This window comes from Empidonax traillii, unplaced genomic scaffold, assembly GCF_003031625.1.
Source record: "Empidonax traillii isolate 1590-97213 ecotype Southwest subspecies unplaced genomic scaffold, ASM303162v1 scaffold698:size334810, whole genome shotgun sequence".
Lineage (NCBI taxonomy): Eukaryota > Metazoa > Chordata > Aves > Passeriformes > Tyrannidae > Empidonax > Empidonax traillii.
Window position 1 is genome coordinate 222,640 of NW_020955891.1, and position 103,836 is coordinate 326,475.

A 103,836-nucleotide genomic window follows, 5' to 3' on the forward strand; every position below is an offset into this window, starting at 1 on the left:
TAGTTAGATAAGGATAAGTGGTATTGTGTTACGGATATAAAAACAATGATACACATAAGACATCTTTTATTTCCTTGATAACTTTTACAGCAGAGGTGAGCAATGACTTAGTCAAATTCACAACATATCAAAATTTGCTGGGAAGTGAGTCTTAAGCTCAAGAAAATCAAAAGTTTAAAAGCCAAAGACCACATAGCAGACACTTGAAATGCAAGGTTTTGTTGGGGGGTGTCCCAGATTTAATGCACTTTCCTCAAATTGGGCCTGATGACAACCTCAGATAAAAAGAAAATGATTTGTTCCAATTCTGAGACTGCAGAAAAAATGACACTTAAGTGTCATGTACAGCAGTGGGTTTTTTGTAGTCATTCCTTTTCAGAATAAAATTGGAATCACAGTCACACCACTGTTTTGTAATGAGACCTCCAATCAATCATTATTATGATAACAAATGTAACACTATTCACCTGAGCCAAACGTAAATTAGAGACTGCACTATAATAAATCCTGGCTAAAATATTAAACTCAATGAAATTACATTCATTAATCAAAAAAATAAATAATCCTCTGACATGTGAAAAGCTCTATGCTGTTATGTGAGAGCAATTGAGGTCTTTCAGGATGGTTAACGGAGAAAAATAGATTTTTTTCATGGAAAGAAGTTTGGAAAGTCTGCCAAGTGTTTTAGAGAACAGTCTTCTCTAGATACAATTGAAAATATGAATAAATACTTTTATGTTCATAATTTACTGGATGGTCTTAAATAAAAATAGATTTTTTGGAAGTTCTATCTTTGCATAAAGAAGGGAGAGGAATTTATTGAAAGAATATGTTGGCTCCCAGGGGATATTAATGCCGTCCCTAATAAAGACTGCAACTCGTTGCAAGCACATCTTTAGCTTAAGTTCCTCCACACAATCTTCTCCCCTTCGGGTTCTCCTGCTTCCCGTCAGATTTTGACCTTGCAAGCACTCAAGAAATGTTCACGCTAGATATGAAACTGGTAAGGTATTACCCTCTCCACTTACACTCCAGTTTCTCGTTTGCAGCCCCAGGATTTGTGTCAGCTGGGTGTACCAGCAGATTATTTCAGCAGCAAGCTTGTGGAGGCTAGGTCCCTGTTTGCAGAAAAGCATCCACCCCCCTGCCAGCTGGTGAGGTTACACATGGAGGGGTGTCCAGCTTTGATTTCCACTCCTGAAGTTTATCTGTGCTTTACATAAAGAGGCACAGATGCAGCATACATGGCTGGGAATCCATGGCTTTCTGCTCCTGAGCAGAAGCCACTGGACTGCTGAGCCAGGTTTACACTTACTGTTACAGTCTTGAGTTCTTCACCACCCACTGCTATGCCTGAAAAAGAGACACAGAGGACTTGTCCCCCCACACCTTACTCTGACCGGTAGGATTTTCTGAAAATTGAAGAAAAAACGGAAAAAAAAATATTCACCCTTACTGTTACAATCTTGAGATCTTCACCAGCCACTGCTACGCCAGAAAAGGAGACACAGAGAATGTGTCTTCCACCTATCATAACCTGACCAGTAGGATTTTCTTAAAACTGAAGAGAAGGATAGGTCTGTGGGTTCATTCTAGCTTTAATGCTTGGTTTGTGAGAATACCACTTATGTGCCTATTACTTGCCAAACTTCTTTGGACTTTTTTTTCCTACCAAACTGATGATCTGAACTGATCACAGACAGCAAAGAATTGCGATAAAACACGAGAAAACATAGGAGCAGTGTGAGCAGCTGATAAAAGTCAAGGCAAGGAGACAACAGTGACAGGTGTCACATTTAGAAAAAGTGTTATGAAAACAAGGTTAAATGCTTTGTTCTCTGTAAAAGCAAAAAACCTGTCAGAGAGGTAGTAATTTGAATATTAGGGGATAATTCTAATAATACAGGTGGAGAAACAGAGGCACAGGTCACCAAAATGGTGTTTCTAAATTCCTAGTCAGGGGAGATTTTAAGATCAGGGTATAACTCAGACAAAGACAGGAGTAAAGAAAGTTTATGAACTGGAAATCCAGGTGACCTCTGAACAGTGATGGTCTGTAAACACTGGAATGTTTTCCCAGGAAGATCTGTCCACCAACAGCACAGCTCCCAAGTATCTCACCACAGCAATCTGTCATGCACATCTCGTAAAACAGATGATTTACCGGAGACTGAGAGCCGTGGGTTTCTGGGGACTTTCATTTCCTATTTCATAATACCTCTGGTTATCCACACTGGAATGCATGATGAATACATCTATACAAGCTTAGTGGAAAAAACATACTGGGCATTATGCATTTTATATCTTTCAAAGGCTCAGAATGTTGGCCAAATCAAAACCAATTTCCACTGAAACTCTCCAAAGTCCTTCCCAATGAAAGCTATAATCCTTGCCAAATGTGAGTTCTCAACTGAGCTATTCAAATATTAATTTTTAAATGTTTTCATGAAGGCAAAAATATTCAATTTTTTTTTTGTTTTATTTTTACATTTACAAACAGAACACAGGCATCTCATGAACATTTATTGGACAACGAAAAGGGACTGCCTTTCCCAAGCAACATTTTAGCCTCAGAAGGGAGACATTCTGCCCAAAAGAAAAGAGGTAATTTTTGGCTACCTTTATCATGCAATCAGTCTCTGTTTTTGCAAGATCACTGCAGTAAGTTCATAATCAACTATACTAATATTGATTCCTTGTCAGAATGAGGACACACTGCCACATCACACCCTGACCAGAACATCTTGGGTGGCAGAAGCAGCAGCACTGACATCCCAAGTGCTCATCCCACACCTGCCCTCACACATACTCAACTCAGAAGGTCTTATAAATTAAAGCAATAAACTTTAATATATAAATAAAAAGCTGAATCACATAAAAAATGTAGCATAAAATCATTCATAAAAGAAAGAAAAACAGCAAGCACATCATGACTCATGCTCATTTATGTGTTTGTTTTTGCAGACTCCCGAAAGCCTACCAATAGTTTGCTGCATATAGGAGTATACTAAACTACCCTCAAAAGGTATATTCCAGACACAATATAAATAATATTTTTCACTGACAGTACCTTTATTAAACCAGCAAAATGAATTTTTCACTTAATAATTTCACTTTAAAAAATTTAGAAGTATTTTGTATACTTGTGCTGACTTTGTCGCAGCGAGGTACAAATTCCATGTTATTGGTTTTCAGTAAAATTAAAAGAAAAAATACAGCTGACTCAACCTTACTTAGTAAAACTTTATCTCAGAATACATTTTCTTTAATATTCTGGTTCAACTCTAGCTTTCACTTGTTGTTTGAAGGATCTTATATCATTAGCCTGTGGGAGGAACAAGATTAACAGCTGATATTCTGGGGGAGGAAAGGGAAAATGATCATAATTAATTTTGTACCTTCTTTTAATATGTCTTGTTATTATTTGCTATTTTTATAGGCTTCACTAGAACATATGAGAGAATTTCCATCTACTTTTGCTTGATGGTTTAGTGGTTTTATGCACAAGAGAAAATTCAGTAGAGGGAGAAAGACGGTGTCTTGGCAGAGAACTTGGAGTCACCTTCCTTGGTGACAAAGCTCCCAACAAACCTGCTGCACTGCCAGGAGCAGTTGTTTCTCTGGGATGCTGATATCTCTGGGAGCCAAAGGTACATCACAAACCTGGCCTTACCAGCCCACTACTAAGACCAGAATACCGTAATCTGGAGGCTGGATCTTTAGCCATAGAAAGCAATCTGGAGAAGACGAAAACACTGTGCAAGAAAGTATAGCCAATTCTAATCTCAGCTACTTCAGCTTTTCCTAATTTTTTTCCCACTGTGAGTGGAAATGTTTCCCATATGTTAGTGGTCACACTCTACTATCATCTTGTGACTGAGTCTGAAATGTGCCTGACAAAAGCCCTTCTATCTATATTTTACTTGGTTTCCACACTGACATGATATTTTCAACTCTGTCAATCCTAAAAGCCAGAGAAGACTTATTTTCTGTCTCCGTTAAGACTATAGTCAGAAAAGTCCAGAACAGCTAGCAATTTAGTTATGGGATCAGGATAAATCTTAAAAACATAGTTGTGCAGCCTGGGCTGGAAAATGATTTGAGCTGGCATCAAGCATACTTGACAGGAGAGGCTCTCTAAACATGCCACTGCACTGTAATCACAGTCAGCCTGTGGTCTCTAGAAGAGCTGACAAACTTGCTGGGAGGGGGAAGCAGTAGCTGTTGAAAGGCACCTTATAGAAGATGTATTTTGTTTAATTCCTTCACCGCATGCAACAAAGGAAAGCAAAGGATAGGGAAGACAGGAAATAATGTCTCCACCAAACTAAATTTCCTACCAGGAGAAAGAGTCCCTTGGTGAAAATGCGTCCTTCCCAAATACCTAAAAACCATCACCTTTCCTCATTCCATTCAGCAATCTGACATGCTGGATATGAAATTCTTTCAGCATGGACAGACAATTGCCCTTACCTGAGCCTTCAACACCCTGTAATACATTTTTCCAGTGTTTTAGAAGTACCTCTAGTCTAGGAATTGGACTAACTAGTGCTCAGTGCAAACTGTCAAACAACAGTTGATCTGCATTGTTCCTCTTCCAACACCTCAGTAGGTTCAACTGACTGTCTATCGCAAGGAATTGCTCCCTTCTACCATTTTCCCAGCAGACCAAAATACAAAGGTTCTCGTTGGCCACAGAAACAGAGGCCAATTCTAGGACTGTATTACCATCTTGTAATAAAGATTCTTCTTTTGAAAAAAAGGTTGCTGCTGTTTACTGAGGTATCTGGCAAAATTCAGTCCTGCATCAAGATTATTTTTGGCTTCTGCAGAAAGTGTCTAAATAAATACAGAATCCATTTTAATGCTAATTTATTTAAATTAATTAGATAGACATGCATATTAATTGTGTTTTCATTTTCCTTTCAGATATTTTTGGTGAACAGCTAAAGCAGGAGGGAAAACATCTGTTCCAGGTAAATGACATACACAAAAGCCATCAACTGGAATATGACACAAAGGATGGCTGAGCCACTAACATTTCTCTACAAGAGGTGTTTTATGCATCTCAATAACCTAAGCCTAAATACCATGAGAAAGCCTTTGTTCCTGAATAGTTATGCTAATCAGAGTTAAATATACATAATCAGATACAGAAGATAGACTGAGCTAACAGAAAATCAAATGGATTAAAGATCAGAAATTCTAATACTGCATTTTATAAAACAAAGGCCAAGTTCAACTTCCAGCTCTGGTGGTGCACTGGTTTCAGTGGTATTACTCCAGGTTTACAGCAGCATAGCAAAGACCTGAACCTCAGTACATGCCAAGAATTAAATGATATCCCAGTAAAGAATGCGTGTTGTACCTATATCTTAGTTTTATGAATCCTATCATGTTTTTCTCCATCAGGTCTAGAATTATTACAGTCCTGTCAAAAAGTTAATGTAAGTAGTAAGAGAACTAAATACAGAGTCAAGAAATATTTTTCGGAAGCATATACCATAGAAAGCATAAGGAAAAAGGGCATATTACTGGAAAAGCAGCTACTGTTGAAAAATGTGCTAGTTATTCAGGATGACAAGATTGTTAAATGACTTATTAAATGAAAATGTTTTGTTACCAAAGTGAAGATTCATTCAACCTGCTCACAAGTGGTACATGTTCACCATCATGGTTAAAAAAATAAAGGATACCCAACCACCCCTTGCGCACTGCAAGTAGACATGATTATTTTGAAGTCTGTTTTATACTTGCAGTGCTTTCCTAGGAGTCAAATCTTGTTAAAAGGAGAGACCATACACAGTAAACACTTTAAGACTTAGCAGCAAGCAAAGCACTTTCTTTGATTTTTTCCATAAAGCCTTGTTTCTTATTCCAGCCTCCACTGTTTCTATCAGGCAAGATCTAAAGCCCCATGATAGATAGAGGAATATATGTGGAGTTAATTACAGGCCCTGGAGAGCAGCCAAGAAGATACACTGCTGTGAAACGTTTACTCACATTCCGTAGGTCATATGAACAACATTAATGGAATTCCCAGTCTCAAGACTGCATGGAAATAAAAGTGGGGAATCTCCAACAGGAATAGAAAAATGTAAGCTAAAAATGGAAATTCAGACAATAGGGAAGGGAGGTTTAGGATTTATTAATGCAAGGAAATGTGCTGTGATGAAGTGAACATGCAGCTTTTTTACTTATATGAAAAGAGTAAGTTTTTAAGATCCAGTATGTGAGTATGCAGCATTAAAATATAGGGACTAAGATGCTGCCAGCAGGTGAGCCTCTCTCCCCAGCTTTCAGGATTTGAGAGAAATGCTAATGCAATAAATACGAAACATGAGGTGGATTTGTTTTCCTCTCCCTTTCTAACTTCCTTTGTGTTGATTTGGTACTTAAAACTCAGAAGGTCCTGGTTTGTATTCCCTGGGAAGGAATATTACTTGGCGAAATCCCTCATTTCTCTACAATCAAGCTTCACAGAGCAGGGGTGCTTGGCCATGCTTCCCAAAGCCTCCAGCAGGACAGAGGGATGCACAGACAGGAGGAAGTGCAGTTCTCCCAAAAGGGGGAAAGATGGGTGACTAGGAGTGGTCTTGCGTACATTTGAGATATCTCTGGGATACAAATCAAAATGCAGTGAGTGGAATCAACCAGGAGGTCTGCTTCAGAATTGTGCTCCTAACCAAGATTGCAAAATTAATTCCTTATGTATTAAATACAACACGATGATGTGCTCCAAGAGTGCACATAATGTGCTAATGGGCAGCAAGTCCACAGGATCAGATTAGAGCTATTCAAATATAAATTCCCCCTACACATATCCTGCAGACATGAGACTCCCCAGCACTAAGTGTTTTACCTTTACCTTGTCTGCTTCTGCAGAGCATTTTTTGCTAACATCAGCGTAATATTAGAGGAATGATTAGCTCATCCAAAGCAATCTGAAATGGAATCAAGTGGGACCTGAAAATATTTATTCTGCCCTATGTTGTCTATTCATACACACCTATTCCTAACTCACCTTATTTTGACTGGTTTTCCACACACACAACATCCCACCTACAAATATACCTCTCTCAAATAAACCTCCTTTGCACCTCTCAATATTTGTCATTGTCACAGCAAGTCCCATGATTGCTTTTAGAAGAGGTTGGTCTGTCTGTCTCCATAGGTGTACAAACTTAATCTCAGGAAATCCTTCGTAGCACATGTCCTTATAAAGGCGCTGTCAAAGGCAAGGGTTTGCTGCAGAATTCACTACCAAGGCTTCTAAGGGTGAAATCACCTAAAATCACCTATCTGCAGATTCACACACCTTTTTACGCTCAGAAACTGTTTTGCCAAAGAGCAGTCTTCATGTATCCAATACAGATAACTCAAAGGCTTGTCAGCAGTCTTCGAAAACACTCAGGTTTACCAAAATGACCAAAACTTAAGTTTCTCACAGCAACTAAGAGAAAAATGGTATATAAAAAAGAGAAGCCACATCCACAGCACAGACCAATATCTGATTCCTTAATACTGCATGGAAGTGTTGGGAAAATATTTAAGTACCACAAAATATTAAGTTGCAATCAAAGTTCCCGTTTCAAGAATACATTTGATTCCACATCACCTAACTCAGGCAGACTCACGCTGAAGAACATTCTCTAATCTTACAGAGAGAAAGGGATTATCATAAAGTGATGCACTACTTACACATCAGACAGAATATGTCTTCCTCTGCTCAGCAAAATTCTGCTGCCCAGGATGACACATTCCCTTTCCCAGGTGCTTTTGCCTTAGGAGAGTTTTCCAGGAAATTTCTATTTCTGCTCAAAGCATAATTGACACTGCTGATTTTGCTCATGATTTAGCTTCTACACAATAATTAAAAAAAAAAAAAAAAAAAGTCTTTTATTTGTTACCTCTTCTTGGAGTCTTACGCATGTGCTCTGGATATTGGTGTTCTCTTTGTTGTTGCTTTCCCTCAAGCCTCTTTAGGAATCAGCAGCTTTTGGAAGATCCTCTGTTTCATCTGCTGGTTACATTTTCACTCATTTTTCAAAATAAGTTTCTAGTCTGGGCAGCCATAAAGGAAAGCTTTATTGTGTAATCCAAGAGCATAAGTTCATTTTTTGAGCCAGAAAAATAAAATAAATTTTAAAAAGCCAAAATATTGAATATGAAAATAAATTCTTGTCATTGTTGTTTAACTGGGGAAGGGAGGCAGGAAGAGAAGAGAATAATGCTTAAGACTTAACCACAGTGAATGCTTGTGGTTGAAAACTCTTTCATCCAACCCCATTTTACAATATTTGCAAACAGTTGATGCAATGTGAGACCTGGACTTTGTATACGCAAACCACAGAACTCTCTCTAATTGCACGTGACTCTGAAGTTGACCAGGTGTCTTTTCAACAACCCCCAAAACCTGACTGGAGGTATATGGAAACCTTGTCCATTTTGGAACACCACGGCCTGCAGAGCAACAACAGATTTCTCATCAACCGCTGCATGAATTCTGGATAAGCTGAATTTTCCTGCATGAAAACAAACAGCAGTGGCAAGTGTAGTGCCTTCTTAGGAGAGGTCCACAGCTCCATGTACAAAATATCAAAGTGGGATAAAAGCACAGATGCACATTGGTTCAAATAATTATAAAGCAGAATCTTTGCACATGCATTAGAGCACAGTAACACCACTGTCTTCAGCAAAGTTGCTGCTGCTTTCATATGTGAAATATCTGAGTCTGGCCTCTAACCTTAAAAGGTCTGCATATTTCTTATGTCATGCAGCCAACAGTACTTTAAATCTGTCTTGCTGACATCCTGTAGCCCCAAAGCACATCCATGCCATATTGTGCTTTTCAATCAGACTTATGTATGTGTGGGATGCAACTATATCCCTAATGCAGGCCTCCAAGAGAAGAAGTGCAGACTATTAAAAGCATTCCTTCCAATTTTTAACATGATTCTGCCAAAATTCTTAAATATAGCTGGTCAGCAGACTGCACAGTGGTTTCTGCGATGAAGTGAGACACCAGCTTAAGCTCTGTCTGCACCACAAATTTAACCAAGCTGGTAGCTGGTTAGCAGTACAGTCTGTTAATCTGGGCTCATCTCTCAATATAATACATGCTCAGTCATATTTGCTTCCATTGAGAGTGTATCCAAATGTGCCTGTGGCTCTAGGAAGACATGTGGGTGGGTGGGTGTTATTCAGCTTCAGGAACACAAAAGAAGAAATTATCTAGGGTTATTTATCCTCTGATTTAAGGACAGGCTTTTAAAGGTGAAAAAATGAAAGGCTGCTCCCAGCACCATTTTGCAAACTGAGACCAGGTGAGCTTTTCTTCAAAGAGTTGGATGGTTTACTTTCATATCCCTGGATACTATCCTCTCCTTTTCCTTGTGACACTGATGAAAAAAAAAAAAAATCACTAAAACAATACGAAAGCCAAACTATAATTTAAACTTTCCATTGCATTGCACTGACATTATCAAGCTGTGGGTGGATTCACTGACACAGTAGTGGAAGTACAAAATCAGCATTCGTTCCATTCTTTAGAGACGCAGTGCTGCTGGCACCCACACAGAAACGCCTACAGGTCTTGAGAGAATATGATAGTTGACCTAAAATATTTGTAGACACTAGGTTATTCAAACAGTTTTCAAAATATTTCTCAGAGTGAGCCTTATTTCAGTTTGATCTCTGGCTCCGTGCTCAAGAAACATCTTGCACTTAATTGAGAATTTGCTGGGAATCTAGATTATATCCCAGCACTAAATGCTTGGCCAAGGAGATCTAGGGTCGCTGCCAGCAGAAATATACACTGGAAGACAGGCTGCCTAGTGTGTTTTACCAGTGCTTCACCACATATTGGACTGATTTGAAACCACCCACTGCAGTTGTATTCCTCCACAAAAAAAAAACAGTTAAAGACGGCACATTTCACCATGAACCACCTCAGAAGGATTTGAATTTATATGGGACTTTTTTTTATGTAATCTTTACAGGGAGGGAAGCAATAGGTCCCAGAAACACAAGAGAAAAAAATCCAGCCTGTACACAAGTGTGTACAGGTAGCCACTTACTCTCATTGGGCTTTATTTTTCTTTGCACACATGCCTCCAGATAGAAGTGCAGAAGTTTTGAGCTCTCTTATCCCTTAGAAGGAAGAAATCTATAAAATATGTCCATTTTTGCCATTACAACAACTAGAAATCTGCTACGGAAAAAAAACCCTAAGTTAATTATTTGTGAATATTTGAAGAGGAGCAAATAATAAAGGCATTCCAAAATATCAGAGCTGCCTTACAGCACCAAAAAAAGAGCTGGGCTAAAATTCAGGGGAAAAGAAAACAGTCCAATGAACTGACTGTTGGAAGAAAACTGTTATACAGATGATATGCCCAGATAGCCAAGGAAAATGGTACCAGTCACTTGAGGCAATAAGAACTGGTCTACACAGAGTATAAGAAAAATTATTTTGGGAGGGAGCCTTTAATGTAAGGGACAGAACTCAAACCACAAAGGTCATAGATTAGAATTAAAAAGTCAGCCTTCACCACCGAGGAACATACAGACACACACATACTTTATATGAAACACATTTTCTCTATTTTGACAAGGTCTGGCACCTAAGAGGCACTTGAAGCTCAGTTCTCCCTCCCAAGCAAGTGCCAGAAGCATGGAGCTGGGCCAGGCTCTCCCCTTTTTCAGTCCATCCTCCTGCTTCCTGAACTCATGCAGGAGGTGGAAGCCCTGCAGCTCCTCCCGTCAGGTGATGCAGGTGCCCTGGAGCTCTCTCCTGGCAAACAGCAAACCTAGACATGCACCTCCACACGCCAAGGAAGAAAGTCAGCCTCAGGTCCCCAAGACACCTGGTGAAGATATATCTAAACTAGTTAATAAAAAAAAATTGTCATTCTCCTCCCCCACCAGCCCCATTTTCAAGGACAGCAGCGAGTTCTGATCAGCTTTCTCAGGAAATGCCTTCGGCTGCCTCCCTGCTGGGATGTCCACACTTTCTGTCTCCCAAGGGGACAGGTGCCTTCAGCAGCTTCAGACATGCTTTTAAGCTCTGCTGAGCACAAGAAATTTCCCCACATGTCTCAGCTTAACCAACAACTCTCTTTATTCTCTGGTCAGCAGCAGAGATACTTAACTCTCATTGTGTACCAGCCACAGAGTCTCAGATCCTCAGCTCTGTGAGTTGGAGGATGAATTAGGTTATAGCAGATGAGCCTTTGACTGAATCCAGCCTTTATGTTCATAGTCACACAGGAAGCCTGTATCATCAGACTTCAATCACCAAAGCAGTCCTCCCAGGGGTGGGTTTGTGTCACAGGCAATCGGTCCCTTCCTCTGATGTCACCCAGAAACAGCACTGACATAAGATCAATGGCTGACAGTCATTTTCCAGATCCCTTATTTTTCTTAACAGCATTCACAACCTGAGATTTTGTTTCTTCATGATGAGCAGCACACACACAAATTCATCCTATTTATGAACAAGAAGAGTTTGAAGACACGCTGAGAGCACATGCAGCATTTGTGCTACTCTGCCTAGGGTTGCTCACTGATACTGGCTGATGATCTATGACACACAACTCAGCTGCATAAGGAGGGATAGGGTAGGAGCTGCAGGGAACAGTAACACTTTCCAGTGCTTTGATCATCTCCAAGGAGGAAGGAGGACTCCACTTCTAGATACTGGCTGTCCTAGGGCACGGTCTCACTGCCCTTAGGCTTTTTAAAAAAAAAAAAAAAAATTAACTTGGATAAGGAGAAAGCTTTTAAAACAAAAACCCAATCTGTTTTGAGGTTCACATCCCAAGCAGTCTCACAGATTGCAAAACAGGTTTCCTTCATGTGAAACCTGCTTAGAAGATAAGGTGCTCTGGAGCTCAACATCTTGCATTTGGTATGGGCACTCAGTGGGCCCAGCCCAGAGCCAGCCCAAAGCGTACATGTGCACCTAAATGTGTAAAGCATGGGTGCTAGGAATTCAGCACCAAATGTCTGGATTGTGGATTTGCTCTTGCTGGGCCACTTTTACTTTTTAAAGATACAGTTTCTGCTAACTGAAATTATGGCACCTGATTCAGTAGTTGAAATGTTTGGTTGCAGAGGATTTTGACTCTGACGTATTCCAAGAAAATGTGTTATTGCCCATATTTAGCCCTGTGAGACACAATTTCAGAGTTCACTCTCAGGAGATGTGGTACAAAAGGCTCTCCTCGTCTGCTTGTCTTGCTGCTGATGTCACTAGAGGGGAACTCGGGCAGCTTTCCTTGAATATCCCTTCCTGGAGTTTGGATGAATTGCAATGCAATTCCAAGGTTTCTGGGTTGTTCTTTATTGCCAGAAGTTGAGTTCCAGCACTCCAGCCCTACATCCATCAATTCCACTTCTTCTTTTAATGATTCGCTCTGCAAATGTGCCCTCACCAATACCCACCACCATGACCCTATCCTCCCCTTGGACTGATAGTTGGTCCTATGCCCACCCAGGCAGTATCTGACCCAGAAACCCAACTCTCTATAAACTCTTCACACCCCCCACAAATTCAGTCCATTGAAATATATAAAAAAACTTAGCACTGCAAAGTCCTGAAAACTATAAATAGTGCAGCTTTCCCTCTCTTGGCCTCTATAATACAAAATGTACTAAGAGCAAATGGGGCAGAACTTCACTCTTCAGTGAGTGTCTCACAATTCCCGCCCTATTCTCTACTGACTTCTTTGAATAATTTTAGATTGTTCCACTTCCCAAGGGGACATCACATTATTAACCCCACAAAACACCACATTGGTTTCTCAATAGCAAGTCCAGTGACTGGCACTATTAGAATAAGTACATGGATCTCATTTCCTCCCTGCCCTCTCATCCAAGAACATTAGAGAGGCTCAGACAGCTTTACAATCTAGTTAAAATTCCCCTCATATCACAACATGGGTGACAATACTGGCAAATTGTTGATGAATCTAATCTCTTTTTGTTGTTCCCACTGCTAAAATGTTTACCAAACTTCAAAAGTAAGGCAAACTAATTTAGATTATAGCAGAGTGCCACCTAGTGCTAAGCAGGTTTGAATTCAAAAGGCATGGTCTTATCTACAAGAAAGTATTGACTAAAAATTTATTCTTCAGTTGTACTGGCGGTATAAGACACCCTTCCTGAGAAGGTGCAAAGAAAGCAGATGAATAACTGTGGGGGAAATTGTAAAAGAGTCTGCACTAATTATGCTCTTCATAAAGTTGACAAGGCTCTGCTGCTAGTGTTGCTCTGCAGTTCTAGGTGACCGCATTTACACTCTCACACATGCTCTAGATGCATTTACTTTTGTCCCACCAAGAGAAAATATAAATCCCCTGGTTGAAGTGTGCACATCACATAGTACTGGGAACATCTTCTGTATTACAGATGCAAGGCATCTACTGAGCACAGCAAACGTCAGCCAAAAGCTTTATATGTCCCACAACTCCCTGAAGAGACACGAGGTAAAAACTCTGTTTGTGGGCTCTGAAAATGGCCAAGGACATGAACAGAGATGAGAGAGTCAAAAGTTTTCGCTCCTTAAATGCTCTCACTGATGTTCCAAGGGAAATATTAGGCTGGCAGAGCATAGGGGCAGGAAGAACTTCACTGATAGCTCCAACAAAGATTAATCATTTCCTACTGTCAAGCTAGAGAAAGCATTGCCCTGGCTAGGATGGTATTCCCATGCTGCCATTCTTCCATGCATTCCATTCTTTGAGACCAGCAAGGGAAAAATTGAGAAGAGTCAATTTTTTTTTTTTTTAAAATTTCTTAAACCTTCAACACACCCAACAACAGGTGTTTTGTAAAATGAGATTTCCCAGAAAATGATACCCAGATTGCAAGACCCTCAGTCCCTTCTTTTGGTGAGCTCTACATGTGGTAATGAACAACTGCCTCAGACAGACTGCTGGGGTGGAGCACAGATATTCCCAGGAAAACACAGTCTGAGATAAAGTCTGTTTGCTGCTCAGTTCTGTGTTCTTCCTTGGGTGTGTTTGAGAGAAAGTTGAGATTATCTGACATTTATTCCCCAAAACACAGCCTATCTGAGGCTAATAGAAATGGGCAGAATAGAGCAAGGAATAATTCAATTAATTTTTCTGAATTACTATTCCCATTCTTGTGTCATCCTCTTCAGTGCTTTTTAACTGCAGCAAAGCCACAACACGCCACAGTTACCGTTGGTGTTTGTAGCCTGTTATAATTTAAAAACATGGACTGTCGCTTAAAAACCTCCATAGCTGGCTCAGCTCTCTGGTCCTGCAAACCTTCTTGCTTGTGGCAGAGAAAGAATAAACTCCATCCTGGTTGGAGTAATTCACAAAAAGCTCCTTCTCCTCCTACAGGACGCCCAGACAGAGGTAAAGTGATTTCTGCTGGTGTCTACATTTCCCATTCTACTAAGAATGAACGGACAGGCCAAGTACAGCAGGTGCAACGTGCTCTTTCACCATCTAAGATTCTGTCCCACATGCTGGTGTGCCATAGAGAAATCTGTGCATCTTTGCAAGTAAGTATGTGTCATCACCACCACCACATCTATTTTTATATGTTTTTAAACATATTAAATTATATTTATCTTTTTATATATATATTTATAAATATCTATAGATACATATATACATCTGGCAAGGCAGCACACCTCAGTTTTACAGAAGTGAGATACCCTCATGTTACACACAGGGAAACTGAGACACGTGGGTAAAGACCTTTGGCAAAGGCTTCCCCGTCAAGTTGGGAGCAGCGCTCTGGTGTCTCCCAGCCCGACAGGGAAGTTTTTGCCAAAAAAACTCCATCCAAAGTGCCTGCCTCCAGCTACAGCGCATCCCACTGGTGCTCCTGAAGTGCCATTTGCACAAAGTCAGCTGCCCTGTTTAAGCTGTGACTCCAGTTTAACACAAGGTCAGCTGCCTACCCAGGGCTCTGGTTTAACAGACTACTTTCCATTGAGAAGCTGATGTCCCAACCAAGGACCTTTAAACTCAATCCAGCAACCAACAAGGAGTCCCCTGTTACAAAACTGCGCAGACAAAACAAAGGGACCGAGCCCAAATTCCCTGCTTGATACCCGCTGGTGGAATCCTCTTTGGGATATTGCATTTGAACTGCTCCAAGTGAAATGCAATGCTCAGCTGTAAAATATTTTCTTTTTGGCAGCTCACAATCTTGTTCCAGAGGCACATGTGAAATACATTCCTGGGTAATCTTGGAGTGAAGTGGGCCAGATGGTAGCAGTCAGATGTGACCCAATTCTTCTTAAGCTCTCATATTTTCATAAATGTGTGCTTAAAAACCTCATGCTTCTCTCCCACAACATATATATATCTCAGCCCCTTTTTTTTTCTTTTTTGAGGCAGTTGCAGGCACATACAAAGCTGTTACCTTCTGGCACGCTGTGTCTCGGGGATAAAGGAGCTGTGCACATCTGTAATGGAACAAACCATCCCACTGCAGTTCTCATCCCATTTCCCATGGATCGAGGAGATATCAGGCAGCCTTCTGGTTTAAGGAGGGCGAGGGAGCGGAAATGCTTTCTTCAGACTTTCCTGAAGGGAAACAGATAAAAGACAGGAGAAAAGGGAAACTGGTTACATTTGTTATATCAGCTGGAGGGGAGGGAACAGCTTTCAAAATGGCTGAGGGAATGGCTGTAGAGCGTTCTAGCTTAAGGTTTAGACTTGTTTTTCTCAGAAAGACTTTAAAATGCCTGATTCTTGTTCAATTAATGCAGGCCCTCCCCTGCTTCCGGAGGGTTTACTTTTTGTTTTTATTTTCTTTCCACTGTCTAGCACAGGGGATCTGAGTCATATCCCTGGTGTCTAAATGTTTCAACACTCGCTGCAGTATCGCAGAGCTCAGGGTAAGTCCGTGTGGCTATCAGTGTAAAACCCAGCACCACATGAGGAGCACCTCCAAGATCACGGCAAGGAAAAGCCCTGCCAGTCCAGATGGCAGCTGGAGCTGACCAGTATCAAAGCAGGGGTAGGATGGTCCTGGCCCTACTTTGTGCAGGACTCCTCACGCAGCTCGCAGCGGTTTTAGGATGCTGGGTCTGATTTCACATGTATGCTCAGACAAACCGCTCTATAAAACTACATTTTTCAGTGTTTTTTCTCTGACAAAAAGCTTATTAGTACTTAGCCATCACAATCTTGCATAATCATGATCCCTACAAAAAAAATAAACCAAATAATTCACCAACAAATCAGTCTTTCCCAGCTGAGGAGAAGCAGAATGAGAGTTGCCTGTTAAAAATGCTTTTCTCCCCAACAAAAGAGTTCAGCAAAGGATTAATACGCGGCCTTGGTTAGAAATTTTAATGGTGCATCATATTAAGAAGAAAACAGAACTAATGTTCGGAAGCCTGCCATGACAAGCATGCTTTTGGATGGTCTGTGCCCGGATTTTGCATTTGATAGAAAATGGGATGTCAGCAAACAGAGCTCATACATACCCTTTCCTGCCCCCTGTAGCCTTGCACCAGCACGGTCCTCTCTCCTGGGGTTCCACTGCACAACCAGCAGCACCTCCATCACACTCCAGTTTGGTTGGAGCTGGTGCATGGACCTGTGGATATCTCACTTAATGTAGAAGGTCTACCTTCTTCCTTCAGTGGAAAAGCTGAATGGAAGCAACTTGTTCATTAGAAGCATATTACATAAAGCAAATTTCAAACCAATACACACATTTGGTTCCATATTCTGGATGATCAGTTTGAATTTAACTTCTGAGGCGGAGTTCAGCCTCCCTGATAGCGGCTAGGTGCAGCTGCTCACTGTGGAAGGGCTCACACGCACACTGCACACTCAGAAGTCACACTTGGCAGGGCCAAGTGCAACCCAAGGATCCAACACCTGCATCTCATCGGTGTCACGGGCTTTTATTCTCTGCCAGGAAGAGGCAACTGGAGTTGTTTAGCCTGGAGAAGAGAAAGTTCAGCGGGGACCTGATGATTCTCTACAATCGGTCTCTGAGCTGGGAGGTGCGAACATCTTTCCACCTGGGCAGATTTTCACCTTCTGTGAAAACAGACAGCAACACAGCCAGTTACCCACCCAGCTCTAATCTGTGCTGAGCTTGTGGTCAGAGATGAATTAGGGGCACTATAGCACAACTGGAGAAACGGGACTGGCCATTGCTGCAAAACAGAACAGCCAGGATCAGACAGGTAAAGGTAACCTGTATAGCCTGTATCACAGCTGGGATATTCAGGGGAAAACTGGAAGAACAAGTTCAAAAGCTTAAGCTTGAATATGTGATTCCTCAATACAAATGAGGGCAGTGCTCAAATTAACCACTATTATTTTCTGTATAGTAAGGAAAATGCTAATGTAGAGACAGAATACCTGAGGGAGGAAAGAGATTCAAAACCTGCTTGAATAAAGAAAGAAAATAATGAAATCCAAGTGTCCCAAAGGGTGTAGGGAAGGGCAAGGGTATCATTTCCGAGGAACAGAGGGCTTGTATCTACATACTGATCCCACAAGCTCTTGTTTTAATAGAATAATATCCCTGGATGAATGTGGGGAAAAGCCCTTAGTAAAGTCTGCTTTGTAACAGGTTTTGACAAAACATTGTACAACATGCTTCCTATTGTCTTTTCTCTACTAAAATATAAAAGACCTTTTTAAAAGGTCAAATTCTTATAGTTTAGAGAATGAGAATCTCAAACCCACCATCTGGCATGCATTGCACTGTACTGGTGAAGACACTCCTTTGCTAAGAGAACTAGGATGATCCATCCATGCAAATCCTATTTTACAGCTTTCTCCCTCCTTTCAAATTACTCAAGAAACATATGATTATTTCCTAGAACACATCCACTGCTGAACTAATCCAACTCCCTCTGCCAGTGTTTGTAAACCACTTGTCTGTTATAATTAAGAAAATTCAGTGGTGCAATCCCCTCTTTTTTTTTATGTCAGTCATATGAGAGCATGTATTTCCCTCCCATAATCAACTCTCAGAGTCACCTTTTCACTTCAAATTTAAGTTTGTAACCATAAGTGAGTATTTGTTAGTGTCAGATTAAAATTTGCCGTGTGTGAAATTCCTATATTCAGGATAAGAAGGGGAGGACCTTTTTGTCAACAAAAAGCCACAAGTTCATTTGCAGCACTGCAGGTCAGGAGGCAAGAATTGTCATCATAATTATTTATATATATGTATATACATGGGCAGTGTCTGGTGCATGCAACTCAAGGAGAAACAAGTATGAACATTACTCAGCCAAAGCAACTAAAGGAAAACAAGTCTAATCATCATGCTCACGTACCTGCAGTAGAAATGGTGTGCCTGTACTGCACTTGGGTTTTAGTTGGCACTACTGTTTTGACTGGCTTTTTTTCACCACCATATTCAGAAACTATGGAGTCTCCCTGCTGTAACATTTCATCAAACCATCAGCTGTAGCTGGATTGATTTTGGATCACAGGACACTGATTTTGGATCACCCAATGGTGTGTTTTGCTGCTATTTAAGTGCAACTCTGTCCTGAAAATTACTCTGAAGTGAAACTCCTTGGGAACTACCAGGAACAAACCTCATGAAGGGCCTTTGAAAATGTGAAGAACAAAGGGAAAACAAACAAATCAGGTTAAGGTTACAAAAGAGTTGCATATTGGGCTGATTAAAAGCTGCTTATTCCTTTGCACACATGATACTCATTGCCTCTGTTTCATGTACATTCCATTAAATACATATTTTAGAGCAATGTGGCACGTCAGATGGGCAGCAAGACTATGTGCACAGAGCATAGCACCCTCAGGCCAAGCTCTCTGCACACAAAACTTCATGCAGATGCAGCCAGCCTGAAACTCGTGAACCAATTCCCATGATTTTCAATGAGACAAGTTTTCAATTCAGCAAAAAGCTGGACTGTCAAGTAAGCCATTTATGGCAGCTTTCCCCATCTGCAGCCCTCCCCTCTATGCACAAAATCCCTTTCTGCTATTTGCTGTAGAGTTATGATTTGTTCCCAAAGGGTGATTCTGAGGAGATAGTGCTTGCAGCGGGAGTTATTATAGTTGGCAAGAATTCAGAACCCAATAATGGGATACAGGCCGTAGTTCCCCTCGGTCTTTTCTTGCAGCACAGCTAAACCAGAATTTCTATCATGCTGTCTGTGATAGTAAAATCTGTGACATTGGTCAGGCTCCAAAAAGATGGGAGGAATTTAGGAATAAGCTTTCCACTCAAACGTGCATCAGCCTTTGTGCCAATGTGTTCCTTCACTGATTTCCAGTCAAAAAAAATCTAAATCTCTGGAAGAACGAAGGGAAAAAAGTAAAATTAAAACAGTAAACGAGAATGCTGCATACAAAATCGTCTTCCCCTCTTTCAGAGAAATTCATGGATTGCAATTGCCTGCGTGCTGCTGCTAAACTGCAAATACTCCAAGAGAAAGTAATCCAAGGAAGTGAAACTGCTGCAGGAACACCACACGGGTTGGCAATGATGATGTGCCAGTCAGCAAGGCTCACCAAAGAAGGGTGACCTTAACAGTGCTCCACAAGCTGCAATGGGTGGAAGAGTCCATGCAGCCAACTCCCAAAGGGCAGGCACCAGCACATGGACACAGCCAGTCCCATGCAGCCTCCAACTGCAGCATCAGCACAGAGTAACATCATCTGAACAGCTGAAGCCTTAGTTAGAAATTTCAGAAAACACAGGTCCTAGGTGAGCTATAGCCATTTCCCTCTTTGATGTCAGGGAGAGCAAATCTGATTTAATTGCTGGAAATAACCTGGAATGTCATCCTATTCTTAAGAGGGGAAAAAACATTTTGAAACAATATATATAATTTAATGAAACGTATCAGAGCAAGAAGTCTACTCAAGAAAAGGTGTTTCAGAGGCACAACACTAGGAAGGCCTCTGACAGCAACTTGGAAGATAATTATTCAAGGAGTTTGGTTTGGTTTTGTTGTTTTATTTTGTGTTTTTCTTTGGTTGGTTGTTTGTTGTTTCTTTTCCCTCCTAGAGAACTATTGAGTCTAATACAAAATGCTCCAATATAAGCAGAAATTTCACGAACGATTTCATGAACAAACATACAAAATACAACGTAAGCAGATCCATATGGTCCTGGCAAAGGGTGGAATGGACATCTGTCCTGAAAAATCCCTCCTAGGTATGCTTTTTTGAAAGCTTAAAATGCTTCACATCTGTTTCCCTCAACAGCTGGCAGAAAATCCACAGAACTGCAGATCTCCCGATTTGTGAATCAATCTAAAAAATGCATTACAGCTTTTGACATAAGAAACCCAGCTTCACACGCTCAATTGACATTTAATTTTCTGTTTGCCAAACTTGGGGCAAATGGGATCCTTTTAAGAGCCCTGTCTATACAATAGCCATTTCACATTAAACGGTAATGGAAAATCTCTGTTTAGCATTAGCAACGGAGGACATGTGTGTCGGGACAAGATGTTGACTGCTCCCTCTACTCTTAATTCTCTTTTGCCCAGCTCTTCAACTAAAAATTCTTATCAACACGATGCTGCAAACAAGGTTTTTCACAGAAAGTCTGCCCAGGGTAAAATCTGCAGCATCACTAGGAAAGATGCAACCCATAGCAGGGGTGCTGCTCACACCCACCTCTGGACCAGAAGAACTGTAGTAATAGCAAGTTTGGCATACAATGAGCTCCTCTGTGCACACACTACATAACTCTGTTTGCTCCCTCTTCTTTCGCTGTCAGATGGAAAACTTTTTGCCTGCTTCGGTAAACCCAAAAGCTTTAGCTGTATTTTTGTTTGCTTGTGGGTTTCTTTTTTGTTTTTCCTGAGCTATGAGGTGAGCCTCCAGGCCTCCCCGATGTAGCAGTTAACACCAAATTTGTTCCAAATGACTTTTACCTAGGACATACATAGTTCTGTTGTCTGTGTCTCCCCAGCACCAGAGACACTCATTGACAGAGCACTAAATGCTAGGGGATTTTTATACTTACCTACTAGATAGCATTGGAAGTTGTACTCCTTGTCTGATGCAGACACCTTATGACTTTTCTATGATTTTCCTGTATGCAGTCACAGGTCCTTTGAATGTGTGAATGGACTTAAGAGAGACTAAAAGGAATAAGTTATTGACAGTGCAAGGACTCATCTCTGATAGAGCTGTGGGAGGGGGAAAAAAAGGGAGACACATATACATGGACACTAACCAAAATGGCAAGACAGTATACTTAAAGGAAGCCAAGATTAATTTTAAAGTAGCACCAAAAGAAAAATGTCACTTCCCGCTTGCAGCCTGGGAGGGCAGAGACTTATGCAGGATGAAGAGCCTTGTGCTGTGCGACCAAGAGGATTCAGAGCAAGGTCAAGTGGCAAAACAAGCAATGCACAACAGAAACATCATATTGCTGAAACATCCCGCAGTGGGGAATAGAGTATGTCAAGAGCTCTCCGGAGCACTTGTTTGACTCACCATACACAAGCATGTTCTAGAAACAGTAACTTAAAGGCATTTATCAAAAATAAAGCTGGGACAATATAACTGATAATAATTCAGACAGCCTTTAACAACTTAAAGAAAGTAGGTTTTTTTACAAAGAACCAACAAAGTGTGGTGGTTATCTGAGAGCAAAAATAATGTGACACACACAGAGGAACAGAACAGGACCTTGCTGGCCCTGCTAGATATCACTTGGCTGGTGAGAGCTGGGAAGTGCCCAGAGGTCCACTTCTGAAAAGTATACTGGGCTATAAAACCCACCACTTAAATCACAAGGACTTACACATCCCTTTATTATTTAGGCTGTTTATAGATTCAGGTGTCTTAGCAGAACGTTTTGGAAGAAAGCTGTTTTCTAGAATTGTTTGTTACTAATAAAAAACAGCCAAAATCTCCATAAACTTGCTTTCTCAAAACTACCTTTTAAACACCCACTACATCCAACAGAAGTGAGAGCTTTTATAGGTTTTAACTTACAGTCAGAACACAGTAGAGGGAAATCTGGGGTGTGTGATGAGGAACCAAGGCAGTAAACACTGGGTTGGGAAAACAACTATTCCACCACTGCACCTCCTCTCCCAGTCCTCTTGCCTTGCCATCCTTCTGGGAACACGTTTTATCCTGTGCTCCTAAACCTGATTAATTCACTCTGAAGTCATCCACTTTTCTCTTCCAAACAAACAAACAAAAAAAAGGGCTAGAGCAGCCATATCCCTTTGATGTTTGCATACGTGTATATGCACACAAAACCACACCATGCACGCTAAATATATTAAAATGTGTACATTGGCTGGTCTTCTAAATGGTATAATCCTACTGTAAGCAGTTTTTCATTCTCAGTTGATTAAAGCATTAGTACACAAAACATCTGTCAGAAATAAAGATTAGGCAATGGACTTGTTCAGGAGAAGGCAAACATGCAGCTCAAATATTGCTCAAGTAAAATCCACCTCATGTAATATTAACCCTTTCATTGCCAGGAGCCAACATCATATTGGCGTGAGGCTGCAGGAAGGAGAATTTTATGTTTGTTTGGCTTGACCACGTTTAAATTTCATGAGGACGTTCTATTTACTTTATTCCCATTCAGCTAAAATACTGCACTAAACTGAAGGAAATATAAGGGGGTGTAACACATCTTATGGGGTGAAGCACAAAGTAGCAAATATGGCATATTTTTCTGTGTAGACTGCAAACAGTATAACAATAAAAATTTAATTTTTGCTTTATTTTCAGAGACATTCTGAATCTACTTTTTTTAGGGATGATTAAAAAAAATGAGAGGCTGGAACTTGACATGCATTAGACACAAAAACTACTTCTCGTTATTTATAATAAGAATTACAGCAAGATCAAACCCAAGAAATGCTTGATTCATCACTACCAATCCACATCCCCAGTCTGTTCCTCACCTATCCTGCAACTTAGATGGGAAAAAAACCCCAGGGTATGTGGTCATATCTTTAAAAGTGCCCCTTATATGCCAAACCCAGGATCACTTTGCATGATATGCACCCCACATGGACACCCACTCCAAGAATCCATAAGCATGGCATTTCATAACTTTCTGGTATTTTACTATGTAACTATATGAACATTTTAATACAGACTTTGAATTTAAGTTTTCGATTGTGTTAGATGGGAGGCTGTTATAATTTAATGCCTTCAGTGGAGCTTCCACCTTGAACTTCAGCTCCACGTTAACAAATACTATCACTGCAGCTTCATGAGCTGACAGCAGATGCTGCTGTCCCAGATAAGAGAGAGGTCACTTGGAAGCCCTATCCCACCTGCATCACAAACGAGGACTCACAGAAGACCAGCTTACCCACTCCTCAGAAAGGCCTTACTGAGAATCCCTGAAGAGGCAGCAAATACTTGATCTGGATTTGGAGAGAAAAAGCCTAGAAAAGCACAGCATTGTACAGCTGCAGGTGTGCTGGCAACAGCACAGCGTGACCTTAGGACATCTACTTTCTGCTCATGTTGGAACAGCAGCATTCTCCTGACAATTTGGTGGAAAAGGAGAGTCACTGAGGTTTCCAGTGATGGTTTGTTTGCTTTTCCTTTAAGTGAGAATAAACACAAGGTATTTGCCTATCTTGCAGGTTTCTTTTCTCTCTACCCCACCAGAAACCAGATGCAAGAAACGCAAATGATCCAAATCCTTTAAAAAGACAGAATCTCTCACAAGGAATATATTCAGCATATTGTGACCTTCTGCATCTGGAGCTGGACAGAGACTATCAGTAATGTGGAAACCTTGTGGTATTTAATACATTATAGGTAAAATAAGCTTGTACTTTTCTCATGATTTCCAGAAGAAAGCTTCTGGGCACAACCCTGGAAGGTAGACTGCACTTTGCATCGGGACAAAAACCTATTCGTAACACTCTGCCACTTACGAATCAGCTATAGAAAGACAATGCTAGTAGGAGATTAATGACAAATGGAAAAGAGAAAGGTTGTAAAACTTTTGAGAAGTAAAAAAGAGCAATGTTTGGGAGTGCCAGCACTATTAATGATGCTGAACTAACTTATTTTTAGGCAGCTTGGGAGGTTATCAAAAAAGCACACGTTAAAGGGTTCTTCCAAAATCACAGACCCTGCAACTGTGATGGCAGCATCCACTTTATAACAGAAACAACCAGAACAGATATGGAGAAAGACACTGCAATATTTTATTTTGATTATTTTATTTTTTTTTAATCTTCAAAGTTTTCTGCCTTGAGACAGGAATGCATGATAGATAGAAATGGCTCAAACATCTTCACATGAAACACTCTTAATCATAATTCATTCACAATTATTTTTCTAAAACATCTACAGTTACATAATCCCACCCATTTCCATCCATTATCACAGATTTCATTGTTAAACAGTAGTTGCCAGCAATTGAAAGCTGTAAGGCTTTTTGCATATTAGTAGAGTCTTCAGAACTACAAACACAAGAATATCACAACTATAACTCTCACTTTACATGGCAACCCCAGGTGACAGATGTTCCAAACAGAAATGTGTTGCTTAATGTGGAGTTCATAAAAGTGACAGAGAGCTCTCTGTGCCTCATTAGCTCTACAATCCTTTCTCCTTTACTAAGATTATTTTCTAAACCTACAGCATATTCCTCATTTGTAACCAAGAACTTTGATGAGCTGACCTTTATCTTCCACTGCTATTTGGCAAATTTGCAAGTCAGGCATACTAGAGCTCTCCAGTAAAACTCTATGTACAGAGCACAGTTTAAACAGATGGGTTGCTTGGAATCCATATCCCCCTCCATCTGAAGGGAACTACTTTGAGGTTCTCTGGAACTGTTGTAAACAAGAGGATATTTTTTTTTATATATATATATGTGTGTATATATATATTTATATATTTTATATATAAATGTTCTAAATGTCCTTTGGGAGTCCATTTGTTTTTTTTCTTTCCAAATGATGACTAAATACCTGATCTGTAGCATTTCTCCTGAGAAGATACTAGTAAGGGAATGACAGTTTTGATGCACTTTGGAATGGCACAATCACGTAAACGCTTGCACAATTAAGACTTATGAACTCATCCAAAGTTTCTAAACATGATATTCTAACTAAGAACTAAAATACCAGCACAATGCAGCAAGTTAGAAAAGAAAATTCTATGTAATCAAAATATAAACAAGTACATAGGAAATGGATATCTGCCAGTAAATCTGTATCTTTTTTAAAGTAGGAAATGTATGCACTTAAGAAAAAAATGTAGCTATCTGACAAACTTCGTAAAAAAAAAAAAGTACTTTCCAAATGCATAACAAATGCCAAGATATCCCGTAACTGGCCAGGTATAGCCACATGAGAGCTGCATGGCTTAGAGCAACCCAGGGAGGGGTGGGGTGGAAATAAAAAAATCACAAAAATAATAGATCAGCAAGTCTAGAGGGAAAAAAAAAAAAAAATCACATCATCATCATCTAAATTACTGTATGCTTATATCACAACTGCTAAGGGAGCCAGGGGAAAAAATAAAAAGTACAGATTGCAGTTAAATGATTCTTAGAGTTACCTCTAAAAACTCAGAAGAAAAAAATTATCAACTTAATATACTAATCCTAAGCACCAATTTAATAATTTAACTGTATTTATATTTCTCCTACTAGGGATGGAGCAAGTTTTGCTTGAAGGCTTAAAGTTTAACTCTGGAGCCCATCTGATTTCTGTGTTCTTGTCATACTTCCTCTGCTGCTCACATCAAAGTCACTGTAAAGATTCTCTCGTTTCAAACTCTCTAGGCAAGCAATTCTTTGAAAAGACAATTACAACCTATAGTTTAAATCAACTTTCAGGTCATGAAAAGTGAAACACGCCAGTATTTGGCTAGTCTGCTGTTAAATAGTCTGTGAAAATGGAACAGCTGATACCGTTCCTTGACAGGATTTGCCTTAGAACTAGCAGCACCCAGGGCAGACCAACTACAAACACATTCAGACTCCACAAAGAATTAGTAGTGTTAGAAAATTGCATATGTATTAGATCAAGAAGGCATTGCCATACACGTGGCATTGTTACATTATTTTTCCTCTATTTTTCTCGTTAAGAAAAAACAAAGGAAAACAGCCCCACAAAGAGCTTTTTGGTTGTTTGTTTCATTCTGTTTGTCTTTGCACCTGGAAAAAGCAGAACAGTACTCCCCAGCTGGAACAGCTCAGCACTTCCCATAAGCTTAGTTCTTTTAGAAAGCACTTTCACACAGTTAAGGTGGTCTACTCCAGCTAATTCTCAGAGCTAACCTTTTTTTCCAGTATGTATTTCATGCTACTTCCTGACAGCAATTTCAGAACTGAAATGGATCTACGATAATGTCCACTACTAACTGTGACCAGATCTTGACAGAGACCATCAAGCCAGGCCCTTGGGATGGTTCCACACATTGAACTGAAGCTCAGACTAAAAATCTCACTGAAACTCAAAATCTGGAGTGGTCATGAATCTCAGCTAGTCTTCCCTATTTGAACCCTCACCCTGTAACGAAAGCACGCACACCAAGGGAAAATAACAACCATCTGAGCTGGGAGCATTAAGACACTGGTGAGTTATCCTGCTGCTCTTCAGTGACTGTGGATTCGCTGTGCTCCTCGCTCAGCTCGTTGGAGGGCTCCTCATAGCTCGGCTCAGCGGGATCCAGGCTGCTCCCCTCGCTTTGCTCCTCACTCTGCTCTTCGCTGGCCTCCGCAGACTGCTCCAAGTTGCTCTCCAAAGAAGCCGGAGAGCTGCCAGTTACACTTTCATTTTGGTTCGTTTCATTAAAAGGCTGTGGGAGATGTGCAGGAGACTGCACAGCATTTTCACTGGCAGGGACGGGCACTTTGGTTGCACCAATATCTATGACAATGTCATTTTGTGGCAGAGTTACCTTCTCCACAAGTTTCCATTGAATAATACTCATGTCTTTCCCTCCAGTTGAAATCAAGTGACCATCGCTATGAGTGAAGCTGACATTTGTCACATGACTACTGTGAGCACTGTATTTGTGACTTGGAGCCTATTGAAAACAAGCAGAAAGATAAATCACATGCTGACCGGAAAAGCACATGAAATTTAAAACTACTAGTATTTTTGCTTAGCCCTTTCAAGAGAGATCTAAATTCACAAAAGAGTAAAGGATTGTATTTATATTAGGTTTTCTGCTGCAACACATCCTCTCTTCTTAAGGTCTGTAACTTGGGACAGATGTAGATCTGTATGCAAAAAGTAATAAACCTAACACTGAGGCCAGCAAATACAAAGCATTAAGCAGATGCTCCAGCATTTAAGGATAACTATTGCCATTTCACTTTTAGGTATATTGTTTTACATTTGTATTATTTTATACTTTCAATTTTCTATATAAATTTAATAGGGGTTCTTGGATATAAATCAGGTATGTGGCTGCCAGGTGCCAAAACAACTACGCTGGAAGCAGGTGTCTGGCAGGGAAAGCTTCACACAATGCAAACAGGCATATGGACTACACTGGTTTAGACTTACCTTTGGCTTGGAACAGGGATACTGAAAGAGATGGACCTTACAAAAATCATCAGCAACTGCTATCACTTTTCGGTTATGGGACCTGACAAGGGCATTTATGTCTGTTCCATCTGATCCTTCAGGCCAAACTCCTAGAAAAGAGTACAGCAGATATTCAGCCACGGTAGTTTTAGAAACAAATTAACAGATAATTCATAACCAAAAATAAAATCTATAAAGCTGTGAGAAAATACAAGCTTAACAAAAGGTAAGACAGAAATTCAAATGGAAAATGGAATGTGCATTGCATTAAATATCATAAATATTTTGCTACTCTAATGCCACTCCTCCACCCCCTGTTCTCCCAACCCCTCAGTCTCAGTCAGGATAACATGTCAGGCTTAACATACGTTTCCTGTTCAAAACCTCAGTCTTGTTTAAAGCTTATCTTAAGTTTGCTGCTAAAACTGGTAACTCAGTACTTTCATTCATGCACAGACATTTTAAAAGCAACAGTGATGCTGAAGCATGGGACAAATCCATTATGTACATTATGGTTTTGTTGGTTTCTTCTACATTTCAATTGGTTTGGCTCCTTTTATTTTAAATCTTAGTATTTGTGTGATTCAAAGGAGACAACTGATTGATGATACTCTGCACAGAAACCCAGCCTGCACAGGTTTCATGGATATAAGTGCTGTCAAGTGCTTAAGTACAATTCAATATGCTTTTAAGCAAAAAGAATGACACAGATATGTCTAGACAAAAGAATAACATTTCCTGGATGAAAAGCACTCAGCAAATTGGGGATGGGGCAGGCTCTAGTTTTAACAAAAAATAAAGACCTTAGAGATTCCCATAACAAAACAGACGATTCACATCTGCAAGGAAAGCTGAATAAAAGGTAAGCAAGGGGTTATAAGATACCAAAGTACCATATTTTTAAGCTCAGGCTTGGGTTTCTAATTAGGTTCAGGAGTTAGAAGGAATTTTCCCCTCCTCAAATTTCACGCCCACTCCAAAAAAACTGTGTGTCTGATTGACTGAGAGGTATACTGATTATCAGATATGAAAATACCTTCTTCCTCCCTTACAGTCACTGACTTCAGGAAAATAAAAAACATGTGGTGTCTACTGTTTTATACAGCACAAAAAGCCAAATCATAATTTCCTTATCTTTTTCAAACTCCCACACTATATATTCTTGCTTTTATCCAAAAAGGTAAACAGTGTTTAACTTTAAAGTTGGTTTTTTCCATTCTTCAGTGGGTGGAGTAAGAACTTAATTTTCTTAGAAGAACACAAAGTCAGCTTGTTAAACTTGTTACAATGCCAATAAGATACACTGCAGGTAATTTACTAAATAACGACATGAAGTGCTAAGGAAAGTATTCAGAAACATTTTAGTGTTCTCACATCAGTGAAATAAAACTGGAAAATATATACTATTTAACAATTTTCAAGTAGCTCCACATGAGCTACTGGAATGAATGAACGAATTTTAGCGTTTCTTTTGGTTTTTATATATAAAATACAGTCAAACAGGTGGGAGTAATAAATGAACTTCAGCTTCCCTAAGTTTCAGCTACCACCTTAGGCAGACTGAGACAAACAGCTGTGCTACTGCCTCTTCTTTTCAAGTTCTTCTTTCTAATTTAAGATTAAAATTACAAATATTCAAGATTGCATCTCTTATAAAACATCTTTTGTGCCTGCAAAGTCCTTTAGCAGTTCTAAATATAAGGCCACCTTTTTTTCCTAAGACAGCTGGATTTGTTTTCAATGCATCAGGTAAAAGTTAAAAACCAAGACATTATTATAACCGAGTTTTTAGTTCTCATTATAACTGTAAAAATAACACACTCCTCCCCCAAGATATTATTATGAGGCATGACAACAGCACTTCAGTTTCAGTAAATCCCTCTAAACAGCAGTAAGCCTCTCAAAAGAATCTGCTCAGAAGAAAGTGTGGGAAATGTGCAGTAACCCAGAGAGTGATTTCAAGTGCTTGGGGTGTAGAGTGATGATACTGCTGAGCCAATAGTAACATCAACTGCCAAAAAGAGAAATGCTATTCTCATCCAAACCATGCATTTCCATCCTTTTTCTTCTGCTGACAACAGTGCAATGCCTGAGCCTATGGCACACTATCCACAGAGCTAAACTGTAAAACACATACCCCATAAACCCAAATCCCATAAACTTAACCCTCTCTCCTGAGCGCCAGTGAGCAGTCTCTGGCTTGCTTGGATCCCTGAGTCAGCTGACCCTCGGGTCAAAGCCAGACTAGCAAATATCTGCAAGGTTGGCTTAGCTGCACTGTCTGATTTAATGGGAAAATACTTGCCTTTGTCTGAGACCGAGTCGTAACTTTAAGATTCTGTAAAGGGTGTCAGACTAGTAGACAGAATAAAATTAGGACATGATGTATCTTGGCTAGGAAGTTTAAATATATTCTGTTCTGTCCCAGAATACCATCACATTATCTGCTTTATCTACTTCATTCCCGGGTCCTCTGGCACACTGAAGCCTTCGTGCAAGTTGAGACTACTTAAACTTATCCAGAGTGGTTAAAGTTTGTATTAATCCAAAAGGGCATGCAGACAAGATCAAAAGACTTCTCCACTTTTTAAAAACTAAAAGTAAAATGGTCTCTTAAAGCAGTGATTATGGGAGCTGCTCATCTCCAGCCTGGCCCCAGTCACCTGTAGCTTCTAACAGCTGTTGGAGACAAAGTGAATGGTCCAAATGTGAAACCAAACTCTTCCTGCACTCCCACATCACCTCCTTAGGTCAGGAGTAAGGGACACTTCTGGGAAAGCCCTGGGATTCAGAGAGCTACTCCCCTTATTCTGTCTGCTCTACCACCAAACGTAATGGTAAAAGTTCAGTAGCAACAGAGCCTGCTACCTCCATGTTTCTGGTAGATTTAGGTACTTTGCATAGAATGTAAAATGCTTCAGCTCCAAGTCTATTCCAGAAGGAATATGCAGTCCTTAAAAAGTGTTTTCCTTGCTCCTGGAGAAAGACATTATATTAGCATGACAGTTTTGGTTTTCACTTTCTGTAGCATCTCCCGAATCTTCTAATACTCCATTTTAAAAAATGCTTTTGTGTTGCACTATTATTCCAGCCACAGTAGAAAAGACAGCGAGGAAATGACTGCTGTGGTGCAACTCCTTGTTAGCCCAAGTCTACATGCACAGAACATCAGGAGGATACAGCCATCCACTTCCAACTTCACCCAGACAGACTGAATAAAAACAAACACGTACACAACCTGGTTCACAGTTCTCAGGATTATGGAAAGCAATATTTTCATCAAACTAGCACTAAGCAACATTATTCAGCACCAGAAAGAGCATGCTCCTGTTTATTTCTGATACCTACCTCAAGCTCCAAAGAACTCAGAAATATTTATACAGTCTATCAACTCATCATCTTCCTTCTCTGATCCCTTTATTTTCCCTATTCTGTCTCAGATCTTTGTACCCAAAAAGGAAATCATGTCTAGTTATTAAGCACCAAATGCCCTCCACCCAACCAATATGCCACACAAGTGTCAGTGTTAGGCCACACATCAACTTTAATCCTTTAAGGCTACTTGCTCATCAAGGACATGACAGCCCTTAAATATGCATGACAGGTGTCAGAAGCTACAGAAAGCACTCAGACTCAGACTCACTTGATTTTCTTCTATCCTGCATATAAACCGATATTCAAAGCTGAACTCCTAGTAGCTGTGAAAATACTTGCACCTAACCCTCACCTCTAAATAATTTGCTGATTTACCTCCTTTTGATATTTCCACCAGCATGAAGGACAGAGGCAAGTATCTAATCTCAGTGAAGAAGAGAGACATTCAAAAACCTGCTCACACAACTTCACTGAGAGGTTGAACCATACTTTTAAACCCATCACAGAGAGGTGCCTTATTTATGGACAACAGAGCTGTCATAAGCAAAAGCAGTTTGAATTGTACTATTAAAAGCAGATTCGTCAGCTTTGTAAAGTGGTTTTGTATATTTTAAAAATAAACTACTAGGTAAAGAATCTGTTTAATCTGTAAAGCATTTTTACTCTTTATAAACAGAGTCTATTACTCACCTTTGACTACAGGTATCAAAGTGCTGTCATGATTTTAAGTTATGAACTATAACCTACACTTACACCTTCTTGTTCCTATCCAAAAGCAAGGTAAGTAAAGGAGAATGCACATGTGCTTATATGAGCACTTTAAAATATAAGCTTTTTGCTTCGGTGCCTCCAAAACTGGTAGCCTAAAATGACAGCAGAAAAGTCAAATCTCAGACTTCAAGAACTAAACAGAAACCAATTGCACGCTGTCTGTAGAACATCCGGTGCTCTTTATTTCAGACAAATATTGTGGTCAGTCTCTTTGGTCTGTGATCTCAGCACCATCCTTAATAATCATTAACAGCGTACCTCTAACGACAAACTGAAGCAAACAAAAACACAAGCACAGCAAGAATAGCTTAAAAGCAAGTTAAACAGTGCTTACCAAACACCTGGAAGCCTAGCACACAAGTATATGTTGTCCAATCTATATCCTTACAGTCAGAACGATTCCTGATTAGCTTACAGCCACTTGGAATGTCCCCTGTAAAAAAAAGTGAATGATGAATTATGCAATGTAAAACTATATTTACAGATGTGCTCTCTGAAGATGCTAATACAGTAAATAAATGTTTCTTAAAACCAATTTGGAATTACACTGTAGAGGCAAAGACAGACCAGTACCTTTATCAAATTCCAGATACTTGAAGCTTCGCTTGGTTATTATGAGTCATATTTACTTCTCATTTCCCTCTTCTGATAGCATAACCTCCCCACAGCTTGAGTACCCTGCTACCAACTCGATAAAACGCTTTAATAAAAGTCTGTAATATAGTAATTTCTTCCTCCTACCAGCTCCACTGATGTGCTAAAATTCAATCAATCATTCAGGAAGTTCTGTTTTTACAACAGTGAGCAATTACTGCCAGAAAAACCTTAGACTGCTTTTCAACTTTTAACTAGGAAAGGAAAGATTGTCCATCTTGTAATACACTAGGCCACTGCTAATGGGTCACAGCTCTTTTCTTCCCCATACATGAAATTAAAGCACCAAAAATGCCCTTTTGATAGATTGCACTATCTAGATTTGAACCGTAAGTGTGACAGGCAGAAAAAGCATGTTAAGGTTACGGATATTTCAATTGCTGGCTATTCTTGTCAGTACAGGGAAAAACCAGCAGTCCTCTCGGATCTAGTTAAAAGTTGTACAAAGACAAGAATATAAAAAGCAATTTAAAAACAGAATGATATGCACTACCCAAGTTGCACTTCTGACATAGCCATTATATATTAAATTCATACTTTCATATATTGAAAAAAAGACAAAACCAGAACCATTATTTCCACTAACTCATTAAAGTAGCATTATTGCTTTGCTTTGTTTTCAATACCATGATAAAGTTTCAAACTGGAAACCCCAGAACGGAACTGTGGCACAGACCTACTAATTTTATTCCCCCAAAATAACTGGTATTGTTGATATTAATTAGACAACTGTATATATTATTTTCAATCTACAGAACTTTGGCCAACATCAAAACGTAGTGCCACTTGTTCTGTAAATTCTAAGCCATTAAACTGATTTATGACCTTGTAAAGAAGTAAGCTATATTTGGCATTGCCATTAGGTAATACACAGCTCTGAATAACATCAAGATATCAGGTTACACAAGTTCAAGTTGGTCCCTTTGTCAGCAAGCATTTTGTACAGCCCTGATCAAACATACTTTTCTAAATATTCTGACAGTTAATACATATTTCTGTTTCCAGTCTATTTAATTTCATACTTACAGTATAGTATTTCATAGTCTCCTGAGTTTGACATTATATACTTGTTGTCTGGGGACCAGTCAAGGTGTGTAATATAGCTGGAATGTCCCTGGAGAAGAACACAGTAACATCAATGTGAAACACCTACTTTAGTGGAAAGTGAAGCAGAAGTTGCACCCACAGATGGGATAGCTAACATCAAAAAAAAAAAAAATCACCTCTCACCCACCCCAAGTCTGCTGCAATTCACTTGTGTTCTTTTAAAGGCTCCTTCCTTACTCACACTGCCACACTCACTAACAGCTAAATGAATGCAGGCTGGGCATCGTGCCTCTCCCACTCTTCCCTTGTAAATCGTGTCCCTTTTGGACCCCAGAATGATTTACTCCAACATCCATGATGCTAAAATATGGATGAACTTGAATTTATACATGAATTAGGAACATACATGTTGCTACTAATTTAGAAAAGCAAGTAACTTGCACGGGATCATTTTTAGGTCCCAACAAAAAAATGACAGAACTCTTATTTCTCCGCCTTGGATAGAGAAACTTATTTCTCTATCCAAGTTTAAAATAATGTCCATTAAATGCACACATATGCAAATAACCTTTGCTTACCCTAAAAACCCAGGATACCTCGGTTAACAACCACAATGTAACAGTACAAGATCATGGCCTGGTGTTACAAGAATAGTCTTCCAAGCTTTTTGAAAGTTTCTGCTGTGCTTCTTACACTGCACACGTGTTTAGTGCCAGCTCTGAAAGGTGTCTTCCCTATAGGCACAGGGTCATCTATATTAATAATCAAACCCCTCTGGTCTAGTTACTTAGTTATCACCATCAAGAGCTCACTGAGGGCTAAACACATGTCTGGAGTTTTGAGGGAGAAGATAAATGCAGCTGGTCAGAATATTTTTCCTGTGCACAAACTTTTTTGATGGAAATAATAATAAAAATAACAACAACAACAACAATAATAATAATAAAGGTATGAAAGGCTCCAGAAAAGACATAAATTTTTATAAGGTAGGAATAATTTATTTCTCTGTAGAGGAAAGGGTAGGAAATTAATAAAAGTTACATCCACGTCACTCTTTTCTTCCTGCACCCTTCCATTTCTTCTCACTGCTCCTCTTCCCCTTGTAAGTCCATCTATTTTCTCCCCTTCCTAGTCACTCTGCCTGGCAACAAAACAGCATTTTCTTGACTGATTCAAGTCAATTTATCTCCCTCTCTCAGTGGGCATTATGAAGGTGGTGTCCCTCAGCTTCCCCCGAGGTCTCATGGCCCAGCCTGCACTGGCCACATCAGGGCCATGCAGAAGCACTGCACGGGCTGCCACGTCACCCACCACGCCAACTGCTTCCACACAAACATCGACTGCTTCCAGAATTACATGTAGAAATACACCCATGTCCTGTCTCCCTGTTCCCAGGTCCTCTGTGAGAGAATGCAAAAACATTTAGGAGAAAAGCTAGCCTTTATGATTTATTTACTTATGAACTAGTCTCTCCCTCAAGCAGAGGAACTGTGTATTGACATAACTGCTTTGCAGTCATGGGTGAGATTTATGATACTGACATGCAAATGTGGTATTAAACAAAAAAAAAAGTGCACAATTGGCTAGGATTTTTTCTCCCCCCTCCCCTTATTTTCCAAGTCTTCGAATTTGCAATCGAATTCCAACATGGAAAAGAACTGGTCAGTCATTTACTAAATCCTGCCAGACATTTGGCAGCTGTTAAAATTCCTGGGGGCTGCAGGGGAAGCAACAAAGCAATTGGCCAGGGGGCTCAAGGCTGCAAAATCCCTTCAGGCGATCACCAAATGATGAACTGGAACATAACATTGTTATCATATTTTCAATGGGAGGATCCTGTTTTCTATTAAAATCTTTCTTTGGTAGCTGCCCACTGATAAGGCAACATTTTACTCTCTCCTTTTCTGTACCTTTATATACAATGAATGTAATGACTCACTGGCTAATAAAACTACCTGCCTAAATGGAAACCCTCTCCTTCATTTGCAATGTTTATCTGTTTCAGACTTGAGTGATGCAAGGTTCAAAATGCCCACAGCCTACAGTAAAGGCACATAAATCATTTCAGGTCAAGTCCAGTGCATTAAACACTTCGGTGTGGCTGCCTGTGTGGCTTTCACCCCACAGCCCTCTTGATTAATGCACAGCATTTGCTCCTCTTTTGCTAAATTATCTCGGATGTAAGGCAAACAGAGACAGCACGAGCCACCCCGGAACTGCTGACATGCTGGAAGTTCATACCCCAGCCCATACCTTCAAATTGCTGACCGCATAGCTGGAGCCCTCAAAAAACAGCTGCACTAGTCAAAACGGTTGTTTAGGCTCATCTGAAACTCTGATCCCAGCCAGCACTATCCCTCACTGTGGAAACAGGCCCACAGGTCGCAGACTTGCCTCACTAGCAGCAGCAGAATGCCCGGTTGTGACTGAGAGGGGATTTAAATGTAACAGTGGGCATACAGCCCTCATGCACAAGCTAATGCCGCTTCCGCAGATAAAATCCTTCAGAAAGTATTTGAATAATGCACTCAAGTTGGAAGAAACAACCAGAAGTTGACTACCAGGAGGACTGAGTCATACTACTTGGAGGTCACCCGCAAGGCTACTGAATGACAGAATGCCAGAAGGATGCAGTGCCAGGAGAGCGCTCCGGGTCCTGAGCATGCCTGGGTGTCTCCCTGCTTAGCATCAAACTGGTATGGACCCGCCAGCGTGCTGGCAGGAAGCAGAGGGGAGGTGCAGGGTGCGTGAAATCGGATCAGCAGCCTCACAGTTACATGTCACTGCCTTCTGCACAGGGTTGTTCTGCCTTCTGGAAGGGTTGGGGAAGTTCAGTCCCGACAGAAACCAGCTTGCCAGTTTTGTCTTCTACATGCAGTCACTCAGACGATGAAAACATGGGATAATAGAAATCTCCTTTGAAGCCTTAACACTTCTGCCTGAGTAGAACAATGCTCAATTCTCCCACCCCAATTTTAATAAACCCCTTTCCTGCCAAGGCATAGGAACATACAGATGATAGTTTAAGTTACAATATGGTCTCTCTTGATACATAATACATACAGTATACAGAAATAAATGCTCATGCATCCTCAAAGAGCTCACAGAGACCTTGAAGTACATAGTAAGCTAAATATTATGTATGTTAAGATTAGCCATCTCCAAGATATTTTATATTCTATGGTTAAAAAAATAAGTGATGAGGTGGAATATTGTACTGAGGTGCAGTCATCCATTGCCATCCGCACTAGCCATTGGGACCCTGGTCTAAGCTCCCTGTAGGCTTGGCCCTTTCCCCACTGCCTGAGCTCCTGGGGCAGATCCAATTTCTCATCTCACAACCACTGTGCTATTGGCTAACCCCATCATCACCCTGCTCAGGGGCTGCATCATGCCCTGGCTCACTCCACACCACAATCCTGACATCGAGGAGTCCCCAGCACACCCACCAGCCTTCCCTCCCAGCTGCATTCCACGCCAGCGCTGAGCCCACCCTGCCAGCCTGCACACTGAAGGAATGGGGCAAACCCCAAACTGCTGCTGATTGCCCTGACAGCCCTGTGCCTCCCACAGCAGCTGCACACAGGTTGTTCTGGACCCGCATGCGCTAGCAGCATGTGTCACATTTCAAACTTGAACCTATTCTTACGGTGTAATTTGCGAATTCCATTAAGTTTCACGTGTTCTTTACGTAAATATTTCCACTAACCTAAAGAGATAGCTGAACTTTAGGCCAGAATGTCAGATAACCAAATGCTTAAGGAAAAAAAAGTGGGTTATTTTAGCACTGGGACAACTTCATCTAAGTGTAATAACTAATATAAACTCCATTACTTGTGCTACACTTAGACCAATTTACCCTGGGCCATTCAGGGTAATTAAATTTTGAACTTGAACTTCAATGTCAAGTTTTGTAATAACAATTACAGCTGAAAACAGTGTACATTTGCAACCTCCAAAAGTACATGTTCTAATGGAATTCCACTACCTAATAATATGTTGGTTCAAGGAGTACTTTACCAATAGGGAGAAAATACCCCCAAACAGATGTAATATTTTTCTTGAAAGAATTTCAGCATATAGGTACAAGGCATTTCTCCACCTTACTGCTAATCTCCTGTTTCAGAGAAACAGGCAATAGTCTGATAAATCAGTCATATTTGATGCAAAAGTGATCACTGAACACCAAGAGTTGTGGTACCCATCGGACTGAAGTTTCAAATCAATCAAATGTTGGAAAAATCCCTGTCAAACAATTAACCAAAAGGGAAAAGCATCAATCTGGAAAGGGTTTCATTGCTTAACCATCATAGTATATGTATAACATCAAAATGCAAGAACTGATGATTATATGTGCTCCAAAACTTACATTGCATTTTCCATATCTGCTATACTTTCTTCCATTTTCAGATACTACGTAGAGGTAAATGAAGTTGTCATGGGATCCAACTGCAAGTAAGGTGCCATCTACAACACAGAATATTTGATATAAATTAATAGAATGTTTGTTTTCTGAGTTTTAATTATTTCAGACTTATCGCTAGGACAACAGTCTCAGTTAACCCACCGCTTATGAATTGTACTGAAGGATTCATAGCTGTTTACATTATGCTGTTTTTCAGTCAGTATCTGTTTACTTTTTGGGCATGGTTTCTGGGCAAGTTGATTAATTTCTGCTTTTTTTTAGAGTCAGTGTCCAATGGTCAGGATATAAATCCTCAGACTGCACTGGATTTCTGAAAGCTGCTGTCAGCATGCAGATTTGAATTTTCTGCATCATAAAAATGCAGAACAGTGTTTACTCTATGGACACCTTGACTTTGGAGGTGTGGACTGCATATAAATCATCACTAAATAATGTCTAAAGAAGTGGAACATTCAAATGTTTTAAGCAGTTTTCTGATCTACACTGTCATAATTTAAAAAATGTACGTGGACAAAAGCTGCCATGAATCATGATCAAACACCTCTAGTGTCAACGAACATCAGTGATTTAAAATAAATTGCTGTGCTTGGCACATGCAGCAGCAGCAGCAGAGGAAAGTTTTGCTCACTGACATTCCATGTTAGCCAAAAACAAACAAGAGAAAGATTTACAAGGGTGTTCTTCCATCCTGTTTTAACAGAGAGAGGAGTCAGCCTCTGATGATTTTTCATGTCACGCCTGAAGAGGAGACTCAGTACTGGCTTTGACTACACATAATCCCTTAGCAAATACTTGACAAGTAGCTCTGACTGTCAGACAGACATAAGCTTAGTTTTTTGCATTAATAAACCTGAAAACTAAGAAGTATATTAAAATATCACCAAAATATTAAGCTTTTTACAGACTTTGCTGTTAACCTGTCAACTATTTAGTTGAGAACTTTTATTTTTTCTTGTAGCAAAGCTAACACTTATTATGACACCACAGTGTAACATGAAGGAAAGGCTGCAAAAGGCCATGGTAACTTTTGCAGTTACAGAACTCCAAGATTTAGCACACGCAAACAAATCTGTAAGCAAAATACAGTTATATATTAAGTATCGAAAATGATCTTTTCAAAGCTGCACCTCTTCTAGTTGCTGGGAACTAGTTTAACACCATTTAACAGAACACATATGTGATTTATCAGAATTGTTCTCCCTGTACAAGTCTGCCTACCTACTGAGTAGCGCATCACTGAAAGCTGTTCGTTGCCATCAGTGTGTATCGAAACCAGATCCCTCGTTTCCGCATCCAAAACAAACCACCTAGAGAGAGGAGAATTCCAATGAGTATCACTTCCACTAAACAAAAAAGCAAGCAAAAGAGCAATAATCACTGCCTGCCTTCATCTTCTCAAGCTACCCCCTCAGGGGTAGCATAGCGAACATCTGTTTTTAATGGAACACTTTTCTGGTTCACAAAGCCATACGAAGTTTCAGTGAAGAATATATGAAAGATTCTAAATACAGTTCAGTTTTTCCCCCCTCCTCTGACCACTGTAGCAATCACCAAAATTTCTACTGGATGATAAACATGTCAAACAGATAACATGACTGCATCTTATCATCATGAAGGCTTAAGGCTACAGCTGAATTTTATTCTACTTCTTCCCTATTTTGAAGAGCAACTTTGAAACAAAAACTGATCTTTCAATTTCTATGAAGCAAAGTTTAAAAAAAAATAAAAATAGAAGTAGTAAGTGAAAGTGGAAAACATTTTCAAACTCATTTTAAACACAAATTGTATTCTAATTTGATACTTTCCTCTCAGTCCTTTCCATTTCTACGAATAATTTTAGCAACATAAGAAGGAATTCACTAAAATTTGATGGTTTATAACCTAGCATTTTATTTTTCAATTTCTTACTTGGTTGGATGACCTATAACTATGGTAATTAATTGCATTTTTTATTATTTAGCAGTAACTTTTAACCTGCAGTATTATTTATGAGGCCCACGCAAAAAGCCCAGGGATGCTTACAAAAACTCACTGGCACATACACTCAAATGGCCACTGACAATAAGATGTGTAAGACCAGCAGAGCCTGAGCATTTTGCAATTGTTCTGATCCCCACTTAACACCTACATAGAGCGAACATTAGCAACAGAGAGACAACGACAATTTAATAAAAATATATATTCATACATGCAGATCATGAAAACAGAAGGTGTCGATACGGCTAAAGATCCTGAAGTTGTACTGAGAATTTAATGTCTTTGCTCCCAATTTTTGATTTCACAGTCAGGTTTCTATCCCTAATGGTAAATGGTGAGTTTATACGCTGTGGAAACAAGCAAGGCAATTCCACCCTCTGTATCATAGTTAATTCTGTGGAATATTGCTAAACCTAGGACTTTAACAAAGCTGTAAAATAAACTCCAGGAACAACAACAAACACTGCTGCTTTCTATGGACGGAGATGAGATTCCAGCTTGTGCTCATCCAGTGTTCGACAGCTAGGCATATGAAAAGCAGCCCGGTCCCATGGCTTAGAATCAGCTTGTGGTTAGAGAACCACACGAAAGAAATTAAACAGCATACACATAAAGAAACCCCAACTCCATATGCCATGGACTGCTGCATAATCTGCGTGCAAGAGAGATGGAACCAGTGGAAAACAGCTAATGTGTTTGCACTGGACAGCAGTAAAAAACATGCTGAGAGTCTCTCTGATGTAATCCTTTAGGATTCTGACATCCAATCTACAATGAAATCTACTGAAGCTTCGCAGGTTATCTGAACACATTAGGAGGTACAAGTTGCTATTCTGCTATTTAGTTCAAACTATGTCACACTTTGGACCTGACAAATGCTTCACTAAAATGTTAACTGGCTGATAACCCTGAGAGGGGTATGAATATTAAAGAACAAACTAAAATAAATTTAGAAAACAAAACAAAAAAACTCCCCCCCACCCCCAAAACCAGCAAAAATCTATTTATCTAGCAAGATGACACAGCATGATGCCTGTTTGCTTCTCTTGAGCAGCATAACTAGAGTGCCTGTATGTAAAAACTGATGATCAGCCAAGTAACAACCAAAAGCAGTTTTCTTCTACAAAGTGGATGGGTGCCCCCTTCCCACACCCTCCTAGAGGTGATGGTGTTGCACAGCAGTTTTGCCAGACAGCCAAGGGAAGGGCTCAGCCACCTTTGTCCCAAAATACATAACCAGGGCAGAGCAGGAAGGCTGCTGCAGCAGGGACGTGCCTCTTGATGCTGGCCCTGAGACTGGCTGTTTAGGTTTGTTCTTTGAGGCTGTCACCTGAATCAGTTAATCCTCCAGTTAACATTATGTAAAATGAAAAATACCCAAAGCCTAAAATGCAGCTGGAAAAAATATGCAAACCATCCCTATTTTACTTAAAGCACAGAGGTGGTATTGTGCAGTATCAAACACAATGCAAAACTTCTGCTGCTCTGAAGAGTGCACACTGAACTGCATTTGGGATCAGGAGAAAGCATTTTGCGACATCAGTCCCTCTTCAAAAATTCTTTTGAATAGGAGATACTGGCAGCAACCCTAGCTGTCCAAGGAAAGAGTCAGTGCACTGTGACAATTTTGATAATAATTTAAGAAAGGAAACACTGGTCACATATAGTACAGCTGTTTCTTGATGCCTCCACAGCTGTAATCTATAATCAGAAATGTTCCCCTTAATCTTCCAAGCCTTCCCAATGCCGAGGCAAACACTGCAACTGCCAGCATGAAAGTCCATCTCCATGAAATGTGTCTCCAGTCTAGCAGCTACAGCAGTTCACTGGCATGCCTCATGTAGGCCCTGCTTGCAAACAGCTGGGGTCTACCTTGAGATTGTGTTTTGGGAGAAGATTTTCCTTCCCGCGAGAAGGTATGCAACACGCAAACGGCAGCTGACCCAGAAAAACTCTTCAGGGCTGTGAAATGCAAAGATTGGCTTCCAAGTGATCTTCTGATCCATAGATTGGATGAAATAAATGGATGAATGGTATTCCAGTACCCTAAGATAGTGTCTCTCTCACTCTTTCTGATTTTTATTGATTTTTCTCCCAATTGTTACTGTTTGTGAGTTCATATGGAAAAGAAAAAACTTGAGCAACTTACATCTGTTTCTTGTCTTCCCATTCCCTTGCTTTAAAAAGAATACTAACAACCTATCTCAAAAAAAACCCTACACTTTTAGGAAAAGAAATGCCTTAAACTACTCTCTTTTGGAAAACAAATTCTACCCATGACAGATGTATATTACTGATAATCCAAATCTGTAAATATAGAATTTTTCTGATTAAATCACCAGGGAAACAGTATTCCTAAGTAGCAATACATTTTTGCACTTACACCTGCAATTCCTATGTTGAGTTAGTTAGTTAGTTAATACTGAATGCTGAACTTGCCAGGCATTAATCAAAGCGCACAAACCAACCCAACTTACAAGGTTCCCTAGGATTTTTAGGCTTCTTCACCTTAATACAACAACAGATGCTGAACTATATAAATCTCGGTAGCTCTATAGCCTGATTCACTTTCCTGTGGCTCTGGTTTACAATACCCTTGCCCTTCAGCCTTCAGTTTTCTTAATAATGTTAGCAGTTTTATAAGACTCTTGTTAGTCTTTTTTTCTGCAGCCCCTTTGAATACTCATATGCTTAGCACTCAAGATATTCTACGTGATTATTCACATGGCAGCATGGCAAAAGGATCTCCATAGTGCCTTGAAAAATCCACTTCTGTGGTAGGATTTCTACCAGGATAGCTGTCCCTTTTTAGTTTTCCAGCTGTGCCTTTTCAGCAAACAGCAGGATCCACAAGAAGTATCAGTTCTCTCCAAATCAGGCTTACTTCCAAACTACCAATGATTAGGCACAGAGCAGGTATTTAAAGAAGTGGTAACAAAACCTGCAGTAGACGACTTGCAGACAGCCCCAAAAGGGAAATGACACCAGAACACTCATTATGGAAAGTGATACATGAAAAACACACCAAAAGCATGTCGCCTGGCCTAATAAAAAACAAAGCACTCTGAAAAAACAGACAAGAACGGGAAGAGAAGTAGGAAAATCCAGTTTTCTTTAGATGTTACAATTTTAGCCACCAAACCCAACTTTCTTAGTGCTCCATTCCCTGCCCGTCTTACTGACCTCTGTACTGGAAGCTGAGCAGCACTAGAATGGCAACAGACACATCCAATGTTTGGGTTTGTTGAGCTCTAAACACATTAGACTAATTTAATATTTGCTTTAAGATTTTTGGGCTATGAATCAAATTATTAAACTATTTGTTATGGGTTTAAGGTTATTTTCTCCTGTGTTAATTGAGATATATCAGGCTGCTCTCATTCCTTGGGAAATAACTCCCTTGGACCAGATTTTCTGGCAGAGAAAGCACCACATGATCCTGCTGGTTAGGCAGTAATTTTAAAACTGTTTTGTTTATCTTGACTCACAACTCCACTTATTTCTCATCCACTTATACACTTACCAGGTCTCATTTCAATTCAGTTTCATTTGTGTATCTCAAACCTATCATTGAGTCATGCAATTTCGGAACACACTAAAATATAATGGTGAAAATATAACTGCTTAGCTCCAAGAAGAATGGTAAAAAATGCCAAAAAGCCCCAAGGCCATCATCATACACTTCTTGAAACTGGTTGCCTCGAGTAAATTAAAAATAAGTATTTCAACTGAAACATGCTGAACTTATAAGGTAACATTAAATGCTCTGGAAGAGGGAAAAAAGTCAATCAAAGCAAACAACAGACTGCTTTGGCCATGCAATGCCTCAATTGTGCTTGACATGAGTTCAAAAACGTCTAATAACTCTGAAGAAACATAAACTGACCTTCTTTCACCTTTTCCCTGTTTCAAGTACTATTAGGCCCGAATGTCCAGCTCTCTTTAATGAAGAGAGAAACATTTATTCAATTTAATTTTTGTAATTATAAGAAATAAATAATTGGAAAGGTTCTACATGGTAATCAAATATACAAGAGCTCAACAAGGTTTTTCTTAGGAAGGTAAGCTTGGTTTTCTAGCCTGAATTTAGTGCAGGCTACATCTTTACCTTGGAGAAGAAAACTCCTTAAAAATGTTTAATATTTCATTTTTCCTGGAAAGTTTAAGGGTGTTGCGCATGCTCAGAAGTTTCTAAAAACCAATCTTCAAATGGTTTTTAGGCATGTGGTTAGGTATAAAAAACAATTCTAGTGGGTGAATTAAACAAAGGAAAAAAAAATCCCAATTTTCTTATACCCACTAGGCATCATTTTATCATCAAGTTATATCAACCATAAAGTATAACTGAAAAACAGAATAAAATGCTAGTAGATTTAATATCTGCTCCTCTCACCATTTTAATGCTATGAATATCCTATTTTTGTTTTAATTGGTACATTGGTACTCCTTTCTTGGGAGATAATACCAAGCCAGAGTTTGACTATGATATAAACTTTTTCCACCACTGAAAGAAACCTGAGTTAAAAAGATTCATCTCGTATTTTTACACCTTTCAGATACACAACCATTTGTGTATTTCAGGAAGGACAAGAACGGTTCAGTATCACTTCACTGCAGCAATGTGCCACATTGAATTCTGCCTTACAGAAAAGTCAAAATACTATCCTGCTCACTTGCCTCTCCACCTCAATTTAAAATGCTGCAAATGTGTTTCATCTGGGAAAGAGAAAGATCTGTACTGTACCTGTCTTACAAACTAATGTAACATGCACATATTATTAAAATATATGGTACTTGGTAAAGCCAATAAGGAATATTCATGGAAACCCTTGCAAAAAAAAAAAGTTAAAGAAATAAAAAAAAAAATAGAAAAAAAAATCAAGATCTGGGCTTTTGTGAGGGAGTTGTTAAAAACCAAAACAGCCTAACAACAATCAATTAATTCTTCTGTCTGCATCTAACATATATATAAGATGATCTGCCCCCTTCCTCCAAGCTTTTTAGGTTCCATAAACTCAAGCAATAGGGAACAAAAAGGAACTTAATTCTAATTATAAGATGCATCATATTAAACCATCTCCTTTAAACTTTCAGTCATCACAAGTCAGTTGAAAGGTGTTTACCTGCCCGAGTGTGTTCCTATCGCGACCACTGCTCCACTGGGATGGAAATCAGCACAGTGCCCCGGTTCCTGAACAGAGAGGGACAGACATGATATTCACCCATCCACTTCCTGAGGGTCAAACACCTCTCCTTATACCAAAGCTGTCCTAAAATCTGAAGTGAACTGACATAGGAAAAACTAAACAGTCAGCAACATGCTAATCCTCAGACAGCTTTTCTTTTAATGTATCAGTGACATGCACTACAAGACCACCTTGAAAGTAAAAAGCCTGAATTTCTGTGTAAAAAAATACTTCTTGGATATTAGGACAGAACAAGCCAAAATAGGAAATGAACACTGCAACACTGCTTTTTCCTATTTTCCAGCTTTATATTTAACATTAAGGGGTTGACATACATCTAGCAGCCTGGTCCATTCCAGTGTGTGGTCCACAGAGTTCCACATACAAACTTGCCTATCTTGGGCACATGTTAAAAATAAGTCTTTGAAAGGATGAGATGCCAGTCCCCAGAGTTCATCTGTATGTCCCTAGAAAGAAATCACATATGATTTAACAATTAATAAAATCAAGATCCTTAAAACAACACACCAGTAGGGAAAACCTTTACATTTTTGGGTTATAGTTAAAAAAAACCAGTTGTGCTCACCTGCACCTCTACTATGAAACCATCATTAAATGTTCCACGCAAAACAAAGTTTCGTGAAGTACCCACTAAAAACTGATCTGCTTTTCCTTCTGCTACTGCTCTGATTGTTCCATACTGGTCAGGAACCTAGGAAAAGAAACATCTGTAAAACCACATCACACATCTTGACAGGCACTCATTTTTGAAGGCCACAAATAATGCACAACGACAGCACCATAACTGGAGTTCCCCTGGTAAAAGGGAACAATCAAATCATGTATAACCTAGATCACGACTTGACCTAAAACCTACCTCATCTGTTTGTTCAGTACAGGCATACGAGACGGTGAGGCTCCAAGACAATCACAGTTATGTCATTTTAATAAGTCTCAGTATAAAAAAATTACAAACTAAATTACATGGCTTTAAAGGGTCAAATACACTAAACAAATGCTCCCCACAACTTCACAACTCATCTTATAATGAAAGGAATAATACACAGTTACTATTTACTTTCCAAAACACATTCCGAAAAACAAGAAAAATCTTGTAGCACACAGTAAATGCTTCCTGGTTTTCTTAATGTTTCCTGATTAGCCTTAAGTAAATGTTCATATGCCTTATGTCAGCAATGATTCTGAATTTTAATGACTTTGTTTATTGCAGGCTTGAATTCTAATATACTGTTTCATTTTACCGTGTGCAACTGTTTGGTTTTCTAAATGATTTATCTTAGAAGATACACTAATAATAGACACACAAGATAAAAAAAATCAATCTGTCAGGGTTCTGGTAAAATAAAAATTAGCTTTAAAGTAACATTATTAATAAAAAGAAAACAAAGAGACTGATATGAATAGAGTATGTTACTTAAGCCTAAGAATTGTATATGATAGTCAACGCTTACTTTCTCTCATCCATGTTTTCTAAATGTCAATATTAGATTCAAGGCAGTAACAAACTCTAGATCAAACTTATGTAAGTGTTAAGAAAAAAATGCTGCTATAAATGAACACTAGGTAAGAGGAGTAAACCATTGGTTGAAGAACTGTTTAAGAATTCATTATTTCAAAATCAGGGAAAACCAAAAAGTATTTTAAAATCCAAAATATGTAATTTTTTCCCTTTGAGCTAGTGCTGCCATATAGGTAAATTGCAAAGAACATATGTATTCACTAAACACCTGTTTTAGGTTAAATTCAAAATAAATTCCTCATCATAGCTTATTAATCATTATACAAAATACCAATTTGCATCCTACCATTTATTTACCTTATGCCAAATGTTCTATTAAGACCCTCAAATGCTGGTAACATTGTCTCTCTCCAGACAGATAACTTAACAAAAACACAGGCGATACTAAGGAACATCCTGAAACACCTCCTCAAACAGGATGAATAAAAAAAAAAAAACCTAAGAAAGGTTGTGGAGAAAAGAAAACCCTTAAAGTTTCCGTTCAACCTAAACACAAAAGAACTGAAGTCCCCTATAGGCTCATTTATAGGCTAAAAATTAAGCACCCCTATCATAAAACACTGTCACCCAGTTGAAGAACAGCAACCAGAAGGTATTCTGTCATCCTCCAGAGCGTGGGGAAGGTTGTCCTGCTAGCCAAGGCAAACTCCTTGTCACATTCGCTTTCTTACCTCAATTTCCCTTTCAGGATTCAAATCATGATCCCACAGGATGATCTTTCGGTCTTTCCCACCTCCAGTTAGCAGCATCCCATTCCTCATCTGACAAAGTGTGAACACACTGCCATCGTGCGCTTTGATTTGTCTGCTTATCTGATATACTCCTGTAAGCACAAAAAGAAAATAATAAAGAACACTACTCACCTTTTCACCTGGGGTTTACAAGAAGCTTTGTCTTTTGGCAGAAGAATGAAGTAAGTGTGCAATAAATAATTACATTTGGATTGTCAAGCTCTTAGTATTGCATCAGTATTGCAAACACAAGGTGGTAGTGTTTTCTTACAGGATAAAAAGATAAAACAAAGGGTCTGCATTTCTGAAGAGAAACTTTTTTGAGATTGATTGTCCTACAACCTGTGAAGGCAAGAACAACAATTTGCAAAATGCTTTCATTTCTCTGCTATCCAAGGCAACACAATTTTTCCAGATGCAAGGGAAACCGTGCTTTAGAGTCAAAAAATCTCTAGCAAGTCATTATTAGAAAATAAGTAAAATTATTTTATTAAAGAAATTCAAAGACTTGCTGTCTACAGTCTTTTGGGAATAAAAAGTAAATTACTTATAGCAAAGTTTCCGGGATACATGAACCTAGTATCTAATGCTGGATGTTGCCACATTTAAAAACAGTACAACCAGTATTTGGCATCTATCAAGAAAGCAGTCTACCCAAAGGAAAACACATGGAAGAAGGAGAGATGAGAAAATTAAACAACAAGGGTAGCAAAACAAGTCCTTTGCATCCTAATCAGAAAGTGTATTTAAAAAAACCAAACAAAATAAGACTCCAGTGCTGATTATTTTTAAATAGCAATCACAGAAAAGCCTGAAACACCACCCAACTAAATATGAGCATAACTTTGCTGACTCTGCCTGTGGCTCAAATCAGTGTGCTCTCACACTGTGAAAAAGAGTAAAAGATCAAGTCCTGTGACCAATCTAATGTGATAAAGCAACAAAAAAACCCAACAGTTAGTTAGCCTTTGTAAATTAATGTTCTATTTGACAACTTTTAAGATTATACTGGAAAAGGATTATTTTTGCACAAGAAATTAAAAATTAAACATCAGAAAACTTGTTAAATTACTTTTCCATTGCAGTTAGCTTGAAAGACAAAAAGATTTACCTACAAAAACAGACTTACCATTAAAAATTTACTTTTTACGTGAATGTTTTCCTGGCACACCAATTTAAACCAGAGTGTTTGATATAGCTGCCAAGTAAAATAAATTATCACTGAATTTATGAGTTACCTTAGGGCTCAACCGTGCCAGGTCTGCATATGTTTGGTAACAAATCATTTCCCTTTATTTTTTACAAAAGCTTTGCCCTAAAATTTCAAATAAAATGTGTTCGGTTTTTTTTTGTTTGGTTGGGTTTTTCTAAGCATATTTTACAGGCAAGACTTGAGTGTCTGATAAACCAGAGACTATTATTCATGTAACTGGTACAACTAAGCACTGTAATCTTTCTTCACATACAAGTCCTATTAATGTCACCACTTAATGGTATTCCTCTGAGACTGAGCGTGGTACAATATAAGCCTTTAGAGGCAAAGGTAGCCTGCAGAATCCTCAAACTGATCCCACAGCCTTTTTCAAATCACAGGATGAAAGGAAAGCCGATTAACCACATTTTTTAAACACGCAAAACACTTAGATAAAATAGTTTTCATTCATTTGAAGCACATCTCATCAATTATGGAGAAACTCTAGACTGCTAAAATCTGTAATTAACAAATGTATCCTACCTTTAGGTCCTTTTCCTGGAGTAGCTTCTACAGTAGTTTTGCCCCATATAAGTATTATGCCTCCTGAGTCTCCAGTGAGCACATCACCATTTCCCAAAAAAGCCAAACACTGAACAAATTTGGGTTTTTCATATTTCTGAAAAGAAATAAGCAAGATAGAGGGATAATTACTTGTAGTTGTTGCATAATTAGTACATTGTATCCACACCCTTACACGCTGCATACATGTGAGCAGAATTTAGTCTTTTTTGTTTGTTTACCTCTCTGCTCAAACAGTACATGGTAACAACGAAGCAAACATACAGAAAACATGATTTCCATTGATTTAAAACTGTCATAGTATTAAGACATTATTACCCCGAATATCCCTTGCTTCCTTGATAATGAATTGCCACTCCAGGTCCAGAAAAATATATGAGATTTGCCACACGTTATTATCGTATTTGCATCAGTTGGATGAAATTCTATAGCAAGAACAACTTCATTTGTAGTCTGAAATAATAACAGAAAAAATATTTATTCAGATTGGACATTAACTACTAACATCTTTATTAAGCTTCAGTATACAAGGCAGGGTTTTACATTCCCTTTCAAATCACAGAAGCTTCTACTCTCTGGAATAGGTAAGACTTCTGCCAAGGAAAGTGAACAATATATAAAAGACAAGATTTTTGGATTGAAAACCCTACTTAATTTTTACACAGACTGGTTTGCTATTCTGGATAACAAAGCTGCGACAGAGCAAGTAAGACAATGATAACATAGTAGGATTATATCCATCATTCTCTTTTTGAAATGCCATAAAAAATCATTTGGGTTCTTCTCCTTTCTTCCTCATGAAGAAGAAAAAGAGAAACCTGCATAATTCAAAGCTCTGAAACATAGTGTCCCACCTTTGTATTTTTTACTGGTTGCATATACTGTTACTGAATTACTAACATCTCAGAGCATTTCATCCTTTACCAATACAGTTTACAAATATAACAAACTGACCGGCCATTTACTTAACTTCTAATGGATATTCAACTTAACTGTCTTTGAAGACAAATCTCCTGGAGGCAATGACTACAAAACACTAAACTAAATGCATCAATGCATTTGTTTCTACTGGATTTTGAAACGGGTTGCCCAGAGAGGTCGTGGAGTCGCCTTCTCTGGAGATACTGAAAAACCGCCTGGACACAATCCTGTGCAACCTGCTCTAGGTGAACCTGTTTTAATCAAATGTGAAACACCAAAGCACGCCCTGGAGAGCAAAATTAGTCAAAACAGAAGATCAGTAAATGGGAAATACAAGGCACATGCCAAATAGCTTCTCAAAAAATATCAGCAAACACATGAAAACACTGACACAGAATTAAAACTTACAGAACAGAATACAGTGGGTCAACATAATCTAAAGAAAATGCATCAAACCAAACTGATTTTGTTATCTGAAATGGCAAGTTTGTAATGATATAGACATATACGGTTGTAGAGCATGACTTTAAAAACTTTAAAAATACTCAGGTTCACATGCATGTAACATTTCCTTGCTTGATATTGCATAAACAAAGGACTGAGTGCTCCCAGTGAAATCAACTTTACATGAACACTGAGCACACCACCTCTAAATCCACCTGACTGGTCTGAAATTTAGAAAGGTTAAAAAAGAGACTGGAAAGCAGACAAGATCACAATCTACTTAGGACTTCAAATAAGAAGACACACATGTGCTGAGAATCAATGAACAGAGTTTGAATCAGACAAAAATGGAATAAGGAATGTCTAAAAGTGTTTGTTTGTTTTTTTTAACAGCTACAGACTGAATCATTACCTCACTTTCTTAAAGTTCCCAGGATCTACTTTTTTAAATTGAGAAAATATCAAATAATTGTTTTATTTGAATTTACTCATCTTAAGGATGAGCAAAATGAAATTACAAACCTTTTAATATTCAAAATACTTCCATTATCCAATTTAAAAATTCATTTCTTTGGTACTCTTACACAAGCCAGCATTATTATACAGTTGCAGTTTCTGACTAACATCAAAAGTGTTTTATTTATAGGAATAAACTGCTGTATTTATGGGAATAAAACCACTTGTATTTCAGAATAATAATTTGTTAAAAATTACCTTTATTTCTGCTATTTTTGATTTCCTCTGCCAATCCCACACGGTAAGCATATGCTCATTAGAGTCATCAATTACACACAAATGAGTACCAGAATCCTAAAGAAAAGAAAAAAAAAAGAAGTGCTGACAAAGTACTATCATACTCCATTTAGCAACAGGGCAGGGCAGAAGCATGTTAAAAACTCACAAAGGTACAAATATAAATTAGCCGAGTCCTTTTAAAGTAATTACAAGCTCAAATAACATTCTAGGAAAGCTTTAAAAGTATTTTATCAAATGTTTCCTTTTTTGTTTAGTTTGTTGTTTTTTTTTTTATGTCACTGTTTGGTTGGTTTTTTTGCGTTCTTATTTGCAATTTCATGCAAGCAGCAAAAAGGTTTCTTCCTTTTTCTAATACGTAAATATTTTGGTTTTTTCACAGGTCTCAGAGTACAGACACACAAGCTCCACTTGTGTTTTTTTCTTAAATGCCACCATCATATACACACAACCTTACATTATCAAATTCTGTAAGCAGCACATCTCGGGTTTTTCTCATGGTGTGTAAAGTACCAGCAGTTTCATCATGTAGTTGGTAAAACTGCAGCAAAGGTAACACTTTCTGAATAAAACAATGCTTACAGAGCAGGAAGAGCAGCACCTACAGTACTAAGTATTATTTTGAACATTTTTACAATAAAACGGTAAAGATGGCTACATATAATTAAAAGAATAGAAGTTGATTTTTGCTGTTCAACCGCATTCTCTTACAAATCATGAAAATAGAGGTGGCTGAAATTATTATTCCCAAACACTATTATAAGCATTAGTATGCAAATACATATGTAAATTATTAACTGGAAAGAACCCTGAAGACAGCCATGGTGATATGATATACACAGCTCTTGTGGGGGTTATACTGCACGTGAACTGTTTCAGTATAATGAGGAATCATGTGAGACTGTAACAAGGTACCAAAATTAGTTTTAGCTGCAAAAGCGAACTAATATAAAACTAGAATCTAGTCCTCAAAAATTCCCTCAGGTTTTTTTTTGCTTTGTTTTTGAAGTGATGGAATGCATTCTCAGTCACCTTAAAAAACCCACTTATCTAACTTCATAAGTTTTATTGGTTTGTTGGAGTGACAGAAATGACAGTACTCCTTCTGCATTATTCCGTTTTATTTATGCTACCCCCCATCTAAAAAAATAAAAGCCTTGTTTACTGAAACACAAAACTTACTATAAGTAACCTAGCAACACTTCAACATGAAGTGAAACTGCAGCAAGAGAGCATGACAATTTCTTTTCAACAGATCACCCAGAGACACTGCTGAGTGTCCACTCTTGGAGATACCCAGAACCCAGTTGGACCACAGCCCTGAGCAGCCTGCTCTGACTGAATCTGCTGTGAGCAGGACAGTGGATCAGGCGATCTGCAGACAACCCTTTCCACCTCAGCTGTCCTGTAAGTCTCTTCCTCTACTAGCAAAATACTGCAGACACTTCTGTGTTTTTTATTTTTTACATATATTAATTCTTCTTGCTGGAATGAAAGAATCCAGCCCGAGTTTTCAGGAGGTCTGATATGTGTCAGTGTTTTGGTGAAAATATAATGGTGGCTTAAAGATTAAAATATGCACATACTTTATAAAAAAACCCAACTCATTGCTGATCTTGAAATGAGAAATTTCTCAATGCCAAGTAGTGCATCTCCATGTGCTACTGATTTTTCTGAGAAATTCTTTGGGCCCAGTAAGAAAGATCTCTTTTTTTTTTCCTAGGTAAAAGTAGAGGCAAAAAGTGAACAAGCTATTCCTTGGAGAAAAAAAATTACAAGATAACAAGAGGATTTTTTTTTTTAATTTCCTGTTGGTGGATAAAAACCTACTCCAGCTGTGCAAGCAGAAGAGTTAACCCTCCTATCAGAATTCACTAGAATTTGTCTTCAAAAACCTCACTACCAAACCTGTTTTTAACATCAAAACAAAAAAAACCAAGCCCCTCAGAAACAGAACCAAACCCAGAACCAAACCACCAAACCCAGTACAGAATTCAATTTCTAGTTCAGGTTTTTTTCTTGTCTGCTTATTTATTTGCCATGCTAGTTTGTTACCACAATTTTACATATGCCATTTCCTGTTTTTCCAGCTCATTTGCTGTCAGCTGGTTTTACCAAGTACACATAAACTTTACTGACACACTTTCAAATACCAAAAGAGTTCAACTAGACAACCACACGCAAACTCTCCAGAGATTTCCTTCCCGTTTACAAGGACCGCATAAATTACTTAACACACCAAGTCACTGCACCCATCTTACCGCTTTTGAAAAATCCAAACACCCAACTCCACGCTCAAAAGTCCCAAGGCCGATAACCTGCAGCGTCGCCAGGCTCACCGAGTCCCATACTCTAACATGGGGCTGCAGAGGCTGCGTGAGAAAGCAACGGGACAAACAGCGTCATCAACGGTGAAAGCATCATATGCTGGTGTCAGATCTTGTTAAGCAAATGCCACCTGAATTACAAACTGCAGACCAAAATGCAGGATGACCCGTGCTAATGATGCTGCTGGACACTGACTCTGAAGTCAAAAGGGGAGAGTCAAGACAACGTTGCTCCCCGTGTCTGGGCTACCAACAAGGCAGCGCTGCCGTCAAGGCAGGGAAGTAACTATCGTGGCATTTGGTAGTTGTGAACATACATCGACCAATTTAAGTTAATTGAACAAATAACAGCAGAGTCATCTTGCATTTCAGACCGCAGACCTAGCAATATTATGCAACAACTGAAAATAATGATCAAACTTTTGCTTTTATTTAGAAAACAGGAAAAAAAAGAAAATAAAAGAAACAAACCCTAGTGCACCAAGTACCCTAACCATCACCAACCACTCAATGAAAATGTCCATGGTTATGTTTCATAGAATTACTATCCCAAATCAGCTTAGTCTCATAAATGTGAAACAATCACAAAGAAAGTGGGGATAAAGTTGGCTTAAGGACGGCATTCACCACAGAATGCAACAATAAATCATTGTGCTGATGGAAAAAAAATCAGCTCTAATAAGAGTCAAAAAATGCTCAGTGGAAATCATAACATCACGTACACAAAAAGCCTCACATTCATTTCTTACAAAATCTAAGAAATTAGGTTGAACATCTGAAAAAGGGTTATATTTAACATGCTTCTATATGTTATAGCATCTGTCTTTTTTTTCCCCCGTTTACAACTTCATGAAAATAATCCAATTAAACAAATTCTGACAGAGTATGCCAAGAGCCAGAGACAAGAGCACTTAAACACACCTTATCTCAAATGAGCAAGTTTATAGGAAAGCTTGGCACACCTTCCAGGAATTCTCAAAGTTGGTTTCCTCTTCCATGAGGGCTTAGGAGTATGACCCACAGAACCAGGGACTTGTTCTCCTCTGGGAGAAGACTTGTTGAAAGTAATGTGAAAGAAATCATGTGGCCTTATAAATCAATTACAAGTTTCACATTTTCTTGCAGAATCAAAATTGCATTTCCTATGTCACAGATAAAGGACTTTATGAGCTTCTGCTCTTTTTGATATATGGTTGAGTGCTTCATTGTTACTGTCTTTTGCTAAAGGTACCTGAGAAATGCCAAAATATCTCAGTAAATGCAGTACATAAAATAAACTGCAAACAGGTGTTGATTAAAAAAAACTCAAACCACTTTTTCCTGATTTTCAAAACAAGATACTACTGCTCAACAGCTCTATTACTTACCCTTCCATCTTTATCCACTCCAGCTAACTGTCCTGTTGCAATTCTAATTTTGTCTGGATGAACTGCAAGACTAAGACAGACAGAAATATGACTTGCTTTTGCTGTCATAGGTCTTCAAAACTGAGAGGTTTTTTGTAAATGTTTGTTTCTTTGTTTCTCAACAGAAGCCCATGAAGACACTTACGATCCTAAAATCCCACTTTTAACAAGACAGCCTGAATGTTTTTCATCAGACTATTTCATTACACACTTTATTGATGGGTTGACTGTGCTCTTGAAATGCTTGCTGGCACACAACTAGGAATGCCAGAAGAGCCACCTCCACATGTGCTCTGACCAATCTAAGGTTTGCACTACATCAGGAGTCCACTGTAACAAAATCTATAGTCTAATAATGAACCTTCTGCACATCATTATGTGCCATATTTATAAACACTACAGTGTATTTTATGCCTCAACTTACAGATATCATGAATCTGGGGGAAAAAAAGGCAGAAAAGTTGGTTGAGGGTTTGCCTGTGCACCCAGGAGTCAGAGATTACTGCCATGTGAAATGAGTTTCTGCTGTAATTGCACTAATACAGTATGGTGCACTACTAGCGTAAGTAAAAATCTGCTCTTGCTTATCAGATTTTGCTTTTGTGAAAAAAAAAAAGATTTCAGAGTATACATCCTCTCAGTCCTAGGGATTTTTTGACCTACCTTCTTATTTGCTTTCTATGTAAAATTACAAAGACGAAGGAAGCCTTTGAAACAAGAAAGGGAAAACAGGGGCGAGCCTGAAGAGGTCAGAATGATGGACATCAAAAAAATCTATAATTTAGTCCTGTTTTCTCAATGAAAGTGAAGAACACAAGACTGGCAGCATTTCTCCCACAGGAAGCAATTACATTTATCAAAATCCAGCCAGAAGAAAAGAGTTTCACATGTCAAATTTTCTCCAGTCAGGTACAGTACAGTAGGGAGCTTATGTTCACCATCACATTTTGTGCACTGTTCTTCAGACTAACACAGCAACCACAGTACCTGCCTTTGCACACACAGTGACTGGCTTCAATTTCCCTGCCTCTCTAGGTTCTTTTGCAAACATTCTTCTGATTTCCCAGACTCTCTTAATACTTGGACGGGACATTTTTTACAAAAATGAGAAAATGACTGCTCAGTTTTCCACTTGGTTTTTTAGTTCTCCTTCAACATTACACCTTTGCCATACTTTTTGTAAACAACTGATTTAGAGTTAGGCTAACAACAATTTTTAATTTCTGGGATAACTATCTGGAATAATTTATCTAAAGATCCTTTCTTCAACCTGGTACTCTTAGATGGTCTATCTATCTCCTTGTTTTACATTTAAGCTAGACATCCTAAACTAGCATGGACTGCTCTAGCACCATTCATTTGCGCAGTGCTTACTAAAGTGAAATCAAACAGGAAACAACTACAATTATGATGACATTAATTAGTTTATACATACAGTGGGAGAGAACAAAAAAAAGAATCTAGTCCTGCATTAATACACACATACTTACATGCCAATGTTATATACTGACCATTTAACGCAGTCTGTATGACCCAAGTAATGCCGCTGAGTTCTCTCCTCATAGTTAAATAGTACCACCACCGATGCTATGAAATAGACAATTTCTCCGGTAGGAAGGAGGTAAACATTGGCTCGACAGTCTCTTCCACGATACCCATATCTGTATATTTTTTTTTAAGTCAAGGTTTTCATAATCACTGAATGCCATAAAAAAAAACAACAACAAAAAAAACCCAATTTTTTTTTTTTTTTTCTTCTTAAAGGATTCCTGGGGAGCAAATGCCCTTTAAGCTTTTCCCTCTGGAACAAAAGCACAATTTTACTAATAAATTTTAAAAATAAAACAAAAGAAACCCCATGCAACTGGGTACCGAACCCCTCAAGGAATGATGCTCGTCGATGTTAAAAATAAGACATACTAGAAGTAAAGCAAATACAGCATCTCACTTTTGTAAAAATTTCCATGTCAAATTTCATTAGGTAACAGCAGGACTCGCTATTTAATATTTTTTTACAGCAATAGGGTTGTGCATCTGCACACCGGGCACCAGAGTATTACTTTCATTTGGCCTTTTAAAACAATTCCAAATGCCCTACAGAAAAAGGCAAGCGTTCTGCACAGCAGCTGCCAAGTTCAGCAAATATTTCTTCAGACTGTTTTAGAGCATTTTTAAAACAAACCAAACTCAAAAGGAACTTACACAGGGAAAAATATTCTATCCCAATCTACCCAAAATATATAAAAGGCATGTTTTCTGTAGGAATATGCATGGTTCCTAATGACATTCAGAAGTCTTACACACTGTGAACCAGCCTTGGTTAGCACTGATCAAATGTTATTACAACTCATTATTTCTTTGGAACAGGTGCCATTTTCTTCATCTAGATTATTAATGTGGCTGTCTGCCTATATTTCAGTTCCCTGGGTCACTAGGTACAATTAACATCATAAATCAGACTTTAACAGTAGCTCTACAGCCCCAAAAATATAATTTTCCTGTTATGTCCTGCACTTTAGAGAGCCTTCTGCTTCATTGCCAACTAATACACCTGCAACAGCAATGAAAATATGGGAAACACATTAAGCAACTTTAGCTAAAGGATTCCAGCTTTAGGTCCTGGCTAATCAGGTACGTAAAAGAAGTTCAAAGGCTCACATGGAGAAACTTGGATGGATGAAGCTGACCCTTTCTCACAAATAAAGGCAGGTGCAGCAGTTCAAGTTTGGGAGTATCTAAGTGGGTATCACCTATCTGATAGCCTAGAATCTATTCTTCAGGGAAAAGGTCTACCTTTCTATCAAAAACAGCACTGCATCCCTTCCAATGCCATCCTCCACCCCCAAAAATCCCCCAGTACACTACTGCTCCTCCTTTGCAGTCCCCCCAGACCACAGGACCAGAGAAACACTTGCAAAATTAAACACATGCTGTACCTAAACAATGGTTCGAAGAGGGACACTGCATTCAGTTGTAAACTAAATCTCTTTGGAATATGGAAAACAAAACAGATTTATATCTTGCTGTCTTCCGTTTATTACAGAAGAACACAATGCCTCCTCTGAAGCAGAGATTATTCACTGGCTTGCAAAACAAATGATATTGAGAGAAACACTGAGGGCAGAATAAAATGATGCCTTTGTTTCTCCTCCATTACTATTAACTTTACCACGATTTTTTCCTCTTTATTCTTCATTTACACACTGATGGATCAAAAAGGAACTCCAGAAAGGCCTTTTATAAAACAAACAACCAACAAACCAAACCACTGAACTTTCAAAAACAATGGGCTACAAGCCAATAAAAATATTTTTTCTATCCTGGAGCATGAAGAACGCTATTCTAAGTACCTTCCAGAGGAGAAAGGCAGATTTTGTTAATCTGCTGTATACAATAGGAAGTGTATTGATAAGGATTTAGTAAGATTGACATCTTTGAACATCCATCCTAGAAAAGTATTAATGACTTACACAAACATGTCTTTCGACAGCAGAAGCCTATCATGCTTAGCCAAGCTAAAGCTAAATATTTTGGCACCCACCATTGAGCTCTGGCATTTATGGGGCTGCAAAAAAAATGGTTACGTTTTCTTAATCCATTCCTTTCCTTTAGCCCTCCTACATAATAAAATACCAAAGAGTGGCTGCATTTTCTAGAAGCATGTTTTTTCAAGCATGTAAAGGTACAACCTGTTTTGTGGGACAGGGAAATTGAGATACAGCTGTCTTGATATGGGGAAAGTTTCTCAGAAATTACAAGTACTGTTTTGTCACAGAATTCAGTACGCTTAACAACTTTAAATTTTGGAGGTTGTTTGTTTGTTTGTTTTTACTTGACTAAAAATAGCCACAGCCTTCATGAAAAGTGATCCACGGTACATCAGAATTCAACAGTATATTTACTGCTGTCTTCAATTATTCTTAGAAAGAAGAGTACCAGTGCTAAAAATAATCTCATAAAACGGAGTCTGAAATACCCTCCAGAAACTGAGCTACTATATAGATTCTTTCTCCCAGTGTAAAGTCACTGCCTGACAAAAGCAGCCCTGACTGTGACCTCTGTAGCGACTAAATAAGCCAATTTTGCTATTACTAGGAATGTCAGATATGCTTTAACCAGTTCTGAAGTGCAGTAGGAAAGACTGCACTACAAAGCAGGGATACTCAAACTAAATTATTAAATTTAAATGAAATCACTCAGGAACCAGACACAGCCAAGAGCTCAGACTTCCCCTTGAACTGCTTTATCTTGCCAAGCAGCTTAAGTATTTCATCAAATGACAGTAATCTGCATGGCAGACAAAAGCTACATTACTCCAGTTGAATATATGGTACAGGGTATCAGTAGTTGAATATACCTTCAGGACACAGTTCTGTAGGTATATATAAAAAGGAGATCCCACCACCATCCAAACCAACCAACCAACCAATCAACCAACTAAAACCCACTCCAAAAATCTGTCCATTCTTTTCCTGAAGCTGTTCACAGTTGAGCAGCATCTTCCAAAACAATAATAACAAAGGAAAACCCAATTATAAACAATATCCACAAGGCAGGAGAATTAAAGGCATTCAAAACAAAACTTATAGATTGAACAATTCAACACTCGGTTGATCTTTCAGTTGTAAAACGATGACATTACTAAAATACTCTGTGAATCACTGTCCCCATGCCATCTCAATAATAAATCTGTACAAGGTTCAGTTTGCCATGATATTTGGAAGTTACAGCTGGCTTGCAAATTTGCTCCCCTTGCTAAACCTGTGCATAAAGTACAAGATTTGCTGCTGCTGTACCTTCCTGTCTCCAAAACTGAAGAACAATTTTGTGCAAATTTGAAGAGACCAATATTATGCCGTCATAAATTTCACTGCCTTCTCCTCATTTTCCTCACCATCGCATCCAAAAGATTCCCTACACCCATAGTTTTAGTCGTCTGATTCAGGACAACGTTTCCTCAAACAGATTCCAAAAACATATGGACAGTTTGTTTAGAGGAGATTTATTTCACTTTAATTAGCCCTCAGTGAGAAACTGGTTTATCCTGAACATAAGGTCCATGGACACTAAATAAGTGTGTCCACACTGGGATTTGCACCTACTTAACTGAGGGTGTGATTTCATGATCAGTTTTCATCAAACCAAACTGGTCACTGATGCTGGAAAAGTAAAGCTGATACGCCTTCAGCGTGCCAGTTCCAGGCCTTGCATGCTTGTGGGGCAAATCAAAGTAATGTACTGGTCCTGCTTGAAACTTAACTTCGCCAAGAAAATTACATTTCACCCAGAGCAGTGACTGAGCTAATTCACTCCACAGTCATGACTGCCATCATGAGCAACCAGGAGCTGTCGGAAAGTTGGGTATCACAGCTTTACAAAGCATGAGTAAGAGCTCTGTTTTCCTTCCAGTCAGACTTTTAATCCAAAACTTTTCTCCTGACTTATGACAGCGTACCATTAACATTCCTAAAAATCTTCCTGATTTCAGCAACACTGGAAGGAAGGATCTAACTTCAGATTATTACACCAACTCAAATGCTGCCTAGACATGTTACTTTACTGAAGTACTAAGAAATTTACTTACACAATCCTGGCTTACTGGAAGAACCTGCAGAGATGAGTGAGTGACAGGAAGACACAACCATGTGCAAAAGCACATCTCTTAAAATGAACTTGATGTAGTAAACTTGGAGAATTGTCGTCAGCCACACACCTACTCAGTCCTTCAAATGATACATTTATATTTAGTGCATTTAGTGCAAAGTAATTTCCAAGAAACTAATCACTCCATTTTGGAGCTGAAATACAGAAGCAGTGCAAAGGATGGCTTCTTCTGCAATCCTCACTGCATATGTAAGGACAACAAACCCAAGATCTTCCATAGTTCTAAAACCTCCTAAAAATTATCAAAGATTGAAAACTAATAATGTTCCTGAATGCAAAACCTATAGTAATATAGTGGGAGGCAGAGGGGGACATTTTTGAAAGTGTAACTCTGCAAAGACACTTTCTTTCACACTAAAAATAAACTGAATTAGTTTCAACAGGAAAACAAACAAAGGAGCAGTGTTTTTGTGACTACTTAGTCTGCTGCTTAAAATCGTACTACATAGGAGCTACAAACCATTTCTGTTGTTATATTAATTTGAACTTTTTCCATCACTTTTAAGTAGTTTTCACCTCTTAACAGAGAGAACAAAACACTGGATTCTAAGGGGGGGAAATGCAAGACAAGACAAACAGGGAACAGTGAATAGTTACTGATATTAAGGATACACCCACTCCAGTTTTAACTTTTCAGGAGGCAGTTCTGTCCTAATATCATCATAGTTTTCTACATCGGAAGGAATGTACATTGTGATTGGTCGACCTCGCATGAACATCTTGATATATTCTCCCTCTGTTGAAACAAAAGAGCATATTAATCAAGTGGCAAGTTTACACAAGAAACAAGCACAAAAGATATGAGTAATAAGCCCAGTGATGCAAATAACACCTGTGATATAACAATAATTTTTGAAATGTGAGCTTGGTAAAGGCTTAGATTTTTTTTTTTTTAATGGAACACTAACACGCACATACACAAAGAGTAAGTGTTAATTGAATTTGTGATAGAACAGACTAAGCATGTAACATTTTAGACATGCAAGTTAAATTATAAAGGCAAATTTAAAATTCAATTTCAAGTCTGAAATGGAATAAATAAGTAGTCACAGTATCACAATATAAGGTATGTCAGGTTGAAAAGGATCTGAGGAAGTCCAACCTCTGGCCATGAGGCCACACTAGGTTGCTCAGGCTTTTGCCTAATCCAGACTTGAAAACTTTCAAGGATGTAGATGGCACAGCTACCCCCTGCAGCCTCTCCCACATCTCCTTCCCACAGGTGTGGGACCTGGCATTTGTCCTTGCTTAATTTTGTGAGGTTCCTGCAGGCCCACACATCCAGCACACCAACAGGCCCGCTGGTCTGCTGTCACCTGTGAACTTGAGCGTGTTAAAGATGCTAAACAGGAGAGGTCCCGGTCAGAATCCTGCAGACTCCACCTGTCACCTCTTGGCCATCAGGTAGAGTGTGATCCAGTAACCAACACTCCGTGAAGCCACTATCCAATTGGTTCTTTCACCCACCTAGTTGTCCACCCATCCAAATCCTAACAGCCAAGCTAAGACACAAGGACACTGTAAGGAAAAGTGTCAAAAGTTTTGCTGGAGAATACAATCTAGAATTATATGTCATCACAAACTAACACACTAACCTGAGTTATTAAGTTATGGAAAACATTACAAGTACCTAGTATTGTATGTGGCATTGTATCCTAATCAATGGAAAGAAACAACAGCTCCTAATGACTCCAGCTGCCTTATAGCCACGACAAAATACATGTATTTCACTAATTTTGCATCAGTGAAATAGTAACTTTTTGTCACTCGTCAACTTCTTTAGTAATTAATATGCATTGTTAATGCAACTATTTACCAAAGGAATAAAATATTCTGCTGTGAGTTTGGAGTTCTGGCATTTTTTGTAAGTGGGGATTTGAAAATCATAGCAGACACAGAGAACTCAGAGCTCAAATTAAAATTTGAATAGTTGAGTAGAACTGGAGTAGAATAGCTATAAATCAGCAATACAATATTAAGAAATCTCTAACCACATTTGATGCAGCAATATTAAGCTCTAAAATTAAGATTTTTAAACAATTACTTTTATATTTCTTTCAGAAGACAAACTTGAGACAGACTTCCTCATAAATGCCTAGGGAATGCTTGGAAATATTTCCCCAATTAAGCATAGGATTATTACTCAGACTGCATGATTGTGCAAACTATGTTTTGCATTCCCTAAAACATCTAAAATTGAAATTAGGAGAAATTCAGGCTCATTCCCACAGAATCACAGCTTAACAACTCAAATCAACACCAGAAACCAGAAAATTTAGGTGACAGCAGAAGCAATAGTATCAAAAATAGTCTCTTGCTTACAAAACATTTTTAGAAGATGAAAAGATCAAGCAATAATCAAAGTTGTGAACAAGACTAACTCTAAGCCAGGGTCTCTACCCTGAGAGAAGCAAAACCTGTAACTATTTTCATCCACTGAAGTTATAAAGCTATCTTGAACAAAGTTTAGAAATTAATTCTTAATGCTCAAGCTATACAGGACAGAAGAATAGCAATCAAGACTCCTGAAAAAATATGGTGAATATTCCAGGTTGTTTAAAAGAAATATTTCTGATCAAAAGGGATTTTATAATTTTATTTATTTTATAGCATTGTGTGAAATTCTGTTGAATACCTCCTCAGCTCTGAAAATACCAGAAAGCACTAGCTTTGAATACAGCAGTGATGAGCTGAGCACACAGCACTGATTTGGACAGCACTGAGACATACAGAAAAAAAACTGTGATGACCAAACCACATAATATATTCAGTAACTCCTAACCTGAGAAAGAACGACCCATAAGCTTATGTGATTTTAACATCACTGGTCACTGTATTGATCAAACTTGACCAGATCAATGAATTCATGTACCTGAACACAAGCTAGTTAAAAGCATTCTAGTATGTGTGTGATACTCCCTGCGAAGATTTCACAACACATATGGTCTAATTTGTCAAAAACTTTTGGTTTTCGCCTTAACACATGGTAGTTGGAGCTCTTAGTGCTTAAGAGTTTTAACAATGTTTGTTTGTATGATGAAACAGACCACTATTTATCAAATTTACCAAGTTACCAGACCTAAAAATATTAGTCTAAAAAGATTAGTCTATTCAAGTCAACCTTCTGAGACCAAGAACTCGTTTTAGTTGAATTCTATGTCACTTTTATCCTCAGTAAGTTTACTCTGTGCTGGAGGCAACAGTCCAAATACAACTGAAATCTAATGCAAAAAACCCCCACAAGTTCAAGAAATTATTCCTGAGTAGAAATTGCAATAACTGAGCAATGTAAAACTAGCACATAAAAAAAGGTTGTTCTTATTTAACATATTAATACACGGAAAGCTGAGCCATATAAGTCCAGTATAAAAGGAACAAACACTGAAGAGGTGAGAAACAGTTGTCTTGCTTCTTTCTAAGAACAAACACATATCCCTCGAAAAAGATCTCTGTGAGTACATCCACTGACAGCAGTAGAAAGCTTGTCTCAGATAAAATAAAAAAGAATAAAGAAAATCACTTCCTGGCAGCTAAATTAGAAACAATAGGTATTTTACCAAATGTGCATTGTTTAATTGCACTGCTGAGAAAAGCTAAAGATTGGAGCTGTCAGTAGTTTGACACAAATGTTTAGATAATTAGTCCAAACTTGTAACATGTTTAATTTTTCCACCAATATATTTTTTATTTTCATATTTCATATTCAGTATGTATTTTCAGAGATAAAATACGACTGGCCAAAACCAAGAGTAATGTATTAACAATGACCTTTCTATTAAAATCTGGCACCTGCACTCTTATAAATTAAAGCCTGAGGGCATTTACAAAAGACCGCTCATTTGTGCAAGTTATATTCTTGATTTAATACTGAGCTTGACAATTTTTGTTCCACAAGATCAGTGCAAAATGACACCACAAATTTAGGATCAAATTTCCCATTATTGCTTAGAACAGTGGAGATAAGCTGCAATTGAAATTCTTAAGGATGGAAGCAGTTGCACCTGTCAGACTTTGAAGATGAAAAGAGATGAAGAGCCCAAGAGGAATTCAGTCAAGTCTCTGGCCACGAGAGGCTCTTCTGGAGCTCAGGGAAAAGAATATCTGCAGGGCATTGAGACACAAATTAGCTCTCTGAACTTCCCATTAAAGAAAGAACACTTTTTACCTTTATTACCTGGCTGCACTTACTCAAGATTACCTTTGAAGATACATATTTAACACATTTGTCAGAAAGACATAGGTTAAGTATAACTTGACTAAGCCTCTCTCTACAGAGGAGGAAAGATTAGAAAAAAAGAGACAACCCACTGAAAGATTTTTAGTAAATTTCCTTTTGTCAGAATAACCTGTAGGGCAGATATAATATTAATGTAAAAATCTTTTGAAATACTAGAGAGGATGGCAGCATATCAACACCACCATTCCCAAACAGCCTGAGGCCAAATTCTTGTATTTGCAAGAAAATCAGTGATTTAACTCTTTCATACTATACTTGCTCAAATTAATGCTCAAGAGCATTAGACTACATTTCTTTCCTGCACTCTCGCTATTTTCCAGTAGAAAGCAGTATGTCTAAACTTCTTTTGTGAGAAAAGACCCTTGGTCATGTTATGACAGATTATGTATGAAAGGGTGCATGGGGAAGAAAAAATAAAAAGCTTTAAAGCGAACAGGTAAAAACCCCACCGAACTCCAACCAAACAAAAAATCCTTGACAATTCTGGTATCTACCGGCCTGAAAACAATAGGTATGAAAGTAAAAATCCCTACTCCATACAAAGACATGTTCAGGGCCCACTACCTTCTCTGTAGAAGCATTGGGGGAAGGCAGCGTGGAAAGGGATAGGAGGGCATACCTTGAAGAACCGTTGGCACTTGCTAAGTTAATTAATCTGCAACTGCAGACACCTATAAATCCTTTCAAATATGGATCAAATGAACAAAAAACTACAGTTGAAGCCCTGCAGAAAGCACACCCAGGTGCCATGGATTACCCACACCACAAAAAAAGTAAGCTCAGGCTCAGAGTTGTTACAAAAGGTAGCATCAAGTGGATGGAGCTCCCTGGCTTCAGGGGCCAGCTCTTCACCAGAACAGCTGTAGCTGCTTTTGTGCAGCTTTGAGCTCAAATTCACAGCCCTTGCCAAACTCTGCTTGGCTCCACAATAATTCACCTCTGGAGCCTCGACAAGCTCTTTGCACAAGTGCCAGGGAATACAGGATCAGCACTCCCAATTTTTGCTCCCAGGATCAGCTCAGGCTTATTAGCCTCATACGTAGCAGTCCTCCGGGTGAGCTGGACCTAAGCAAATTCCTTGCAGGTCTTGGCTCTCCGCAGGTTCCCCAGAGGTTTGGGGATATTATTAACTCAGCCCCAAAGATGCAGAAACACTTAATCTGACTAAAATGCAACTACAATTACATGAAGGGACACAAAACACTGCTCAGAAGGAGAGACACTAAGAGAGAAGCCAGGACACGGTGAGGACCCATGTAAAGGTGGGTTTGAATGCTGATCAGGTTTGTGGCTTTGCAAATTCGTGTAACGAGCCGGAGGAACATCCTGGCCTACCTCATCCTAGTCCAGCCCGACGGACACAGAGCATGCCCCTTAGAGCCCTCTCTCTGCTTGCATCGCTCTGCTTTGCACTCTGCAGGGTATTGCAGCACTTGCCTTGGAGAGAAGAGCCTTGGCTGTCACTGGGTGACACAAATGCACTCTGCTGATTTCAGAATAGCATCCAAAAACTCCTTTCTCTCCTAGCAGTTGGGAACCTCTCAGCCTCCAGGTGGCAATACCACATGTCCAGGTTGTTTTCTTTTTGTGCATGTTGACAGCATGACTGCTCACTTCAGCAGCGTAGGTCTGCCCTGTCTGAAAGTGCATCAGGTGAGCACGAAAATAGCAATCCTCCCAGCCTTAATTTTGAAAAAATAAAAACATCAGCTATTTAACTGTCTTTTGAACAATAAGGTTTCATTCTGTCTCCACACCACCACAAAATTTATCTTTTATGATTGTTGGTGCATGCAGTATTACAGAAGAGAACCTGCCAAGGTTTTGATGCACAGGGCTATGGATCTCCTTTAGAATTACTTCTGATACATCCTAGGATTGCATTTGTGTGGTCACAAGTGAGTGGTTCAATCTTCATATGATTAAGTAGCATGTTGCAGCGCTTTTCCCCACTATTGAGTTCTAGCAGACAACCTGTTTATATCTAGAACTTTGCTAGCAACTCCTGTATGAGTGATCTTTCATTTTCAATAATTGAGTTTTGTCTTATGCTACTCCAAGCCTCAGGAATATCTAGGTCTTACTGTATTAAAATCTCAGCTTTCAACCTTATCAGTTTGGATTCTCAGTTTCATGCCATCAGTGAAATTTCAGTGCTACTACTTTCCTGTGATAAGTTCATTATTGTAAACACTAAGCCAAATAGGTCCCAACAGGCTGGAAGCAGATGTTAGCAACCAGAGGATCTACTGCAGGTTCTTTGAAGGTTTATAGGCTGATAAAAAATGAGGAATAAATATGTCAGAGAAACAGGGTGCTGCTAGTGAGAGGGAACTCCAGAAGCCTGTCTCATCTTCAAGGAAACAAGTGCATCTTCACTCACTATCACTGTAAGGTAGTATACTGACCTTGCATGGAAACAAACTGTTGGTAAAGCATGCAACACCAAGAATCCAGGACTAAAACTAGGGGCAAATAGAAAATTGTAGACACATAGTAGACTGGCTGAAATTTTTTTTTAAATTTTCTCCTTGTATCAAAAGCAGATTACTATTAACATAAAAAAGCTTTTAATCTTATTTAAAAAAATAACAAAAAAGACAAAAAAGCAGCACAAAGGTAGAAGTAAAATTCAACTCCCAACGTTGACTATTAATTCAACTTTGGAAGAAAGGTGAATCCAGCAATTCAGGGGAAGTAAGCTGGAAGGTAAGGCCAATGAAAAGCACTGGAGGTGATAACAGATGGCAAAGATAAGGCAATGTAGACCATTTGAAAGGTTGAAATTAGGTGCTATCGAAGCACTTCATGGAAAGTGCTTCCATGAAGTCAGCACACAAAGACTCATGCAATGGCATGTAAGCAATTTATTACTTTCTGTGAATCATAGTTTTAGGGAAACATGGAAGGTTTGCAAAAGAAAATAATAAAAATAATAGGAACTGAAAGGAAGAAGAAAAAAACCTCAAAGAAGTCTCTGTAGATTAACTACTCAGAAATATCTACAGTGAAAAGCAACTCAGAAGACATGAAAGCTACTTTTTAGATACTTCAGAAATTTGAAGACGGTGACATTACAAAACCAAAATCCTGTTTTCCAAAAAGCATTCCTCAAAAAGAAATTTTCAAGGAATATACAGTGGTTTTGTAGAAGGATGTGAGAAGCCTTCATTCTCAATTACTGATTTCTTCAACAAAATCAGACAAAACATTAGAAGAATGTAACTTATATCATATTCATCCTCATTATTTAGACAAGACACTGAGGTAGCCCTGCAAGTCTGTGCTGTAATTAACTCCTCTTAAGCCAGCAAGTGTATGCATAAAGGGAAGTCTAACAAGCAAACAGCAGATTATATATATACATACACAGAGTAGGTAATAGTGAATAAATAGCAGAATTATCTGTTTTTCTACATGGTTTTAAGTTTAATTCTAAAGAAATCACTACAGGAATTTTGCAAATTATTAGTGTATGTTTTTCAGTAAGCCCCACCCCATCTAGTTCAAAAGATCAACATGGGTCAATGCATTAAAACCCTCAGCTCAGTTCTATTTGTGTGTAGCATCTGAATCTTAATCTTAAAGTGAATTACAAGCAAATGAAAATCCCCCAAAGACTCCAACTAGCTTGGCCAAGTAGAACACTCTAGTAATATACAATAAACTACCACATCCAGAGTACATTTATTAATCTGTCTTCACCTTCTAGTTGCTTGACCAGTGAAGTTATGCTTTTTAATACTACAAATAGCTTCTTTCCCACAAGCTTTCTGCTTTCAGGCCTGTGTCCAAGAACTCTGCAGGACCACTAACCTGAGGGACAAAGGCTTAGAAGCCTGTTTCTAATTTAAACCAGTGCTAATAGCAGAGACAAATAACTAAACTCAGCCACCATGCCCAGATCACTACATTTTAAGTTACTGAGGAATTAAAATGTGGCTGCAGGTCTGCCATCTCTCACCCCATGCTTGCTAAACCTGACAAGAGGACATGCACTGTTGCTACTGGTGCAATGCCAATCAAAAAGTTGGAAAAAGCAGATGGGACAAGAGACTTGCCTTGATTTGGAATGATTTTACAACTTTGCCAGGAAACTTCTTACCAGCTCTCTAGTTAATAATTTTCTATATTTGATAAGTAAACCATAGTTACAACCTTGCTTATTCACATATCAGGTGACATTAAGAATCTAGGTATTAACAACAGTTACCATTTGCAATGAAATAACTATAATTTTAATATTAAACTCTAGTTTTTTGTGAAAAAAAAAAAGAAAAAGAAAAAAAAAAGGACTCAAAAAGGAATACTGGACACAAATGAGTTCAATAAAACTGTACTTAAATGGTTCCTGCTTAAATAATAAAATTCTGTCGTCAACAAAAATCAATGGTAGAAAATTCCAAAATACAAATTCGTTTTTTTGACAGTATTGATGGTTTTTAACAATATGCACTGTGCCTGAATGAGATCAAGCAGCCCAATAATGAGAGAGACCAGGTCTCCATTTGCCCTCAGGGAAAGAGCACCTTCAATAACAATCTGACAGAAAATCTGTGCCTGATGAAAAAACTGATCCAAGGTAGTTACTGAATTTTGCACTCTCAGCAGATAGGACACATTGTCAGCAGGGTAAATTTTTTCCATTCTGTGCTTCATGACTGCTCTGAGCTGTGAAGCTAGAACTATAGCACAGTTAAACTAACAGAAGAAATAGTACTGGAAACTAATAAAGCACAATAGAAAAAAAACCCGACAACAAAAAAAAAAAAACAAATGTAGGAATGCAATGAATGTTTCTCATTAATTCTTTCCCATATGGTTTTTATTGCCATCCAAAAAGTTTAAGTGTCTCTTATTACTTTATAACAAATGAACAAGTGATTCATGTATGGAGCTGCTATCACTGAAAATCAAACTCAAACACAGAATCTCAGAGAAATAAATTACCTTTTATCTTAAAATAAGCCAGGCCTTTTAACTTCTGGGTATAAAAATATGAATGCCTTATGATTAATACTTTAAAAATGTTTCTGCTGAAGTGAAAAGCAAGATGGATTTTAAGCAAGATGGATTTTATAGGCAATTATAAACACCTGCTGGTAAAGAATTTAAAAGAATAACTTTAGTTAGGGTTCTTTTAGGGCTGTAGTAAGCACCTGTTCATTTCACTCATATCTTCATTGGATTTTCACAGAATTTTAATACCGTCTTAGTACCGGGTTTTATTGTATAAAGATTGGCCTGTTTTACAAAGACAAACCAACAAACTGACCGTATGACCTCTGCTTCAGCACATACCCAGATGCAAAAAACTCAGGACTAACCTTAACGTGAAGTAGATGCAATTCAACCCAAGTGGGAGAGATAAAGGCCCCGAGGAAATGTGATGAACACTGTAATACATGTGGCCTTGGCATGGAGCTAAACAGAGGAAAGTCAACTGGTTGCCCACAAGGCAGCTGCAGGCTGTGGCTTCCCGTGCTGCTGCTGCTCCTGGCAGGAGAAGAGAATTTCCTAGGTCTTGTCGATATTTACATGCAACACTCTCTGGGGACTCCATATCAAACCAGTCAATCCAGACACCAAAGCCAGTGCCTTTCACTACTGAACCTCATCTCAGATTCTTACTTGTCCCTGAAGTCTTTCACTATAATAGCTAATACAACCTATCAACAGAAATCACAATGAATTTGCACAGACTGTTGCAAGACAGATATTACTGCAGTAACTTCTGCTGATAGAAAAATTAAGTTCCAAGAACTAAACATGCAAAAAATATATTTATCTATATTTTGTGGTACTGTACTATACTGACATTTTCAAAACAGTTTCTTTAATAGCTGAATCAAAAAAAGGAAACAAAGTGATTCCAGGGTGTTCAAAGCTACACAAAAATGTCATCTTCCATCCCATTATCCCATGCAAACACCTTCTGCTATGATAATTTGCAATTTCACAGTGATTCCAAACTTATTTTATGTGTGTATAAAGACACTGAAGCATTTTTAATGTCGATTTGCTTTGAAGCTTGACAGTTTGCACATCAAGCAGCCTTCCCAAGAGCCTCTTCCACAGAATTTCTAGGTCTAGGAAGCACATTGATACAATTGTTAGTGGGGGTGGCATGTGCCGGGGGCACACAGAGTGTTTTACATACAGCCTATTGAAATGAGCAGCTCAGGGGAGCTGCTCTAACTTAATTACCACCACGCTACAGACTGCTCGCCTCTAGGGGCAGAGGCTGGCAAGCCACAAGGGAGTGTTAAAGCAATGATAACTTCTCATGCCTTTGGGTTGCAGAACAGGAAGGTTCTGTGCAAACACCACAAGCGAAGGCAACCCTTCATCCCACCCTGTCAAAGACAACACTGTCCCAGCTCCACAGGATTTACCTCCAGAAACTTTATGTTAACTGTCTGTGCAACTCGTCAACTCCCTGACCAGCTGGGTCAACGTGTCAACTGGAAATTGATTTATTTATGTGGCAACTATTAACTACAAAAGAAGCTAAAGTCACCTGCCCTGAACAGGATGTTGCACTAAAGAGAAAGGATGGGTGAACCCTCTGCAAAAGTAACTTACACGTGGTTACTTCTGCGGCAGTAAACACAACACAACACAACATGTACAGTCTCTCGCACACATACACATACTCTAAAAGCTGTCAAAGATACACTCACTGGTCCATATTTTAGAAAAAATAAACCTCTGAATTCTGCTAATTGCAAGTCCGTCCATGTTAGAGGCAGAACTATGTTTTGCCACTCTATGTGTTCAAAATGTAGTAAATGCATTTTCTGTGAGAAGACTTTCTCTCCATCTTCCACAGATATGGGGCCGTGTTATCTGCATCATGTTTCTCTTTCACTTCAGTTAGGCTGAGAACAGACTATGGCATATCAGACTAGGAAGGTGCCTGTTCATCACATCCTCTGCATGGTAGCACAATAGGTAGCAGGGCACCTGTTGAGGCCACTTAAATTATAGCTACCAGGATGAGTGAGCTTATGGATGGCCCATCCTTGGCAGAACATGTAGAACTGTGGAAGCACATTGTAAGGAAAGAATTAGTACTGAAGGTATTTTAGCTACATGCAACTTGGTTCTGTGAAAATCTGTTTTTAGCAGAAAGGGTATTTTTAATATAATAGTTTTAGTCAATCCCTGAAAAGCTAAATTGCAGCTGGTCTGGCCACTAGTCATGACTTTTCCTTTTACACTGCTGCACACATATACTCCTCCACAGCTGGTGTTAAGCAACCTGGCATAAAGAAACATTTCTTCTTTGTTCTTGATGCTTATGCATTCCCTTTCACACCTCTTGTCTTTGAAGGATGCTCTTGGTAAGCATCAATTCAGAATATTTTTATACCTGTAATTTCTCTATGAATTAAAAAAAGATATTGGATTCAAATTGATTTTGCTTTCATTCCGACAATTTGTATAGTAACTTTCGAAAAAACTGAGGAGTTTTTTTTCCTTTTGGAAGGAGACCAAAAGCAACCAAACTGTGAATAATGTAAACTTGCTGACAGCGCAGAATCTGAAGACTACAGGTTTGTTAATTAGCAGCAAAAAAGCATGAGATAGAACCTCTGTACATAGATATGTTGAGTACAGCATGCACTTGGGTTACATGCTTTCATTTTGAAACCGCATGCTTCAGCACAGTTTGCAGGACATCAAAGCAGAGTAGTTTTGCGACACCAGAAGTGGATTTCTTTTGTTGTCACATCCCACCACGTTCAGATAGACAGCTCCTTTCCCTGACTGAACAAGCCAGCAGCAGCAGGTAGCCACAGAATGCAAGACTCATTGGTGCAAATATATACACTTTAGAAGAGACTCATTTTTCATTTTAGGAGACTATGAAACCTTCAGTCTCTGTTCTTGTCTAATCAGTGTGTATATGTCGTAATACTGGCAAGACAGAAAGCTGAGATAAAACAAATCTTTTAGTTGGCAGTTCTTAATACTCCGATATCTTAGGCAACAATGCAAGACTTCTGTTCGAACATATATTCCTCTCTGAGGAAATTACATGTGTTGTAATTTATTTTAAACTATCCTCAAATAATCTCAGTATAGATTGTAATGTGCATATGCATATAAATTTACAAAAGAAGAGAGATGAAATATTTATGTAAATGCTCAAAAAGTTTTTAAGAGATCATGCACTGATGCTCTCTGATGGTGAAAAGCCAAATAGAAGATTTGTGAAGTGCTAAATTAGAAGAAAGCAACCAAAGGGCATAGCTTTATTCTTACCTTGGCTGTTTTTTTCACGAGTTGACATTTTTGCTGGTTATGGGACAGAAATAAAATATCTTAAAACTATTTCTAAAGTCTCGCTCACACCTGCTTGCATGAAGACTGGCACATACATCAAAACTTTTAGATTTTTGTTTTCATAAGCTCTCTCTATGCACATATACACAGAGAATTTACTAAAAAAAAAAAAGATTTGTTTTACAGATACAAATCAATCCCACAACCCACCCATCAAAACTTTCTGTATTTCCTAAAGATCCAATCTGATGAAGCAAATGTCCATAATTTCAAGGATTCATATACATGTCTGGACTAATTCTTGGCCAAATAAATTCCTGGAGTTTATTAATACTTTTTTACCTCTAATTCCCTGCTTCATAAGCATATGTCCCAATGTATTTATCTACAGGAAATAATATTCAGTCAAAAGCAAATATTTTCAACTTCATTCAATATTTAAAAATAAATGTTTTTATTTACCTTGGCTGACAATGACATCTTTGTGCCTGGGAAAAATTCAAAATAATACTGTTAATAATATGCACAATACTTATCAAGGCAATAGCATCTAGTTTTTACACATTACTGCATTTGGCAATGTCATTAGATTTTATGTGCAGTGTAACTGTAGTATAGGATGCTAAATAACTGATCATTTTAGTTATTTAGCATATATCATTTTATGCAGTTCACTGTATCTTTCAAGTAACTTAAAGTCTTTGGCTCTATAGCAAGAATTTCTAAGAATTAGTCTGATAATAACAAAATGCAAAAAGCTTTTAAAATAAATTATGGAGGGCAAGTTTCTTGTGCACAGAAAATTCCATTTTGAGAGTGCGAACCTGTAATAAACAAATGTTTTAAGCTGCCAAACATCCTCAGGCCTGCATGCAAAGCATTTAACACCTGTCAAAATAAGCCGTCAGCATACAACACCACGAATTTTTCTAGGAATTAACTCTGTTGGACACATGGATTAAATGTAAGCAAGTTGCAGTTTCATTTTAAAACAGATCCGTGCAGCATTACTGGATGTGCAACACAAAGTCTTCAACAGAGTACAGCTGAGACTTTCCTTTCCAGAGCCAGAAATTAATTACTCACAAAAAACCTCAATAATTTTTTTCTGAAGACGGAAAAAAGACTTATTTCCAGCATCAGAGCTACTTTTTAACAGAGTAACACCTCTTGGTGGGAGAATGTATTGCATAAAACACCCTCTTGAATTCATTTGAAATTCAGCAGAAAGGTATGAGTGGCATCCAGTATTTTTAGCTGGATGGCAGTCAAATTTTTGTAACAGTGACAAAGGGTCAAGCATATGCATGAGGAAAGTCATCTCTGGCTATTGGTGGAATCAGCCTTCACCACACTGCCAAATAAAAAATTTAAAGTAGATTCCCAGTCTTGCCTGAAAAACAGTGCTGTGGGAACCCTCTTGCTTCTTGTGGCTTTATCAGACTGATTTACAGCTCAGTGCTGGCTTAAAGACTGAGCTTAGTAAACAAAGTTCATATCCTGGTCTGATAGTGCAAAGCATATGTAAAACATTTCTGTCCTGGGGCCCACAGTAGGGGCTGAATTCTATTCCCTTGCACAAGACTCATGTAACTTCAAGCAGATGAGGCCAACGTTTCTTAATTGAGAAAGATAAATGCAAGACAACAATATGCCTTTGCACAATATCAACCATTTCTTATAGAAATGTGGCAAACAGAATGTAAGAAATGAGTATTAATATGTGTTCTTGTATGCAAATAATGCCTTTATGATAAACGTAAGCATAAGAACAAGATACAAAAACAGTACAACAACCGGTCTTCGATCAGATGATGGTCTAAAACTGATAATGTTTGAAGCTTTGTTTTCTTCCAAATATATTTAAGATACAACAGCTTCAAGTTACGCACAGACAATAATTAAAACTAATCTTTCCTTGTATGCTCCTTTGTTAGATACCTGATTTTTTTCTACGTTACAGATTGCAGAAGGGCAACATTTAAAAGTCTCTTAGAAAATAAGCAGAATCATAGAAAAGTGAAATAAAATACCTCTATTTTGACCATGCCTGAACCAATATACAAAACGGCAATAAAAGTAAAATTTATTTCTTATCATTAACATATCCCATTGTGAAAGTATTTTAGTAGCACAGCAAAAACCCAGCAAAAAAAAAAAAAAAAATCAAGACAAAGGTTTCTTTCATTCCAAAATATTATCTAACAGTACCCTGCTATAATCTGAATTGCCAAAGGGTTTTTAAACTCCAACAGTGAAAACCAATTACAAAAGAAAAAGAAACACTTGCAAAATATGTAATGCATAATCCCCTCACACACAGCACTTGACTGCTCTGCAGAACTCTTCAGGTTAAGTACAAAGCTTTTAGCAAATGTGCCGATATCCACACCCAAGATTAATTTGTTTTTGTTCTTCCCATTCCTAGGAAAGAAGGAATGCACTTGCACCACTCCTGACTCTAAGTATGTATTTGACAGTCTTACATGCAAGCTAAGGAGAGCACTACAGAAAGTATCGTAAAAAGGCTGTACATTACTCCGAAAGGTCTGTAGTGGGAGGGGTCTTCAGGTAGTTCTGCCTTGAACCAGTAAATGGCTATTTGAATGAAGATTAATGAGCAGATCTATGAATCTGCACACAACAACAAAGAAGTTGTCAGCATGCTGGGGGGATACTGGCAAATAGGAGAGGGGTGTCAATCAAAAAATCAACACCATTTCAACAAATTCCGCAAAAGTTCAACAAAGTCAAAAAGAGAAACTGTGTGAAGACAAAGTGGGAAGCCCAATTGGCAGAGAGTACTGAGGGCAAGAGTGGGTCACAATAGGGGTCAACAATGTGGAGTTACAGCAAAAAGCAAACTGTTGACCCTGTGCTGACAGAAGCAGAAGGAGTAACTACTCTGTGCCATTCATCTCCAGTGAGGCCTTCACTGGAGACCACAAACTGAGAAAACCTGCTGCTGAGGACGACAGGACTGATAGGCTACAGAACATCACCTACTGGAAATGACACTGAAAAGAAGACACCTGCATATTACCTAGAACCAGCAAATCAGGAACCTGCTAAACATTCAAATGGAGAGATCTACCTGAAAATATAAAAGGATATTCCTACTATTACAGTCTACTTCAGAAACACACATACTGTGTTAAATCCAGTAAACTGACTTCAAGGAAATACATTTGCATTTTCAAATCAGCTTTAATTAGGGAAAAAAAGGTTGGAAGTTTTATGGCATTAAGCCATAAATCTTAAATTATAGTACATAATTCTTCTAATCCAAATGTGCAACATTATAATGTATTTACACAAAACTCTGCATTCACATTTTATAATTAATTTAAGATTCCACAGGCACCTGGAGCATGACATTGGTAGGTTATGTAAGTAGTTACTCATGGCAAAAACAAAGATGCAAATGGTCCTAGCATATACATAGAAAGGTTCACTGGAATTAAGCGATTTCATAATATTTTGACTTTAAAGTTCACTTGATTTATGTACCAAATCAATACATACTTGTCTGCATTCTTTGCCACTTTTGATATTAATTTAGATGTTGATGGTATTCTCATCAGCTTGTTACGACCATCATCTGAACTCTCCCAAGCACTATGAGGCTTTTCAGCAGCAAAGGATTTCTTTATGCTAGAAGAAACAAAAAATATTTTCAATGACAAGATGATAATATAACAGTAACTGGAACTCATATGCAACGGACAGATCAAGCAGCAGGAGACAAAAGCAGAGCTAGGTCTTCCTTCAAGCTGAAGCATGAAACAGGAAAAAAAGATTAGTCAAAAAGTTCTAACTGGATGAATGAAAACAATTGAGCAAGACAGTTGCCACGTTTTAACTATTCCTTTGCATTTCCAAATGCTTTTACATAAAGACTTGAACAAAAATAACTCTCTTCATTTTTAAGAAATTACAAAAGCAGAAAAATTAGGCTAAATATATTAGCCTTAAAGAATAAACTATATTAAAAAAATCAATTAAGTAGATAACAGAGGAAATTAATCTTTTTTCCCCTGATTAACTGTTCACCAGTTCTAGCACAATGATTTCTGAGGCAGAACAGTTCTATCAGATTACAGTTTCATACGGCTGCTTTGCAGCTAGCACATACTTTAAAACATTAATGGCTTCAAACTTTTTGAAACAAATGTCTGCAAACTTCTTGGGTAAGACAAACTAGGTTTGGCCCAATACTACAGACAATTAAATCCATGAATTGTGATGAAATTTTCAGCAATCTTACTGTAGTCAATTTACACTGATGGGAACCTGCACGCTATGCAGTCACTAGTTCATTTAATTTCACACATGAAATACACGTTCATAAAGTGATCTAGCCCAAATTATTCTTCAACCACCTGATCTAGTTTGCACATGTCCTGCTAATAGTATCATACTTCATCCCGTCAGAAATGCTTTTTGCAGGATTAAGTCCTGAAATGCAACCTTAGAAACGGCAAGCTCCTTCCACAGCACCTCAAGAAGCTCAAAGGTCCTGCGACAAACAAGTTAATCAAATCAAGTTAAACCATTATGAGACTAAAAAAAGCATTTATTTTTTCCCCACACTGCAAAAGATTAGTAAGCAAGACTTCAGACATCTTTACAGTGAGATACCAGGCAAGAGAATAACAGGCCACACGTTCAGCTTCAGACAACTTACGGGTTTGTGCAAGACATGGAGACAGAGCCTTTATGGAGTGTTATAACATGCATCAGTCAAGTGAAAGTTTAAATATTTATTAGAGCTGTGAATTCAAGCAATGCAAGACAACAATCTTGTGAACTACAGTAAATTTCAGAAGAATAAATTTCATTTTCGTTTTGTCCTGGTCTTCTAAATGCCAAAAAGCAAAAAAAGAAATAAATTCACACCTTTCAAAATAGTAAGGTGACAACGAATGAAGAAAAAAGAAACCACACCGGTGAAGTGATCTGCATAGTTTTGAAACTCAGAAGATACCACCCAAATCTTAAAATCCATTTTCTTGACTTCAAAAAACGATCTAAAATCCCCAAAGTACCTTTTGTTTTTTTCTCTGCCTAATTCCCACTAAAATGATGGGAACTTAGAGGCAATCCTACACAAACTTCTGCATTTACTTAAGTCAAGCAGTTCTATGATCTGGGTGTAAAAGCAGAACTTCACTCCTGTAAAGAATGAGAATAAAAGTGAACCATCCTGCAACACAGCAGGAATTTGGGAAGGGCTAAAAAAAAAAAAAAACCCAAAAATACAAACTGCAGTCACTTTGTAGAATAACTATAGAGTAAAAATTTCTGAAAGAAAGGTTGCAATGATACTAGTATTTTTAAAATACTATAATGAGATGTAGTAAATGGCCATGTGCAAAATACACTCCCACAATTCAGATACATCAGACATAATCTGTGAAGTGTATTTTGAGAAGGATCAAGTAAGAGTCATGATTAAATATTTTAGAATAATGGCTGATTAGAGGTAATACACCATACTAGGATTTCAACCAGAGAACAAAAAATCTTTGTAATATTAAAAATGTACATTAAGAAAAAAATGCATTTTTATGTATTTGCTCTGCTGCAATGCATATTGAATGCATCTTCTCTAGCAGAAAAAATATCAAACATTAACTTGATCATGAGATTAGAACTATTTCACATGACTTGTTGTCAAATATGAACTCAGTATCATTACAATAATTTTCTAGTTCTGTACTGTGGTACTGTGAAAACCTTTTAGCTGGAGCAGAACTCTTGCTTTCTTGAGTTTGCCTGTGTGTTTGGAGAGTCTGTGAGGAGGGCTGGGGAGAAGGTGATGCTTGAGTTTGTGGACTTTGATCATTAGAATGAGAGTCCTCTTTTTTTTCTTTCTGTCCTGGAGGTTTTTCCTTCTTTTTTTCTGTACCGCTGTAAAATAAAGTGTAACATAAGGGGGGAAAAAAAAAAGGAGAACAAGCAAATAAATTACAAAGGTGGGAGAAAATATCCTCTGTGAAAAGATGGGAGAAGCATTTAACACTTTAATATAAATAATCACGGAAAGAAAACTTTGATTAGTTACTCACTCTCTTCAGGTTAGCATTTTGCTGAAATAAGATTTATTCACAAGCTCCAAAAATAAAATACAGCGAGGGAGGCATGGAAGATTATATACTTATTTTTACTGTGCAGTTTTACTACATTTACTCTGATTTTAAAATGAACATAACTCTGATTTGAGCATGTCCTCCGTTCACGGGTGCTCCTACAGCGTCCAAAGCTGACGCAAGTTGATGCGCCACAAGTCTGCCATCCCTCAGAGAAAATCACTCTGTGGTTCAGTTCACTGACTACCTTCCTGTGCTGCCAGCCAAGGCTCAGTGCAAGTGAAAGGCAGGACTGTGACTTGTGCCATCTCCAATTAGCTTAAGCCCACCATGAAACTGAACCTCTCACTCTGTATTTCCGGACACAAGTGGTACTGCTTATCTTGGAGCTGCCACCCAAATTCTGAAACGCTGTTGCTTGTTCCTGGGCTCTCCCTGGCTGCCCCAGAGTTCAAAGGAAATCATCCCTGAAAACTCATGACTGTTTGATTTGTAGCTGACTGACACTGAACTGTCTTGCCATTACTTTAGTGCCTTCAGTCAATGACCGCTAAGAACACATCTTTATTTTCACAGTGCTGTATTTATTAGGCTAATATTTGAAACACATTTAAATACGTGTCATTAGGAATCCTAAATCTACTAAGAACCAAACCAAAGGTTTGCTCAGTAAACAGAAAGATTAATTAAAAGGTTCTTCTATAAGGTGAAATGCTTTTTAAGATACTGAATCCTTCAAACAATACCAGGACCTGAAAGAGAAGAGTAATCTGTAGTACACAGCCTATTTATTTCCTAAGATAAAATAATTAAATCTTCCAAGACAGATTTCTCAGTGAACAAAACCAGCAAGATACAAACACCAGCTAAAAAGGAAGATTTCTCTCTTAGGGTCAAAATAGCCTGAAAAGTAAAAAATAAACATTATCTTTCTGAAAAGGAAAAGCCTGATTTCTGATCCCAGACACCAATTTCCCCTGCCTCAAGCCCTTGCATGATCTTAATTATTTGTGTTTCCACTTACCTTTTCCCAAAAAAACAAAAACAGTAAGACAACATTCAAAAAAGTTAATAAAAATAGGCCCCAAATAATTCATAAGATTCTCTTTTTGCTCCTTTAGTTATTTCAGTTGAAGTGTGCCATCTACCACTGAGACAAAGCCCCCAACACTTACATGAGTTCAACTTTTCCAACTGCTTTCAGAGAAGCAAAGCATTGAAAAACAGGTAAAACCATGAATAATAATATAAAACCCAAATACATTTGTAAGGATCGCTCAAGACTTCTACTGTAAATCATAAAAACTAGTTTAAGATGTCAATATAATCCATCAGTTACATTTTCTTTTCAAAATAACAGACAAAAACAAAACAAAAAGCCTTCACACTTCTTGAGAGCATATATGTGATCACAGAGAACAAAGCTTGAAGAACTGTGGGGTTTTGTTTAATAATTTATAGCCAAAAGTCCTTAATTAACTAGTAGCATAAAAATATTATTATTTTTTAATCAGAAGACTTAGCTTGCATTTCTGGATGCAAAGTACACTACACTTAATCATTGCAGTCTGTTGCAAGAAATGCAGAATAGTGAAATAAATTCTTGGAATCTCTTCTCACTAAAGAAAATGAGTCTTTCTATTCCTGAGACAGGTACAGTCATAGACCTCTGCACTCACTATCTCATAAGCATGGGATTTCTCACAACCAAGTCAATCTATTAGGACAGGGGTTTTTTTTATGGCTGGTTGTTACATTTTTAAACAAAACTGTATTTCAAGAAGACATGCTTCCAAGTTTCCTTTTCCTTCTACCTGAGCATTTCAAAACACAGTCAAATAATGGTGAAAGACAGAAGGGAAGCAGGAAGAGAGAGAACACATCAACATAATGACTTCTGTAAGTACACCTTGCATTGCTACAAAGAATGATCATACTTGGTCAGAGCAATGGCTCATCTGGCATCATCTGTCTCTCTGATGGTAATATAAAAGAATTCTCCAGGTCACTAGGTCATGGTGAGATCACTATCTGTAGTTCCTTATACCTTGGATTTCAATGAAGTGCTTTTATCTACCACCAGGTTGTAAGTGCGATTTTTTTTTTGACTGCCATTTTAATTTGGAGGGAAATCATGTAGTTATGTGGCAATCTGAGAACTGAATACTTTTTTTCTGAATTTATTTGGTTTGCTCGCTTCTGCTAAATTCTTCAGCTTAATTGTACCATGACTGGCTATTACAGAGCAGCTCTCACAACTAATACCTCTTCAACTAGGCCTTGCATAACAACTTAAACCAAATCAAAACCAGCACCTTTTCTCGTGGGTTTCTGAAACCTAGTTGTTCTGGGAAGCAGTCATTTAATGCAGCCAAAAATTCTTTCCAAAACCCAACCAGATGAGGCATTTCTTCAGTCTACATCTGAGTAGTTGAGAGCTATCACTATCTGTCCTAATTTTGCACCTTCTTTAATTTCACTTAGTACAATGTTTCATCCTTTGGACCACAACAAACTGGCAGCTACTGTGGATGGCAGTCACTGTGAAACATGAAGACTATTCTTACCAGAAGCTGTTTTTAGAAGAATGTTTAGTCATAAGGAAAAAGATCAAAAAGGTCTCTGACAGTCATTGTTTGGTTGGGTTTTGTATGTTTGTATAAAACACAAACCTGTTTCCATTCCAGACTATAGGACTGAAATTTTCTCAACACACACAACTTTATCTCTGTCAGTGGGACATATCTACCTGGTGTTCATAGAAGATTTCTGGCCTCTGATTGTAGCAATAGCTGGTATTTTAGCATACCACTGTTGACATGAGATACGCTGCTGCTGTGCAGCTACTGAGACACCCATCATCTCCAGTGTTCAGGTTGGTAGAACAAGATTAAATAATCCAAGAAATGAAACTGCTCATTCAGAGAAGGAATTCTCAGAGATGGTAGCTCTACAGAGGCCAGAGACCCAGAAATGGACAATACTAAGACTGCGCTGAACACAGACACTGAACTTCAACAACAGTAACAGTCTGGACACAAGTAGGCCTTCCATTATTTTGACCAGATGTATGGCTACATATCGTTAGAACTTGAAAAGCCCTAGGCAGGCTATGGGGTCTGTTTAGAATCTAAAGGTAATTCTACATCTACAGACAATCATGTCCACTTGCCGCACCAGTCTAAGCTTCAGCCAGAACAAAGGCCTGGACAAGTTGGGGTGAAGCATCCCACAACCAGCTGACAGTCTCCTCTGGTCTCCCTCCTTTTCACCACAACAAGTGTTAGAAATAAACAGTTACCCTAACTTTGTAAGGAGATGGGACTGCTATTTAACATTCACTTACATTTCCTTTTACCTTTCTTGAGCTGGTAATTTTACAAGAGGGTTTCTTCCAAATACCAAATAAATTTAAGGAACAAAGACATGAGAATGAAAGAAACTGCTGGAAAGACAATTAAAGAGCCTTCCTAGACTTTTCTAAAACATGTCGTGAGGAAAGGAGTCACGTATCTTCAGCTGCTCTGGAAGCAGTGAGCTCCCCTGGACAGTTATTTGAGGGTCCAGGGAGAGGTGCCCTCTGCATATTAAGATTTTCCTCTTTTGGCCTATTCAGGTCTCCTTTTAAAGACCTTAACTCAGATGAAAGGGATGCCGGCCTCTCCACTCTGCTCTTCTTATGTAGTCAAGTGTTGAGCAGCCAATGAATCAAGAAGATGATTCAGCACAAATGCAAGCCGAACACCACAGGAACCGCACTGGCTCTCATCAAAGTGCCAAGAGCCACAGGGGTAAGATTAATGGAGAAGTGCTAACTAAGAAATACCTTCCTGCAGGAATGTCTTTTGTCCCTGTACCTGTCACATTAGCAGATTGAGGCATACAGTGATCACTGTCTGACTTACTGTTGAAAAGTAAACATAAGAATGCAATAAAAAGAAAGATACGCAATGCTCCACAATGGAGAAGAGCGAAGAGTGGGGCTATTACCCTTGCTTTGCAAGTTCCAGAGGGCACTAAAGCTTCTTCTGGTTTGTTCTTACATAGTTTATATTTGCATGCAGCATTTTTATTCCCTGAAGTATTTCCCTGTCTTGTTGTACAGCACACTATTTACATCCACACTAGAAGATAAACCAGCCCCTGCAGTTACCAGAGTACTCTACGGAGGCCAAGAATTTGTTCACATAACTTACCACAGTTACACATCAGAGTATTCTCTGCCCCGTGGCTATATCTGGCAGCCTGTTCTTCACAACAAATAGGAATAGGTACAAAACCTACTGTTCAAGAAGGCATGCAATCACTGTCTAACAGACCCACAGAAAAACACAGTTAAGCAAACACTTTGTTTACCATATGAAGCTGAAAGTATTATATGGAGGGAAACTACTATTGTTTGGTTCTTGGTTCATTTAACTTACAAATTACTCAAGGAATGTTATTTCTACACATTTGAGATCTGATACTGATATTCTTCATAGAGACTAAGTAGCCATATTTTGGGTTAAGATTTTATACACAAAACCATAAACTTTCATCTTAAACAATTCACTATTGTTTCATAATTATTTTGCTATTGCCTACTATTTACACGCCAGACAATGAAGTCAGTTTTGTCCTTTAATTTCTTTGGGAAGGAAAAGAAAAAAAAGCATATAAATATCAGGAGGAAAAAAATCCCATTTGTACTGGAAATACATTTGAGTATTCCCTTAGTGAGAATTCATTTTGGTCACTATACAGTGTATTAATATACTATATACTATATACTATTTAAATATATATATATTATACATTTATAAATTCTGTTCAGAACCCTGCTGTAAGCAGCCCAACAACATGCTACATCTCCAAAGTTTATTTGTGCCTTAACAGACCTCAGGCAGCTCTGCTGAGCTTTGTGCAGAGGCAAAAATCAAACTCTTGTTCTGTTTGTTTTTGGTTTTTTTTAATATACTAACATTTCAATTTCAACAAGAATTTGGTACCTTTTTGCAGCAGATGAAAGAGTTTCTTTTTTGGCAACAGAAACAGACGAACTGTGGCCTGTTTTCCTGCTTCCTGTACTTCCATTAGTTATACATGACATCGAGATAGCTTCTCGCAAGCTTGGCTGACCTGGAAAAAAGTAATATTGAAAAACACAAGGTTTTAGATTTGTATCCAAAGGTCCATCTGAAATACAAAAATCTCTAATTTGTGGACTTGATATCGCATAGCAGCAGCCTGAGCATTTGGGACAACCATCCAGTGACATATACTCGTGAAAGCCTTAACCTAGGCAGCTGCACCCAGAAGACACCTGAGAGGGGGTCTGCTTCTCTAGTGCCATGCTGCCATGAAATAATTATTATGTTATTTAGGGTTGGGATTCTAAGGATTGAAAAAAAAAAAAAATCAAGATTTTCAATTTCTTTTCAGCTGCCTTTTCCACCTTAAAATACCTTTCAGTATATGCACTGTGGTATAGCTATTAAGTTTCTGATACTGCTTACTCTGTAGAACATCTGCCACATCCAGTGAACATTACAGACTCTCCAGGGATGAATCAAGAGTGTATATGTGAAGAAGGCTGTTGTCTGTCAGATGCCCACTTCACTCATTGCAGAAGTTTAAAACTATGCAGTGAATGTGGGAGGGGACTGCAAGGAAGACAAGGGAGAGCAAAGGCTCTTCTATTTTCAGAGCTGAACACTAGCCTGGCAATTAGCTTCTAGACCTGCCTCTAACACAGAATGCCAGTGAAATACAAGGCATTTTACTCGAACCTGATGTTTCATCCTTTCCTACTAACTGTGTGTCTCTCTCTTTTTGTGTGCCTGTCTTATTTCCAAGGTCCTCCTCCTAAGCACTAAATGTGTACTTTTCCCCTCTGAAGCACTACGTGCCCAGAAAAAAGATCCCCAGACTAATCTCACATTAAACATCCAAAAATCAGTGGTCACTTTTGAGCCCATCTCTGTGTCACATCCCTATTTCACAAACAGCAAATTGTTATTGCATCTCCTGCGGTCGTGATAACCAGTCACTCTGACTTCAGCAACAAGCACGAAGGACACGATCAACAATAAAATAACAGGTCTGTGCTCATGGCAAGCTTGGAATAGTGTGAGACAGATAAGGCCACACATTGAAGATAAAAGTGAGGAGTAAAAAAGCAACTGGGGAGAGCTGCTGTGTGCACAGGGGACAAACAGCTCTGTGCACAGAGGACAAACTCACACAGATGCCTTATTTGAACAATACCAGCGTTTGGTCCATTTGTCACATCACAGCTCTATCAGGCAGGTTGAGAGGCAAATTAATTCTTATTTTAAACAAGCATTTTATATATGAGAGATACCCATCAAGGGAATATTAAATTTCAGAAGTATTTGTATGAAGGCAGAAATAGGTTGACTTGTACGAATCATATAATGCTTCAAAATGCACCAAGCACCATGCAACCACACCTGAAATTCAGATCAGGAAAGCAAAAAGGAGCATGCAGAATATCCCAGGCAGAAATGAGGAAAAAAGGAAATCTGAAGAAAGTATAGGTACACTTAAACCAGAAACACTTCAAAGATTATTTTCTTCCTAAATTCTGTATAAATCGATGTGGCGTGTGATTCCTTCCAACCGGTACTCTTCAGAGACTCTTATATTTGCACCATAAACATTTGGAACACAGATTTTATTTCAGAAGTTAACATGTGTACAAAACCTCTAAAGCTCAAGAGACTTTTACCCTATGTATCTCAGATGCAAAACCAAAAGTGCACGAGCTTAAAAAGCACTTTTACTATTAGAAGCCTATAAATTAGCTTCTTTTATTTTCAGTGACAAAGTAAATCATCTTCTTTGTGGAGATGCACAATATCAAGGCTTATGATTCACTCTTGAACTGAATATGACCTTAACATCTCTGTCTGCTCATTGTAATAGATTAATGCCTCTCCAACCAGCACTAGGATGGCTTTCCAGAAACGTGAATCAGGAGACATAAGTGGTAATTGCCAGTGCAGCAGGGAAAGCATTCAGTGGAAAGTGTAAAGAACAACAGTACTACAGACAGGGCACAGGAGCTTAATAAGATGGAGAGAACACACTGTCAGCTTTATCAAGCAAGGAGTACATAACCATTTTGTTTACTGACAACATCTAGAATAATTCCCCCTACTACCTATGGAAAGTGTTAGTTCTCATTTATGTCTAGGGACAAAACTGATTAGAAATAAAACTCTGCATCAGTATAAAACTCTGTATCAGTTTAGTGTCACGTACTCATTACAGAAATGTGCACTACTCAAGGGAACCAAACAGCAGTTTTGGGATTATTTGTTTTTCAGTAAAGTGGATATTGATGGTAGATCTGCAAAGAGCTTCCTAATGTCAACAAGTGGCATACAAAATAACATTTGAGATTAAGATTTTTGAATAAAAGTAAAAACAATTTGTGCAAAATGACTAGCAATTAAACATAACCCAGACAAAAACCTGCAGTGACCATTTTGTTTAAAGTGTCAAAAATGTATCAGGCTTTCTTATGCTCCATAAAAAAACTCTTGATCAGTTACAGTAGTGTGCCACACTTGATGTGCAATAAAATGTAAAAAAGCAAGAAATGCAATGAAAAAATCCCAACAAACAAAAAGCCCCGAACCCCAGACCCAACACCCCTCAGAAACAAGATCCCTTCCAAACTCTACATATTGCATTTTAACTGGATATTCTAAAGAGACTTTTAGAATAACTGCATTTAAAGGGAAAGAAATTCAATTTATCATCTGTATTTATATGTAAAGAAAAAGCATTTATATTTTGGTCCATGAGAAAGACGGGTCAGTTTAACCCCTGCACACATTCCAGGCAGTGAAGCAGTAAAGCCTGGCTGCCCATCGAGACAGAGACACACACAACAGGGATCTTCCCATCTGTGTCATAAATCTGACGAGGCTGACCCACCAGTTCAAACTACTCAATTCTCTTTATGTCTCTTAACCAGGGCATCTCTGCAGTCAAAAGATGTCAAAAATTAGCACCACTATAAGCTTCTTCGCTGCAGAGATAGTACTTCACAGTCATAGTAGTCAAGTGACTTTGCATCAGAGTGAAGCGGCACAGGAGAACACAAATTCCAGATCAATACACTAAAACAATTGAGTTCTCCCAGCACTCTGGTTGCACATCTCTGCCAATATCATGTCATACGTCACCTGCTAGCATAAACAGTCTGAAATTTTTCAGGCTGGATAGCACTCAGCTTTATCTGCTAGTTTGGAATAAAAGCCAGACATAAACTGAACGTAAAATGAAAGCCAGTGTATGGTGACCAGGATTAAAGCCAAATTTTCAGAGATCAAAGTGGTAAAAAATGTCTTTTATGGATAATAGATTAATCTCTGTTCTGATAATTTCCATAGAATAGTATCTCTTGAGTTCAAAAGAAGCATTTCATTAACATCTGTCAAGTATACAAATGTGTGAATAAAAGATAAGTAGAATTCGAGAAAACAGACCACAATAAACCAAAAATCTTTTTCCAACCCTTTATCAGCCTTGATTAACTAACTGAGGAAAAAAAATGAAGCCAAGCTGTAAGAGACAGTGTTAAGTTTTGAAAATGTGTGTCCTGTGATAATGCAATAGTTTTTCTCTCCAAACATACTTACAAGGTGCTAGAGCTGAGGATCAGTTAGTAATTAATTTTTTTCCCCAAACCCAAAAGTTACAATGTTTTAGGTTAAAATATAGTTTATTGTGTTATTAATCATGTTTCCTGAAACATCAATTTGCTTAATATCTTTGTATTTGCCAATATCCTGACAGGTAAATTGCCTTACAAAACAAAACCAAACCCTTCTTCCTCTTCTTTGGGTAGTTTCAATTTAAAGTAGGTAGCTGCAGCTATATTATAACTTCTCTGGACACTTAATTCAAGTGGATTTAAAAGAAAAAGCTCAACAAATTACATGTTATGAAAATTAAAAAATGGGGGCTTTAAAGCCTTCCCCCTCCCTTCATTAAGGCATACAATACTAAAGTCCTACAAAAACCTAAAAACACTTTCAGCAACACTTCAAAAGGTTTCTGTATTTCAAATATATTACATGCCATGGGGTTTTGTACAGATAAAACTGATGCCTGGAAGCGCAGGAACCAATTTAGTACTCTTACTAAAGAAGCGTACAGCGTAAGCCACCAGAGAGCCCAGAGAGGTGAGCTGCAGAAAAACAGACAGAAACAGTTCTAAGCGTACCAGAACGTAAGATTTTTATCTGCACTTCCTTCCTAATACAACAACATCAAAAACAAACCAGAAATTATGACAAATCCCAAACTTATTTCAAGATTTTATAATGAATTGTATGAAAGCAGCTACTTGTAGCCACTGGTCCGTTTCCAGCTTTCGAAGGACCTCAAGTCTCTCAGCTCACAGAAGATGCTGCCAAAGAAATAGATCGGAAGCACTAAAAATCTTTTCAAAGAGAGAACTGCATTCTGAAGGGTAAGGAAACATTTTCTTCAGCATTTTGTTTTATTCAACTACTTCACTTACATAGTGAGAGTCAAATTTTGATTGAGACTTCTTAACTAGAAGAAACATTCTCTTCTATCACATGAACAAACATTACAGGTCGGGGTGAGACACACTAAGCCTCAAATAATGACAAAAACAAATCAAGAAAAAATAATTCAGTCCACTACCTATGGGTTATGCTGCTTCTTCTTTAATAATCAAATTTTAAGACAGAACTAAGTTTCTACAAACTTTATTATTCTTACAACAATCATATCCAGCTGAAAAAATGCTTGTTTTTTATACTTTTTTTTTTTTTTTCTAAATTGAGGTCAAATTTCACAAATTTTAACTGGCAGCAATTAAACATACATTATTTGTCATTTCCTATTAAAAGGAAAAGAACTATCTGAATAGACGCATGTTTATGTGCAACAGTTTGAGAATATATCGCTAATGAATAAACATCTTGACATGCAAGTGAATCTCCCGTAACAGGTAGATAAACTAACTCAGATGTTAAGAATAATTAAATACATATTTTGAGATTTCCTACAAAACTTTTATAGCTAGGGACTTAACCTATACATTTCTAACTTAAATGATCCTCCTAGAAATATAAAGTTTTTCAGGTGTTAGGGAAGCCGTGGCTCCATTAAAACATGGAAACTGAAGACTTCTTTGCCCATTGCATGGGCATGTTCAAACCACACACCCCTTTTCCTTCTCCCTCCTAATCTTATTATTTTGTTGTACTTTCCCAGACGCACCATCTACCTGCTCAATCAATGGTCAAATGCGCTAAATCCAAGCAGAAGAAATCAAATTTTAACTACGAGAACTTGAAACAAATTGATATAGTCTGGCAAACAGTGATGAAAAAGCTATTCAAGTGTTATGAACAATAAGCGCTTCTTATCTGAAAAAGTTAATGGTCACACTGAACTCTTCCAACACTGCAATTCTTAGTTTGAGAAGTATCACAGAGAACAGCAGAGCTCAGGAAAATTTGCCTACTGTTCTAAAAAAAAAGTACACAGATGTACAAAATATACCCAAAACTGTAAGGAGCATATGGAAAAAAGAATAAGGATACTTATCACCACAACTGAAAAATGCTCCACAATGCTCTGAATAGCTTCTCCAATGAACAAGATTACTAGATTACAGAATTTAAAAAAAAAACAAACAAAAAAAAACCCAAAAAAACCCCACCCCAAAACAAAACAAAAACACCCCCCCCAAAACAAACAAACAAACAAAAAAACCCCAAAACCACAACTCCTGAACTTTTTTCTTCACTTCTCTTCCTAAACTTGGTTTAGTTGGTTAGTGACCTTTAGTTCATTAATGTCTTCTAATCCAAATTCTTTGAATAAAGGGAAATATACGAAGAACATAAAAAATAGTAAGTGTTACAGAAGAAAAAGAAAATACTCAATAACTCAGAACAGAAGTTAGGAAAAATGGAGAAGAAATGCAGAAAATATAATTTTAATGCAGAAAGAACAGATGGCACTAAAACCAATTCCTGGAAAATGCATTAAGACCTCAAGAGTATCATTATTTGTTATGCGAGCATACAGTCTACAGACTTCAGCTGGACTTTTCCCATGAGTAAAATGACACGTACAAGTTTGCCAGGTTAGTTTTAATTTTGTGGATAAGAACTTATGTCTGACCACTACTGTGAACGTTTTTCTATTTACATTTCTATTTTCTGTTCCATTAACATTTACTGATTAGACAATACAAACATGTACTCGGTTATAGAACAACTCTGCTGATTTTAAGACTAAAACACCACAAAATGCAAGTCTATCTTATGCTTTCATTAATGAAGCTTGCTGAACACCTGAAGTCAATTTTTGTTAATGTAAAACAAAATGACATTGTTATTGAAAGGAAACCATTGTTGAAATAAGGTAAAAATTACATTTGAAGCGCTTTGCTTACATTAGTGCAATGAGATAGAATTTGATGAGACACACTATTTCATATAAGAGAAGAAATCATGAAAAGAAGAAAAACTTGATGGTTTCCTGTTTTAATAGTCCCACTGCACAAAGGAAAAACGAAAAATAAAAATACCCCACCAACTGTATTTTCAGTACATAGCCCCTTTTGCAGGTCCCCAAGATCACTGCTGTAAGCAAAACAAAATGTCTCTCCATCTGCCAGTCTGCATTGTCATGGGAAACCCTTTCTGCAAATTGCCATCCACTGTTCCAATTTCACTTCGTGAGTTCAATTTGCATATGAGTTATTTGAGATCAATTCCTGTCAAAGCAGTAGGAAATGTTCCTCCAAAGGTTTAACCTTTGACAAGCCTCCTCATTATTTCTGAGTCCAGAAAAAGGACATGAACTCTCTTTCTCTACAGGCAGACATTAGATGTACTTTCTGGTAGACGGCCACTTATTCAGGCACGAGCTCATACCCCAGTGAAATGATAAGTCTGAGATATTTTACTGGTGTTATTGTGTGGCACAAACTTGTCCACACACCCAGAGCCTGAGGGGTGAATTCTCCCGTTACACACATTTTGACACCCTGGAAGATTTTAATAGGTTTACCAGGCACCAGCCATGAGCCAATCTATCTTGCTGGCAGCCACAAGTACCAGACTGCTTTATGTTTTCCTTTTCTTCAGTGTCCAGGTAATCTTTGGTTTTGGAACTTTTTGTGAATGTTAACAGCATCAATCATGCATCAACAGCAGAGGCATGTGGCAACAAGAGCACAGAGCTGCCAAAAGCAAAGAATTTCCCACCAAAGAAATTCTTCTTGCAAAGTCATCTATTAGAAAAGAAAAAAAGAGAGAAAGAAAAAAGAAATCCCACAAACACACCCCCATGCTCTGATCCCCACAAACTCCATAGCTGCTGGGGATCTGATCTCTAACCAAGCCCTTATACATTTCTAATCCTCAACACTGTCTTCAGACCTGGTAATTTCTCCTTTGCATAGTTATTCTTAGCTTTGTGCAGAGATGAAAAAGTACTTTAACAGCATTTTTTTTTTAAGGATTCTCTCTATTTGGAATAACTTTGCACTGAGAAGTCACATGCAAACACCCCCAGCCTGCTTTTCTCTGTGAAACAGAGACAAGTGTTAATCTTGTTGCAATCCCTACTAGAAGTATTTTCCTTATACAGTATCTCCACTTCATGCTTTACTAGGAGGCACTGCAGTGGCTACAAAATCTTGCCCTTTATCTTATCTTCTACAGTTCATAAATCCCTGTGTGAAGAGTAGCTTGCTTCTGAGACAGGGTTAGACACACAAAATCACAGGTAGCAACCTCCTGACTGATAGCCCAAGAGTTAGAAATAAAAATCTACCCATGCCCACATGACTATTTTCATTGAAGACTGGACTAAGCTGAAAATAAGCATGTGGCACAATATAGGGAAAAAAGAAAAACTAAGATTTAAAGGATAATGCAAAAAACTTTATCTTCATCTACTGTTTTAATCTGTCAATCTAAAACAAAGGAGTAAGAAAATTAAGAACAGAATTAGATCACCAGATGTGCAATGCAGACAAACTAGACAAAGGACAAAGAGATCGCTTTTTGTACTAAGTTGAACCATCAATTTCAGAATAAGAAAAACCAGTGAAAAAGCTACCAGGATTTGTCCCTTTCAGTGTGATTCACAGACTGTTCACAACACTTATTTTTAGCCTACAAAAAAAAAAATCTCTCTTCAAAGACACTGCTGAGGTGGCAACAAAAAAAACTGAAAGGTTTTAGAAAACTCATTTCAGCAAAAAGTAGGAAAGACTCCTTCAAACTAGGTTAGTTATTGCCTCATGCTCAGGACTAGAACTCCTTTGTTTGCTGGAAAGACTCGAGATGGCTTTTTCCAGTATTATGATAAGTTCAGTTTGTTTTGAAAATATTTATCTCACTCTGTTGCCATACTTGAAATTAAACACATCTCTCTCAATGTATTCAGAAATCTATATACATATCTAAGCTCTTTAGTAATTACTTATGTCAGTATGTATTTAAGGGCTGTTGTGGAAAAAATACTTCAGTGATTTAAAGCCTCGGTATTTTTTTAAAAAGAAAACCAAGAAAACCTACCTATAATATTTACCATGAAACTGCAGTTATTGTATTGCAGAAATCCACTCTTGACAGGATTATGAACAGCAAAACAAATTTTGGAAGAATACGGTTACCTCTGCAGCAATCATGACTTGACTAGTAAGAGCCTGTTACATACATGTATAATACTTCAAAGAAAACTTAACAATTACTTCCTTGAGTATTATTTTCGTATGGCAGTTCAGATCTTCTACTAATCCTACTCATTCAAGAAAATAATACACTGATCTCTGTTAAAACATTTCAAGAGTTTTTAGCTATAGAATGAACTTAAAATACTGAAATCAAATGTAGAACTGAAGGTATTGCGAAAATCTACGTATGAACTCGTCTTAATCTCAAGCTTATTCTTCAAGGCTAATTTTAGACTCTTACAAAATTCCAGTGATAGTATGTGAGCATTTTCTTCTGTGGTGTCTTTCTACCATCTATATAAAGCTGATTTCATGATTAACAGTGAAGTTAATGTGTTTTCTGGTGGTACTAGGTAACTGAACACAATGGGGACACATCCACTACAAATTAAATACAGTGTCAATTAGTCATAACTCACATGTTCAGTGTATTAGATCATACATGTACATATCTGTCTCTGTCCACATCTCTTTCTTCACAGTTACAAGCTGCTGTTGTTCATTCGCAGAGATTTCTACAATCAGCCTGAAGATATTTAAATATCCCACCCTCCCTCTGCACTGCCTCCTCCAAATATTAGTTTTTTTTTCACTGAGCAAACTGACCTAGAGAATTCGGTATGGTCCCAAGATCCCCAGAAAGGAGATGGCCCCAAGGCATTTTGCAGAACACAGCAAGTTTGTCCCGCCTGTACACAAAGTTTGCTGGGTATTAGAGTCAAAGGTTTTTAGCCGTGTTTGTGCACATCCCAGATCATCTGCATTTAAATGGGATGGATAAGGTACTACAGTGCACACAATTTGACCACCATTTTTCACTTGAACATTCTCTTTTTGTCATAATGGACAGCAGACAGCAGAGTGATTTAGTCAAAATACTTGCCAGAACTCTATTTACGAAGAGTTAAAAAAGGAAGTCTCAATCTTGATGAGACCAGACATGTAAATCGGATAGATAAAAGCTGCATTTATAAGCAGAGATGACAACAATCTACCATTTAGCAAGCAAGAGAGAATGGCAGGATTCAGAACTCAAGCCAATTAAGCATCATGACTTCCTTCCATCTGGCAGAGAGACTACAAATTAATGAATTTGATATCTCTGCCACAGCTAAAATAATTCAAACTTTCAGCATTTTCAGCTTTTGCATTTTCAGCCTGTATAATGCAGTCACGCAAACACAGACTATGTTGTATCAGCTCATTGTTATTATACTGTCATGAGTCTAACAGGTGTACTTCAAGGCTGAAACACAGAGATTGATCCCAGAGATGTCTGTGCAGCATGGTTTGATAGCGTTACATGAAATTATGTATTTCATTTGTGGTGGATGTGTCCCCATTGTGTTCAGTTACCTAGTACCACCAGAAAACACATTAACTTCGCTGTTAATCATGAAATCAGTTTTATATAAATGGTATAAAGACACCACAGAAGAAAGCATGTCTAAGTGCGAATTGTTTCAGATATCTATTAGCCATATAAATTTAAGCCACTATTAAAAATCTAACCCGTCCAGCTCAAAATATATCTGCTTTTCCAAATGTGACAGAAATGGGAAAAAAGAAGTGACCAACGGAGAACATTCTAACATGATTAACACCGACTGCAGGAAGAGTTGGCCAAATATGGGCTTACCTTTACTTGGTGCTGATTTTCTTACAGAAGCTACATGGTCTTCAGAGATAGCGAGACGCCTTAGCACATCAGCCAGCGCTGCTTTTAGCACAGTGATTTCATCTTCTTGTTGCTGCACTCTCAGCTCCAGGGCTGAAAGACGGTCCTGGACATCGGAGGTGCTTGCAGCCGAGATGCTGTCATCTGTATAGCAGAAAGAGGCATTTAACTGGTTTGTTCTGAATTAAAAGCCACAGAAAGAAGCACGTACAGCACGAGCACATCTGTCCCATCATTCTGAAATACTGAAGACATTCAAACAAACATGTTCAGGCAAATAAGGAATGGGCATTATGTCAAACATCAAATTAATGCTTCAAGACAGAAATGTTACTAATCTTTATCTAAGGCAGGAAGCTTAAGGAGCGTGGCCCTACTACAAGAGGCAAAGTGCTTTCTGTTAAAATAGCGTAGAAAGGAAAACATGCTTACTAGTTAGAAGGAAGACTGAAATCAAGCTTCTTTAAACAGCTAACTGAATAAACAAAAAAAAATATAAAACTGTGGTAAAGTTTTGCAATATATTCTTTTGGAACTGTTTAAGAATGTTAACTATGATTCTTAATATTAAAGCCAGTTGTAAAGTTTAAAGAAAAACAAAACAGCTCCACAGTTGAACGTACAAGGATTGCTAGCCATGACCAAACTGCCTCAAGTGGCAACCCCAATTTAAATGGTCTAGATCAGAGTTCTTAATTTCAATTCCTTCTTTAAGTTTTTTCACATCACCACCCTGTATGTGCCAAAAAAACATACAACCTAATAACATTTGGCCTGAAGCTAACAGAAAATAAATATGCTACAAAAAGGTTCCAAAAAACTTGTTTGGCCACACAGAAACAGATTAGCATTGAAGGCCTAATACAGCAAAATCTATTCTTCAGTGGTAAAAAGGAAATTACAGCTTCTGCTTACTCTTTGCCTTTGACAGTTCTTTGCATTATTTCTGCCAAGCCAAAATAACACGTAACAGATTTTTTGTATTTGGCTGTTCCAAAAAATCCCAGGCCAACCACTAAAAAAAAATCTGCAAAAGAATACGTTGCTCAATCACAAGGTATTGAATTCCTTATCCATGCTGTTTAAGGCTTACTAAAAACTCAGTAAGGAATTCTAATACAGTTCTACAAAATTTACCTATATTATACAAATAGATAATTTCAGTTCATATTCTACAAAATAAATACAAACAGCAAATTTAAATGTAAGGGTAAATAGCTAAAAGGTATTATTACTGTAATTATACAGAATCTTAACTTTACTTCAGCAATCTTATGAAGACACATAAGGAAAAAAAAGTTAATGTAAGCCACAATCCCAAAACTCTGGTTTTTAACTAAAAAAATCTTCATCTTAGAAATACTTGTATAAGAGCACTTTTAAAATACATGAAACCAAAATGAACACTGAGCCAAATTCCTCCAATGAATTAAATATGAAAGAGATTATAGAGTTCAATGCCAACTTCCATTCAGTTAAAACGTGATACTCATTACTGAAGGACCAAGAATTGAACCAACCAAAATAAAGAACCACAATAATACTTTCACAACACAAACTAAATTCTTAAAATGAGTCAGTAAAAAAACCCTAATGTTAATTCACAATTACTATTAAACTGAAAGGAACAGTTAAGGTTACAGTCATCAAACAGCTCATACAAGACAGGCAGTTTTGCATATTGATGTAATTCACTAATAGATTAAACCAAATGCACAAGTGTGTCACTTCATGGTTAATATTATATTCATTCAGGCTGATAAAAAGAACTGCAGGGCAATTAATAAGGCACGTAATCAGATTGAGAACCAGAGACAACAGATCAGAACAACTCTGAACAAAATGCCTTTAATACCACCATATTCCCTGTACCTTCTATGTTCAGAAATTTATTTTAATGACTCTCCAGCCCAGCATATCCAATGCTCTCTCAGTAGTACTTCACAAATCCAGACCTGTGACAGCTACCACAGGTTAGGAAGGATTGTGCAAAATTCTTTTTCTAAAACCCTCATTTTCAAAACTTAAAACCCCATCTGTTTTAAGGAGCTAGTAGAAGTTCCTACAAGCACACATACCTATGCGGCACATAAAAAGTAACCAAGAAAAATGTACGCTAATCCACGAAGAAAAGCTTTTACTTTAGCAAAGTAAATGGACTTTAAAAAGTATCATGTAAGTCATACTTCTACTATCCTTAAAGTATTTGTCTTTAAATAGAGGCACTGGACAAGTCAGAACAAACATTGAAGAAAACAATTATTTTCAAAATATTATAAGCTCTATAATTTATACTAGACTGGGTAGCAGTCCAAATAGAAGTTTGACGTTTCTTTAAGAAAAGGGGAGGAAAAAAAACCACACTTTTTTCTTTCTTTTTTTTGTCTGCCAAAGCTTTCAATTAATGAACTATTAAAAAGTCTTATAATGGATAAATTATGGATAAGTTCCCAGACTGCGCAAATATACAGCAGATCACTATAAAACATTTGTAAAAGGAGTAAGTAGCTATGTCAAATCATCATTTTAGAAGCCAAATATTACTATGTCTCCTGTGTGGAGTCCAAATAATAGTAATTACCAAACCAGGAAAGGCTCATTGTTGACTGGTCTTTCTGATGTGCATAGATGCAAGTGCTCTGCACATCTCTGGACATATTTTTTTCCCCACCAAGTGCTAACATTGACAAGACTGTTTCTGTTAAACCCCAACAGCCCAAAAATGGGATATATTACCTGGCTGCTGCAGCTCCCAAAGCCACAGTTATGTCACTAATTAGAAACTTCAAAGAACAGGAGGGCAAATCTTTCTGCCCTATAAGGGTGAGGTGCAAATGCTCTGACCTCCCCAATATATCAAATGAGATGGTAGCAGAGCTGACTGATGCTCCCCTCTGTGAGCTGCACCGTGGAGGCTCAAGCCTTGACACAACACAGAGAAGCGGAAGAACCCTCAAATACAACTACAAACCAACAGCTTGTCAGAGGTCACAGCTATGTAAATGGGGCATGAGTAGAAAGCAAAGTAGGTTAAGCCATTTAGCTGATTCAAAGCCAGGCAAGGTAATGGGCAATGTGTGTACCACAGGAGAAAAGAAGTTTCAAACCACCAGCAGCTGCTCTGCATTGCAGAGAGGGCACGTGAGAAACAGCAAGTGGAGCAAAAATATCATTGGGAAATCAAGAATATTTTGGTTGATCAAAGAATACAGTAGCACACTGGGAAGACATTTTATTGTTCTTTACCATTCTACAGTAGCAGCATCTGTTTCAAGTGATGACAATCATGTATTACCCTGGCAACTATTAGAGAATTAAAATGAATAATTCCCAACTCAAAAACCTCACTCATTACAGCAAATATTCAACTCAACTCCAACATGCCCTTCTTGGCAGTGTCTTGGAAAGTAATTCAACAGGGATTAACTTAAAAGAAGATGCCTTGAAAGTAAACACAACTGCAAGCTGTGAGATCATTCTGACAGATCTGCACAATACAAAATTATACCTTTTCTTTTCATAAGTTTTCAAAATCTCTTACAGATTTCTTCTTTCATTAAAATTACGTTTTATAATCTAAAGAACTACTTCAAAAGAAGTTTAAACAAAAAAACTTCCTTCAAGGGCATGCCCTTCCCCTTCAGAGAGGAAACAGCTCTTATACAAGAACAAAGTCACTTGTGAAGCAAAAGTCCATTTTCTCCCTTCCTTTTTTCCCCACTCCTAAACATCTGCCCTTTCCCTTATGCTGACAATGACATCTATCCAGACCTTCCATGAGCCACTCTTTCTTTAGTAAATCAGAGGGAGATTTATTTATTTAAGGAGGGAAACCAGTTAAGCAAATACAGCAAAAAATTTCAAGTACAGTTGACTACTGATTCATTCACTTGATTCATTTAAAAAAGACCAAACAGCATCATTTCTGAAGTGTTGGTCACGGTTCCCAAGCTGTTGATGACCCATGCCTTCAAGAGAGCCACTGGGAACAAGATCCATTGCAAAGATCCATCTACAGTGTTCGCTGGTAGTAGTGAGGAGACATCCATGCAGATGTGAATCTAAGGTATTTGAGTCCTAAAAAGTGGTTTAAGGTAAAAGCAGTGGTAGTCAAATGACAGCAAACACATGCTAGCTCACCATACAGTACTGTAACATTCAAAATAAGATGTTTCATTATTTTTCATAATTCATCATTTGATTTTTAATTTTAGCCAGGAAACCATCAATTCTTCCCCTGCTTTTGGAATACGAAGGGATAAATATGCTGTATTCAGTACTTGTGAGACACAAGGATGAATGTAAAAATTAGGGTTCATTTTTCAGTCAATGAACAGCATTAAACAGACACATTACTCCGTGTGGGACTCCCCAGCAGTCAGAGGCACCAAACCAATCCCAGCAGATTGAACTAGGCAGCAGCTCAAACAGCCCCTTAGACTTTGGCAAGGAACTTCAAGAGGGGTATCCAGTACGTAATGATGGTACTTTAACAATCTCCCATGCCACGTATCACTCCTCTCCCCACATATCACCAGCAGGCACATGAGGATAACAGCATCTGAAAAGCATCACCCTTCCTCATTCGCTGCCTAAGAGAAATCTGAACTGGCTACATTTGGAAAAACAAAAATCTTACTACTGAACCATCTATTCTGGGCCTCCTCAACAATTCCAGAGCATCCACTATCACTTCTCTGAGTCAATTCCTCCCAGCCTCCACCAAATGTAAGTAAGGGCTTCATTTTAGACAGAAGCAGCATTTCAGAAAAACAAAATTCTACAAACTCCAGCACATGGAAATTTAAATCACAGGGTGGAAAATTCTACATTTCATCCAATAAAGCCACAGAAACCACAGGTAATTCTAAACTCCCGTCTGTTAAGGCACCCACAAAGTTTTCTGAGAGTGGTAAGAGTCTTTTATTAGAGAATAGCAACAGAAATTACTTGGATTGGTATAAAGAACTGGCTGACAATTTCAGGGAATAACTGAACTGAAAGAATGCTTTTTCACCAGTACTATGATCTGCTCACATTTGCAGGAAACACTGTATTTGTACAACTCTCAATTTTTCTTCTGAAGAGCAGTGAATAATTTCACAGTGGGTGAGGCTTATATTTCCAGAGAAAAATCTGACCAACTTGGTTTTTCTACCATGCTACAAGAAAGAAAACTCTCTACAGTTTTCTGCAGATCACTTGCATTAAGACTAGATTATAAAGGGTGCAAAGATCAAGAATTGTGTTCCATATCTGTAATTCATCATTCCCAAAAAAAACCCCAAACCAATAGAATTAAGACTCTACACTTTTGCCCACAGTAGCTTCTTCACCTCCTCCAAATGCCAGCACACAGACAAATTATCTCAGTTTTGTAAAGGATGTGAGTCATGGCAAGAACACAAAAATAGGAATTAGAACACACAACACAGACATGGAAGATTAAAGGAGCTCCCTCCAACCCAAAAAATACTGTACGAAATTCTAATTTGCCCCTAGAACTAGACCACGTGGCATGGCAATGGATTAGGAAGTTCTCCCCAAATTCTCACTTCCTGCAAATACAAGACTCTGGCCTTTAACTCTCTCAATTATCCCATATATTTTTCACTTCCTTTGGTAGTTTTTCACCCTTTTTCTTTAATCTCCCAATCTTTCCATACTGAATTGAAACTAATATGCTGCTCAATCTCACACTTGTTACTGGAGACAAATGTGTAAGCTCTTTCTTTAAAGAATAACAGTGTAGATATTCACAAATAGGTACAGCAAATCACTGACTGTAGACTGTGCAGTATACTAGCACTTCCAACACTAGCTAAACCTTAAATTTCTCTCTTCCAAAGACATTTCTTTAGTTTTTTGGGAAGGATGTGTGTTGTCACACATCACTCATTTGCTCAGGGTTGATACTGAATGAGGACCATCATTTTGACCAAACTGTCTTTCTTGTATACCTCATGAGATTTTTCTAACAATTCATAGATCCATCTTATTTTAGTCCCCTACAAATAGTTAATATAAAAGCAATACATTACTCTCCATTAGCCTTTCATAAACCATAGTGGCAAGCAGTAAGTTTATTTACACAGATTCTACCGCAGAATCAGACCATAAAATGAGAGTGTAGTGTCATCACCCCAATTGCTCATCTGGATTTTTAAACATAAACCATGTAAAAAGACCGCTTATTATTTACTTTTAAATATAGCTGTGCAATTCAAAATATTGTGATGGATACAGAACTTGGCCATGAACAAACCCAAACAACACCCCCCACCCAAAAATAGAACCTAACCAGAGAAAATCCCACCAACCTTCACTAAAGTCTGAAATTTAGACTATATCTAAAAACCTCAGTCAAAGCTCTGAAAGGAATGTCATTTATGCTGTTAAGAATTTATTCATAACTCGAATAAACGTAAACTGGCCCATCTGTAAAAGATCTATACACATCTGTATTTATCTGTAGATAATCATACACTCAAAACCTCAATTAAAAAAAAAAAGAGGCCATAAACTATAAATTTAAATCATTATAGCAATGCATTAAATTTCAAAAGAACAACAAAAGATGTAACTACATCGGACAAAGCTTCCCTAGGACTTCTCAATTCAGCATGACATATATTCATTTTACAACTGTACTGATTTGTCTGTAGATGATCCATGAGATGATTTAGGTGAAACCCATGAATATTCTGCAATGCAATAGTTGCTACTGACCTTTGATATTTGTGGACTGCTTTATAGTGAATTTGAAGCAAGTTCATGTCTGTGAACCTACTACTGCAGCATTACAATATAAAGAACATGACCCATGTTTCAAGCAATCTCATTTGAAAGGGTTGTTTGGACATGTGAGATCATCTACAACTTCATGCCTAATAATTAGTAGCTCTATTTGTGTATGTTAAACAGATTTGTGCACTTAGGTCTTCATATATTTTTTTGTCCTGACATGAAAAAGCAAAGAAAGGAGAAAGGATAAAAGATGATACAAAAATATCCTGAAAAAAAAAACTTGGTAAAAACCAAAAGTTACAGCAGATAAAAAAATATTTTTCTAATAAGCTTGAGCATGTGCCGCTGTAAACACTCAGTTTTAATGCAGATAATCCAAAAATATGTAAGCATATAGATTCACAGGGCACAACTCCACCCATGCTCTATTTGACCAACATGACTGTTCTTTTTTCCTAAGTTTCCAGTAACTGTATTACCTACTGAGCACAAAAGTTTAATACTTTTATACTTGCTGATACTAGTTTTGATAGGTAGACTGTGAAAACAAAACAAACACTTTCAGGCACTTCTCATATTTGACATTGATATCCATATAATTACTTAAGAGGTAGGTAATTATGCAGGCTCTCTCACGTATTCTTCCCCAGCTGCATACTTCATATCAGCTCCACCTCCATTGAGATGCTTCTCAAGAGTCAAACCATTCATAGTTTTTCTCCACCCACTACTTAAAAGCCTTGTGGTTTTCAAGTACTTTTCTTACCCTAACATTGCTTAGCCCTTGATGCTCCTGATGTTGTTCTGAAGCTCATGACTCTTACACATTTGGCCTTCAATCAGCAAGACAAGTGCTTTTCCTTCCAAAATAGTGTTTCTACTACAGATGAGTGACCTCTACACTCCATAGAGAGAATTTGGGGTGGTTATGGGTACCTGCTTGGGATCCCCCATATAACTCATTCAGCAGCAATCCCAGTCACCCCAAGCTCTTTTCAGTATCTCGTGCCACCCTATTTTCATGTCACAGTAAGAGAGAAGGGCAGGGAGCATCTTTTCAAACACATAAACTTTTAAATTCACGTAGCAACCAAAGAGCTGTGATGAACTGCTCTGCTCTAAGTTACACATGCATTAACAAAAACACTTTAGCATACATGTTAGCATTCCTCTGCCAAAAATATTTCATGTCGTGCTTTAAGTGTTAGAACACTTCCATAACAAACTACTGATTTAAAAGTTGCAAATTAAAAAAGCATGAAACTATGCAAATCAAAAATTTCAGTGCCTGCAGATTTTTCCCCCTATCCTCCCTAATGCTCAAACTGATCTAACTAAAATTTTCCAAGAAAACAACTTTTCCTATGCTGAAGTGGGACCAGATCTCTGAGGTCTTCCTCTTCACCAAGGGCTCAGCCACCACTTGCCTTCCTGCACCATGAGTGGATGGTACCCAAGCCATCCCATGAAGAACCTCAGCAGGTCCTAGCTTTGCAAGACAGAGGCAAAGCCAGCCACTGCCTGGGGCTCCAGGGTAACCACTGCAGGACAGAGAGAGGAGGAAGGCATCTCTCCCACCAGAGGAAGAACCCGCATGTTGTGCCTAACCCAAAACATCAGACATCAGTGGGGAAAAGTGCTAAGCTCTCACAGGTACTCCCAGCAGAAGCAGACCAGCTTTTGACACGTACAGGGCTGTCCTACCTATGCACTTTGACAGTCAAGCCTTCCTAGTTTCAAATTAGGAAATTACTTAATTAGAAAATAAGGTAATTAGCAGATGCTTTTGACCTTAATCTCTTTTTAACTTAACTCCTCATCTGTTAAATGCACTGTCCTAATTCACACAAAGGTTAATTAACACTTGTGGGCTACCAACACACTACCCTACGTGCTGCAGCAAAATCAATGCTTAAATTCGTGCATTTCTTGAAAAGCACAACTAGAAGTCTTGCCATAAAAATAGCAGAAAGACATGCAAGAAAATGAAGGTAACCCAAAACACCAACAAACTTCTTTTTAGGCAGAATCATCCTTTCAGAGTTCTGACTTGGGGGAAGAACAAGTAATTAAAGGCTGCACCTTAATATCTGTATGATCCAGAAGATTAAATACAGCCTTGAAGAAAAACTGCAATTCTAACTTTTATGCTCACTCAGACTTCCCACTCAGAACACTCTTTTTTAACCATATGTCAATAGTGCATAAATCTACAAAAAGACGGCAGTATTAATTGTTGCTGATCTGCTCAACCCAACAAAGAATGACAATAACCGTATTCAGGCTCAGATAAAAGTACTGCTATGCAAAACATCACAAAGTCCAGCAACAGCACACAGTTCACCAGCAAGCACGGGATCATCTGAAACACTGATTTTCCTGGAATATTCAGCAAACTTATTTACAAACAGACAGGTACCACCAATTAATGGCAGGCAAGGAAGGTGTGAAGGCCTGTAAATGGAAAGAGTGCTTGGGGAGTGGGGGAAAGAGGGGAGGGAAAAAAAAAAGAAAAAAAAAGAAAAAA

The 103,836-nt window shown here is 38.2% G+C and overlaps 1 protein-coding gene across 4 annotated transcripts; it reads right to left on the bottom strand.

Annotated features, from left to right (window-relative positions):
- Positions 1 to 24,164: 24,164 nt before the first annotated feature.
- On the bottom strand, positions 24,165 to 94,736 carry EML4 (EMAP like 4). Of its 4 annotated transcripts, XM_027899979.1 has the most exons (23): positions 94,524 to 94,734; positions 84,120 to 84,249; positions 78,776 to 78,949; positions 76,562 to 76,690; positions 73,499 to 73,524; positions 73,016 to 73,048; positions 61,120 to 61,243; positions 56,355 to 56,504; positions 54,805 to 54,874; positions 53,372 to 53,482; positions 51,072 to 51,167; positions 49,311 to 49,445; positions 48,954 to 49,089; positions 47,159 to 47,310; positions 45,534 to 45,659; positions 45,283 to 45,414; positions 44,885 to 44,952; positions 39,003 to 39,091; positions 37,728 to 37,825; positions 33,338 to 33,425; positions 31,992 to 32,090; positions 27,491 to 27,621; positions 24,165 to 27,005 (listed from the first exon to the last, which is right to left on the bottom strand). In XM_027899979.1, exons 2-23 carry the CDS (start codon positions 84,218 to 84,220, stop codon positions 26,541 to 26,543), a joined length of 2,733 nt encoding a protein of 910 aa, XP_027755780.1. In that variant the 5' UTR covers positions 84,221 to 84,249; positions 94,524 to 94,734; the 3' UTR covers positions 24,165 to 26,540. The 4 variants fall into 4 exon arrangements, with proteins under 4 accessions (XP_027755780.1, XP_027755781.1, XP_027755782.1 ...); XM_027899980.1 differs by lacking the exon at positions 73,016 to 73,048 and having other exon boundaries at positions 94,524 to 94,736; XM_027899981.1 differs by lacking the exon at positions 78,776 to 78,949 and having other exon boundaries at positions 94,524 to 94,731.
- Positions 94,737 to 103,836: the final 9,100 nt, after the last annotated feature.

What these genes read in the sequence shown, in the direction of transcription:
- EML4 (XM_027899979.1), bottom strand. Translation starts at nt 84,220, where the DNA reads ATGTCATGTATAACTAATGGAAGTACAGGAAGCAGGAAAACAGGCCAC. An exon ending in GTTTCATAGTAGAGGTGCAG is followed by an intron (nt 45,415 to 45,533) that starts GTGAGCACAACT and finishes ATTTCTTTCTAG; the next exon opens with GGACATACAGATGAACTCTG. An exon ending in ATCCCTGTTCCAAGCCAAAG is followed by an intron (nt 27,006 to 27,490) that starts GTAAGTCTAAAC and finishes TGTTTTCAATAG; the next exon opens with GCTCCAAGTCACAAATACAG.